The 105394-nt window shown below is 38.0% G+C and overlaps 5 protein-coding genes and 1 long non-coding RNA gene across 10 annotated transcripts; all 6 read right to left on the bottom strand.

The window, feature by feature from the left end:
- Positions 1–2598: 2598 nt before the first annotated feature.
- On the bottom strand, positions 2599–9156 carry xpa (xeroderma pigmentosum, complementation group A). The gene is made up of 5 exons (XM_084714181.1): positions 8652–9156; positions 8433–8538; positions 5703–5868; positions 3292–3409; positions 2599–3203 (listed from the first exon to the last, which is right to left on the bottom strand). Exons 1-5 carry the CDS (start codon positions 8932–8934, stop codon positions 3049–3051), a joined length of 828 nt encoding a protein of 275 aa, XP_084570307.1. The 5' UTR covers positions 8935–9156; the 3' UTR covers positions 2599–3048.
- Positions 9157–16653: 7497 nt separating this feature from the next.
- slc24a2b (solute carrier family 24 member 2b) lies at positions 16654–38293 on the bottom strand. 2 transcript variants are annotated; one of them, XM_084714172.1, is made up of 11 exons: positions 38082–38293; positions 34950–36082; positions 24427–24462; positions 23967–24078; positions 22999–23085; positions 21390–21428; positions 21186–21265; positions 20929–21066; positions 19057–19146; positions 17112–17278; positions 16654–17007 (listed from the first exon to the last, which is right to left on the bottom strand). In XM_084714172.1, exons 2-11 carry the CDS (start codon positions 35868–35870, stop codon positions 16758–16760), a joined length of 1920 nt encoding a protein of 639 aa, XP_084570298.1. In that variant the 5' UTR covers positions 35871–36082; positions 38082–38293; the 3' UTR covers positions 16654–16757. The 2 variants fall into 2 exon arrangements, with proteins under 2 accessions (XP_084570298.1, XP_084570303.1); XM_084714177.1 differs by lacking the exon at positions 21390–21428.
- Positions 38294–46028: 7735 nt separating this feature from the next.
- On the bottom strand, positions 46029–50956 carry nansa (N-acetylneuraminic acid synthase a). Its single transcript, XM_084716111.1, has 6 exons — positions 50749–50956; positions 49111–49326; positions 48926–49025; positions 48378–48532; positions 47999–48265; positions 46029–47082 (listed from the first exon to the last, which is right to left on the bottom strand). The coding sequence occupies exons 1-6, from the start codon at positions 50878–50880 to the stop codon at positions 46873–46875; spliced, it is 1080 nt and encodes a 359-aa protein (XP_084572237.1). The 5' UTR covers positions 50881–50956; the 3' UTR covers positions 46029–46872.
- Positions 50957–55806: 4850 nt separating this feature from the next.
- On the bottom strand, positions 55807–69100 carry clta (clathrin, light chain A). 2 transcript variants are annotated; one of them, XM_084716109.1, is made up of 7 exons: positions 68831–69100; positions 68037–68065; positions 66035–66152; positions 65423–65534; positions 62598–62651; positions 59578–59613; positions 55807–57028 (listed from the first exon to the last, which is right to left on the bottom strand). In XM_084716109.1, exons 1-7 carry the CDS (start codon positions 69000–69002, stop codon positions 56857–56859), a joined length of 693 nt encoding a protein of 230 aa, XP_084572235.1. In that variant the 5' UTR covers positions 69003–69100; the 3' UTR covers positions 55807–56856. The 2 variants fall into 2 exon arrangements, with proteins under 2 accessions (XP_084572235.1, XP_084572236.1); XM_084716110.1 differs by lacking the exons at positions 59578–59613; positions 62598–62651 and having other exon boundaries at positions 68831–69098.
- A 4352-nt stretch (positions 69101–73452) lies between these two features.
- gne (glucosamine (UDP-N-acetyl)-2-epimerase/N-acetylmannosamine kinase) lies at positions 73453–100625 on the bottom strand. 3 transcript variants are annotated; one of them, XM_084716107.1, is made up of 14 exons: positions 90919–91124; positions 87104–87175; positions 83088–83236; positions 82209–82455; positions 81462–81669; positions 81218–81370; positions 80473–80685; positions 79648–79735; positions 78276–78486; positions 77687–77816; positions 77365–77586; positions 76557–76739; positions 75132–75248; positions 73453–74448 (listed from the first exon to the last, which is right to left on the bottom strand). In XM_084716107.1, exons 1-14 carry the CDS (start codon positions 90955–90957, stop codon positions 74213–74215), a joined length of 2268 nt encoding a protein of 755 aa, XP_084572233.1. In that variant the 5' UTR covers positions 90958–91124; the 3' UTR covers positions 73453–74212. The 3 variants fall into 3 exon arrangements, with proteins under 3 accessions (XP_084572233.1, XP_084572231.1, XP_084572232.1); XM_084716105.1 differs by lacking the exons at positions 73453–74448; positions 75132–75248; positions 90919–91124 and adding an exon at positions 100481–100625 and having other exon boundaries at positions 75851–76739; XM_084716106.1 differs by lacking the exons at positions 73453–74448; positions 75132–75248; positions 90919–91124 and adding an exon at positions 97439–97476 and having other exon boundaries at positions 75851–76739.
- On the bottom strand, positions 83991–85636 carry LOC146330546 (uncharacterized). Its single transcript, XR_014769361.1, has 2 exons — positions 85414–85636; positions 83991–84537 (listed from the first exon to the last, which is right to left on the bottom strand). It is a non-coding gene; the product is annotated as an uncharacterized LOC146330546 (long non-coding RNA).
- Positions 100626–105394: the final 4769 nt, after the last annotated feature.

Genomic DNA, 105394 nt, shown 5'->3' with positions numbered 1-105394 from the left:
TTGCACAGAAACAGCCCGCAGATATGTCCTTCGAGGTGCGACTTTTTACTTTTATACTTTGAGTACATTTCAGAGCCTGTACTTTTTCACTTTTACTCAAGCAAAGTTCAGTCAGTATTTCTACTTTTACCGTCATTCTGTTTTTATTTAAGTATTTGTACTTCTGTTTAAGTAAAGATTGCATGTACTTCTCTCATTTCTGGTGTCAGGTGCTGATAATGACGTTAATATCGGTGAATATCTGACTGTTACAGACTCATGCACTGATTCAGATTCCATAGTCTGATGTTTTTATGAATTATATCTGTGATGACTTGGGTCCATGTGACGTACATTTTGTCAACAGAGGGTGTTAACAGATTCTCATCAGCTGCACGGTGTAGAATTTGCGTCTGTATTGGAAAATGCCTGTGTACAAAGTGTGATAGTAAATTAAAGATTTCTCATAACTTTCTTTATAGTCTCAATAACAATGTATGGTTGACACAAAGTTGATCTGTAACTGCTTCTGCTTATTGATTTTGTATTTTACTTGGTGTTATCTCATTATCACTGTAAATGAGGGTCACTCAATGATTTCTCTGAGAATATTAAATAAAGGTTATCTGTATCAGATCATAACTTGTGTACCTCTTTATTTTATTTGCTCTTAGGCCTCTTATTATTGAAGCAGTTTTTTTTTTATTTGACAGGTAGAAGCAGTTGGTTTCTGAGAAAACTGTTGAGACATGAGAAACAAATACACTAAATTTTTGATGAAGTATGTTATGTTAAAATAGATATTGAAAATGCAGTTTGGTACCTGCATATATCTCAGGGACCAACTCCTGAATCCCTTTTATACACAACAGGTCCACTCCACAACTGAGATTATAAATAAGACAGAGACGTGGCTTCATGTCAAAATATCTGAGGTGATTTATCAAGAAATGTGCAGCTTGTACAAAAAACATAGACATGCAAACCTGGCAATTTTTTGCAAACATTTTATTTACAATAAATTACTATGAAAAAGAAGCGCTGCAAATGTGGCTGATCACAGGTTGAAGAAAAAGAATTACATTGCTAACTTTGAAATCCACTTTTAGAATTTCTAAATACAAAGGGCCCGTGCTGAACAAAAATGTCAGCACCAGAATTTCATTTCATCTATTTATAAAACTTGGATGAACCAAAGTGGCTTAAACTGAAACTAAATTTTTATTACATTTACATTACATAACAATTTATTTTACACAGATGAAAACATGTTTCATTTCATTTTTTGATCTCATTCTAGTCTTTTAAGAAAATATAATAACACCTGAGCAAAGCCACAGCACCAGTCCTTAATCATCACCAAGAGAACATTTGGACAATATCTGGCTTGTCTCTTTACAGCTGATATCAAATAGTGTCACTGATTCTTTTAAATGGGCTTTTTCTGAAGTGGTTCAGATATGCTTGGTTGCTGAGTCTGTCCACAGCAGTGCTTTCCTTCTGTGTTGAGTCTCTCCAAACAGGAGGCGGCATCTGCTGTAGTTAACACACTGACTATCGATAAGTACCTCATACAGCACCACTTCAAATAATCTGAACTATCCCTTTAAATTGTCAGATATCTCATGTACATGTCCACAACTTAAAGGGACAGTTCACCCTAAAATAGAAAAAAAAACATATTTTCTCTCTTACCTGTAGTGCTGTTTATCTATTTGAATAGTTTTGGTGTGAGCTGTTGAGTTTTGGAGATATCTGCTGTAGCGGTGTCTCTTTTTTAAAAAACTCAACAGCAATGTCTCTTTCCAGTAATCAAAACTATGGTCAATATCTCCAAAACTGAAACTCACACAAAAAAATCTAGAGTCGTGTCAAACTTCAGGCCTGCTGACTGCATCTGGCCCATCACCTATTTTTAAGTGGCCCTAGAGAGGATAAAGGGACTACAATTTGTGTAATACATAATTCTGAATCTGTGACTTTAACCTCAGAATTTCAGATTTTTTTTCTCAGAGTTATGGTTTTAAAATTTCAGAGAATAGAGGGTTTTTTTTCTCATATATGTATGGCTTTAATTCCCCAGTTCCATTATTTATACATCGCTGTCGTACTGTAACATGATAACAAGCAGATACATTTATAGTGCCTCACATTTACATCTGGGCCTTTGAGGGCGACCATAATGCTGATGGGACTCAGCATGAACTTCAGTTTGACAGCCCTGATCTAGATGGATATACAGTATAGCACCACTGACAGGAGGACAAATATGTATTTTTGAATTTACAAAACCAGGCTGAGGTCATGCATTGTCCAACAATAGGGAGGTCACTAATGACAATGCTTCCTGAATCTACTACCAGAACGCCGATACAATGAGATAAGGCTCATGACTTAATGCTGTTGAGTTTTATAAGGCCCAACGTGATGAGTAGTAGTCATAAACATTTAGACTTGACATAACAAATGACTGAAATCTGCAACGACATGTCCAAAAACATGAAATCCTAAAAATGGACACTACCCACAGAAAATTCACATTTTCCTAGAAAGTAGCAGAGTTTCATTCTTCATGCTCACATCTGTTTCAGTCACACAATTCACTGTTTTACACAAGACGGTATTTTCAAGTTTCTATATTGTGCCTTCCTTAATTTGGCCACTGCGAGAGGAAATATCTGCTACAAAAGAAAGTGGAAGTGAAGCAATGGGTCAATCAGCAGAGTTGATACTAAAAATACACAGTTACAGAGAGTTCACCTGAGGTCAACTGGTGTTTAATGCATAAATTAGAAACAGAAACAGAAAACTGTATGTGTGACACTGGAGAGTGTTTTGGCCCCTTATACGTGATCAGAACGGAGTGTTTCAGATTATTTTATTTGTATTATTTTATAAATACCAGAAGAAAAACGGAAAGAAGAGATACAGCTTGAGGGAGAGAGTGTGTGTGTGAGGCATGGTTCCCCACAAACATCTCCTCCTTGTAGTTGAACCTGTAACAGTCAGATTTTGTTGTGTGTGTGTGTGTGTGTGTGTGTGTGTGTGTGTGTGTGTGTGTTTGTGTGTCTACATCTTCTCGTAGCTGAGTTCATGTCCACAGGTGGTGCAGGTTTTCTTGTAGAGGTCCTCCTCTGGATCCACCACCTCCTCTGGTCCATACTGATGCTGGTGAACACTGGTGTCTTTGGTCCACATGCTGCTCCTCACCTGCCTGCGCAGCTCTGACACACAAACACACGACACGTCAGCACACTGACAGTCGTCCCACATGCTGATGTTTAAGGATTTTGGCTCAAAGAGGAAACCAACCTTTGACCTTCTTGTTGAAGCGTTTTTGTTTCTGCACCTCTCTGTTCTCTTCCCTTGTCTCTCTGGCCTCCTCCAGCGCCTCCTCTGAACCCCACACCTCCATACACCGCTTCTCCACCTGGCCACACAAATACACACACGTACATAGCTCATCTCATTAAAATATATTATACTTTACAGAACAACAAGGGGTTATTTGACCAAAATGACAGCGGCTTTTGGGCTGGAACAATTCGTTTCATTACTGATTAATCTATCAACCATTGTTTTGATTTTTGATTTGATTTTGAGTCTAAGGGTACATCTTCAAATGTCTTGATTTGTCATCATCAGTAAATTGATTACCATCAGTCCCTCCACGTTTTTGAGATTGTTGTGATCTAAAACCCCCGATTTCACGGCAGCTTTTCTAAAAAACTGTGACGCATGTTGCAATGTTTTTAGGCATTTCTGATGTGAAATTCTGGAAGCAAGTGACAATTACAAAAAATATAATTCATTTAAAATCAAACGCAACTTGTTCTGGTGAGAATAAAACCACACTCTGCTCCATACCTTACGAGGATTACAAAAATTCTGACTTAAATGTGAATGAAGAAGGTGCACAAAACATTGGTGAATGCTAATAACAATTACAAAACTTTGTGTTCTTTTCAGGATCCATGACAAAAAAAAGATATAAAAAATAATGAGTAATAAAACATTGAGTCCGTTCATTGAGATGTACATGTATGAAGCAGGTGTGGGGGACTGCTGGGATTGGTGGGACTCGCAGTAAGCTACGATGATTGGTCAAATTTGACAAAATTGCAAGGTTGTGCAGAATTCGCGGGGACTGGTTGAACTTGCGTGAATTGTTGCGATCTTCCTGAAGAGACTTTATTGTGTTATTGTGCTGTCTCTGTGTTCTGACCTGCCACAGGACTACAAATGCTAATTTATTAAAAATATCACAAATTATCAAAGCCAAAAGTTGTTCAAACAGCAAATCCTCACATAAGCTAATAAAAAACAAATGTTTGGCATTTTTACTAAAAGATTAAAGATCAATCCTTTATAAAACTCAGTGTCAATCAATTTTCTGATGATAGACTGATTGATTGGCAAATGCAGGCTTGGTTAGTAACGGATTACACCTGACAAGATTACTTAATGAGGACAAAAAAACTGTATTCCATTGCAGTTACAGAAAAAAATCTGACTACGGTTAAATCTAACAAAAATGGGAATTATTAGCAGGATTACAGTTCTCACAAGTTTCACACCTCTGGTCTCGTGTGAAACAAGTTCATCCTACAGCTTCCAGTTACTGTGAAATCCTTGTTTTTAAATAAGAAAAGAGGAACAACATCACAGTTCAGTGACAGTTCTGCCTTCAGCTAAGAAAATACTGTCATCATCCAAGAACTCAATATTTAAATTTAAAGAAACATTTACAAGTAAAACCAAACTGCTAATGTGAGCTACAGAGAGATCCAGTTAGCTAAATATTGATACTACTGCTGAAAAATATTTGGGGACTGTAGGTGGTGATGATGAACAGCTGGACAAATAATTAAAAAACTTAACAAAGAACATAAAACATTATTTTGAGCTGAAGCCTTTCACAAAATTTGGGACTGAGATCATCCAAAAGTAATGGAATGGAATCAAGTTACATTATTTTAATAGTGATACTTGGATTAAGTTACTGACTGTATCTTTTAAGAGCTAATTAGTAATTTTGTAACTATCACTTTCATAAAAGCATCTTCCAATGCTTTTCAATTATTTTGTCCAATTCTCAAATATCTACTGATTTTACAGGGACACATTTTAAACCAAATTGCAACAATTTTTCTCTCTTCATTTGGGCTGGGTATCACTGCTCAGTACTCAAGGTATTGTGTAAGGTATAGGTGTTTTTGCTTGCAGCTAATCGCTGCACACGTTCTCCATAAAGAAAAACATTTTGAAAAAAGGTACTGAATGATTATTTGGTGTTTGTGCATCGGTTCGTATCGTGCTGGGGGACCACGGCTCCGGCGTGTCACAGAGCCATGTTTCAGGTCCACCCAAAAAATCCCAAACACAGGAATCTTGAACAACACTCCAACTCCACAATTCAACACTACATAGTTCTCACTCTTTTCACGTTTTCAGCAACAGTTTTCTAACAAATCACCATTATTGCTTAAGATAAATACAAATCAATATGGGAAAATGGATTGAGACATTTTTGCTCAGATCTGCCCCACCATCCATCCATCCATCCATCCATACACACACACACACATACACACACACACACACACACACACACACACACACACACACACACACACACACACACACACACACACACACACACACACACACACACACACACACACACACACCCTTGTCAGTAGACCCTGTCCTCCAGTGTGTACCTGTAGTTTGAGGTAGAGCTTCATGTCTCCCCAGCGTGGGTTGTGAGGGTTCTTCTTCAGTATGAACCTGAGCGGAGGTTCTCTCTTGTCCAGGTCACAGTCCTTCAGCAGGTAATGCTGCTTGGCCTCGGTTCTGGAGATCAGCTTATGCTTCTCCTCATTGTCTCTGGGGGACAAAGATGCTTCCACTGTTAATCCAGCTGGTTGATTTTCAGCCACGTGATTGTAAAAAGAAAATGTTATGATGTGAAAAGAAACAGAAAACTCTCCAGGTATCTGCAGATTTCTTAATTTGAACAAAAAACTTTCTGATTAAACAGAACTAGTTGACAATTTGAGGCAAATAGATGACCAGAAAATCACTAGGAGTGTCACAATTTTATTTGATTTTTCAAGTTTAACATGTACTTTTTAGCACTGATGGCAATGCCTCAGTTAGACTACTGAGCCTTGATATTTAAAGATCAACACATAATTGTTTTTATGGTCTGACTATCATTTACATTTTCACATTCTTCATAAAAAAGATATCAAGAGTTCTTTTTTGGTCACAATCTATTTTACAGCACTCTACTACGATGTAACAATTTGTAGTTTTAAATCAGACAAAAACTTGAAATATGTTCATTTTTTGTCATTAAACAAACACTATATACTATACACTATACGCTCATGAGACACATTATACACTTAACAGTACACTAAAAAAAATTAAAAAGCTGCATATTGTATCAAATTAGACTTAAACTATATGACTTTTAAGTCCACTGAACAGGACTGAGTCACAAACAGAAACTCCCTGGACAAGACAGTTCCTCCTGATGTAATGATGTTGCTGGTTATAATTTACAGTCAACGTGTGTGTGTGTTTGTGTGTGTGTGTGTGTGTGTGTGTGTGTGTGTGTGTGTGTGTGTGTGTGTGTGTGTGTGTGTGTGTGTGTGTGTGTGTCTAGACGTGACTGAGTCATAAACAGAAGATGCCTGGATGTGGCTGTTCCTCATGATGACGTGATGCTGCTTTGTAGTATTGTTTTATTGCAAATTGTACTGTGGAAGTTGTTGAGTTTGCAATTGTAATCAGTGCTGTAATCTGTGGCAATGCACAAATAAAATTGTTTTTTGTGCAATATGCTGAGCTCCATCATCAGAGACATACTGTATGACGTGACTATGACTGAAGAAAAGAGATCCTGGCTATGCAAGTGACCACCTAGAAGCCAACCATGAGACACACACCCAGACTTGATCGACCTGGGTTGGGCCCGCCTCGTGATAAAAGGCTGAAACACTCAATGATGTCTTGGTCCACGACTGATGATGTCTCATACTGGTAACTTCATATGGTGGCCACCTCCAAAAACACACCAACGTAAGTATAGTGCTGATCGACACTCAGTCCAAAGGTAAGAGTAGTGCTCAATCTTCAGGGATTGTAAAACCCAGTCCTATCAATGAATCTATAAATAACATGTTCTTTATTGGACAATAATTTTACATTAAAGTAGCGCACTACACTAATAAGACAGAACAAGCTGTACTAAACCCTAATTAGGCTTTAATAGGGGGTAATTGGGGACACATTACAACAGAACTGTGCTGTAAACTAAAGTGAAATCACATATCTGCCACTTTTAGGACTGAAAAACTGAACTTTACTCAGATTGCTTATTATCATAAAACTAGTATTTAATATCCAAGATACTGTTTGGTTTTGTATATATATATATTTTAAAAAAATCCAGTTTTTGATTATTCTTTTATTTGTTGGCTTTCCCAAACATATCTACTATTCACCATGATTAAATGATCAATTGCAGAATACATATACACTGACTGATGCCCTTTTAAATCAATCAATCAATAAATAAAAGATAGTTTCATAGTTTTACATGTGTCTTAAAAGTCAAGTGTGTAAGATTTAGGTGGCTCTATTTGTAGAATATGGCCGAAATTGAATGAAATGTCCCTGCTGTGGGACGAATAAGGGATTATCTTATTTTATAATATTTATTGGGGCCACCATGGTATTTTCCACACCCTTGGAAGGTAAGGATGAGGTGAGGTGTTCATTTTTCTGTATATATATTATCATATATACATATATATTTATAAGTAGATATATTTTTTATGTGTTTATTTTGCACACAACAAAAGGAGGAAAAGCAAATTGTGGAGGTGAGATTAAAAAAAAACAAGCGAGCCAACATGCAACCAAAATAAAATAAATCACATAAAACAAGCAAAAGCATAAAACAAATACATCAACGTTGGTGCTTGCAATCTGCAGGCTCACCACTAGATGCCACTAAATCTTACACACTAATTCTTTAAAACAATATCCACACACACAAAATAACAGAAATTTAACAAAATAATTGTACTGCAATAAATAAAAAAGAAAAGAGAAGTACCGAAAATGATATTGAAAAGCCAACAATTACAACTATACTTAGATTATAGTATGAAAAACATGACTGACAACCAAAACAATTCAAAAACTGCAAGTAAAATGATTAACTTTAAGGAATAAAAAAGGATTTTAATCTTTGAGAGAGAGAGAGAGAGAGAGAGAGAGAGAGAGCGAGAGAGAGAGAGAGCGAGAGAGAGAGAGCGAGAGAGAGAGAGAGAGAGAGAGCGAGAGAGAGAGAGAGAGAGAGAGAGTGAGTGAATGAGTGAGTGAGTGAGTGTGTGTGTGTGTGTGTGTGTGTGTGTGTGTGTGTGTGTGTGTACCTGCACTTGTCACAGACACACAGGTCAAAGCTGTTGCTCAGGTAGGAGTCCATAAAAGGTTTCTGACAGTCATCACACACAAGGTAGTCTGGCTCAATCACTGGAGCTGAATACAAAACACACACACACACACACACACACTTACACACATGTAAATAAACATGCATGCACACATTTAAGTTGCACACATTTAAATTACACACATACACACACACACACCTGGCTGATGCACAACCTTCCTGGTCTTCTGCTCTTCCTCTCCGTCCTCCTCCTCCTCGATGAAGAAGCCGGCCCCGGAGTCGATGGTCTTGGAGACTTTGGCCGACGTCGCGCCCTCCACCGCGGACAAAGGGCGGCTCGCCAGTCGGGCTTGACGGAGCATCAACGCCCGCTGTCGGTTCCGCTCGATTTTAGCTCGCATGGCTGCAGAGAGCTCGGGTTTGGGACTCTGTTCGGGACCGGGAGCGGCAGCATCCAGTCCTCCTGACTCTGACGGATCCATGTGGTTCTGTTGAACTGCGATCACCTCATAGGAATGAATAAAATAACTCTGAATACCGGGTCGTGTTGAGTTCCATCCCTTGTGCAGCGTTGTACTGTTGTTATAAAACTGACGACCGCCTCTTGAAGGGAACTCTTGATATGCGAAACACTCGCGAGATTTGTACACTTTGTTTCTTCATTGTGCACGTTGTACGGAATAATGTTTTATGTTGTGTTTTATGAATAAAAATCAAAATATGGACAGGTTTACGGACAGAAAACATTGTTGTAGTTAGAAACATATCATGCTGTGGGTTAAAATGTTCATTCACGCGAGATCTTTCGTGGTTCTGGGGTTCCCTTCAAGCCATGACCGAAATTGATAGCAGCGTGCTTCCGGCTTCTTTCTCTTCTTCTACTGCTTTATTTCAAAGTTTTAGTTGAAATACTGCCACCTCCTGCTTCGGATCGTGAATGACCAGAGATAATCGCACATTAGTCTTACAGTGACAGTTTTATTTATTTATTTTTATTTATTTCAAAATGTAATGAGAGAGTACAGCCCTTGAGATGCACCATCTCGTTTTCAAGGATATCCCCTTGAACATGGCAATTAACAAACATTAAAAAAAAAGATTTTAAAAAAGTAAATAAATACATATTTATGTATACTACTACTACTACTACTACTACTACTACTACTACTACTAATAATAATAATAATAATAATAATAATAATAATAATAATGTACAAAGACAAAAAAGTTTGGAACAGGAGCATGCTCACCACTGTGACACATCATATTTTCTTTTAACAACACTAAGTAAGAGCTGAGGACATTAATTGTTGAAGTTTTGAAAGAGAAATTCTTTCCCATTCTTGCTTGATATATGACCCCTATACCATCACACATGCTGTTTTTTGAAGTTAGCGCTGGTAACGATCTGGATGGTCCTTCCATTATTTACCTCAGCTGCATCAGTCCATCTCAGATGATGATGATGACGGTGTCTCTTTGCAAGAGTCTTAACTTGCAGATGCAGTGACAAACTGTGTTTACCAACAATGGTGTTCCAGAGCCCATGTAGTACCCTTTATATAACTATATGGGTTTTTAATGCAGTGCTGCCTGAAGAGTCAAAAATCATAGACATTCAACGTTGCGATTTCTCCAGATTCTCTAAATCTTCTAATGATATGATGGGTTCTACATGGTGAAAGCCCAAAATTCATTGTAGTTCTATGCTGAGAAACTTTGTTCTTAAACTGCTGGACTGTTTGTCCACACAGAACCTCACCCCATCCTTGAGGATGCCCCTTTCACACCTAATCATGATACTGTCACCTGTTTCCAGTTATACTGTTAACTGTGGAAAGTTTCAAAAGGTGTTTTCACCTTCAAGGGGCAAACGTGTAAGCATTCCAGTCTTTTGATGCCATTGACCCAACTTTTATCGAAAAGTGTTGCAGGAATCAAACTCAGAAAGGTTTTTCCATTTAAAAAAAACAGTTCTCCTTCCTCCTTTCTTGTGAAGTTTTCCTGTGAGAAAATGGCTGACACGGACACTTGAAGTGATAGCTTGTCTGTGATTGTTGCTTGCTCGTTGGTTGGACGACAGGTAGTGAGTTCACATCCTCAGCTGTCAGTGAACAGAGTCAGACTGATGAGTATGTCCTTTACTGGTCGTCCTCAGGTGTCCAATGAATCCCTGTTGCATCATGCTGATCATGGCAGTGGGCCACGCATGCTGCTGTAAGAGGCTTGTGTCAAAGTAAAGCAGATCACATCCTGATAGATGACACTGCAAATCTGATTGGTGCTGTGAGGCAGCCTGAAAGGTCAACTGAACTGAGTTTTTAAAGTGGTTTGATTGTTTGATTTAAAGTGTCTTATTCCTCCAGGGCTGACATTAGGATTTTGGTGTCCCTAAACAAGATTTTGTGGCTCAAGCACAATCACCAAATCACACACACTTGTTAGCCGTGTTACCTATGCAACATTAAAGCCATGTTTTGGTTTTGAAATAATTAAAGTGAATTTCACCACAACCATTTTAACCCAGAGAGCTGGCAAGAAAGTAATTTATTTATTATTAAACATTTCATTAAAACAAACTTTATTTTCTTGCTATTTGCTTGCCAGCTAACCTGTGATAGCATGGCTACACACTGAGTTACTGAAGTGAGCAAGTCAACTTTAGACTACACAAAGTGTGGCAAGGTTGCTTGACCGTGGGTGTTGTCAATTTTGGGGGGCACGACACCCAAATGGCAGGGCAGTAAGGCCTTCAAATAAACAATGATAGTTAATGAGACCATTTGCAAGAAGATGAGAGTTTTTTCTGAATCATTATAATAAATGACACTGGGTCAGATTCCCCATGAAATCGGCTATAACAAGTCTGTGTTTACATTTTTCAAGACAAAGTTACACTTAGTAGTACATTAGAAGTCGAAACAGGAGAAAATTTGTATTCAGATACATTTTATTTTTGACATATTTTGTGGGAATTAAGGTGGAAACACAACCACTTTTTTCCACAGAGGCCTCCAAACTCAACAAATTATAAACATTCCTTGTAGCTTTAGGTCCAATGACATAATAAATTTAACTAAGGACTAACTAACTAAGGATGATTTTATTTGTATATACTGTATATACTATTGTTAGATCATAATGACTTGTTATCTAAGTCATTATTTTGAGAAAATTTCTCATTACTTTGAGACATAACATTGGCGGTGAAAGGCTTGCATAGATAGAGACAGTGTACAAACAGTAGTAAAATAAAATGTTTCATAGACCTGACAGGTATATATAGCATAGATTTGTCTGTCACAGTTAACAGAGACTCCGGACTGTAAAACCAGGCTTCATGGTCAAATAAAGTTTATATGACATGAACATGTCTGTCCATATTTGCACACTCACTCTCACACTTAGATTTCCTCAGTTTTCCAGCAGTTCGTAAGAGCATGCAACACAGAAAATCCCACTGATCATGTGGCCCATGTAGACAGAGTGTTTATGCCAATGTACAGCAATAATGATAATAATAATTATATAATAATAGTAATAATTTGAGTGGAGGCTGCTTTAAATCAATAAATTAGAAATGACAGGTTTCTTTAAATGAAATATATATCAGTCTAATAGATCATGCTTCAGATAAACCTTCAAGTCTTCAGGTCTTCCAAAAAAATATATTTCTTAAAATTCAAAACTTCTTTTTGAAAAAATCAAGAAAACACACCAGAGTCTAGCAGATTTTCATTTTAGAGGGAGTGAAGGAGGAGGGGTTATTGCTGAAGCACTTCTCTGTGTTTAACCTAGAAGTAAAAAAAAATGTTATATTTCAGTGGGTGCACCTGTAGTGGCACCAAGAAACCATGAGAGCAAGATGCAAACTTTTTCTCATGATGAGCACACAGTCAAGGTTTATGGGGACCTTAGACCTGACCTGACACCTGCACATAAGGACATTGATGTCTTACGGGGACATAGGGTCATTAAGAACTTATCTAAGTGCAGAACCGTGTGTATACATGAGTACATATGAATTTTAGATATGCATCAAGAAAAAAAAATTCCACAATGCATTGGGTCCAGATCCAAACATGTTAAAACAAAGTCTTAACCATTGTTAAGATAAAATCCAAACTGTTCTATCATCAGCCACTGTTTGATCAGTCCACCAGATCTACCCCGACCATCAACTCCAAACACCAACCTGAAAATGTGAGTTTTCATTTATTTTTTCATATAACACTTTATACAGAGTTGAATGATATATGTTTTTACAGTATAATACACAGTTCAAGTAGTACATGAATATGATTCCATACTTGCATAACGTACAAGGGAAATACAAAAGCATTTTACCATTTGTCATGGTATTCAAACTGGTGACGGACGGATTCTTATAGATATTTCTCTACATGCACTCATTCACACACACATTTCTCACATTCACATGATCCATCAAAGCAAGAAATGACACTGCATAGACAGGCTAGTCTGTGAACAGAAGTTGTGTTGAGGAGGACTATGATTACATAGAGGAGCTTATATACAGTTTACAAATCTGTTATACTCATAAACACACAATAAAACACACATTTTAAACATTGCAAAGTCATGAATAGTTGGGGTCAATTTTATGGAAATTATTTTTATATTCATTTGGACAAAAATGTTGCAATTGATTGAAATTAGAAGATAAAGATTTAAAAAAAAAAGAAAAAGAAAAAATGGGCAGGTTAATATGTGACACCAAATATTATTTTTAACCCTTTGGGAGTGTTGAACTGATATTTCCATGACTATCTAAACAGGAAAATCAGGTCCATTGATCTAAAAAAGCAAAAATATCTAAACAGAAAGAAAAAGAAACACAAATGATTTTTTTCCTCTTTTTTTTCTTCTTTTTTTTAAACGTGACTATACCTGAGTGTTTTTGGGCAACAAACATAGAATATAAAAATACTAAAAATGTTTAAACAGTACACCACCATGTGCATTTAGTCATTTTTTGTTGTTGTTGTGAATTTGTACTGTAACACCTTGACCTTTTAACATCACTATGAGGAATAAAAAGCAGCGGAGGATGTTATTCAGAGATGTTTACAGTACCTTCATTGAGCATTCTTCCAACACTGTTGGAGCATGTTCAGAAAATATAAGATATCATCCACACTCAGCTCTACTTCATACATCAAACATAGAAAGCAGGCGACACAATGATGTGATGATGTGCGTTGTAGCTTGTACGAGAGCAGTGATGCAGTTCAGCATGTCCGTACCATATTTGGTGGGACAGAGAGACTTTAAATGGTCTAATATTATATCTGCATCACATAAATAGGCTAAGTATATTTCCTTCTGCCTATTTTTAAGGGCAGTTTGACTTTGCTCATATAAAAAACAACAACAACAAAAACGCACCAAAATCAAAGAGTGAAAATGCAGCAATGATAATGGAAACAGATGTTTTAGATTCACAGAATTCTTTATTGTGTTATTCTTTAATTGTTTCTTTTTTTTTAATCTCTTCAGAATATTTGCATTAGGTTTTCACTTTTTGCAAATTTTGTGTAACATCTGAATGTTGTTAATGTTCTGCTATTTTCCACTACAAAGGACTCTTGTGATGTGAAATTACAAGTTTTTTGGGATTAGAGGAAAACCAAATCTATTACAGAGCTTTGTTTAATGTCCAATTCTGATTCTGATTGATCAATTATGGCATTGTGCTATTTATGAATAACAGACCATTGCTACTAATAGTAGACTGCTACTATGGATGCATCTGATCATAGACTCAATAGCAATAAAATACTTATTAAATAATACAAATTAATATTTAGATTTATATTATTATTTATTTTTAAGGTAGTAGCCATGTAATAAGCAGGATAATGTACAGTGAGCTGGTCATATTATTTTGTGGGAAAAAAAACCCTTCAGGGTCATTCAAGACAGGGTCCTACAACACCCCATTAGGGGTTTATTTCATAACAATGACATGCACGCTGTACATTATTTTTTACATACAAATAAACTAAATAAACTGAATCTTTTCAGTGGTCCATGTTTTGTTTTGTCTACTTCTTTTAACAGTTTCATTCTAAGATTTCACCCATTATGTCACACACTGAGCACATGAAAGTAGTATGTGACCATATTATACCTCCGTCGTCTGATTCTGAAGGCCTACAGTAGAGGAGCATGAAAGAAAGAGTCCATAACAAAAATACTGCTCTCATTTGCTTTCATATATATACATATGTATAGTGTATATATATGTCATACAGTACATGAGTTGTTTTGCATGAAAATGTTACAGATGAAACCCAGTGATATATATTGATACTGGACACTGCTTTTTATAAATGCATAATGCAGAAAAAAAACAAACAAACAAACAAAAAAACATTTTGAGTTTAACAAATAAAATACAATGGAGAACACTAATCTTTAGTCCACCACTTGTTGTCCAGACTGCATCATCTATTGGGAAATGTGACATTGAACTGTTTATTATATTTCCATGCACTAAAATCATCCAGTTTTTGTCAGGGCCCTGAAGTAATCTCTTTCTAAAGTGGTGCATGTAAAGGCAGACGGAACAGAAAAAGTCACACTCAGAAAAACACAGATATAACAGAAGTATTGAGCATGACAACACCTTGGCCAACTGACCCTAAGTCCCGCCCCTTTTTGTTCCGTGCTCTGATAACAGTTGGTAAAATTGGGTCCTCGGTACGTGGTATAAAATTTAGCTTTCATAGACGAGCTTAGCCCAGTATGGATGAAAGCAACCGATTTGGATACTTTTCTCTTGCATCAAGCCCTCACCCCTTTTTGGATGAAAACAACCACTCTATTTTGACTGCCAGTCAAAAACTATTTCAATGTCTTCACCAAATGCTTAAAATAAGAAAACAACTTGCTGTTTAGCCATTAGAAACCCAAATCCTCAGGACACTCAGGTGAGCAATTATGGATTGTCTTTGCTGATCAGTGACTGGCATCATTACAAAAGAAAAATGTAAGACACAGGGATTTTTTCTGTCTGCCTCCATCAAAAGTGGGCAAACACTTTTATTGGTGGAGCCCTGAGCACTTTTTAACATGGTTTCTGGTTTGTTATGCTGTACAGTGTTGCATGTGTCCTGAGGTCTGTGTGTTTGTATGTATGGGTGGACAAATCACTGAAAAGCAAATCTGCCCACGGCCATGAATAAAGTAACGACATATACCTACTGTATTGAATCTTCAGGTCGTGTATCGTTAAGACATGTTTTACCATTGTTGAACCAAACCACATTCTAAAAGCGTTTGCCATATTTTTCACAGTAAAAACCTGCAATGACGTGTTTTCCACTGACACACGTTCTGACTAGCCACTTTTACAGTGATTGTTTGACCAAGGTGCCAGGCTTGCTCAACTGTCAATGTACCAGAGACCGAAAGTGGGCGGGACTTAGGAGGGGTCAATTTAATCCTTGTCCATTCTACCTGTACACTCTATTGTAACTATTTAGCATTTAGTGCACTCTATTATACATATCCATGAATGGGAAAGAAAGTATGAATTTCTGCCAAATATGTCCTCAAATGCAATGTACTACACTAGATATTTCCTTTGTTGATGACATTGCAAAGCCATACAGGTGGTGGGATGAACACGGTAAAAATCTAAAGGAAAATGAAGCAGCTATCACACTCATGTGTTGCCCTTTTTTGTTATTATTCCATGATATACAGGATCCCCCCAGAGCTTCATCACCCTTTAAAACAAAAAATAAAGTCTCTTTGAGCTTCCACATTCAGTTTTTTCCTTAACTTGACTCCTTGTATTGAGAAGCAAAAGAAAGTCTTATACTGGTGCACAGTCCATGAACTGAAAAAAACAACAATCTCTGGTGGTCTTCGACTGAAATTTCCATCCCGGGTGGTGATCCAGCAGGTTTCAACTAATAATGGCTACTGAAAGTAGTCACGTGGTACAAAAAGAGAGGAGTCCCTTGTATCGGGCGGCAAACTGACAAGCAGGCTTGTGTGCCACTGCTGGAGGGTTTTTTGCAGCATTGATTTAAGTCATGCCTCTGCCTAACTGGCATCCACAACCTTAGTTTGTGTGTCTGTGTTTGCGTGTTTGCTTCACCTGACAATGAGTGTGTGTGCACTGGTCTACTGGTGTATGTACGTGTGACAGATAAGAAACAGTTTGCGTCTGTGCAAGCATGTTTTTCCACTGCTACAGTAAATCATGGGACACATGAGCACAGTTATGCTTAGTGTCCACTTTCTGACAATCAGTGTGAGTCGCTGTCTCTCAGATGGTGACGGGGCAGATGATGACTTTGTCCTCCAACATGACGCTGACGATGAGGAAGACGAAGTAGAGCAGGAACATGAGAAAGCCCAAGAACTTGCTCATTCTCCACTTGCAAGCCGCGATGGATATGATGACGAAGAGAAGCATGAGGAAGAGGAGAACGATGGCGCAGAACAGGCCATTGCTGCTCACCTCCACCGGCTTGAAGTCATTGATGATGTTGTAGATGAGCCAGGGGAACGGCAGACTGGAGGGAGATGAGGGGAGGAGAAGAGTTATTCAGGTTACGTCTGAGCTTGAGTTATTTCACGGGCCTGTTACCCTGTGTGTTTTCTTGTTTAATATACTCACCCCACAGTAATATCAAAGATGTTGGATCCCACAGAGCTGGACACGGCCATGTCACCAAGGCCTTTTCGTGCCACAATCACACTGGTGATCAGGTCAGGGATTGAAGTTCCAGCTGCTAATATGGTCAGACCCATGATCTCCTCTGTGATCCAGAACGTTTCTCCAACCTGAAAGGTAGAATAAGTTGCTTAAAGGTACACTGTGTAGGATTTTCCTAAAAAACATTATTATTATTATTTGCTGTGTGCAGGGTTTTTCTGGGCATCAACCCTTGAGCAGCCAATAACAGTGCACAGGATGTGAGGCTGGGACCTTAACATAGCAACCAATGCTTCCATCACTGTCTCTGTCTCTCCTCTGCTCTAAGTCAAAAGCTGCAGGTCTGTGTGTCTGTCTGACCAAGGGTGGGACTAAGCTAGACATTTATGGTCTTCACAATGCTAACATTAGCAGCCGTGGCAGCAAAGTAATCATTATTTTAGCCCAAAATAGGAAAGAGTCAAAGTTGGGTGGAAAAAAAATGGAAAAAGATGGGAAGGATCATTCTAAATGTTAACTTGTTAATAGCAGTCAGCTATGAAATCTGTGGTTTCGATTGGATCTGTGTCTCCCAGCTTGGTCAGGTCCAACATTTCTCGGTTCTACATGGGTCTATGTCCCAGCTTTCAAATAATGGACATGTCCAGTGTGGTTCCAGGTGTAACATTCCCAAGTATTTTTGAGTGAAGATGTTTATCATATACACACACAGGCAGAGCAGACTGAGGACACAGCAGCCAGGACGAAGTTTCGCTTCAATTGCATTCACACCAGATCCAACCATGTGGCACTTTCCTACAGCGCTGTTGCATCAAAAATAAGGAAATCGAATTGAATGCAACCCTATAATCATAAAAATCTATCACTTAAGTATTTTATTAAGGCAGATGCTACTTGAGCCCAGGGTGAAATAGCCAACGTAGCTATTTCAGTTCTGTTCAGACAATTTGTTATCCCAAGTAGGAAACTTGACTTCAGTCAGAGCAAAAGATAAAAAAAAAAACAGCAAGAATAAAAACATCATGTACCATAAACCAAAGTACAGACAACAAGACCTGGAGTTGAGTATGCAAGGTGGCTTTTTCACCCAGGTGTATATACCTTTACATGGCAGAAAAGGAAAAAAAAAGGTATCTGTGATTTACACCTGCATGGCAGAAACAAACATGAAATTCCTTAAACCTTACTGAGTACTTTTGTTTCTTCAACCAAACCAAGTATTTTTTTTCTTAACCAGTTTTGTAACCTAACCAAACTGCAACTGAAAACTGAGAACAATCATTTAAAAAAAAAAAATACTAACACTGACTTCTAATTTCACATTATACAAAAATCTTACTGTCCCAGAACAGGACTAGACTTAGGGGGTCAGGTATGAATAGCTAATTAGCTGCCATGTGCCTATTCTTGTCCAGCTGCAAATAGACACTTTATTTAAAAAAAACACAAAACAAACAAACTAAACTTTAATGGTAATATTTATATTTGGATCATCATGGATCAGACTCTCAAGATTACCAGAGATGAAGCTTCTTCTTTGATGCTCTATGTGTTTGGTACAGGATGCTAGGTTGGTACAAGATGATTCAATACAGCACGCTCTGATTTATAGTCTACCATTATGCAACATGCAGCGCTCTGTACCTATGGGAGCTAAATAGACCTAAGCGACCTTGCACACATGACCTCCTGCCTGTCTTTGCATTTGCGCTGTTAAAATAGAGCATTACAGGTTGATCTGGCTGTGGATCAAGGCAGATTAGTTGGGATTAGGTGCTTTGGTCACACATTCAACACCCTGACTGCTGCGCTCTCATAGGGGAGGCCTCAGAAATAGAATTGAATAGGATAGGAAAGACAAAAAGACAAAACACAAGTGTGTGTGAGTGTGTGTGTGTGTGTGTACCTGGTGAGCCCACCACACCATCAGATAGGAGAAGAAAGCAATCCAACAAATGGCACCAACGAAAGTGATGGGGAAAAACTTTGCTGAGGACTGGAAAAAAAAATTAAATTAAAATTTAGTTTGTGATCCACTCAGTAGAACAAAAACTCAATCAATGTCTGGTCAACATATAATACATCATTTTTGGGTTATTTTATGGTCACACACTGTATGTTCCATTCCAATCTTTTATAGTAACACAGAATTACAAATATGACTTTTGGCAAAGTTTAAATGAATTACGATCATACAGTGCACCTGAAAAGATCCTGTACTGCATGATGAGGAAACCAGCAACATATGAAAAAACATGGGGCTCCTTCCTGGCCTCACTACCATCACTACACCCCCTTGGCTGTTGACTTGATGTAGGAACATTTCCTCCTGCGCTCCCGTTAACGCTTCCATGTAGTAATATATACTGTATTGACATACAGCGGGACATCATACCATAAACTATTGAATTTTGTCCTTTTTTACCTTCCAGCTGAGGACAAGAGAGATATTTTTTACCATACTAGGGTCGTCTTCTTGCATTCCTTTTAGGACGTGAAGTGGATATTCCCATATCGTTCTCTATAAGTCATATGAAATTGTTCTCTTTGGGACTTTTTAAGAGGAAAAAGTTCCCTTGATAACCAGTGGGGAAGATCTGCAGACAGAACTTCCAGCCCTCAAAGGGTAGTTTCCATTTGGTTCCCTGTTAGTCACATTACAACATTCTATTAGAATATATAATGTGTCACATCTGACTGTTTGCCATTTCATTAAATTACAGTAACAACACAGTAACATTACTGAACCAAACGAAGAAAGACAGATTGGAAATTAATATTTCTGTTGGGAAAATCCAAAATAAAGTCAGAAATCATTCAAGAAGCTTTGAAGCAACATGTAGTTATCATGAAAAATTTGAGAGCACTTGGCGCCCAACTATTAGATATCTGAATTTGCCAGATTGTTAGTTGTAATTCCTCGTCATGCTTTTAGATTTTTCTTGCTGACAGGCTAACATAGGTTGACACATTGTTGTATGCAGCTACTAAGATGCAGAGAACGAATTTCCCTCTGGGATTAATAAAGGATAACTTGTAAACATGTGACGGTATTTCAAAATGCCAATTTTATTTCCACTAAAGGTTCAATAAAAGTTCCTGTAATGTAATGAAAAGGTTCTGATTATGTTCTGGGGACGTGATGGAAGGACCAACATTTGGACCAAACAACATTATTGGTCGGTCCCTCAAGCTTCCTGTAATGTCACTAAGGGTTCCTCAAATGTCATGGGAACATATCATAGAGACAAAAGGCAATGTCCTATAGTAGTGGGCTCCTATACATTCCTACATTAATTCCTACATTAATTGTTCATTAATTAATTGTTAATTAATTGCTATAAGTCAATGTTGTAACGTAATATATTTTTGCAGTGGTTCCCAAACTTTTCTCTTCAGAAGCTGAAAAAAGTTCCCACTCCCACCCATGATCATCAATCATTAAGAGTAACTGGGGAAGCAACGGATAAAAAAGGATTCAAGATGAATTTTAGTGAAATAAAAGTAAACATCATAGCATCAGCAAACTCTTGTTTGTTTATTTCCCCTACATAATTCATCCTCCACTAACTATCCAAGCCCCCCTTGCAGTGGCACCTCACCTCTGACCCCCAGTTAAGGAACCACTGTCCTAATGTGTGTATGTGTGTGTGTGTTTAAATGCACAAAAACTTGTCTTTCTTGTGCATGTTTTTACACACAAACATTGTGTGTGTGTGTGTGTGTGTGTGTGTGTGTGTGTGTGTGTGTGTGTGTGTGTGTGTGTGTGTGTTGTCACCTCTCTCCTGACATCGGGCAGTGTGAGCCACAGAGGGAGGACAATGGGCAGGATTAAGAGGTAGGTTATCCGTTTCCTGGTGGTGTCGGGCCAGGCCAGGCTCAGAGGCTGGTCTTCATCCTCCTCTTCCTCTCCACCCTGAGGAGAAGTTGACTACTTTATCAACTGTATATACATGCTAATACTGACACTGAGTCAAAAAGATGCACAAAAGCCTTTCAAATGTGAGCTTGGAGGAATGCTAAGGAATGACGTACCTCGTCTCCTCCTGCTACACCGTTCATTGGTGGTGTGACTTCCACAGCTACATTTGTGCTGTTGGGGATGTTTTTATCAGCTTGAGAAAAAGAAAAACAAGAGAGCATGAATAGAGTTTAATAAACCTGTTCATGAGGGCAGTATTAATTTGAAATAAAAAGTGGTGGTCTAGTGATGCTAAGAGAAGAGCTGAAACTTAGTACAATCTGCGTTTCTTGAAAGTTGTGTCTGGGAGAGGGCTCCTATGTTGAGAAACAAAATATGCTTGTTAATATTCTGAATTCAGTGTAACAGAGTATCACATGGAGGACCTTTTGTGCCCCTTCAGAGTGAATTGATCAAATGACAGCATCAAATATCAGTTCCACATTTAAATAATATGTAATTCAGATAAATCAGATAATTGATACATAAATCCACAACATACTGGTAAAAATGAATGAAAATAAAAAACAAAAATGTGTTATTTAATGACAAAATTAGTTGGTTTGGCTGACATTAAATTGCAAACTACCACACTGTCTCATACCTTAAAGAAAATATTGTAAATGTGTACTTGTGCAGTCATAGATTATAAAAAGGAAGATAAATGACCACTTCAGCCAGCTTAACCTCTTCTGTAACATCTGGGAAATAATAGGCTGTGTGTAGTCCACATTTTAAAATAAGGTCAAATCAAAAATACAGCCCTCATATTATAACATTAAAGGGGAAATTTGGCACATATTTTGTGGATGTCCAGTTATCATTATTGGTGTTACGGAAGAACTACACACATACTTCAGCTTGGGTTTCTTGGTTCCACCTCTGGATAGCCAGGGGGCGAGCTAGATGAGTATTTTTGTCACCTAACACTATGTTTTGGTCAATTGTACTGATAGCTATTATGAAAATTTGAGAAAACGCCAAATTTCAAGACAAGTTACTGTATTCTTAAGTTTTTAAAAAAGTTTTACCAACTACTGATCTCTTGTTAAGATAATTTGCTTTTAGAGAAACCCGAAAAATGTGTTTTAAAAATTGGTGAATAAACTAATTGAAATGAAAGTCAATAATATAATAATATTTAAATGTTTTCAATTAAAACGTTTAATTATCAGCCACCCAGAAAAAAAGACAAATCAGGTTCGCAGCTCACTGTGACCAAATTTTGAAATACTAATTTTTTGAGTTTCTAAAACTCAAGATTCAAGTTTATCATAAAAGAAAAGTAAAAAATATTTCAATGAAAGATTATAGTTTGGCTGTAGCTTTTTATTTAAAAACTATGAGTTTGAGTCAGAGCTCAAAACTGTATTGCAGTAAGTTGCCTTTTGTTTTGTTTTTACAGTGTGCGGTGGTTGTGATACACGACAGCGTGGGTGTCTGAAGTTCATGGGTATCCTGGTACTCAGACACACTGTCTGCAAGGCTCCATGAGCAGGAGAACTCAGTGTTCTTGGTCTGTAACAGCACTGATAGATGAATTGCTTGTTTTATTGCTGATTGAATACATTTACCACCAACACTGACTGGACATTCACATGAAAACTGGTGAATTTTCCCTTTAAAGATTTTATTTCAGTTGTCAATTGTGTTATTTGATTAACTCCTTTCAAATGATTAATTATTTAAGGTAATCAAATAAGTTTCCTAACCTATCATCTTCCATTTGTTAATTTTTATTAACAAATTCTTGATGAGGTTATTTGCTTACTAACTGCCCTTCTTAATCAATTGATGATTTGATAATTGATTTGTCACTTGATTTATCAATTGAGTTTTGAGTGGCACAAACGGCCTCCCGTAGTTTCACACATTGCTGTTACTCACCTACACCGTTGGCGTTGGAGCTCCCGTCTTCTTTACACTTCTGCTTGGCCATTTTGTGAAGGATTGACGCCTTCTCTTTGAAACGTCCTAAAACAGACAAAGCTCAGTTAGTGCAGCATGGTCTCCTCAAAATGTGTGACTAATGACTCTGCAGTGGGAAGAAATACAGTATGTTTACCCACTGTGCTGGGACTACTTGGTTGAGAAGGTAAGAGGTGAGGAAGTACTGAGAAGTATAAAGTGGTTGGTCCAACTTGGTCAAAGTCTTACCTCAAAAACTTCTATGTCCATGAATATTTTATCTATATGTGATGTAATGTAGATAAACAGTGGTGTAGAATTGGGTAGGGACGGTAGGGACATATCCCTACCAATATCCAGGGATTACTGAACTGTCCTTCACAATAACTTTGATCAGAAAATTCAAATATAACTACTGTTGTCTGTCAGAGTCTAATCAATATTAGTTAATGAGATTCAGTATTATGAAAAAGCACCTGTGCTAGATGGTAGACGCAAAACAATGAGTTTTCATACTTTGAAAGATTGCGTGCTCCCCCTTACTAAGCCTCATAGTGGTTTGGTCCACTGCCTACCTAGACCCACCATCTGTTTTTACTGCCATCATATTTAATATATAAATTAAGCGACTAGCAGAAAACCTGTCGAGTTATTCAGACCATCAAGAGGAAAGTCAGAAATATACATAAAATCTTTTTTTTGTAATTTATTTCCTTGCTGAAATCTTAGTCAGCACTCCTCTGGCAGCAGCACAGCATCTCTCCTTCTCCCCTCACATATTCTTATGGGGACACTGTCTCTCTGTCCCTCTAAACCTTCAACAGTTTATTATATTTGTTGTCCCCACCAAGAAATATCCGCCCTTGTGCATGTCAATATTTGTGCTTATTTCACATGATTTTGGCATTATATTTTATTTTAGAGATCTTGTTGCATTGAGCGCATACCTTCATCACTGAGGGGGTCCAGGGTGTGGATCATGAGCTGGAAGATGCTGTTTCTCATCAGTGAGTTGTGTAGAGAGGCACAGCTGCCTTCCCTCTGCAGCCGGGGTTTGGCCTGTAAAAACACCAATACAAATGTCAAAATTATTGCAAAAATTAATATGTACACCTTATTTTGCAAGTGAAATCCCTCATAATTTCTATTAATTCATGAAACTCATAAAACACTGCCAGATAAGATGGGTGGAGAAAAAAAATACCCTGATGAGCACAAACTGCCAACTGTTATCCAGTGGACAGTGTTCATGTCTCCGCTGCAGCTTAAATCTCTCTCTAGGTACATATAGATTACATATCCAGAAATAATTTTTTCTGTAATTATAGTTGATGTTGATACATACCGCATATGGTGAATATATACAAGTACATAAACTGGTTTCTAAATTTACACATTTACACTCACCGTCAGCTTGTTCTCATCATCTCCAGGTGCATTTACCTTTAAAAACACACAGAGAAAAAAACATATTACATATATATATACATATACAGTACAGATGACTTATATATACAGATATATGGTGGGTGTGGACACAATAACACAAATGCATGCACTATATGCAATCCATTACATTAGGTAAGTAAAATAGCACATATCTCATAAAATTCAATATTTGTTCAGTTTGTTCAGTGGTGTTGGATTGGATTGCATTAGTGCAATGGCAGTGTGGGGAGGAGATAAGAGAATTAATCTATTGTTCCGATGAAAATACAGTTCACAATGAGCCTCAAAGTGTTGAGTTAATATTGGAACTGAAAATGTCTTGGACCTTGTACTTCCTGTTTACTCAGCAGACCAATGAACAATGACCGAACAGTGAAAACATGATCTCCTGAAGAAAAGATTTTTACAGATAATATAGATACAGATTATTAATAATCAAGGAGACTGCTAACAGGTGCGCCTTTGCAGTAAAACTGAAAATATTGGTGTCAAAATTTAGAATAATGATTTTCTGCTACTTTACACCCACAACATTTGCAGTGTACTTATTATTCCACTACTAGATTTAATTGATAACTTTGATTAGTTACTTTGCAGCTTAATTTACTGTCATATAGTGGGCAGACATGGAGTGACACTACAGAGTGGACTACAAACAGAGAGAAGTGGCTGCATCAGAGCAAAAGAAGCGCATTTTTTAATTAATTTATTTTATCTGATAATAATTATAATTCAGATCAGAATTCTGATGACTGTAAACATGTCTGAGACAATAATCAGACCCTGCAGATTTTGTCTGATCTGTTCTTCTAAAGGACAGGCAGGGAAGATGGCAGGAGCCCCAGGTAACCTCAATTATGAAGATGAAAAATATGCAAAGTCTTGTCATGGCTGCCCCTTTTAGGAAGAACAGACTGAGTTTTTACAGCTGATAGACTTTATCTATATGGCACACTATATAACACACCCTTAATTCCCTCCTTTAAAGGGAGACTTCTCCACTTTCTACGTGGATGTCCATCAACGTGTCGATGGTAAATGATGAGCAAGTAATTCCTCAGTGCTGGTATTCTTCTTCTGCTGCAAAAACTGTTGTTCTTCCTGCATCACGTGCATCATAGTGATATCACAGGTGTTAAGGAAGAACTACATTTCTCTGCCCTCTGGGCAGACATATAGCAAGCATGCTAGATGAGTATTTTTGTCACCTAACACTATTTTCTGGCCAGCAAAGTAACATCTATAGGCGAGGGTGGTGATACACAGCAACATGAGAGTGGGAGTCACCACAGTGCATCCTGGTTCATGTAGGCACTGCTGCACGGCTCCACAAGCAGAAGACTCTGTTTTCTCAGTCAATATAGCGCACACTGAGAAATTCACAGCTTCAGCTGACTACATTTACCATCAACACTGACTGGACATCCACATGAAAAGTGCAGGAGTTTGTCTAATTCCAACGTGAAGACTACAGGGGACGACTCACACTAATCTCAACCCCAGCCATTTCTTCAGAGGACATATACAGCACAGCAGTGTCACCACATGGAGAAACACACACAAATACACACACACAAATGCACACACACGCACACTGTCCACTGGCTGGGACAGATTGAGACTGTGGTGGTGATCAATTTCAGCAGTGGGGAGGGTTTGGTGTGGGAATCAGGGGGAGACCTTCATGACAACAGATGGGAACATAAAGCACAGATATTTGTGTGTAGGTATTATATAATCAAATATATTTCTGTACTGCACTTTTGTAAGTTTTAACTGGTCTCTGTAAATTGTGCAGTACATCACACAGATAGTGACCACGCTGGAAAAACTGCACTGGCAAAAGATCTCATAGTGCAATAAAAAGCTACAGCAAGGAAGCTGTTATATAAGGTTTAGATGTCATGAATCAAATGCTTCATGAAAACTGCACAGAAATAAAGCCAAGAAAAAGAAGTCTGGCTCCACCTGATCATCTAAAACTGTCTTATAATAAAAGAACTTTGTTAGGATAAAGATATATATGTTTTCTGATTTGGTTAGAAATTAAGTAAAATGACGGACCAAAAAGCCAGTCACTTTTGAATTAACCTTGTGTAAAGTGTGTGTAAGGTTAAGGGGGATCTATTGGCAGAATATTGGAGAATTTATTTCATTAGTGTATAGTGAAACATAGAATGAGCACCACCATGTTTCCACAGAAGCCCAGAAGAGACAAACCAAACGCTGGCTCACATATTTTGCAAGTTTCATGGTAATGCTACACAATTAATTGATTTTTTTTCAAAATCGCAATATGGCTTTCTGCGATTTTCAAATTGCAGGAGGTGCAATATTTGGTCAAGGCAAAATGTGTATCAAAAACTTTTACATGATGAATGAATGCCGTGATACAGAGATGTACTGATCAACAAATCAGATTCTACAGACTTAAAAAAAACTTCTTTATTTAATACAAAAAAAATCACACCTTAGTCATTTTAACATGTCTTTCAAACAAAATAAGAATAATGATAAAAAATTACCATTACCTCTAATATTGCGAATCATATCACAGTTGCAATATCAGTCAAAATAATCACAATTAGATATTCTGTTGAAAGCGTCCAGTGCTATTTTATGGACGCCATAGTTTCTCCCAAATGCTTGGAAGGGGAGGGTGAGGTGAGGGATACTCACCACTATTTGCCTTTAAATAAGTCAAAATCCAACATTTTTTTATGCATTTTTTGTGCATAAGCACTTTCCTCATCCCTCCCAGTGTATTGTTCAACACAATTTTTTATGAACACTTAACATTTATTTTAAAATAAACTCCCTCACTTGAACCCTCACAGACTCACAGACTTCATATTATTTGACTCCAGGATTAAATTGATAAAAGTCAACTATTTTTTCATATTAGTGAAAAGCTGGACCAGCACTTTTCTTGTCTGAGGTTCGCTCTCCATGCTTCATCTTTTTCCTATAATAGCACTCGTAAGCATTAGCTTACACACAAATTACATCGCACAGCCCAGGCAACTATTGCATTTCTTTAACATGCTTCCTAATGTATAAAATACATCAACATGTGAGACAAAGACAGCATCAGACAATGACAGCATGCAGAGAGGTAGAGGGTTTTGTTGTTGACACGTTTTCATGATGGATGCACCAGAGTTTGAGCAGATAATCCTTTTAGTTGGCATCTGACAAAACACCTGCTGCTGTTATGGCAGCTGAGGTTAGGAGTTTTCTTTTTGTCTTTTTAAATGGATCATCACTCCTATAGACTTATAACATGTTCATTCAGATCTGTTTGAGTGGGGATTTATTGCTTCGGCTGCATGAGGACCCCCTGACTGCAGTTTAGGTGATATTTATGATTTTCATTCAGCTGTAAGTTCACGTTCTCTAAGTTTCACCTGCTGAGACAAAATCAGCTGAAACACAGGATATCATGTTAGAAATGTTGCTATAATAAACTCTAAAGTGATTTCTTCTCATTTTAGATGGAGGTATTTCATGCAGCCTTTTTAATATAATCATTACTATTAAATAAAATGAATAGAAATATATAGAAATATGTATATTAATATTTAAAATGAATAAGTATTGAAAAATAAGAAGTGGTGGACACCTGTCCGCCGTGTCCATGTGAGCAGCGTGCTCTCTGCTCTAAGAACAGAGGCCAGCTTGGCATTAGTTCATGTTGGTTAGTGCTCACATGGCTCCTGATGAGAGCTGCTTGAAGACAAAAGACACTTATAGCCTGCTGCCTGACTGAAGCTGGATTTTAAAGGGACAGTTCACCCCAAACCAAAAATACATGGTTTATGAAACTGCTAACAACAAGGTCTGTGGATTATCTTTAGTAACTGGGTCATGATTTTTGGAGGGAATTTTGAATTTTGCCATTTAGTCCCATTATGTTGAAGCAAAAGCAGACATCTTTGATATCTCTGATATCTCCAAAACTCTGCGACTCACACCAAAAAAAATCTAGGTGGATCGGCAGCACTACAGGCCAGGGGAAAATATGTATTTTTGATTTTGAGGTGAGTTTCCCCTTTAATGATTCTCCTTGACATGAAAACCCAGTTTAGGTGATTTTCATGTTTACAGCTACATATTCCTCTGTCTGACAAACACCTTCAACCTCCTGGACTCAAGAAAACCTTTAAAATAAAAACTAAAAAAAATAAAAATCATTGCCATCAAGCCATAAACAGCGAGGCTGTACTGAACATGTAGTTGTACTGTATTTAGCAGTCTTTTGCCACAGTGCGCTCAGATAATTGCTGTATTTTGTTATTTGTTTTGAAATGCTGCTAATGTTTGTCTCATTTTCCCGTCTTCACCCAGGTCTCATCTCCACTCTGATAAATGAATCATCACAAGCCTGTCTGGAGTCCATCCCACATGGTTTTAAGTCAAATAAACCTTTTTTTTTTTCTTTTTTGGTTTGTTTGACACCTTGATAGGAATATGCCACTTTTTAAAGTGCTTAACAGGTGTTATCCAAATAACTATAATTTGCAGAAACTTGAGGAAGACATCGATGTAAGTCTCTAAGAAACACTGGTGCATTCATTTTGCTTTGCCCAAATACAAAACTGTGAGGTAAACTGTCATGTTTTATTGCAGATCATAACTCCCCTTACTTTATGTTACTTTGGAAAAATATATTGTTTGGATTCACTGAATATAAATCTCTGTTCACAGCTCTATTTGATTTATTTGCTTATCATTCTGATTAAATTTTATATTCACAAATCCAAAAGTGTGAGAAAAAAGACAAAGTGTTCAGAGCTGACTGCTCATATGAAACAATACTTTTCTTCTATATTTAAATGCACATTCAAAAAACTATATATATGTATGATCTTTGAAGCTTTACATGATATTTATTTAAACCTGAATGTTTTATCTGTTTTATTATAACCTGTTGGTGATTGGAGACCCAACAAGGTGTTGCTAACTTTAATAAATAATAATAAATCAATAAAGTTGATTTAAAAAATGTGTTAACAATGTTAGGTCATTTTTCAACAATTTCTATTTTGATAGCACGTGTACAGATTGGATCCATTATGAAGCCGCATGTTGTCATTTACATCTTATTATTGTCTGAGCTCAGTATTTGATGCAGTTGCAGAGATGTAATAGGCTCACCTCCAGCTCATTGGTTTACAGTGGACATCTCTTTAAACTGATTGATGACGTACAGAAACATAAGTGAAGAAAACAGATACCCACAGAGAATTTGTCTTAATGTAAATCAGATTTTGTTAAACAGCACAGCTCAGGACATATCTTTAACATGTCCCACAGCTGTAAAATATAAGTATAATTTATACATTAAAACGTTTTTCTTTTGCGGTAAACTTAGATGAAATTCACCCAAACTATTTTAAATAAGTATCCAAATCAGTTAAGACATATTACACTGTTAAATAAATTTTCTTAAACCTATTTTGTTGAGATAATGTACTTTTATTCTTTAGATGAACTTGAATCTGTATTTCCAAAATTGATGACAGTGAGCTGTGAACCCGATTTGTCATTATTTGTTTGCTTGAAAATAAATGGTTGCAACTGAAAATCTCAAATTATTAACCATTATTCACTTTCACTTTCAGTGCAATTTTTTGGAGGTTTCTAAAACTGAAAGATTTAAGTTGATCTAAAGAAGAAAAGTAAATTATCTCAACAAAACCTTCATGAAACGTTTTCATAACTTTCACAGAGTTTGAGTTGGGCTCAGAACTTAAAAACTTACTGAAGTGAGTTGCCTTGAAATTTTGAGCATTCTCAGCTTTTTCGTTGTAACATTGTACAAACAGATCATTGTTTGTTTATGATATGACAGCTGTTTAAGATTTAAGATTTAAGATTTAAGATTGATCTGTGAAGAAAAAAAGAACAAGAAGAAGAAGAACAACAAGAGGAAGAATGAGAGGAAGAAGAAAGCTTCACCAGAGATTTTGATCACTTTTGACTGAGCTGCTGTTCCAGTTCAGTGGTCTCATCCTCGCTCCAGACGGGAAGATGAACTTTGCCTTCATCCCAATTATCATCATCACTGTCATACTGAGGCACAGTCAGATCACCTTTTCTGTCTCTAACTCTCTGCGTCTCTTTCTCTCTCTCTCTGTGTCTCCAGGGTCCACCTGACTGACCGTCCGAGCTGTGGGACTTAGCCAGGATTAATCGGCAGAGATCACCACTTTTAGACGGGTGATTTTCAAGCCTGCGTGTGAAGTCCTGCAGCAACCTTCACAGGTCACCATGCTGTCAACATTTCTCTTTCCCTTTCACCTGTCAGCAAACAGCTGACATCTTTTCCTCTTTATTTACAGCTTTTAAATTGCACTGCAGTCAGTGAGCATCATGTGGCTTGCTCAACAGAACACCTCAACAGTCATAAATATGTTTCTTTCACTGATGGCAGCAGAGTTTGATGTGAAATGACAAATTCAAACCTGTGAAACTGAAGTAAACAGCTGAAAATGTAAAAAAAAAAAAAAAAAAAAAAAAGTAAGAAATCACTTAAAATAAGCTTTGTGCTGATAGATTCCACTGTATGAAGAAAAGTATCGCTCTTCTTAAATAAAACATTTTGTCATTTCAGCTGTAACTTGGTGTAGTGCAGAGGAAAAGAAGTGCAGAGGAAAAGCAATGTGTAACACATAAAAAGACAACATGTAGGCCTTTCTGCAGACTGGATCATGACTATTAAAAACTTTCACCTAGGGGCAACAGTAAAGCTATAATTAGTAACTTTTCACAGTAATAACTGTCAAATAAATGTTCTGTTTAATAGTGTGTAATGTTGCAGGTGCACAGCACTGTTGCATTGTGACCAAGGTAAGATATTAATGATAGCCTGGAGACATTGTGACATTTTGTAAGAGCTCTGCAGAGACTGAGTGACACTGCGATGGGCTGTGAGTTTGCTGTCGTCACTGCAGGTAAGCAGTTGATAAGGGGATCAGGGAGGATTGTCGTCTTACTGCCATCAACAAGCAAATGAGCAGATCTTCTCTCTGTCCTTTTAGGTAATGCAGTGTGTGTGCTGTGCAAAACCACCTGAAACATGCATTAAAACATGCATGAAACAAAAACCACACCACATCATGAGCACGACTGCAGGCCGAGCGAGGAGGATTCAGTCTTTTCTCTCAGCGACCTGCTGATTCCTGCTCCCCCAGGGAGCATCTGACTATTATTAGAGGCTCTAATGGGATTGGGGAGCATTAACCCGGCGGATTATTGAGCAGCTACCGACACATGAGGGCAAGGCGAGTTGGACATCAAGTGCCGGACAGACAGAAAGAGAAAAGCTGTTCTTGGGTTGAGGTGAGACATCCTGAGGAACACCTGATTCCCAGAAGGGCACAAATGTCAAACAGGGCTTCTGTAACAACATTTACAGCAAGAGAAATTGATTGGACTGAGTTTCCAAATATAGTGTATGTGGTTTAGGATTAAAAAATATATGAAATATACAAGGTGGATGACATTCAAGATATACTACACAGTTCAAAAAAATTCACCATTTATTTTTTATATAAGAAGAGTTCAGCGTGAAAGGTATACAAACAGCCATTATTAAAATGAACCAACACTTATTTAAAAATTACTGTACAGTAAAAAAAAAAAAAAAGGAAAATAGGAAATAGGAAAATAGATATCCTGTCAAAACAAACCAAACAAATATGAGAGAGATATATGTATTTTGCAAATATGCAGAAGAAATAGCTCATAATTGTATAAAACCCCTACATAAAAGCAAGTCATGCTTCTTGGGAAGCTTTTTTTTCTTGTTTACAATTAGCATTACAAGGGGAGGAGCTTTAAAGCAGATATTGGATGCCAGTGATCATGAGCTCATCTGTTGGCTAAACGTGACAGCTTCTACTGGCCTGAATCACCGCCATAAATATAGTCCTGTCTTTCTAAGAAGTGTTTTCAACAACTACAGAATCTACAGTATCTTGTTGTCTGCACATTTTTGAGGACAGGACCTCACTTTGTGTTCCTCTAATGAGAAGAAGGTGCACAAATTCTGTAATGAATGTTTCCACAAAAACAAAAGGGAGATCACGTGCAGCAGTGCAGTGTATACGCCCCTGAAGAACTGGTGATGGGTGATGTCGGTCTAGGCTACGGTCTAGCTGCTCTAATGATGAGCCTACAGCAGTTTCAGCGTTCGTTCACCTGAGCGCCGTATGAGATTACAACGTCAGAGAGCAACAGATCTGACTCCAACTGCACACACAGACAGAACAAAAGACGGAGAGACAAACGTGAAAAACAAAATAGCTTCTTTGAGTGGATGTGTTGGTGTGTGTGGAGCGGTTTGACAGCATCATCACGTCCACTCTCTGTCTTCAATCTTGCATTCATGCAACAAACAGCTAATGAGCTGATCTCAAAATTGCACTTTCCCATCATCCTCTCCCAGCTGATGTGAAGTGATTGGTTTAGTGGCTGTGGAGTGATTGTGAGATTGTGAGTGTGCTGTTGTCATTAGGTCAACATCCTGTGAGTCACACTGTGCAAGAGCCTTTCACTTCTGGAGAGACAATTAAACTGTCTTCAGGTCCCTCATACGCTCCTAATATTGTGACCACACACAGAGGCTAATGTGTGTAATCCATGTGAGGATGAAAAACCACAGATACTCTGATATTATGAGCTGAAACAAAGGACAAACAACACTCTTCCAGAGTCAAGAGATCACTTTTTCCAATGTCAGGATAAAGACAACAGGAGCTGAAGGAGGTCGAAGCGATGCCACAGGGACTTCTGGACTAATTTTGCTGTTTCTTCTTTGATTAATTTAATTTTTATTTAACTACCTACAATATTCAGGGTACATTTTAAATATTTTTTACATCGGATTTCACCATGGAGAGAAGACGATCAAAATGTCTTTTTTAATAAACACATATCTCAGTATAACTAGTGTCATTACAACTTGGACTCACACGAGATTTTGACATGACTTACTCCTAGAATGGAAATTATGTATGACTATGTTATATTCTGTAAATCTGCCTTGTCAATCCACCAGTCACAGCGGTTCTGCTTAAGGTTTCTGCTTCTTAAAAGGAAGGGTTTTTTGGTTTTTTTCGCCACAGTGCCTGGTCTCTGAACTGATATGGTGCAAAGACTTTTTCGTCTAAAAAATGTTCTATTTGGTTAAAAAATGTTCTAATTGATTAGGTTCCCATATGTGAAAACTACAATGTGTTTCCCCTGTCACTTGCAAGAAGTAATTTCTAAATAGGATAAATAAAAGGTTGACAGGATTTTGATTAGTGAAATACATTATTTTTTATATAATTTCAGGCTTGCGTAGTTTGGACAATGTTCATGTTATCAAAAGCTGTTTAGGTGAATTTCCATGAATTTTAGATTGGAAGAACACTAAAAACTTCATAAATACCCTTTTATAAAGAAATTATAAATTAAATCTAAAATGAATTTCTTCTTGAACTTTCTTAGGTATTGTAACATAAAATGTCTTTGTATTTCAGTCCAGTTGGGACATTTCACGGACGAGCTCTGGTACATCAGCCCTATTCTGAGATCCTTCCTGGACTCTGGTCTGGAGTAGGTTGCTAAAAGTAGTGGCTGAGGACGAGGCGTGTTCCTAGACTTAGTCAGCACCAAGAGGCTGTGGTCTGGCTCTGCGTCTGGCGCTGACCGAACTGCACAGGTGGCAGGATAAGACAAATCCTAATATCCTTCCAGAGGGGAATTGAGGAGGGTTTGGCTGACTGACAGGGTGCTGTCTGTTCAGCACTATGTTTTAACACCCTCCCTGCTCCCTGCATAACACCCTCTCAGGTTCCCAGAACAGGAGCACTAGCATCCTTGGGGTCAGTAGCCAGGACAGGTTCACTCTGTAATCTTACTCATTGTGAAATAAGAAACACTTTTCTCAGAATAGTCATCAGCAGATGCTCAGGCTTCATCTAAGAGACACTGACAATAAACAGTCACACTTCTTGCCAGGAAATGTCGCTATCCTCATCAGAAACTCGTGGCAAGAATCAGAAATGCTCACGTAAAGAAAATAACTTTTTGTACTTTCACACTTTGAATCGTGGTTGGATCTTTTCAACTTTTCAACTCCCTGCTCTCTGGCAACCTAAAAAGTCACATAAAGAATTAAATCCTTCCTGATGGTTGTTTCTGATGGGGATGCTTCTTTAGTCAATCAGTGAATGAGAACATTGGGGTAAATGGATGGATGGATGGATGGATGGATGGATGGATGGATGGATGGATGGATGGATGGATGGATGGATCAGCTATTGGCACTCAAGATGGGGTGAAAGATGGCTGTGTTGAGAATAAAGTGGTAAGAGTTGGGTGGGTATCAACAGTGATGCAATAAGGGAAGATGGATGGATCTATTGATGGTTAGGTGTATTGTTAGATAAAGGATGGATGGATAGATAGACAGGTGGAGTCAGGCTCACCTTTGGTGCAGTCTCCAGCTCGTCTACCTGGTTGCTGCCCAGGAGGCTCTTGATGACAAGTTCTACTCGGGAGTTGAACTTCATGAACGTCACGTAGCAGGTGTAGCAGAGCAGTAGGCCAACGCTTTCGACCACCGTGATTTGATTATCCAGAAAGAAATAGATGAGCATGAGCAAGCCAATGATATAGAATGAGACGTCTCTGAACAGAGGCCACCAGGTGAGATTCAGCACCTCTTTGGAGAACAGGGCGCACATCCCGATCACAAACAGGATGTTGAAGACGGCCGAGCCCACGATGGTACCAATACCCACGTTACTGTGGGAGATGAAGACTCCTATGACGGAAGTGAAGAGTTCTGGGGCTGAGCCACCTGCCGCCATGAAGGTGGCTCCTGCTACATCATCTGAGATCTCCAGCTTCTCTGTGATGACAGTGAGTGCAGGAACAAAGAACTCATCGCAGACGATGGCTAAGGCTATGAACATGTACAACATGCCAAACATATGAAGAACCACATAGCCCTGGCGCCTCTCCTCGACGCTGAAGTAGTCCGTTGGGTAGTCGCCATGATTCATCTCTATACTAGATGATTTCATGGCCACCGGTGTGTCCTCTAGTGCCTTTGAGAGGTTGTGGTGCTGCAGAAGAGTTCTTTGGGGCACTGCAGCCTCTGCCGAGCCCTCAACATCTGGATCCAGCTCCTTGGCCACCATTGTGGCCAGCGACAAGGCACTCCATGAGCAGACTGTGCAGACCACCGCCAGGCTGATGACGAAGCCCAGCAGCCGTCCAGGTCGCAGCTTCCTTCTGATGCCCTGGTAGCGATGCCTGGTACAGCTGCTGTGAGGTCCCAGAAGAGGTGCAGAGCTGGAGGAAGCCATTGTGTCCCGACTCCTTATGGGTGGCATGAAATCCATGGTGTTTGGCGCAGGTTGTCGGGCAGAGTGGAAGTGTCTAGAATCCCCCCCAAAGCTGGGCTGGCGGTGCTGGTGGCTACGAGGGTAGGGGTTTGACAGGCCGCAATGGTTTATCGATTTGTTTGCATGCTGCTCCCTGGTCTAAACACAATGGAGGCCCTGCAGTCTGATTCCAGGATCCAGCCCATTGAAAGGCTTCCTCATATTACTTACTGCAAGACACAAGAGTGAAAGAACATGTTACGATCTTTCTCTTTCCACTCCTGATATCCATTCACTTACAGGCTCTGTTAGAAGAAAAGTATATTAAAAAAAGGTTTGCCACTGAACTGCAAGGTAGGGCCAGGGGTGTTTCCAGACTTTTTTGACTGGGGTGGCCCAAGCAGGGCCCTGAGTTATGCAGGAGTGGCAAGAAGACCCTACCCTGGTATTAGGGTCGATACCAGACACCAGTTTTCTAAAATCCATTTTAACAAAAGGAAAATTATATTACACATGAAGGTATAACCACTGACTTCGCAGGAGGAAGCTGCTAAAAGACTTGGGAGCAGCTGTAGACTGTTTTTACTCTGAGCTCTTTACTCAACCTGGAGAACTGGACTAAAATGAAGAAACTGATGGAACATCTGTGCAGTACTGGACTGTATGAAAATCTAAATATTGTTGAAACTCCTTAGATATCGAAATTTGGCATTGAATAATAAAGCATTGTTTGATATGCGATAGTATTGAAGGAATTTGATCTTGAAGTTCAACCCAGCCCTGCACAATATTGTGATAAAAGTCTATATATATCGAATTAGATTTTGGATATATTATATATATCATGATATGGCAGGATTCCTGGTTTTAAAGGCTACATTACAGTAAAGTGATGTCATTTTCTGAACTTACTGACTGGTCTAGCTGTTGTATTATTTCCCTTTACCCACTTAGTCATTATACCCACATTACAGATTTTTATTTCTAAAAAAATCTCTTTGTGTTAATATTTCATGAAAGAACTAATAGTCATTCCTATCATATTGTTATAATATTGATAAATACTGACGGAGGCAGTTGGTCAAAAATAGCTTGATTTTGGATTTTATCCATATCACCAAGCTCTATGTTATATACTGTTGGATAGTTTAATCTTTTAGAGAAAATATATATACTGAGATATATATTGTATATCATGGCACAGGCTAAAAATATCAAGATATTAGTTATAAGCCATGATATTGATGCTCATGAACTTGACTTTAGTCCTTGTAGTTTATCTTATAAGGCTCAGATGAATAATAATTGCCTCTAGACTGTTGATTAAGTTGATGATTAAGAGTTATTGTTTATGTGACTCGGCACAGTTACTCACATGACTCATGAGAATCTGATAGATCGTGTCAAATTTAATTGATCTACTATCAAATAAAGTTATGTGACACATAGTGGAGATTATTTTTATGGGTTTGTGCTGCCTTTTATCTTAAATGTATTAATTATGTATGATATGTAGGCCTTTAAGTCTAATATTTCATGTGCTGTGTAATGCTGTCAGAAAATATCCACTATGCTGTGGGAATGAAAATTTGATTGCATTTTAAAAAATACAGTACATTCATACATATACAGAAGTTCAAATTCTTTGAAGCTGAATTGCAGTACGTACTGAATTGCAAATAACTGTTGGGAGTAATAGTATTAATAGCAGCAGTTCTGTTAAAAGTGTTGTGGCCTTATTGACATTGTGCTGTGAATCTGCACAGAGAGCTCTCCTTTAAGTGAAGCTTGCACATTAGTGAAAGCTCATTAGGAAGCTATTTAATCCCTGAGAAGATATACTTAGATTAGCCTCAGGCCCTGCACACCGAGGCCACTGCACAAAGTCAAAGAGTAGACACTAACTAAATGATTAGTGAATTGTACAAGATGCACAAGTAGAAGCTGGTGATCATTAGCACTATTGAGCACTGAAACAATTGCACTGAGAAAAGGTGCAATATTCAGCATTGTTCATCAACTTTAAAGTCCTGAACAATGCACAGTCTTCTTGCAATCTGCTATGAAACACCATTTTATCATTGTAAATCGTTTATTTAACATTTGTCAAACCAACTGTGCTGTTAAAGTAGCATTTAAGAATCAAGCGGGACTCTCTTAGGACATTAAAGGAAAGACATAAAACAGCTACACACAGATTGCAAATAAATACTTTTTTTTCTCTCATACCACACTTGGAAGTCTCCAGTTCAGCAGGAGGGCCTCCAGTAGGTAGTCAGGTCCTGGGGTCTCTGAGTGAATATTCCACCAAATTGAATCCTAAAGGAGAAAGGTCCAGAGGGCTGAAGGTCCCAACAGTAAATCCTCAGTGAGATTTTCTTCCCTCAGCCGAAGTGGAGCTCCAAGACAGCAGGTCAGAAGCAGAGGACCGAGGGCTCCTCCCTCCCTCTCAGTGATCCTTCCCCCTCTGATGCTGCCTCCCTCCTTCCCCTGCCTTCTCTCCTTGTCTCCTCTCTCTCTCTCCATGTCTAAGAATAGGGATCAGTGATGCCTCCCTCTCCCCCTCCACACCCCCACCAACCTGTTGCCACCTCCTTTCAGTGTGTATATATCATTTCTTTCCATCCCCACACCCAACTGAACGGGTCTCACGAAAGGAGCTTACGCCCTGATGGGACTGAAGCCTGTTGTGCCATCAGATCATAGCACTATTCTCAAAGCCCTTGAAAACTGTCCCAGTGACTGTAGCACACTGCAGCAGCTTTACAATTGATTTTAAAGTCCTTTTCCTTATATGCAAAGCTTTTAACCCTCTACCGTACACATGGTGATGCCAGTTGGTTAAAAGAAAAGCAAGTAATGTTCTTTATCATGTAATAGACAGACTAAACATAAAGCACGGAAATTTTCTTTTGGATTAGGGTTAGGGGTGATGAGGACACTGAGCTATGTGTGGCAACCTGCAAAAAAAGGTGTCCAGCGTGACCTCCAGAGAGTCATGTGACAAATTTAAATGCTGCTATAGGTTTCCTCAGGGTCTTGCCTCTTTTTTTAAGTATTGCACCATAACTGAGGATGTATCATGTGAGCGTAAAGGCCTAAAAATGGGTATGTTATCTAGAGGCAACATCGTACCACAGAGGGTAATGGACTAGCACCAACTCCTTTCTGAACCCCCCAAACACACACACACACACACACACACACACACACACACACACACACACACACACACAAACACACAAAACTGGAAAAGCCAGCTCATTATATATTTTTAAAGGAAAGCTGAAAGTTATCTCAACACCTTCACCTTTAACTAATTCTGATTTTATGAATTTTGCTCTATTTTAACTTTAATTTAATTATTTCTATTCAGTAAGTTTTATCTTTTTTTTTATTTATCTTTTGTTATGCATTTAATGTCTTCTGTTTTCATTCTTATTCATATCTTACTTTTGGTATTTGGAATTATCCAGTGAGGTTTTATCCATGTGAGGATGCCTTCTATGTATCATATTCTCAATTTATCTTATTTTTACAAGTGGGTTTTATTTTTTTATATATCTTATTTTATATTGATTATCATTTTACATTAATTATCCCTGTTTTTATGTTCATTTATGTCTTTTTATATATAGTACTTGGTGTGTTATTTTTATATATTTATTTATTTAGTTAGTTTTAATTATGGTGTCAAACAGTATGAGTGAAAGGTTTTTTTTAAATCAAATTTTAGTTTTAGTTCACATTTATTGCCATTTTTGCACATTTGAACTGAATGCCTACTTTTGGAAGTTTTTCGTTAGTATATTTTGCAATTTAGCTCCAATTCTTGATATCATTGTGCAGTTGTTGTTGTTGTTGCTGTGTTTTCAAAAGAAAGAGTTTGCAAAATTGCAGTAGAGACTGTTCCAGTCATGAACAGCCCGTTATTAGACGTAACGTCACCAGGCCTTCTGTTTGTCATTTTGCGCATGTCTGTAATTGGCTTTGGGTGAAACACCTGCTCTCAAGAGACAATCCTGCATCCTTCAACAACAATAAGGCCTACTGACACACGTTAATGTGGACAAACACGTGGGTCCAGTATGTGGGTCTCTGGACTAAAGACTTTGAATTGCAAAGTCATAGCAGATATAATACACTGTGAACCCCAATCCACACAAATGTTCACAGCTGTCATAACTTTATGTTCACCTGACAAAACATCCACCCCTTGTGATTTTTGAGTTTATTTTACTATAATGAATAAATCTGGTGTAGTTTAATTACTTTAAGACCAATTAACAACACATACAATGTAATTTTTGTATATATTTTGGTATAACATGGCTATAAAAATATATACTTGATGTGTTTATATTCATAAGACATATAGTCAGTTTCTTGTTCAATAAAATAAATAATTTGTGTTCTCTTAACACAATAAAAATGCATTATTACAGCAAGTGTTGAAGTGTAATGGTGAACATAAAATGGTTTGCTTTCTTAACATAAAACTGTGGAAATTTTCTGCGTCTTTACCAACATATTACTTTCTTGTACATACAGTTTAGTAAAAATGAGTCATAGCAATTTTTTTTCAAATGCAGGAGCATAATTTTAGTAGACTTCCCACCATGCATTGTGTGAGAGTTAAAACTTTCCTTTTTTATAGTTTGTAGAAAACATATATGATGTGTGTTTCTAATACATTTGAAGATAAGTCATGGTTGTTAAGTTTCACAATTATGAAAAACACTGACAGCAATGATGATGGCAAATACTGAATTTAATCCCTACTTACATTGAAAATTTCATGAATTCACTGTGAACAGTTTCACATATTGTCTTTGTGTCGATGCTGGAACAAGTAGCTCCAACAGGAGCAACTGCAAGCTGTTTGTAAAACTGGCTCTAAAAACTGAATCAAAGTAAATGGAAATCACATCTGTTTGTAATAAGCTTCAGTAAACTTATTAAATTGTTTGATTTTTTCTTTTTTTTTTTTCAAAAATCAAGAATTTCAAGTAATTATTCAACCAAAGTTAAGTGGACTTACATTTTGCAAGTTGCTTATAATAAAGTTTTAAGTTGAGCTAGCGAATTGGAATTTACAGTGTTTGGTATTAACTTATTTTAATAAAGGAATCAAATGAGTCACGTGTACAAATATTTAAAAATACTTTTGTAAAATATTATGCATTGTGTGTGTATGTTTGTGTGTTTGGTGCATGTACACACTTCAAGGAAGGTCAGTCTTTACACATGAGAACTGTAAGATTATAGCTTAAACTGAAGGTGAGTTCAAATGTGACCTAATCTGTTACATAGCATGTCCTCATAGCACCACCTCTGCAGGGGCAGTGTGTGTGTGTCAGAGAGAGAGAGAGAGAGAGAGAGAGAGAGAGAGAGAGAGAGAGAGAGAGAGAGAGAGAGAGAGAGAGAGGATTGTGTGCGGACATGTAGTGTTATAAAAGTCAAAACAAGGACATACATGTGATATGTCTTGAATACAAAATAACACATAATCTCATCCCACTGGCAGATTATCAATAGAAGCCTTTGAATCAGATTTTTTTAAATTCAATCATGAAATAAATGTACTTGTACTGAGTCATTTATTAAAAGTATTTAGAAAAAAAAAACAAAAAACAAAAAAACATATAACCCCGCTAGGATTAAATCCAACCAGACCTACCAATTGTTTCTCACCCCGACTGTTCTTAGCCAGTTAAACTGGAGAAAACTTAATGGAGTGGACCACTAACTTTCCTTTGCAAGCAAAAGCCAGTGAAGACCATTTTAAAGCTTGTCATCCCCCAGGAACAGGAGCGTGTTTTTTCTAAAATTTTGCACAGAGGATGACAAAGGATCTTTTTTCTCCAGGTGGCTTCTGGACGACCATTTTACTTAAAGGAAAATGAAAAAATACAAACTGCTCAAACAAGACTCTGCTAAGTCATTTTTATGCCACGGCCTGAGGTGACACTTGGTTTGGTAAAGGTCTTTGCCCTCGGTGAGGATTCTGTATTCGGGCCATAGCTGCTATATTAAGGGCTATGTAAACTCCTGAAAAGGCTAAACTTGTTACACAACCAACCAAGCTAAGCTAACCCTCCTTCTAGGTAGGCGAAGGTACATCGCATGCAGGACTTGAAATAAAAATAAGTATCTTGACATGCAGAAGAAACTTCACTTCACTTTCACTAACTGTTTCAGCTTAAGTTTACAATGTTCTTCTCTTAACAAACATATATAAGATCTATAGCTGGGTTTGACTCTGAGACAAAGATGTAATTACAACAAATATTAGCTCACCTTTAACCAAACAAGCTTTAAATAAAAACCTTGATTTTGCATCTGAGAGTACTTTGCACAATACAACAAATTAGACTTTTTGGGGTTTTTTTTACATGAAGGTGAGAAGTGGCTCACTGGTTAAGAGTTTTCATTGGTCAGCCAGGCAGTGAAAAGTGATAGATTCATGCTGCTGTGTGAAGCTGGGATCAGCAGCAGCTTATTGGATAGAGCTTGTGCCTGAAATAGCTGCTCAGTTAAGTTAGATGGAGACCCTCGATCTGTGGCCCCCAGGTAATCGCTGAGATCTATATAATGAGTCTATGAATAGAATCGACTAAAGTTATTTACCTCCTCTCAAGAGAACTGACCTCGCAAAGCCCTGCCCCCCTTAGTTACTGTTGCTATGTCTGTCAAGCAGAAATGCAGTTTACAATGGTACAGTGCTGCAGTGATGGGACTCCATAAAACCTTGGTATTTAACCCAGATGCGTGTGGTTTTGCAGGACGTAACTTTGCGTGCTCATTTGCGAGCTCTGTGGTCATAATTTTTAGTCCATAACCTAATCCAAGTATCATAGAATGAAAATAATGTGACTTGATTACTTTACCTTACTTTTGGATCATTGCAATACTAAATATGGTGACGCTGACGTTGGATTATTAAGTTTGTCAAGCTATTCCCTCCTTTATGCATAAATACACAATTAGGTTTATAGCAGTATTATGTGCATTTAAATGTACTTAGTCAATAAGTAGCCTATGTTCGTCACGCTTCACATTCAAACTTAAAGGAAACTGCCGTAAACTTATTCAGGTCTGGGGCTCGTGCTCTTGCCCTAACACCACCCTGGTCACCAGAATCATCACCTAGAGACCCAAATCATTTTTCGGTAGCAGTAAGCTTAGTAGAATTGACAGGTTAACTAGTTGACTGGATTGAACTGGATTTATGGCTTCACAGCAGATAGTGTTGCTAACACTAGCAGCTGGTCTTACCTGTTCAAATTAGTCCCAGATGATCACAGCATTTTCACAGCTGGAATGCAGAACTTGCAGTGACGTTTTCCTCTTTCCTGATTTAACAACAAAATAAACATAATTCATAATTTCCACACAGTGAAAGCACTTTTTCTCTAGATTCCATTATAATGATTTAACAACTGTAGGATCAGCTATGGTTTCACTTGAGACCAGACTTGTTAAGTGTTATATATAATGTAGTTTTAAAGTGTATGTTAAAAATCTAATCCTGCCAATAATCCCCATTTTTACTAATTGTATTGGTAATCTGATTACATCTTTTTTCTGCAACTGTAATGGAATTTAGCACCATCGGACCAGGGTTGCCAGGTCAGAGTTTTCCCCGCAGATTTGGGCTACTTTTGAAGTGTTGCGACAGGATGGATTTTTTTGTCTACAGGTTGGTTGCATGCACATTACATTAATAACATTTATAAATACACATGCCTATGATGATGGGCCTGATTATAAATAAATAAATACATTAATACATAAGATGAGAAACTCCTTTATAAGTCTGACGGCAAGGAAATGCACCGTGTTGCAGCAGCAAAGTAGATAGCAAAAATATAAGAAGCATCAATAAAAAATATAAAAAAGAAAATATAAGCAAGGGGGAATATAAAAAATATGAACAAAAAGCCAAGGAATAAACTGTTTTAATGTTTCAGAGCCTATTGATGCTGCTTTCATTTTTCTTGCTGATACATGCAACACATCTGCTGCCTTCAGGAAATACAGTAAATGCAGCATAATCAGAGACAAGTTTCACTTTAAGGCTTGTTTTTTTGGGTTGAATATGCCCCTTAGTGAAATGAGACATGCAGACAGCACAGCTGACACACTGCAGACAGTTTTTTGAGGCAGAGCACTCGACTGAAGCACAGTGCTGGAGACGTGCACCTGTTTCCTCTTGTGAACGGCAGCTGACACATTTGATATTTTGAGACGCTGTAGGGAGGGTTTCTCTTCAGATTTCTGTCAGCAGCTGGAGGTAACTGTTAGTTTGTCTCACTCAGCTGAAATGTTTCAGGTACAGTTCTGTTAATCTTTGATGAAGATTATGATATCAGTAGCTGAGACGGCTGAAGGAAGGACAACCTTGCAGCTCATTGGTGTTAATTACCTCCACCTTTTGCCATCAGCTCATACCACCATGAAACTATGGGCATTAAGACGTGTTTCAGACAGACAACTTTTCATAATCTCAGGTAAATCCTCTGATTCTCAGAAACTGAAAGTGGGATTACCCCCTGGCTCAATGGCCCCTGCAGTAGACAAGACATTGAATGTTAAAGACAGCTTATATCAACATCACCTGGGTGGACTCAAAAATAACTGGATTTTCTGTTTTTCCTGATTTTAAATGTAACAGTCACAGACTAATTGAAATGTTTGCCTGGGTAAATCCAGTTTGTGTTGGGGGATAAAGATTAAGGACAAAAGGGAAACAGCTCCATCTAGTGGCTGAAGCACATTGCTTCTGCGTGTTGTCCAAACAAATGGCAGAAATCTTTTTATTTCCAGAACATCAAAAACCAGGGGCGCTTCTAGAGGGGGGTCTGGAGGAAGGGGCACTGGCCACCACATTATCCTCAAGTATGATTGGTTATCTGCCCAGTAAGAGGCGGGACTTAGTTTGAACCAGCTGTTTGATGAGTATATTTAAATGTACATTGTTTTATTTTGTATGTAGCCTACTTTTAAATTTTTTTTACAAGGTTAATTTACTTTAGGGCAGTGGTTCCCAATCTTTTTTCCAGCAAAAAAATAAAAACATGACTGTAAGAAACTGCAAAATACTATAATGTTAGTAATTCAAGTAGATATGATAAACGGTATATTAATGCTATTTTGTGTGCACATTGGCGCTGATGTGCACCAATGTTGTGTTGGCCACCCTGGTCAAAAAAAAAGTCTGGACATGCCCCTGGCAGAAAAACAAAAAGTCATTTATCTTCCAACATTTTGTGACTTCGGTGTTGGAGAAGCACAGACCTTTCTGTTCTCAATCTTACCAATTAGATTTTTAAACTAAGCAGTGGTGTACAGAACACATAAGCACAAGTTCTCCGTGTGTAAAACAGCCCAAACATAATCCATGTAACATTAACACCTGCAATAACAAACATGCTCCTTCATCCGCAGATGGTGTTTAGACCAGATCAGCTGGAGGCTCACTTCACTTCACAACATCAGATTGCAAAAGCTTTATTGTCCTTACAGGAGTGCCTGTGGTTTTTGAATACAAAACTTAAGATTTCTGAACTCTCCATCTGTTTAAAATAGAGCCTGACGAATATGTCATTTCTGAGGCAGAGGCCAGGATTGATACTGATTGATCATTTCTATGTGCGTGGAGTTTGCACCAATACAAAAGGTTCTCTGAAAGCTGTTTTCTTAAACAAATAAACAGACTAAATAAGCATTGGTACTGATCAGTAGCAATCAGTAGCTCAATATTTTAATACTTTTGGTTAATCAAATTAACAAGCACAGCTTCTCAGGATTTCCACCTGCCTCCTCTTGACCTAAATTAACTGCAACTATTTTGATGATCGATTCATCAGTTTGAGGGACAAAATTCTGGTTTCAGCTTCACAAATGTGAATATTTTCTGGTTTCTTTATTTCTCTGTTACAGTAAACTGATTATCTTTGTGTTGTGGACAAAATAAGACATTTGAGGACGTCATCTTGGACTTTAGGACACACCGATCGCCTTTTTTTTCACCATCTTATAGCCCTAGTCATGAACACACACATCTTCCCAACTGGGGAAAAGGGAGCATCAGAGGAGCAGGTGAGTGCATCTTAACACCAGTCAAACAGCAAAGCACTGTTGCAAAGAGATGGAAAAACAACAAGGAGGGAATTTGGGCAACATTTTATTTGGAGGATTCAGCTTTTTTCTTAGATTTCAACAGAGTCCCAACAGATTTCCACGTTCAGAGATGTGTGTAAACATCCTTCATCCTGAAAGCAGGATTAGATGATGATGTTGGTGCCAGAACGAACAAAGACAGAAGGAATCTGATTCATGACAAAAACATGGCTCATTGTGAGAGTGGGCATTAGACCGTGTCTGCAAAGAAGTAACAACGCATACATGAATCTCTTATGCAGACAGTGTATGCATTTTTCTTCTTAGGGCTGAATCTGGTGTCTCACCCAGCTTCTCACAAAGAAGCTGGCCAAAAACAAACCCTGCTGTCTGATACCAGAAACTGAAATTACTGGAGAGATCCTGGCACAGGTTGACAGATAAATGGAAGAATCCACTGACTGTTTGGCAAGTAGGCTCTGAGATGAGAGGACGTAGCAGATTCATGTGTCCAAAATCCATTTAATCTCCACAGTGCAGGTTGAAGTGCGTTTATCAAAGAGCCTGTTTGCCAAAAAGTGAGTGAATTACAATAAGGCATTTAGAAAATTAAAAATGCTTTGGCAAAGGAGAAGTGAGGGGGCAAAAGACTTATTTGAGCAAAGGAGTTATCTGTTTGAACATCTTTAATATATGTAAACCATCAGACTAACACTGCAATTATTGCCCATGACTTCAGTGTCAGAAAGCTCAGCAGGACCAAACCCAGTTACCGGGACACTGGTGCCTGTGTCATATTAAGCTCACTCCCAGTTCTCCCCAGAGGAATCCATTAAATCTTCTCTGAAATTAAGTGCCTTTTTTTTTGTACTCATTTCAAATCTCTCTGCCATCCTCAGCACTTGGCCTTCTTGCCGTAGCTGTCCACCACCTCCGGCACGACGCTCTCGTCCTCCTCCACGTCCTCCATCACCGTCTTGCCGACCAGCTGGAAGATGTCCTCGGCCGCGACGCCCATGGGCTCGGCCACCTTCACCGTCAACATGTCCAGAGTCAGGACAGTTCCACTGGGGATCTTGACCTTGGCCACCACCGACTTACCCAGCTGAATTAGAAATAATGAAGAGACTGACTTAATTATTATAGCACAAAGTTAAAGGAGCAATCTGTAATATATTTACTGTAATAAACCAGAAAATGAGCATGATATATTCAGAGAGTAAGAAAACATGCCAAGACAAAATACTCTCTTCTCTGACAACACGCAACAGCGCAGTGTCCTCCTTTGAAATTTCTATTTTGGCCTGTAACCTGCATTTTTGTTTGCCAGTTTCACATTAATTAAGTTCAAATTAATGCCGAATGTTCGGTAAATTAGTAAGAGTCTGTTTATGAGTCGTAAGAAATCATTAACAATCTTTTAGAAGAAGTAGATGTTTAAAACCGCTAAATTGAGCAACATGTTAGCGGAGTTTGTCAGGCAGTGAGCAGTTAACTCAAACAACAGTGTGTGTATTTTCAGAGCAGTGGGCTTTTGTTTTCGGTAAAACGGGCTTAACTTTATATTGACAGACAACTGACAGTTATAAACAGCTGATCAACTTAAAGTCAAGTTACAATGGTGTGCCTGTCTCTCCATGAACACTGCAAATTAGCCCCTGGGATGCTAAAGGTACGAATTTAAATGAGCTAACAGCTGTTACCTTTTCTTTTGAAGTGATACAGGCATTTTAATGCTCGCCACCCAACATGCAAATGTTCCACCAACACTATTTTGCAGCAGCACAATGATTGCATCCTTGACATAGCACCAGTCCAACCAGTTTGATATACAGTCTATGGCTCCAACTCGCTATTTGGACAGATGCACGATTATTACATATTGCTCCTTTAAAAACAAAACAGAAAAAATAAATAAAAATAATAGTTCAAATATTTCTTTAAAGGTTCTCCATCTTCAATCCCTTCTACACATTTAAAACAGTACTTGAGTGTCTTCTTGTGGAGAAACGACGTCTCACCTTATCGTGACAAGGCTTCTCACAAGCCAACATCTTCTTGAGGCCGCTCCCCACCGCCCTCTCCACCAGTCGGATGGAACGAACCAGCTCGGTGAGCTCAGAGGGCTCCAGCGAGGCGGCGTGGTCGCTCCCTTTCCACGTCTTGTCCAGGGTTATGTGACGCTCGAGGACCTTCGCCCCCAGAGCTACAGCCGCTACTGAAATACTGATCCCAGACTCGTGGCCGGAATACCCGATGGGAATATCTGGAAATTCCTTCTGGTATTCCTGCAGTTGACAAGTGAGTGAAACAAGCGGGAAATAGTTTGATATTTTGAGAAATGTGTGGATTTGCTTTCCTGCAGGGAGTCAGATGAGAAGATTGATGAACTCTAGTCACCGTTATCACTCGGAGGTTGACATCCTCAGCTTCCAGAGGGTAGGCGCTGGTGCACTGCAGGATGGTGAAGTTCTGGTTGTGCTCCTTCACCGTTTTGTAGACTCGACGCATCGTCTCCATGGACTGCATCCCACTGGACACCACCATGGGTCGTCCTGACACAGACAAAAGTCTTACAGTCCTCCATGGGCACGAGGAAAAATGCACCTCTACTCTTCACTATTAAGGCGTCCCTTTACATTTCCTTTAAATCCTGATTTCATTTTTGTTATATTTGGGTGATATAAAATGCTGTTTTTGGTCTTTATCAGTTCATAAAGCTGCTATTTTATGCTATTTGGGTTTTTTCCCTTTACTTTAATGTTTCTATATCTTTTTAATGCATGTAAAAGATCTGTTTCTATTCCAGCTTGTCTTCTGTTACTTGGTGTTGATGTGGTGAAAATGTTGGTATTTGATATAATCCTACTGATTATACCTTTAATTCAACATAAGACACATCTGGTGAGTCGATCTCATGCTTCCCAGATATGCCAGTTCACTCTCACCTTTCTTGGCCGTCTTCTCCAGGTAAGGGAAGTTGTTGGTGTCTCCAGAGCCCACTTTGAAGAAAGGCACGTTGAGCTCATGGAGAAACTCCACCGCCATCTGAAGGCAGGAAAAAAAAAGATCAGATTAAAACTGAAACCTGATTCAAATGTCACAAAAGTTTCATCAGAAGTCTCTTTCTCACCTCGTCCATCCCCGACGCAGTGAAGAAGATCCCCACGTCTTCTGCATATTTCTGCAGCTCCCTGTACTGCTCATGGCTGAACTCCAGATGGCGCTTGTGTTCACCGTAAGTTGCCCCCCAGGAGTGTTTGGAAGTGTACGGGCGCTCCAAGGCTCGCTTGTTAAATTTATACTCTAGTTCACTCTTCTGGAATTTGGCACAGTCAGCACCACAGTCCTGTGAAGGTGGATAAGTAAAGGAAACTGAATAGTAATTTTACTAAATTTTATTTCAAAGAAAGGAACTGATGAAGTGTCAATTCACCCAAAGGTTTCTGGACTATTTGGCACCAAAAAGAGAGGGTAGTATTTAATTACTGCTATGGAGGTTAATGATCATTTATCATTAATCGAATAATCGCCATTAAGATTTTAACCACAGAAAAATTTACTAATTGATAATTAATTTAACTTTGGCATAGTTTTGGCAATTTTTTGAATAATTAAACTTAAAATGAGAGGAAAAAAGAGGGGGAAAAAGCAAGAAAAAATGAAAATGAGAAAAAAAAACCTATCTGCTTTATTATTAATAATTGCTGGTATTTAGATAGTGGTTACAGAAAATGTGCAAAATTTGTAATCCTAATTGGACTTAGACTTTTAGTTAATCATTTCAATTTTATTTTAAAATATTTCTAGTGTAACAAAGACTTTTTCACCAGGTAAGCTAAACATGCCTGGGATTAAAATCGTGATTGTTATCTTTCCTCCCTCCAAAAACCAAGCATACAGATGAACATATTTGGTGAATAAAGTTCACAATAATAAATTGATGAATGAAAATGTTTTTTGGGTTTAGAATGAGCATTTCTTTTGAGAAAATTCCTCTGGAAATGAACAAAACTTATGAATTAAGAACAACTAAACTCAAATTATGCAGGACTGTGTCTCTATTCCATTATAAACTGGTTTCAAAATACATGGCTCTTTTCTGGAAATGTCCAGAAAATAACAAATAATAAAATAATATAAAGTGCTAATGAAAGTATAAAGCATGAGCTATACTGAAACTTTTGACTTTTTGCCTCCTGAAAATGCCCTGGCTCAGAACAATCAGTGAAATAACCTGCTGTAGATGCCAATTAAATCATGACATAACGGAAGGAGAATTTTTTTTTTTTTTAAAAATTAATTTAAAAAAATCTGTGCGTTTCTTTATGTCTGTTGAAGTGAAAACACAGAAACAGGCTGACACTATAGCCTCAGTACAGATAGCGTAGCCTAGTATGGCCACTATGTGCCAGGCGTGAATGGACAAACCAAACTCCATTCAAAAAAACGGCAATTTAACATTCTACAATATAACACAACACCTCTTTACCAAAGTCGTTCGTGTCCACTTGCACATAGATGGTCCATAAATTAACACCTCATGGTAGAACTATTTATTATAGAATCAGGGTTAATTTAATTCAAAGTAATGATTCAGACGAGGAAGGTGTGACGACCACGATATTAAAAATGGCCATGTTTCTAAATTGAATTCTGAGTACGTTCATCCCTCTCTGTGTGTGCATCCTGGCTGTCAAATAGAAGAACAAAGGTGAAAAAACGCACTTATTCACGTTTAGAACAAACCGATACGTGTCAAGTTTATTACCTTTGCCATTTTGATCATTTTCTTGGCAATCTCAATGTCTCCCTGGTGGTTTTGTCCGATTTCAGCTATGATGAAGCACGGATGGTTACCTCCGATCATTCTGCCGGGACACAGCTCAAACTTTAGAGGCATTTTGGTCACAGAAAAGAAAACAAACAAAGAGGGATTATTAGGCAGAGAGGAGGACGGAGGGATAGCTGTGAGCTGTGCCTTGAGGAGCCGACCGGAACAGTTAACGTGCTGCACAACCAGGATGTACAAGAACTTCCGGTTTCGTACTTCAACGTAAAAGCCGGTATTTCTTTAAAAATAAAAGTATTTATTTATTTATTTATTTATTTATTTATTTATTTATTTATTTATTTATTTATTTATTTAATATAGTACAAAGAAAATGTACAAAACAAGGCAGGAAAAAAGGACAAAATTAAAATGTTACATATAATTATGAATATGATATTTTCCCAGAATAAACTGAGGGCGTCAGAAATGTTCACATTCAAGTTGTAAATAAATTTTTTAATGTTGACCAATCATGAATATCAGACCAAAACAAAGTGGCAAATGAACATTTTAACTTTAGCTGTTTAATCATATCTTTTTTCTTTTTCTTTCTTTCTTTTCTATTTTTTTACCACTTTATTTATTGTATTTTCAATATTTTGTATTATAAGTATATAAGTAGAATTATTCGACTACTAAGTTACTTGGTAAAAATACAAAAACACCATGCCAAAAATAACAAAAGGTATATATATATATATATATATATATATATATATATATATATTTTTTTTTTATTATTATTATTTTATTTATTTATTTATTTATTTCTGTTTGTTTGATTTAGTCAGAGGCATTGAAGGTAAAGAAAGCCCAAATAGTCCAGGAGAAGAATCTGGTTCAATCTGTGCCAATTATTTCTGAGACTGTGTTAAAATGTTCTTTCCAGAAGTCAGTAGGTGATGGGGGGCAACATCACAACACATGAACATGATATGTGGAAGTTTGGTTGCATCTTAAACAGCTTGGGTTCACGTTTTGGTAAATTTTGGAGAGTCTTGCTTTGATCCAGTGTGCCCTATGATGGAGTGTCCATTGTAGAAGTCTATGCTGAGCACAGAGGAAGTGTGTACCATTCTGCCAGTTCCTCTTCACATGAGGATTTAATGTTGTTCAGGGAAGTTGTTTGTAGAGAGTGAATTCTTCTATAGATTTAGGTTTAGGTTTAATATAAAACCAAAATGAAAACTAAATAAAAAACATTAACTGGGATACTGTGACAACATTTCTATGTATACAATATTTTAGATAAATATAGTCAGCACAAACTGAGACTAGTGAAAAATTCTCCCACACGTCAATCCCACATCAAACCTCACAGAAAACTGTTAATAGAAAAATGCCTCAAAAGAGTTAGTAGGCTGCTCTGAACAAGCCAACACCTGTCATACATTTGATGAGTAAGCTGAACGTCTGCAGAGTTTCTAAAAATAAAATAATGTCAATCGCAGCCAAACTCATGAACTATCCAGAAACTATCATGCCAATATTTGCCACTGCTATTTATGAACTCTTAAATGAGAATATAACACCAGAATACAAAGCTTTTTAAAAGCCTTTTTATTCACAATTAACACTAAGAAACACTGATTACTATTTAAAGGACCAATATGACCAATAGGATTTAGTGACATCCAGCTGTAAACTTGCAAACTGCAAATACCTTGTGTCACTTTACCCTCTGAAGTGTGTAGGACATATGTATAAATGCCTCATGCTAAGGTCATAAAAACACTATTATTTTTTTTTCTGGTGTCTATACCCTCATGTATATACTACATTCTATTTTGCTGCAGGCTTCCAATAAACCCTTGTAAATATTAGACACTGGACCTTTAAGGGCCACATCTGACATTTCCTACATGAAGAAAAGTTTTAAATATAATCAACAAAACACCATCTTTATCATCCCTCACAACTCACTCTTGAGAACTGGGACAAAACCCTTTTTTGGGGGTCTACGAAGTTGACATGTTATGGTTTAAACGCATCTGACAGCAATGTTATTATTTGGTCAAAAAAGAAGAAAGTTTACCAGTGCTTGAATAGTATTAAAGCCTTTTTTAAAGTACGGGTCCTCAAGATTAAACCTTTTTATGCCTAATTCAATCGTGTTTTTTTTATAAAAATCTGTCAGGAAATCTGGGATACAACTTTAAAGAGCTAATATTTTCATTTAAAAAATATGTTTTAGAACAAAGATGATTAGAATAGCACATTTTTATACCTATGTTATCAGTGGGTATTGTATGGAAGCCCGTTTCCACCACTGAAAGAAAAAAAATATCCCCAAGGTAAATCGTAATTATGAGATAAAAAATTGAAATTACGAGATAAAAAGTCATCTCATAATTTCAATTTTTTTTAATCTCATAATTTTGTCTTTTTTATCTAATCATTTTGAGTTTTCTTAATCTCAAAATTATGACTTTTTATCTCATAATTACGACTTTTTATCTAATCATTTTGACATTTTATCTCATAATTTTGACTTTTTTATCTCATAATTATGACTTATCTTGAGGATATTTTTTTCTTTTAGTGGCAGAAATGGGCATATGGGCCATAGTATTGTTAGTTTTACACTTAATGTTTTTAACACGTTTTTAAAAATTGTTTAAAGTTGTGAATTCTTGTCTGGGACAAGGGCGATTTCTGGAACAGAGTAAGTTTTGAAATTTAAAAAAATCAAGCAAACCATCCAATAACGTACATATATTTCATATATATAAATCATTTACAGTACCTTACCAAAGAACTGAAAGAGAGCATTGGTATTAATAATTTTAATGTTTTTTGTAAGACATGATTTGTCCCAGTTCTTAAGAATGGGTATGTATCATGTAGGTGCTGTGTACAATTACAGTGCAGCTTACAAATTATTGTAACCACATCTCACAGTTTATTATGATTAACTGCTGGGAAAATGAGGCAGGAACAGATTGTTTCTATGTTCAAACCACATATGTCAATTAGTGCACTGAGTGAGGAAAATGAGAATTTAGAGGGGGCGTGACAGAAATGTTAGCGTCGGATGATTTAACATGTGGCTTCACTTCCCACATTTGACCGCTGACAAATTTGTGAATTGAGTTGCATGACGCCCTGTAACCACAGGATGTTGTAACATTTCCCACCAACACACCCTCGTGGTGTAATCAGGACCTATTCAGACTATGTTCATCCTCAGAGTAATGTACCTTTATCTAACTGCACTTCTGTTCATCTGTGTCCAACTTCTTCTCTTTATCTTTCACTCACACACAGACTTAAAGGGACAGTTCATCTAAAATCAAAGATACTTTTGTTGTCCCCTGGCCTGTAGTGCTGTTTAACCATTTAGATTTTTTTTTCATGTGAGTTGGAGAGTTTTGGAGATATCACTATAGAGATGTCTGCCTTCTCTCCAATATAATGACAGTCGGCTCGTGGTGTTAAAAGCAAAAAAACAAAACAACATAAAATAAAATAAAATAAATTAAAACAATTCAAATTCAACTCTCTTCAAAAATCATGACCCATTTACTCAAAATAATCCACAGACCTTGTTGTGAGCAGCTCCATGAAGGAACTACAATCTCACATACTCACAATCTACTGAAACTACTTTCTTTTCTACAAGAAAGAAAGTAGTTCTTACAAGAAACTGCTCACAACAAGGTCTGCGAGGAACTTTTGAATTTTCTGATGTAGTTTTTTGGTGCAAAACATTAACATGAAACCTTGCAGAACAAAAGAGAGAGGAGCAGCGAGAGACAAAATATAAGAGAGAGGAGTAGATGGACAAAGGAGATGAGGAGGTCGTGGGAAAGGACTAACTGGACCAGGACAGGGGCCTTTTTTAATGTATTTGTGTATTTTACAGGATATTTTTACACAATGTCATTTATGTTTGGATTTGTCATTGATTAACAGCAGCAATTTCTGCAGCAATTCTGTCACTATTTTTTTCTAATAGCGTGTTGACAAAAATGCAGAGGTTTACTGTGAAAGGAAAATAATGGATTTCATATCATCTATTGTCTAGATTCTCAAACTACTGTGCAACGACCATTGGTGATACTGGAGCGCCTTCCAGTGTTTAATAGTAGCAATGTTTACACTGTAATAACCAAAAATACAGTGTCAAAAATAAAATTATTTTATTTTTAACTGGCTAATGAATACAACTCCCTGTAACTGCCTGGAAAACTGTTAACACAGGCTTGTTTCATCTAATTTCATGGACACTTCCACCCAGTGGCAGGCAGCCATGATGGTCTCATTTGCTCATGTAAGTTACACAGAGAGGCATCAGTATGAAACTGAGACAGGTTCATTACCAGATTTGAAGACCTTGTAGTGATTTTAAGCAAAAAACCTCTGACAAATACACTATACACTACCCAGCATCAAACAGCAAAGTTGGCAGTTAAATGGTGCGACTAGTGCAGCTAAGCAAGCTAATAACTTCAATACTGGAGGTGGTGGCGAGTTAAATGGAGCTAAAAGGAGAAAATATTAGATTTGTCAAGTGAGCAGACTTTAGGCAACATTAGGCTTGCTGAGGAGTTACTCTGCCTCTGTGTGCACAGCTTAATTAAATTTTAGGGTTACACTTAAACTTGCAGTTGTCTGCAGCCACATTCCTAAAGCAAAACAGTGACGTTTTGTGCAATGCAACAAGAAATGTGTGTACTGAGTTTGTGACATCACAGAAAAAACGTATTAACCATCCAGCCAAAATTAAACGATTAAAAGAAATCTCAACTTAAGTAAAATTAGTCCTCAAAATCATTTTTTTGTGCTCTAACACACTGGGGGGTGTGTCTGCAAAAAATCCTGAATGCAGAAATCATGAACAGCAGTTTCCAAAATTTACTACTACATAGTTCTCAGTCTTTTCATGTTTTCGGCATCTTTTATCTAATATGTATAATGTCCTTGGAAGATAAACTCCCCTTTTCCCATTACACAGATTTTAAATATCCAGTTGAAGAACGACAAGACGACAACTTTGATTCACTTTTTACTGATACTGAAATCAAATGGACAATGAACACGCATGGTCAAGCAACAGCTGGCTAATATCTAGTTCTCTTTAAAACCACAACTGTCTAATTTCAGTGACAAACGTTTTATATACTGTATATATATTGCCTTCTGTATATGTACATAGGTACACGCATAGAGTACATACACACACACTGTTGAGGTTTTAACGCACACACAAACGGGTCACATTTATTTGTAATGACTGGACTTTGTTCAGTTCCTGACTGGAGAGGGGGAGAGGCTTTTCAAAAGGAAATGCATAGATTGGAAAATTTAACACAATGTGCCACAAGCAGGCTCTACGCACACAGTTCAAAGTACACACACTGAATTTGGAGTTCTGTCTTAGAGTTTGGTCCTTAAAAAAAAACAACAAGAAAGAAAAACTCTGAAGATACTTTTCTTTACAGATAGGAAAACATGAGGCGATGTGCTGGAGGGCGAAAGGTGGACAAAACAATTCAATCAACCCTCGTAGGTAAGAGGGGGATTCACAAGATCGACAGGTTAAGAGTTAGAGTACAGCATCATGGGAATGATATTGTTTGGAGGCCATGTGAAGCAGGTTGTAGTGTGGCTGTAGGCCCAAACAATCAACCCTTCCCTTTTAGTGTCCCAACTCACCATCCTTTATGCAAGTGCTGCACAATACCACAGACCATGAGACCTGGTGTCGAGCTTGACCCTAGCAGACTGACAGAATTTCAAGGTCTTGATTGGTCTGTGGAAAATGTGCACACAGGTGAAAACCTTTCAGGGTGCAGGAAATGGTGAGCTGGTGCTTCAAGGTTAATCTCTACAGCCCTGCCAGGAGGAGACAGATGAAGGTGGGACCACTGGCTATATCCTTCCACAGGGCTGTGCATGGCAAACAGATATGGATTGGGGTTGGGGGGGGTGGGCGGGTCCCCTTGTCTTCTGAATACAGATGGTGAGACGTCGGTCGTTGAGTTGGTTGGTGCGTGGTGACAGAGGATGATATGGAATGATGCCCTGAGCGTTTTCGGCCGCCTAGCGGACTAGCGGGGACTGCTTCAGGGAGATGAGGACGGAGCGCATGCGGGACACGTCTTTGGCCTGCTTGCTGGACTTGGGGTTGAAGTCGCAGAGCCGTGCCACCCGCTCCCACTCCGTGCCGGGGTTATTCTCGTCCAGGTCTGAAATCATGGCCTCCTCAGCTGCCCTACACCCGACGGAGAAGAGGAGAAGGGGAGGACATGGGATAGGAAACAGTCAGTGGAGGAAGAGGTAAGATATACCAATGTACACGTACGAGCCTGAGAAAGTTCTCTGCTGATCACCAACACATACGAGTTCTGGTGGAAAACTCAGTCGTGCCGCATCGGCACCACAATGTTGCATGACAAATGCAATCATTAGTTAAAAGTTAAGTTAAAAATTTTAGGATCAAAAATTTGACAAATCCTCACCCAATCTATTGAGGACAACTCTACAGCAGAGCAAATAACAGACAGGTGTCTGGTTTTGATGTTTTTTAGCTTGGTAGGACTTTGTTGGTTCAGCAGAGTCTACCTCAGGGCAGGACAGTCCAATCAACACACAGAAAAGGACATCCACCTGTCTTTACGTCCACCAAAAAAATAAAGAACAAGCTACAACAGCTTCATTACCTGTGGCATGCCCCCAAACTCTGCTTACACATTACAGTACAGTCACCTGTATTTTTGACTCTCCACAACAGTAAAGGGAGGTACAAACCCAGTTCCAGAAAAGGTGGGACATTGTGTAAATGTGTACATAAAAACAGAATGCAACCTGTATTCAATTTAATACAGTAAAAACAATATGTAATATCAAAACTTATTAACTTTAGTGTTAAAAAACCCAAACCCATTCTGAATTTGATGCCTGCAACATGTTCCAAACAAAGTTAAAAGACAGACAGGAGCATGTTTACCACTGTGATACATCACTGTTTCTTTTAACAACACTCAGTAAGCGTTTGGGAACTGAGGACACAAACTGTTGAAGTTTTTAAAGTGACATTCTTTCTCATTCTTACTTGATATACAACCTCAGGTGCTCAACAGTCCAGGGTCTCTGTTGTTGTATTTTGTGCTCCATAATGCACCACACATTTTCAATGGGGGACAGGTCTGGACTGCAGGCAGGTCAGTCTAGTACCTGAACTCTGTTTGTATGAAGCCACACTGCTGTACCACATGCAGAATGTATTTTGGCATTATCTTGATAAAACAAGCAGGGACGTCTCTGACAAAGATGTTGTCTGGATGGCAGAGTATGTTGCTCCAAAACCTGCAGCGTGAGGGGTCTTGGGCATTCAATGCTGGTTTTCGGCGTAGCCTGTTGCATTCAGAGATTTCGCTTGATTTTTAGAATTGTTTTTTCTAAAGATATTATGGATTGAAGTTGTTGAAATCTCTAAATCCCCACAGTTTTGTGTTGAGAAACATTGTTCTTACAATGGTCTTTTTCCAGTCTTTTATTGTTGTCGTCCCAGCTTTTAAAAAACATGTTGCAGGTGTCAAATATAGAATGGGGCTATATTTACAAAAAAAAGAAGTTTATCAGTTTGAACATGTAATATCTCGTCTTTGTACTGTATTCAATTGAATACAAGGCTAAAAGTATTTGCAATCATTGCATTCTGTTTTTACTTAACTACATTTCATAGCATCCCAACTTTTTTTGGGATTGAGGCTGTACATATAAAACATTGATGAGAAATCCAAGGAAAACAAACTGAAGCTAAACAAAATAGTTGTAAGGTCAGATAAGCATTTTTGGTTGGTTAAAAATGCAGTTCAGTGAAGAACTGGGGAAGGGGGGGTTTGCCCACACCCTTGCACTTCAACTTGCCCTGTGGTTGCTTATCTAAAATGTTCTCTTTACACAGCAAGACCCAAGTATAGGGATTTTGAGCTCATCTATATACTTGTCCTTGACTAAAATAAAAAAAAAAAAACGGCAAGTTCTGATTTTTTTTTTTTAACCAAATCCAAAAGAGCTGGAAGCACTGCTGGGCCTTAGCCATGCATTGTGCTGCGGCTGGAAAGCAGGCTATTCGGAGGTGTGGCAAAGAATGAGTTTACTTTGATTTCATGTGTCAGATTTGTGGAACAGATCAATTAATGTCTTCTTGGTGAAGGCTGATGTGTTTCAAAAACCATCTATTGAACCAAAAAATGGACATTTACACTACAGAGCTTACCACATAACACTTGAAGTTAAAAAACAAAAGTTAAAAAAAAGAAAAAAAAAAGAAAAAAGAAAAGACAAAACTTAAAAATGGATCAGTGCCACTATCACAAGACATTTTGAGATGCAAGCCACAGATTATGGCTAAACAAATGTAAGCCCTCATCACACCCCACCCACAAAGTTAGTAATAATTCCACTGCCATTATACATTTCTAGATTTCTATTTCTTTACCCCACCCAACCTGCAGGCACAAACTCAACTACTGACTACAACACAGTACACAAAGCAAAATGGGGATGAGAAGCCAATGAACATTCACTGTCACAACCAACTACGAATACACAAAAGGAACTAGAAGGACCACAACATCACAGAAGGGACATTTTGACAAACCCCTATCTAGGCAGTGGATTTAACTGTTGGGACAGTAAACTAGGTATCTGTGCAAAGTAATAATAGTTATCTAACATACACACAGAACTGCATCTATCCCCCTGTCAAGAATATGAAGTATTTGGAGGTTCTGGGTTTTTGTATTTTTACTTAACTGGTCTAGGCGGTAGCAAGGATGGTTAATGTGTGTGCTTTAAGGTGCATAGGAAAAGAAAACAAGGAGAAACAGTTTCACAAGTCAGAATTTAGAAGAGAGAGAGAAAGGGAGGGGACGAAATGAAAGACAACAAAAATGAGCTAAATGCAGATGTTGAAAGCCAGCATGCAAAAAGCGACATTTTTTAAATTTCTTTTTTTCTTCTTCTAATTCTACAAAATGATTACTGTGCAGCCTTTGGTTTGGTGAGAGGGAAAAAAAGACATGTCTGTGAATACTGCTTCCTGTCATTCTTTGTCAGTTACACACTACATGTTTTGATTGTGACCTGGGGTCTCATTTAGAAAACTTGGTCGAAACACAACATTATCTTAGTGATATTCTAGACCATAAAACCTCCACAAGGGCAACAACAAGCACCTTTATCTTCATATGTCAAAAGACATTATCACAATTTATCTCACTACATTTGCAAATGATGTGGCCAGCTCCAACTTTCCCCAAATCTTAAACATTCTTGAAAATTGGGACATAACCATAAAGACAGGGGTCTTTAGGGTATAGCTAAACCTTTTAACACATTAGATGACAATACATGACATTATAATACTTCATTTTTATGTTTTATGTTATCAGTAGGAATTTCTAGTTTTAGAATGACATATATTTCACATATAAAAACCGTTAAAGGATACATTTTCACAAAAAAAAAAAGAATAAAATTGTATTTAATTTTTTTTTTTTTTTTTTTTTTTTTGGTAGGACATGATTTGTCCTAATTCTCAAGCATGGGTGTAGGGATTGTTCAGAGACTGTGTAGAGATGCATCTATTGTCACATTTCTTAATCCCCAGCGTGTGTGTGGGAAGTGGTATTCACATCATTTGTTCTTACAGAGTGCTTATAAATGAGGCCCCTGGAGTCGCCCTTCACAGATTCACACCAACAAGATGGAGGAGGAGGACGTGGTGTGATTCAGTGTCATTTTGCACCAACACTGCTGAGGCTCAAAAGCAATTTGTTTGGTAGTACTGGGTCAATCCACACTATAAGCTAACTACACGCTGCATTAGCTGCATTGAAGTGTGCACATTAAAAAGGATATTGAAAAACATAATAAAATATCTTGTTTCCTAATGAAAAGACAAAAGGGGTACTTTAATATTAAGTTACAAATGAAATGGAAATGTAGTGCCAATTTTCAAAAGGAGAACAGTTTAAACAACATAATTAAAGACCAACCAAAAAATAAATTAGAAATGTCACACTACTTTTATCAAACATTTATACAGAAAAAAAAAATTAAATAATAACTGACGCTGCTATGAGTTAATGTCCCCTATTGCCCCTGATAATCAAAGCTGATGAATAAGAGCAGAAAAACATGCACACCACAATGCAGGCTAACAGACATTCCCAAATAATCTGATAGTAAACCAAAGGCTGCACAGCTCAGGCTACTGGACAGCTAGCTGGGCAAATCAGCATGTCATCCTGTAGGACAGCAGTAGCTACAGAGCAGCTAACATTCTAATCAAGCATGAACACAGTTCAGTTTGAAGCAGTTGTGTAACCGTGATTTGACCAGTGGTGTTATCAATAAAAAACAAAACAAAACATCTTTTATTTAGCTGGGACTGGCAACAGGATGGAGAGGAGAGACAGTGGTGTGAGTGTCAACATCACAACCAAATTCTAACCTGTTAAATGCTAATGATGGAAACAAAGCTGGGGAGACTGTATCTCTGACTCTGAAGAGACGTTTAATGTCGTCTTACTAATAAAAACTGTTCTGCAGACTATAAAAATATAAAATATCCTCAGAGACAAAACAAAGTATGAGCTGGAGTGTCTTGAGTCTTACAGACAGCTCAAGTTGAAGTCTAACTATATTTATTTAAAAGCTATTACAAGGAATTTCATATTTTGTTGATTTTGGAGGCCCCTGCAGTGACTGTAATAGCCACAAAATATAACAAAAATAGACATCAAAAATGAAATCATCAAGAGAGAAGTCTGCTTCTTCTTAACTGGCTAATACAAATATAAATGTCCTATATAAATGGCCATTATTGGGCCGATATTATCAGCCTATTGATACATCTGTCTGGCTCTAGTTGACATGGTGGAAATATTTTGTACACATGTCTTATTGTGACATATTTTTCTTGCGTTGTTCTGTCACAGAACTAAGTAGAAGTATAACATAAGTAAGTGGCTACAGCTGGAGATATGGGCTGTTAGTGGGAGAACTTAGGAAGTTAGGATTGTAGAGATTCAAAGGAAGGAACCAACAAGAACAATGTTAACTCTGCACATTGTGCAGCGGAGTCACATTTTAAAAACAACACTCAGGATATTTTAAAAAAAAGGAGGGATTAGGTGACACACGCAAACACCCAAGTCACACACACAACTGCTTCAAACAAATCTATAAGCAGCCTAACTCCTGAATAATATAGTTTAGACTAATTTGGGGGAAAATCACATTTGTTAAGTAAAACAAAACACTTTCTGTGAGAGATCATACGATTAATGTATTAGTGTCATGTATTTGCAAAATGTTTTGCTGAAATGACTTGAAGGGAAACAGTATGGAAGTGACAAATGGAGGAGGAGTCAACACAGGCACAGTTATGAGAGAATTAATTTAATTTTCAGAGATTTAACTGTGGAGTTTAGAAGAGTGTGTGTAGTGGCATGCAGTCATTCTTGTTACTCAAATATCCTGACAGGCATCCACTCATTAATGACATGCAGATATATGAGGTAAGAAGTTATTGCTAAAGTTTCTGGAAAAAGAAAAAAAAACTACAACCTGGATGATGAGTGTATCAATTAGAAATCCAAAAAGTTAAAAATGAAAAAAATTGAACTAAAATATGGTAACACAAGGGGATAACTAATGCCCTGACTACTGAGATGAATGTGATGTCAGTGGTTGGATGCTGGGAGTTGATGAATATGGAGAAAAGCAAAAGAAGATGGAAAGGGAGGATGTTAGTTGGAGCAACATACACATAACCAATGAGCTCAGAGAAGGGCTGCTTGTAGAAGTCTTCATCCAGCACCCTGGACAAACATCCGCCCAAACGACAGAGCAGCAAGAAGGCAGGAGAGAAGAGAGACAGCGATAAAAGGGAGAAGAGGATGGAAACACAAGCATTATAGGTTACCACACAATAATAAGCTAAGGCATATAATCAAAGGCTCAGGTTTGTTGGAAGGATTTCTAAATGCAGGGAGCCCAGGGAGACTGTCAGCTGATTGTGTCCACCCTCTGAAATCTTTAATTACACGGCTCTGGTGATCAGCTCGTCTTCACATTTGAAACAAATTACAGAAGTGAGAGAATAATGTCAAAATACTAACAAATTCCAGTTTTTACACCTTGCATTTTTTTTTTCTTTTTTGATTGCTACTCATGCAAAACATGCAACTTTAATATTAAGATTTAATGTCTGGTAAATTTGGAGGATAGAGATCGGTCTTCTCTACACATTTTACAGTGCAAACCAAGTGATTGATTAGTTTGGGGGAAAAATAAATAGATTAATAATGAAATAATTGTTAGTTGCAGCCCTGACTCTTCTCATACTTGTACATCTGTTAGCCAGTTTACTTATCTTTATCAGACAACGACCATCCGTATGGAAGGATTACACATCAGTTAACACTTTTCTACCAAACGTAGGGTTGCCAGTTGAGTAGGGAGTCATGGCTGAAGGTGGTTTATTATTAATAAGGCAGCAGGGCTACATTACAGCGCAGGAGAGACAAACACACAGAAACTTTGCCAATTCCCCTCTGCAGAATGATGAGTTACCTGGTGGAGGAAACATGTCAGCCATGCAGCATATTACACATCCTTAAATAGTAGGAGGAGTGTTGTTATTATAAACTAGTCAAGACCAATTAACTACATCCAAACTTAGTACACAGTTAATAGAACAATTTGGTAAACTCCTTCAACATGTCAAAAATATTTCATCATGAGATTATATACTACATTTTTAAAACATCTGAATTTTACTTGCTTAAAATCAGTCTTCATATTTATTTGCCTGTTAACAGCTATTGTACTACACTGAAAATAAAAGGAATGACAAATGCGCAGTGAAGTGAAGGAGCCCCGTGGATCGAATCTCACACTCTGGAGTCAGTAGCCTGTATGTTGCTAAAGCAACATGCCAGCCCACTGTCAAGGGATCTGACTATTTTGGTTCAATCTGACACACTCATCTAACTCTGCCCATTTATAACCAGGTGGAGTAAATCTAAGATGATAATATAAACACTTTAAACAGCCATGACTAAATTGCTGTATGATAAGATCTAACTTTTTGAGGTCTAAAGATATTTAAACTGATTGCTGGGAAATGTAATATAAGTGAACCTGTATTTGTTGCAGGCCTGTTGTAGAGTGTGTGCGTCAAGGCATGAGACGTTACAATACTGAGTTGAATATTATGTTGTTCTTGGCTCATACACTGTAGCACCTCAGTTTCCCACTAAAGAAAAAGATTTGATTTTACAATGTTATCCACACATATGTGAACAAGTGAACTGCTAACTGGAGGGTGTGGGATAATGACGAGTGAAAACGGTGATGGTAAACCAGCACATCGTCTTTCTCGAACCACAAGGCTAAGGTGGATGCATTTCTTTTCCTGTTGGAGACTCTACACCTGGTATATTCAACTAGTGGCCTGCAGGCCGGATACGGCTCTTTTGAGTTTTTCTATGGCCCGCAAATCTACTTTGAGGCATCTGAACCACTATGGTTTTAGTTACATCTTTTTAAAACACCTGTGCTGTGATTGGCCAAAAAAAGACTTACAGCAGCTCTGCCACCTGTCCTTTGCTCATTCAAGGTTCACATTGCACTCTGGGCTGATCAGACACAGACAATAAGCTTCAAAATTTCTCTCTCCAAGCTATGGAGACGTAATGTTGATTGTAGAAGTCGCCGATTCCAGAGTAAATGGACTGACAAGATTTGTTTTGGCCGCCACAACAAGTAATAAACGGGTGTGTTCATTGTGCAACAGCTGTAATGCTGTGATGAGAGAATGCAACAAGAAGAGGCCCTACAAGTCAAGTCATAGCTCATTTTCAGTTTTCCTGAGGGCTTAGAGGAACAGAAGTAAAAGTGCAAGAATCTCTAGCATCTTTTCAAGTGGTCCAGTCAAGTGGCCCTTAGGTCAAAATGATACCATTAAAGTGAAAGCTGCACAAATTTGTTGATTTGTTGATTGAACAAATTTGTTGCCAACTATTTTGATAACAGATTTAATGGTTTCAGTCATTTTTAAGCAAAAATGTCAAACATTAGCTGGTTCCAGCTTTTTAAATGTGAGGATTTGCTGCTTTTCTTTGTCATTTATGATAAAGAATAAGGAGTTTTTAGGTTTTGGACTGTTGGTGGGACAAAAGAAGCAATTTGAAGATGTCACTTTGAATGTCAGATTAATTAATAATGAAAAAATCCCTAGTTGCAGCCCTAGTTTATTGCATATAGTAATATATCTATTAACACTATACTGTAAGAGCTATCTGTAACAAATAACTGACAAACTACTCAATGAAGCTCACAAACCCCCAGTGATCATTGTATTTAAGTTCAATAGCCCTGCACTCCACACTGAGCCAAAACCTTAGTATTTGGTTCTATACTCACCTGCAGCTGAATCCAACACTTGCTATCATTTCAGAACTGTTAAAATACTTAAACTCTTAAGATTGCAGATTGTTGTGACTGTTTTTTGGTGTAAACACACACTATAAATGCGTTTTATTCATGTTCCCGGAGTCCTGTTTCTACCCCTCTATGAAGCCAGTACCTGTTATTGGTTTTGGTTTTCTCCAGCTGCTCGTTCTGCCTGGCGTGCCACTCTTCCAGCTCCACCTTGGCCTTCTCCTTCCACTCTGACTCCTGCTTGCGAGAGTTTTCATCTGGGGAGGAAGATGATCGAGGACAGGAGCGATGAACAAATGAAATAAATGTCAACATTGGCGTTCTTTAACCAACATTTTATGAACAGGTACAAATGCCATGAAAATAACCCCTGCCAAGTTGAAGCTGAAAGGACTTATCTGATTTATTTATTTATATTTAAATATTATTATCATTGTTGTTTTTATTATTATTATTGTTCTCATATTATACATTATACATATTTTTTTTCAATTAGTCTGCCATCACTTGCATTATTTACTTTGTTGTTCTGTACTTTGTGTTTTTAATAACTTTGAAATCTTTATTTAGTTGGAAGCTTCAAATAAGCCCTCAGCATTTGGACATGTTCCTGCACTGTATATTATTTTTTGGCATTTTTAAGTTGTGCAAAATAAAACCAAACTAGAATGAACAAAACATCAACCTTCACTTGTCACATCTCAGACAGCAGTGGTCTGTTTTATCCCTGTACAAAGATACTCTGAGCTGTGCTTACCTAGCATCTCCAGCCTCTCTCTTTGCTCCTCCCTCCACTTGCGTAGGCTTTCAGGTTCGGCCTGCAGACGGTCTGCATTGGAGATTGCTGCATAGGCGTCTGAAGGACCGTTGCTTTCCTGAGAAACAAATGGCATTACGATAAGCAGAGATAATTCTGTTACTTTTATCAATGTCAGTTACAGAAATGTGGTGAAGAAATATTCAGGCTCTCATCCTGAACTATTCAGCTTTCAAACTATCATCTGACAGATTTAGAATCACCATAATTATATTAATTTCAATATGTATGTAGTATATCATCATAAAAGTTAGCTGTGTGCCATTTGATATGCTTTATTAAAACCAAAAATGGCCCACTTTGAGTTTATCAGCTTAGGTTCTCTGACTGCCACAAAGAAGTCCTGACAGTGCAAAAGGCAGCAATGTTGCAATGACAGCACAGGAAAAGGAAGTTGGAGCGGATTTAACAGACAGATATTCAAACCTCTGTGGTTAGCACTGAAATCATTACTGCTACGGAGCTGAAAGGAAAGAAGAGGCTGCTGAATCTATGCCTAAAAGGGAGATTTAACACTGGAGCAAATCTCAATATCCCATTAATTCACTTACAGGGCAGTTCTGGTTTATTACAGCTTTGGTTTTATATTTTGTATTTTTGTGGCATCATTCCTATCAGGAATTATGCTGTTGCATTCTTATAATTTGCTGACATCTGGGAACATCACTAAATTAAGTCAGATGGGACAAGAACCATAAGCAGTCAGATGATAAGAGTCTGTGTTTAAACGCACCATCAGGTTACCTTAACTTTTTAGACAGAAAATCACAGGAAAATGGTTTGTCACCCACACTGCCATGATGACCAATGTCAAAATAAGTTACAATTTACAGGTTCAACGCTGACCTATTGCACTTGCAGTAGTTGTGCACATACCATTTTTTCTGTACAATGATGGCTTATTATTACCGACATTTCAGGTGGTTTAACCCTCAGTTTTACATCCAAATAAAGAGTTGTAGATAACCTGCTTTAACTGTTGAAACTTATAGAAATTATGGACAAAATCATGGCATTTAGATCAAGTTGTAATAAACCAGAATTATTCTTTAAGAGTTGTGCTATTAGAGATGAAACAATTGCTTGTTTTACGTTATTTGTCATGTACATGTACTGTCATGTACAATCATACAGACTAACATACACTAAGATTCACTTTCAGTGCCTGATGCATCCCAGTACTGACAGCAGAATTGACCTATTATACATGTTTTTTCATGGTGAGGGATACTTGAGATCCCAGAGGAAATCCAGGCAAGCAAGGGGAGAACATGCAAACCACACACATTAAGACCCTGCCAGAACCAGGGTTTGAACCCTTCTTGCTGTGAGGCGAAAGCGCTAAAAACTGCACCATAACTGTGGTGCCAACTGAAAGGTTTTCAACATAAACTTAATTTCAGAGTGTGTATCTGTACTTTTTGAAACTTTCAGCACATTTTAACAGTGCTGTGCTAATAATGAAAATCTTAACAATTTTGGTTACGATAAACATGATTAGAAAATTTCATCTTTCATGTCTATGTGCTACACACATATCCACCAAATAACAACAGTGGGGAGATCAGGGCCAACAGTATGGGACTTTTTTCACATGGGAATGTTAAGGTTTTTCTTTACTGTAACATTATGGACACAAATATCACATGATTTGGTCATTTACCAAAACAATAACATCAATGTACTGACAACAAGCCTGAGGAAAGCTGGGAAACACAAAACCACACAGCTGTAAGAAGGTACAAGTGAAAGCTCTACTTTACAGATCAAAAGATCAGAGATGTTTGGTTTGGACAATGTGATGCATGTGTACACTGAGAGCACAATAATTCCACCTAATCACACACAAAATAGAGAGGAACACACTTAAGGACAGAAGAATTTAAGAATCTGACAATTGAGAGCAATATTCTTGATATTAAAAAAGGTAAATTAGTATTACCCCATGAAGCTCTCCGTTGACAGCACCATCTACAAAGATACAAGGAAAACAGCTGTTAAAAATCATGCAGACAAATCAAACCAGAGACATGATTAAGCAACATGACAAAACTATAACAACACAACTTTGACTAACTGGGAATCTTTTGCTCCTGCTGAATCCTCAAGATTGTCATACACGCATATTTCATAATATGATATGTCAGCACTTCTGGCCAGTTACTATTGCTACACCACAACGAAGCTACAGCTCCAAGGAAATGAAGCTGTCATGGCCAAAGGTCGTTAAGGGCCATCAATTTCCTCTGGTGGCTGTCAGGTTAGCTGGAACAAACTAACGTAGCAACATGTCGGGCTGCCAGCAAGCAGTCAAGCTGGATAGGAGAAAATGAATGGCACAGCCACTAACGGTAGAGCTGATGCTATCCGCTTCATTCATTTCAGAAACGTTACTTATAGCTTGTGTCGTCACATAAACATTTTATGTTACATATCAATACGAGTTTTCCTTTTACGTGTTTGTGTTCATTTAACAATTCCAGACAAATTATCACAGGCTCATTTTAACGCTAGCTAAGCCTTCTTGGCTAATATGTTAGCGACGCTAACTCAGCTAACGTTAGCAAGCAGACTAGAAGAACATCAACTTCAGTCTGTTTTCATAACCAAAGTCAGGTTTCACGCAACACGTATCGTTTAAAAACACACACAACCCATAAGAATAAAGCTAAGCGGATGGACAATGTTAACGGTGAATGGAGGCTAACTGTCCGCTTGGCCACAGCAGTCACCCACCGTCTGTAAACGATGAGGGAACCTCTCCGCTGTCCAGGATGCTGAAGCCTTCGTCGTTTTCAATCCCCGCGATTTCGCTCTCCTGCTGGGCCAGGAAGGCAGCAGCGGGGTCCTCCTCCGAGCCGACACCGTTTCCAGCCGCGGGCGCGTTCAGCATGTCAAAATCATCCATGTTGTGTGGATTTGTGAGGAGATAAATATAAGAAACGGCGAGCAGGTGTAGTGGGTGACCGAAACCGATTAGCTCAACGGGAAGAAGGACGACAAAAATCTGAACAGCTAGCGAAGCGGAAACGGGTGAATAACCAATCACAAGCCAATGCGTGTGACTGATAGGACTGATCACCAATCATGAAGCAGCTGCCTCAAAATCGGACCAATCAAATGTGTAAACCCTCCTGCATACGGGTCCCATGACCTGCTACGTGCTGTCAGAGCTCTGATAAAAAAAAATCCGCAGTCTGCGATTAGGTGAGATTCAACTGCTACATATTTAATATATGGTGATATCTTCACACCAATTATATATTGATATTTTTTATCAACAACTGAACGAAAAAACACAAGAAAAGAAATATACATATATGTGTACTGTAAGATGTATATGGATTTTTCTTCAAGTGCAAATCAAAGGATACAAAGCACTGAATACTTTTAATGACCTTGGATTAGGGATGTTAATGACTAATCATTAATTGATTAATCACCTTTAAAAAATATGAGCACTTAAAAATGTATTGATTGATAATGTATGTTTTGTGCACCATTTCTCTGGAGGTCACGGGTTTTCAACTAAAAAAGACACTCAGTATGCTTTATTGGCATGACTATACGAAATACAATATTCCCAAAGTCTTTATTTTATGAATTTTACAGTTGTATTTTTTATTTATAATACAAATGTACAATTCATAAAATGAAGAATATAGATATGAGCATTTGTTTAAAAGCAATGAAATATACAGATATAGCAACATATCTGGATTATGGTATGAAGTACAGGCCTATCAATACAAAAACCAAATGAGTAAATAAACAAATCAATTTAACTTAATTTAATTTAAATTAAATTTAACAATAAAAATGAAAATTAGAATAAAAAATAAGTCTTTTTTTCAGGTTCCACTGGCCATCCTCACATCATGACATAAGGAAATAAATTTGGCTGCGATCATCTCACATTTGGGTATTTCTCCATGTAAAAATGGGAGTTTCTCCGTGTCTGTCACAGTTTTAAATTCAGTGTGCACTTTTATTACATTGGGAAAATGTTCATTTCTCAGGGCCAGGTATGAGGAAGAACAAGGTGAGTTCTGTCTCTACCTCTTGTCTGTCAAACTGAGTCTCTCCTGCTCTGACAGCCAGCCGTCTATGACAACACTTTTCTATGTCTAAACTGTGGTCACAGAGTCTGCACAAAGTCAAGACTTTTCTTAATTTAGGAGCTTTCAGTGTTTTCTAATAATTTGGTTTGGTCTTTCTTGTTTGTCTAGAAATGGTAGTAACTGCACCTCATTTGACAATTTATGTTTTTGTGCTGCTAATAAAATCTTTCTTTTGAAGCTTGGTTTTGCTGTATTACTGCACATTTCTGCAGGTTTTCCTTAAATTTGGCTGTATGAGATCATAGTTTCACTTTACTTTAGTCCTCCAAATGCCCTCTGTAAAACACCAGCAGAGTTTTGGCTTTGTTGCTATAAAGCTGGTGAAGCACCCTGGCAACATTTGTCATGCCCAGCCCAAAGCCTAATGTCCTGGTGGTTAATTATTAACAGCTCTGACAGTCTCAAAGGGCTCAGGTGACAAGAAGGCATTCACCTGACTTAAAGTATGCAGCTTGGAGTGAGTTCATTGGTTTAAAACACCAGAGCAATGTCAGTAGGTAGACTCAGTACTACAGTATTTCAAAACTAGAACTAGACTAAAAGTTGATTTTGCTTTGAGCTGAAAACCTGTATTACTAAACATTAAGAACCACAAGGAACAAAAGCATGCATTGACCTGTTGCTTACTTGACAGAAATCATGAAAAGCAAAGGTGCATGTTCTTGCTGAGACAAGAGAACCTGTTAGTGAGTGTCTCATCTCCTGCCTTAGGACCTAAAGGACCAGTACTAAGATTTATTAGCATCTAGTGGTGAGATTACAGATTGAAAACATGTCGCCTCACCCTCTCCATCCAAGCATGCAGATGAAGCCACAGTGGCTGCAAAAAACACAAAAGGTCCTTTCTAATGTCTACTGTAAAACATGGAAGACGACATAGATATAAACAGCTTGTTCTGAGAAAAGAAAATACAATTCTTATTTTCAGGTAATTATGCAATGAGGAAAACATACTTCTGATTATTATATTTAATTTCTGCCATATTCTGCCAATAGATACCGGTAAATCCTACTCAGAGATGTAGGATTTGACAATGACCTGGCTCCTAATTTTCCTGCAGTTTTAATTAAGTTTACACACAAAAAAAAAACTGAATAAAAAGACAAAGAAAAAATGCTATTCTTTTTTGTAATCTGACTTTTTTATGATTGTTAAATCTGGCATAAAAATCCAGAGCACAATCAAAATGACTGGCATACAAGGAGCATAAACCATAAGTGACTATGGCTGCACAGCCAGGGAACAAATTAATTATATATTAATAAATTGCATAATTAGTGAGTGGTGCAATACAGTGTTGAATGGACTGGACTGTCAGAAGACTGACCTTAGTGTGAGCTAAAGTGGAAAATTTAGATACTGCAATACTGTTGGAGCTCCAAAACTGTTATTGAACGGATACAGAGTGCAGAAATCAGCACATTACTAAGTTAAAAGCCCCATTTATAGTACTGTTCCCATAAGCAGTGCTGTATAACTGGCTAATAAATTCTGCTTACATATCCAAGAGAATTATAATTGAATCGAGAATCGTGAAAACTACATTTGAAAACAGCACCTCTGTCAACTTCTTTACTCCAGTAAACCAACAGAAACACATCATCACAGATTATAGTTATCTTATCTTTTTTTTTTTACATAAAACATCTTTTTTAAAACTGCATGATTCTTATTTTGACTTACTTAACATATGTTTTACATGTGCAACACCAATTTAAAAAAGTTGTGACATGTAAAACTTAAAAAAAAAAAACAGAATGCAATGATTTGCAAAAACTTTTCAACCAATATTCAATTGAATAAAGTAGAAAGACAAGTTATTTAAGTTGAAAAGTAACTGGTTAACTGACTTGATTTTTGTAAATATAAACTCATTCTGCATTTGACGCCTGCAACATATTCCAAAAGAATGTGAGACAGGAGCATGTTTACCACTATGATACATCACATTTTCTTTTTACATCACTCAGTAAGAGTGAAAATTGAGGACACAAATTGTTAAAGTTTTTAAAGTGAAATTCTCTCAGTCTTACTCGATATACGACTCCAGTTGCTCAACAGTCCGGGGCGTATGTGTACCTTTCAGCATTAATGGGGCCTTCACAGATATGACAGTTACCTACATTGCCACGGTTACTAACACACACATCCATCATCACAGATGCTGCTTTTGAACTCAGTGCTGGTAAAAATCTGGGCCCCGATCCCCAGAGCCTTCGTAGCGCTATGTGTGAATTGTATTTTAAGGGAGACCTTAAAATACAACTTATGACGCATGTAGCGCTACGAAGGCTCTGGGAAACGGGGCACTGGATGGTCCTTTTCCTGTTTAGCCCAAAGGACACGACGTCCATAATTTCAAAAAATAATCTGAAATGTGGACTAGTCAGACGACAACACACTTTTCTAAAGTCAGCAGCGTTTGTGGCTGTTGTTGATATATGTCTTTCTCTTTGCACGGTAGAGTCTTAACTTGCATTTGTAGATGCAGTGACAAAGTGTTCCCAAACCCATGTAATATCCTATATACAATTATATAGTTGATGATGCAGTTTCTAATGCAAGGTCACAGGCATTCGATGTTGGTTTTCAGCCTTGCCGCTCATGTACATAGAAGTCTTGGGATTCTCTGAATCTTTTAAAGATATTACAGATTTTAGATGGTAAAATCCCTAAATTCCTATCTGTTCTTCACAAAGTGGTGAACTTCAGCCCATCCATGTTTGTAAACAACTGAGGCCTTGTTCTTTAAGTTGCTGTGCACTTTTTCTGTGTAGACATCAAACTAAGAAGCTGCATAAACACCCAAACATAGCAACAAGAGTGAAACACTGTCAGACAATTTGTACTCTAGAGAACATCAATCCATCCATCTGACTTTGCTTTAAATAAACTTGCGTTCATCTTAAACAAAACAATGCATTTATTTGGACGTAAGCCAAAAAATTACAAAGAAATTCATCTAACAATTTCAGTTAGTATATAATGCACAATACAGTATGTAATTGTACATACAAACCAGGTACATATTTTGAGATAAAATAAATCTTGAAGAAAACTTTAAAACGTTCAGCTTTAAAACCAGTTCAGATCTTCATAAGGTCCATGGCAATGACGTAAAAAAAAAAAAACTTCACCTGATTCAGGTAAAAGATCGATGGCCCTCATTATGCTGTAGTAGCTTTTAGGCTCAAGCAGCATCTGCCTTAACATTTTGTTGATAACTGTTCATTAACCATTTATTAACCCTAAAGCCTTCAAGACCAGCAAATACTCCATTATCTTCAAGTACTTACTTATACCTTTTCTTCCTTAAATAATTTAATTTATAACAAAACATGGAAATGTAACATAAAACTTGTCAGTTACCAATATCTTAGATACAGATCCAAACTGAGAATGAAAACATCATATGACACGTGACTCCGTAAAAGATTATGGAGAATTGAGAGGAAGCTACAGCAGAATGTTCCAGTAATACTTTGGTCACATCTGAAACAAGCTTTCAACACCGACACTTTTCCATCCCCCCGCATCACATCACAAGTAGAGTGGGTGAGTCCTACCCTGAATGGGTAATTTTGGTTTGATGTTGGCCTTGCTGTTTACTCACATGCTTAAATGGCTTAAGTGAGCACTGGTGCTACAATTAACCTCGACAATGCAGCTAAGAAAAGTGATGGACCCATTTTGCGCATGATGTATCCAGGATGGAACACCTGGCCCAGTGAAGGCACGATTCTCAGGCTTGAGAATTTGTGTATTTGTGGACACCACAGGCAAAACTGCCTTCGTCGAGGTTATCAACAATTAAAAAATAATACATATACATTTTAAGAATATTATAACACATGATGATTTGAACAAATTGTCTTTCAGTCTAAGCTTAAAATGTATCCACTAGATATGCTTATGTATCTATCTTGGTAGTTCAGCTACTTGCAGCTCTGCAGTCCTCTTGTTGGTGGCAGTCCTTGTAAATCAGGACTTCAGTTTTTAATATATCCTTCTGGTTGCATAGTCTAACACCATGCTAGCTGCTCCGAGTAAAGCAGGTTCCTCCAAGTCTGATGTGACCACCTTGACGCTCTGAGCAGAGAGGAGGGCTCTCTCAGAGATGATGCGCTGCACCGGGGCCTGGTAGTACGAGGCCAAAACTCCAGACAGAATCACCAGCGTGGGGTTCACTATGTGGAGGATGTTAATCATGCCCACACCTAGCGCTGTGGAGGCTGTGGAGAAGAGAAGGAGGCAGACAGAAATAAATAACACTTTTCTCTTGTTTCAAATGAACAATATGTAGCTACTGCACGTGCAAAGATGATTAGAGCAGTCTAGGGCTACACAATTAATCACAACATTATCAAAATGAATTAAAAGAGAGATGCCCTGGCCTAAAAAAAATTGTTCTTCAGGTGAAAGAAAACATTTGTTTTGTTCAGACCCCAACAAATGACAAAGCATAACAATTTCAATATTATTTCATATTTCGATCACAATTTCAGACTAAATATTCACAATGTGACCTTATCGTGCAGCACTATAGCAGTCCAAACATCCAAGCAGGATGTTAATGATTTCCTATGACTCATAAACAGACACTCATTCTACAGAAATTCTGCATTAATGTGAAAGTGACCTGCATATCAGTTATTCTAGTCTGGACAGGAAATTTCAAAGGGGGACACCACAGCAGTAGCTTTCATGTCAAGTGAAGCCGGTTTGATCTCTGATGACAAATTGTGGTTATTTCATGATTCATTACAGTAAAAGTATTACAGATTTCTCCTTTAATGCCAGACTTTGCAACCAGTGTTGTAATCAAACACATTGTGTGGTTTGATTTTTTTTTTAACAGACTTGTGTGTGTGTGTGTGTGTGTGTGTGTGAGTGTGTGTGTGCTTTGTGCTCTGACCTTTGCTCAGAACAGCGTCGGCTTTGGAGTTCCCCAGTCTAGCTGCGTTGATGAGGTGGGCAGCGGTGACTGGCTCCGAGAGCTTCATATCCATCCCCTCCACCTTCAGCAGGTCCTCTGAAAGACAAATGTAACACACAGGTCAGATGCATGTATTCAATCATGAATGTTGGTATGAAGCCCTTTGAGATGTGGTAAAGAGATTTATGAAACACTTTGCAGGGTTTTCTTCATCCAGCTTCATTTGGTTATGAAAGTCTCACAATTTAATACCGATGCCAACATGCCATTTTGATGTTACATTTTGGGGTTACGGTGGTAGAAACGCTAATGCTTTTGTCCACAGGGGGCTTCAAAATCAACACTAGGTCTGTGTATTGGCAAGAATCTGGCAACGCCATATGTAAATCTAGTTTTAGGAAAACTGTCAATGTATAAAGAACAAACTGCAATATGTAAAACATTTGAGTTAAAAAAATTTACTAATTTATGCTTACAGAACAGAGAAGATAGGTAACAGCACTGCTGTGGCTGGGGATTTCAACACAACACCAAAATTAACCGCTGGCACAAGTCTTTGCATGTATCATAATATCACAATACAGTGTATCAGTATTATTTTCTTACATCCCTAATCAACACAATATGAAGGTTCATTGTAACAGCTTTAAGTCATTAATACTAAGAACACTTCAATAACAGTTAGAACAACAGTAACAAATCAGTTGATGCAGAACACTTTTTGTTTGCATTTGCTGTTGTCAATTAGGTGAAGGGATTTTTTTAGCTTCAAGGTTCAATGTGTACAATTCATTGGCAGAATATGGCAGAAATGGAATATAATATTCCTAAGTATGTTTTCATTAGGGTATAATCTCCGTTGTGTTGAACTGTTTATATCTACAGAGGGTGCGGCTTTTCTTCCATGGAATAGAAGGGAGAGATGAGGTATTTGCAATCTGCAGCCTCGCCACTAGATGCTACTTAATGCTACACACTGGTCCTTTAAAGGACCTCCGTGGTCGACCTCTGTAGATATAAACAGCCCATTCTAAGGTAATGAAAACACTAATGAAAACATACTTGTTAATATTTTATTCAATTTCTTCCATATTACACCAAAAAATCCCCTTAAATCCTACACACTGGACATTTAAAGCTGGAAAAAGGCAAAGAGACTTTAAAATTCCTCCAACCAATAAATCCAACCAACCTTTATTCAATCCTCTTTATTTGGGTGAAACCTGGGTGTGAACTACTCCACTTTGCACTTAAGGCAGACAAAACTAAAAGCTGTTTTCAGGGTGTACAGTACACACTCCAGGTTTCAAAGACACACCTTTCTCAGCTAGTCTCTGAGCCTAATGGGTGTAGCTAGATCTCAGCACAGTCTTTGAAGCTTTACAGACACCAAAATAAACTCACCGTCGTGCAACCTTTTGGCCTCTTTCTGCAGGGCCATGCCAGATGCATAGGCCTCTATGCAGCCTCTGCTGCCACACGAACACTCCGGGCCTTCTAATGAAACCATGATGTGACCCAGCTCTGCAGCGCAGAAGGTGCTGCCATGGACCAGCTCATTTTGATGGATGATCCCTCCTCCAATACCTACACACACAGTGAACAGATAAGAGATTTACATCCTCAGAGGGTCAGTACAATGAAGCAGCTGATTTGAGTAATTTAAGTTATCTGTTATGTTCAAATAAGGCTTTTCTGCTCACAGATTGATATACTCACAACACATTCCTTATTTATTCCTCCTCAGGCACTTAACTGAAGAATTAAAAATGATTTGATAGAACTACATATGTCACAAGAAAGACGAGATGTACTGTATGTTGGACTAATATTCCCTAACACCTCAGTTCATCACAAACCACAATTTCAAAAGCAAATGTGGTGAATGCTGCTGTTCAGTTTAGTGCTGACTGTATTAAAAGGGGTGTGTACAAGACTTTCATTACACTGTCATAACCATGTCATGGCACAAGTCATGAACATGAAGGAGCCTTTAGCAATGTTTTCATTGACTTATATCATTAATTATCCTTTGGTCAATTCTATCATTTTTAATGCATGCATTCGTCATCAGCATCTGAGACTGGCCGGACCAGAGATCCTGGCCGGACCGGGACTGAACACAACCTTTGAGACTTGCATTACTTGCACAAACCCTGCCTACACTGGTAATGACTGACCACATGATTGAATGAAAATCCGGACTTCTCACCTGTTCCTGTGATGACAGTGACAAAGTTCTCCACTCCCTTGCCGTGGCCAAACTTCCTCTCGGCCAGCGCAGCACAGTTGCCATCATTGTCGACCCAGACGGGTAGGTGCAGGGCGTCTGAGATGGGAGTTCTCAGGTCCACTGAGGACCACTCCTGGATCAGCTTGGTGGAGTGCAGGACCACGCCTTCTTGTGGGTTTACACGCCCTCCCGTGGACACTCCTAAGATGCAAAAGAAAAGGCTATGAAATTCTGTGCTTCCCTTAAGTGGTTTTTCATTTAGGAATGTGAGTGTGTGTGTTTTTTTTGTTTTTTTTCATACCAACACCGAGTATTCTACAGTTGAGGCGGACTGCATCCCGCGTGGCGTCTGCACACATCTTCAACAGGAGCTGCATCCTAGCCTCGAAGGTCTTTGGATTGGGCTGCGTGTACTTTTTTACTATGTTACCCTGGACAGAAGGAGGGAGAGAGACCATGAGGTGGCGGGAAAACAGAGGTCTAATAGCATTTCATCATCACATACCGCAGAGAAAATTAAAAAGGAACATTTAGAGGGAATAAAAGCAACATTTATCCAAAGTTAATCATATAAGTTAACGGTTATAATTACTGGTTGATTAATAATGACTACTGCAGTGCCTGTTCAGACGGGATGATTGGATGAGTAGTTCTCAAGACATGTTGAAAATGTTGAAAGCCAAATTAACTGACGACTCATTAGGTATAAACATCTCTGTGGAGAGAGAGAGTTAAGCCTAACCCTCTACATGTCATGAATCATAGCTCTATTGAAGAGTGTAACAAATATCTTCATGAGCATGAGCACTGAGCATTGTTATAAATATTCTAAGATGATTAAAATGAAGTGACGGCTACATTAAAAGGATGGCAGAGTCCATGCAGCCTACCCTCATGCAGATGATAGCCACTCTGAGGTTGGTCCCTCCCAGGTCAACAGCCAGAGCGCTCTGTGTCTCCAGAATGTGATCGATGTCCTGGGAGATGGAGTCCTTCACCGGGGGAAAGCAGAAAGTCTTCTGGAGGGGCTCGTCCAGGTCAATGGTACGCAAAAACTTGAGAATTCGGGGCACGGCGTTGCCATCGCCATAAATCTTAGAGCTATTAGAAAAAAGAAATACACATGTTCATATTATTCATCTACTTTGGAAAAACACAAAATCATGCAAAATCATAATGTTTCAGGATCTAACGTCTCCTACAAACACGGCTGTGTTTCTTCTGTATCCTGTATTTAAATTCAAAATTTGCACACGTTTTGGTTGTCTGAAGGTGTTATGTTGTGTAGCTCTTCAGTGAAGATGTTTTTGTCACATTTACAGGAAAAAGCATAGAGATAGATAGATAGATAGATAGATAGATAGATAGATAGATAGATAGATAGATAGATAGATAGATAGATAGATAGATAGAGAGATAGAGAGATAGATAGATAGATAGATAGATAAATAGATAGATAGATAGACAACACTGCCTCCAACATAATAAGATATGTCTGAAATTGTTCAACTGTATATCATGAGTTGTCATGCAGCTATCAAGGTTGTTGTTGCTGATTGTTGAGTTTTGGACAGGATACCATATGATGCAGGACACTTAAATAAAATCAATGATTCATGTTGAAGTTAAGATTTTTTCTTTGACAGCATAAAGTATTTTGTTATGCTCCCAAAGTACAGAAGTTGGTAATTATCACAAATCATTGTGTACTGTGTACTTCAGAAACCAATAACGACCTCCCAAACACTCTATTAAGGGGATTAAAGAGAATCTGCAAGACAGGTGGACCATGGGCACCTCTCATGTATTTATTATCTATATACAAGTGATTTCTTTCATGAAAATGAAACAATTACAGGCAGGGAAAACCTGTGGTGCATGCAACATTCATTCATGTGTCCATTGTGGGTTCATGTAAGCTAAACTGTATTCTCCAAGTACACTGTGAGATCTGCTTTTCACAGGTGGATGTGGTGCATATTATACAAAAATATAACCTAATAATTACCTAATAATACAACTAAAGCAATTAAAACTGTTCAAAAGAACAGAATGTATTTTACTGAAATAACTCTGGACAGAGAGAAAACAGTCTTGGTACAAAAATACTTAAAAGTGTTTACATATCAGTGTTCGGCAGGGAAATGAGGATGATCATGCAAAGTTCTGCCTGAGTCATTTGACAGAAACCAGGACGCTTTTTTTCTCAGTAAGTGGGAGACAAAGAGCCAGTGAGACAGACAGACAGAGCATTGGTCATACCAGGGGTATCTCTTTCCAAACTGCAGCTCCAGAGCGTGGTAGATCTTATTCTGAGTGTCGGCATCTCTGACATGAAGAACGTTTTCACCTGGCGGAGAGGAAAATGTTATCAACATGGATGTAGAGCTGGAATGATGTGAATATGCAAATTATTTAAAAACGTGACTATTTTCTGGTATCATTGGTTCTCCATGACAGCAAACTATTATATATTTTGGTTGTGGACAAAATAAGACATTTGAAGACATCATCTTGGGAAAAGTGAGAAAGTGATCAACATTCTTCCCCATTTTTTAGCCAATGAACCAAACAACTAATAGATTCATCAAGAAAATGACAGACAGATAATTGACAATGAAAATAAACACTAGTTGAAGCCCTACAGAGATGTTAATATGAACAACCTGAGGCAGATTAGTTTCACAGAATAGTGTTTGCTTTGGATTGATAAAGTGAGGAAATTAATCTTCACACCTTAGCAGCATTTTGATGAAAATCAACAGCCTTCCAGGCTGTTCTACAGCACAAACTCTAAAACTTTTGCAGTGAATTCCAAGTGGAAGTCAAGTATGCAGACTGAAATGGAAATTGTTAAAATGGCCATATTGTTGCAAAAAAAAAAAACAGTGGTTAATCTACACATTTTGTAAAGCTTAAATAAGCACTAAACCAAAATGTATAAACAACTTTTGCAGAGTGGTGCCCTTCTACAGCCTGTGTGATGCTTCATTAGTGATTTAATCTCTTAACCTTCCTCTCACTCTGTCTGAGAAGAATTATTACTACGGCAAGGCAGCAGTTAACTCTATTTTACACCCTACCTACCTGTTTCTCTGCCAGTTTGCCTTGTTCCCAGGTTAATGACAGGCGTGCCGAAGGCCCCAGCCTCTCGTACACCACAGCTGCTGTTCCCGATCATGCAGCCGGCGTGACACACCAGCTGGATGAACTGCTCAAAGGGAATGTGCTTCACAGCGCGGAAGTTTGGGTGCTGCTCGATGCCCTTCTTTCGCATCACACGCACCATCTCCTTGCTTCCTGTTTACATTGGGAAAGGCAGGTCAGGTGTCATGGCTCCACTTCTTCATTCAATCAAATGCCCTACCCCAAATTCAAAATTTAATTTTTTTAATTTCCTCTGGCCTAGTGCTATTTATCCATCTAGATTATTTTTGTGCGATTTGCAGTTTGCGTTGAGAGTTTTGAATATATCGGCCATAGAGATGTCTGCCTTCTCTCCAACATAATATAAATAAATGCTCAAAGCACAAAAAAATATATTTAGAAAATTTAACACCAGCGCCTCCTCCATAGCATGTGTTGCTATGGAAATAAAGCTTTGAATGAGGAGGAAAGAAATGGATATGGCATTGTTTGGTATGAGCAAAATCTTTACTTTTTAAAAATAACAATTTTAATTGATCGTTAATGTTATCAATGACTGATTAAGGAAAGTGCATACAATCTGCAACCCTAGCTCTGATAGATTCTACCTTAGAAAGAAAAGACAAAAACTCACACATAGAGGAAAAAATGGAAGGAAACAAAGGAACCAGCAAGTGAAACTAACCGGCATCGATGTTAGGGAAGAGGATGAGGGTCGTTTTGTTGAAGGAGAGCAGAGCATCCAGCATCAGCCCATAGATCTTAATGGATTGCTGAATGTCAGTGGTAACTGGGTGCTGTAAAGCCACTATGTAATCTCGCTCCTGCACCTTGTCACCTGCAACATAAATAAACACTCCACCCATGACACACAAGCACACTCTGATGTCTCACAACAATTTCCTTCCCATGACAGTATCCCCGCATACCCAGCCAGCTCTTAATTATGTCCATGTAGTCCTCTCTGTGATGAGTGGACAGCAGCTTATCATATGAAGGGCAGCCAGCCAGCAGGATTCGAGAGTGGTCCTCGCACATGGCGATGAGGTGCTGCTCCGCCATGCGTGTGCAGCAGGCGTGGTAATGGGCCAGTTTACTGATGGCGTGGCGGATTGAGTCATCGATTGTACCACTCACCTGGGGAAAAAAGGGGCAAGGGAGAGAAGAAATGCTGGATGATATTTAGTGCTAACTAACTATTTTCATTATGAATTAATATGTCATTGATTTTCTTGAATAATCAGCTGACTGGTCCATAAAATGAAAAAAATGTTGATCACTGTTTCACAAGGCCCAATGTGGTGTCCTTAAAAGCCTTGTTTTGTGCACAACCCAAAAACATCCAGTTTTCCGTCATCAAGGACAAAAGAAACCAGAAAATATTAACATTTGTAAGGAATAAATCAAAGAATTTGGACAGTTTTTCTTATTACTCATATGATTTATTGGGTATCAAAATAGTTGACAGTTAATTTAATAGTTTCCAACTAATAAATTAATTGCTGCAGCTTTGAAATTAAGAAGAAATTAAGGATATGTTATGCACTATGCTTGCTTCTACTATTACATTCTTTGCTGCTTTAAAAGGTAAAAGTAAAAAAGGCATAACAGCATAGCCTATAAAAAGTAGTGCATTGCGACATAAAGTAATATATTCTTGAGCCCTGCTGCCTCACCTCTCCTCCCTCCAGGTGAAGTATTCTAATGTTCATCAGCGCTGCAGCAGTTGCTAGAGCCAGTGCGTCAAAACGGTCGCCGTGGACGACCAAAATGTCGGGGCGCAGCCTCTGTAGGACATCAGGGAGTTTCACAAGTGCCAGCCCAACACTCTCCACCATGGCTGCTTCATCCTCTCCTCTCACAATGGTGTGGAGCTTGGAGCCGATGTCAAAGTCATCCTGCTCGATCATACGAAAAGTGTTCCTGCAGAGAGGGAGAGAAAAAGGCAGGTCAGGTGTCATCTGAATAAAAATCTGAATAAATGAGTTTCATAATGAATGCAGATCTAAATCCAAGTGAACACCTGTGGGTGATTATGGATTATGTAGTGTTTATAATAATTTATAGTACGAGGTACCAATATATTGCTTACTGTCTTAATACCATACCAGACTATGATGTTACCTGCTGTGATATTACATGGTTAATTATATTATTTTTAAAATGACTGCTAATGACTGCTGCATTGTTTGTTTTGTGCTTGTACAATTTATTCAAAAATTTTTTAACATGCTAAGCTCATGACTGACTACTGTTACTTTACAAAAGACAGAAAGCAGAGGCACTTTAAGTTAAACAGAGAAATTAATTTTCTATTAACAAAAAATATTTTACACATAAGATTTGTTATTTAATTAAGGACATTTTTAAGTCATCGCTTTTCTTCCGTTTTTTTTAATCTAATGATAAATATTATAATATTGGCTTTTTATCATGGTGTTGTTGTACCTTGAGGGTTTGGTACTGTTATATCCTAATTTATACACTTCTTCGCTATTTCAGGACACCTAAAACAAGCTTTTCCAGAAGGATGCTGTTGTGTCATTTAGTCTTACCCGTAGTCATCGATGAGATGGGAGCCAAGCACCACAACTTCTAGTTCAAACTCGTCCGGGTGGGCTTTGAGCCCAAACATAATAGGGGCCAGCTTGGAGTAGTCCGCTCTGTTGCATGTCGCCACACACACCCTCAACCTCTTCCCACACTACATTAAAACAAGGTGCAACCACAACACACACACACACACACACACACACACACAGAGAACATTAGTTTCTTTGAATTTAGTAGCACAAAACATTGAAATAAACCCCTCTCTTCACTAGAAGCCTGATTTGCAGTGGTGCACAATATGGATTTTGTCCAGCCAAGCTGATAATCACCTGCTTCTAAAGGCTGACACTGATAAGATAACCACTATTCTCACTTTCTGTTCAATTTAAAAAAGTTCTTGCAACCTGTAGTTTATGTACAACTGAGAGTAAGAAGGACTAAGATGCAGTGAGCAAAGATGGATGATTTAATATCCCAATTCTGACTGAACCAAATCTAACTGAATCTAACTGAATCTAATTATCTCATCAACTACATCATCAAACATAACAAACAGACTCACGTACTTTGGCAGTTTCCTTAAGAATTCTAATTAAATACTTTGACATAATCTGTCAAATCACCAGCTATAATTTTGTAATCAGAACAATAAATAAGAATATAAATTTCCCCATACCGACCCCAATATTTATTGTGTAGCTCTACTAACATGTTGAATTATTCCAGTACAAATGGCAAAAATTTGTATTCCACAAGTGGAGGTCTGCAGGAATATTCATCCATCTCAGGGTTTAAGGCAAGTTAAATTCAAGACTTTTTAAGACTTTTTTAATGCCAACTGAAATTAAATTTAAGACCAACTTCACAATAAACACAAATGGAAAAAAACACCACATTAATTACACAGGGTTAGGGACAATTTTACCCAAATGTTTATTTTAACATAAAACATGACTTTTTGGTCCAGTGAAAAAGTTTCATTTTGAAAAACATAACACTTTCCAGAGTTGAAGACACGGAAAACAATACATAACAAGATATATACATCATGAATCCTCAGTAAAAACACAACTGGCAGATAACTATTGATTCCAAATAACTATTCTGCTGCATTCATGAAGTATTTTGTCTCCTAGTCAAGCATCATAAAAACACATGCTTGCAAAAAACACAGTATAACCGTTGGCGTTTACTCTTTTTCGCAGCTATGCCATGGATGTGCAGGCTTTCTTCAGTTCCTCCTCCACCTGTTGCAATTCTGCCATTTTTTCTTTGTACTGCTTCCTTAGCGTGTTTGATTTGTTGATGAGCTGTGCCATCAGGGTGCCAGCCTTTCCCTCAGCTTGTGTGGTGAGCTGATCGGCATCATCCAGCAGAACTTTTGCCACCTCAGACAGACATTTTTTTCTTCTTCTTAAGTTCCTCAATGCGCTCTGCAGCTGCCCTTTGGTTCTGTGTTGCAATTTCATTCATTTTCTTTTAGCAAACGTCATACAGCATATTGTCTTTATAACAGATGGAAGGCTGACACAGAAAAGGTATCAATAACACCTTAAAGCGTTATTTCAGTTTTCAAGAATAATCCACTCAATATGTACTCACCTCTATGCTGATGTGAGGATGGGTGAAAATCTTGAGTTCACAAAACAATCCTGGAGTTTCAGCAGAAAACAGCGTTGCAGCTAATTACAGTGGATGATCACCACTGATAAAATGTAAAAAAAAAGAACACAAAACAAACACAAAATGTCTCCATCCTGCTCTCTGTGGTGTAATCCAAGTGACTTCACATGTGCGTCCATTAAGAGATATACGAAGTCTCACGATACATCGACCACTCCAGAGAGCAGAGACATTTTGTGTTCTTTTTTTTTTTTACATTTTATCCATGGTCACCATTCACTCTAATTAGCTACAACACTGTTTTCTGCTGAAACTCCAGGATTGTTTTGTGAACTCAAGATTTTCACCCATCCTCACATCGGCATAGAGGTGAGTACATATTGAGTGGGTTATTCTTGAAAAGTGGAATATCGCTTTAACAAGTCAAAGCTGAAGACCATACAATATAAACAACACTTGTACAATATAATGTGATCCAGTACAACAGCCATGACTTCTACCTTTACAAATATAAGAATGTTCAGTTTTGATTGACACTTTCAGAAAAGATATGAACTTAATTACTGATGTTATAATCTGCAGTGGTGTTGAAGTGGACTGCATTATATTGAAAGTTTTGGTCGCCACATTTACATGCATGAGATAGGCAGAATGATGTTTCTAATTTTCTGCTTCCATAATAATTTATGTTTGCCGCCTACTTACTTTGAAATGGCGTAGTAAATCCTCAGCTGTTCCATGTCCCATGAACTGCGACCCCGAATATCTTGACTGGACGTGATCTTCGCACCAATAGCGGACATGCAGATCCAGTTGTTTTGTTTTCGTGGTCTGGTTGAGGCTCTCATCAAACATTAAAACAAATGCGTCCTTGTTAGCATCCGCAACAAGCTGCTCTGAAATGTACGGGGCTAATCCAAACTTGCTGATGTAGGCCGTCTTGTCGGAACCACATGCAAACGAGTGGGCAATGTCAGAGTCTGGGAACATTGCACGGAATAAGTCTCCAACTCCCTCATTTGACTTGTATGATTGGTGTTTTGTCACAGTGTTCAGAGACCACAGTACCTCTGCTTTCAGTGTAGGCGCACACCCGAACATAGTCCGGAGATGCGATGCTGCGGTCCCGGTTGTTGATATCGGGGCTGGGGGTGGAGGCACAGTGGAGACGAGAGTAGAACAGAACTGGGAAATACCTGGCGTTTGTTGGCAGCTCGATTTTGAGGCTCTGTGTTTCGCACTGTGCATGTGTGACTCCACTGCCTTGACTCCCATCGTGCCGAGTTTGAAACATTTCTTGCACAAAATACACCGTGCCTCGTACACATTGCCTGGTACCGCTTTCAGCCATGAAGAAAAATCTTGGTTGAACAGCCAATTTTCGTTGAATTTACACTTTCCCATGTGGTCTGAAGTTGCTACATGAACGACGTGCGTCTGCTCTTAGAGTCCTGGCTGCAACCACATCACTGTTTTGTTGGTTCTGCTATCATGATTGCGCGATGTTACCACGAGAGTCATTCTGTAAATTATTTGAATAAATGTTACCATTTATTTTTGAGATTTGAGACTAATTACAATCATAAAATCCTACTTATCATGTGTTAACATTTTAATGCCAATTAAGGCCTTGTTTTTAGATTCATGAATTCAATGCCTTTTAAGACTTTTCAAGGATCTGTGGGAACCCTGCATCTTCACAGAAAGGCTTAAATGTATTTCTTCTTCTTGATAACTAGAGAATGATAATGTTCCAAAACTCTCATTTTCATATTGGGTCAACGTAGGGCCTAAAATAAAAAAAATAATATAATCACAGTATAATTTAAAGCATGGACTGTAAAGATATATATCATGGTGAATTTGTTTTTCCTTTTAAGTTTCAATATAACCTCTTCTGCAGGAGTAAAGCCCTGGTATGACAACTGCATGGGAGCTATTACCGTACTTTTAACTGTATTAAATGGACACATTTCACAAACAGGTAATTTTAAGAACATTTAATGTGCATAATTGCAATAAATAGGAAAAAATGCAAAGCTTTTTCCAAAGTTATTTAAGTATCATCACCACTTATAACCTCTCTGGTCTGACATGATTTACAGATTATCATTTTCTGCTTGTTGTCTGACATTTTAAACCTGAACCTTTTTTCAACTCCTCCTCTTTGTGTGCACTGTAGTGAGTTGTTACAAACAAGTTAAAACCAAAGCCATCTGTGTGCTGTCAGTTTAGCTTAGCTTTAGTTTGCTTCAGATCTTCAAATGTAGAAAAGCTCTTAAGTTATTGGTTCTTTTATCTGTGTTTTTAAAAAAAATTTCTGACTTATTATTCTGTTGCTCCTTGGTCAAGCAAAATGAGGGCTCTAATATAGTACTGTAAGTCAAAGTCAAACCTGATTCTGTTCTTCTGTCCTTTTTCTCTCCATCCTTCCTCTGCCCCTTTGCATTCTCATATAGTAAAGCTCCTGGAAAAAAAGCACAATAGAGAGGGTGAGTTGCAGTAATGAGTTTGTAAAACATTATATTATCCATTATTTTCGATACCCTAACCCACCCACAGGTCATACTCACTTGAGCCTTCCATATATTCAGATGCTGTAGCATGAAAACACAACAAAACTACACTAAAAATGTTTTATTTTTTACATAAAGAACACATGCTGACACATTTTTCTTCCAGAGGTGGGAAACATGCTGGAGGACAGTGCTTTGCATAGCAAGGCAAAGATCAAACTACAGTATAACTGGTGCTAAAGTTTTCTGTGACAACAGCTTCCCTTATTCAAAAGATAATCCTTATTTTACAAATACGTGCTGCCATCTGCTGCTGTGAATGCATTATGACAGCCGCACTTTCCCAATTAAGCATTCAAAGTCTTGTTCTTATAAATAAGACAACACCAATTTTCAGATGTCATTTCATGCAGAGTTACTGTACATATATATATATATATTCCAGCCAATGTGGTAAATCACAGGGACTTCAAATTCCAGAGCGGATTGAGCGCTAGGAATTCATAAACTCCCTCTGACTGAGCTGCATTTCACTCCTTTGCACTTCTGGGAACAGGAGTGGAGGGGTCATTGACATCAGAGTGAGCTAACAAACAAGGATTAAACAACAGAAGAAGAAGGAGAAAAAAAAAAAAAACAGGGTTCCCGCTGTGGCATGAATGTTAAATTCCATCATGTTTTCCATGGCCTGATTCATTGCTCACCACAGGCCATGCTGTGTGTAATATTGTCCATCTGTACTAAGAATGCTGTTATGAGAGACATGGCAAATATCTTCTTCTTTACAGTGCTCGCTAGAATTTGCATTCGGATAATCCATTTGACAGGTGCAAATAAAATGGAAATGAATGATAAATGCAGAATCAGAACATCAGAACATTTACCAGCCACTGACAGATACCTAACCAAATTCACCAGCCACTCATCAGGGACCAAAATGAGCACCGTCCACCAGCCAGATGCTGGCAAAACACACAAGTGGCTGATAGCTGCTTCACTCATCAGCCCAAAAAACAATCAACAACATTTTTTTTGTTACTTTTATTGTAATAAATTCATGTTACATTTACAACTACAGTCCATTCAGTATTTGCACATTATTGCAATATAAATTTATCTATTTTTTCATCCACCCAGTGAAACAAAATTGTTTTCATCTTCATTCTTATATTTCTATACATACATTCATACCTACATACATAGAAACAGAACCCAAAAGAGAAAAGGTACCAAAAAAAAAAAAAAAAATGAACATGAACCTACTTTTCCACTTAACTGTTCACAGTACTCCAATCATGCCCGTCTTATTCATTGAATTTATTATTTACTTAATTAAATTCATTCATGTCCTCATACCTCGTCCACCATCGTCTTTTATGTTCAGTGTCCTCGTTCCTAATTCGATAAGTCAACAAAAAAATATAAATAAATATAAATTCTATAAATCAACAACAATTTGAGTGAAATCTGAACATTCACTAACCATTTGGTTGGAGGACAAATAAAGTTCATTTTGAACCCTGCTTTTGATTATACCAAACAATACCAAATGTGTTTACATAGCCTATGAAACGCACAAAGACGTAAAGGCCTACATATTAAACCAATTTCCTTGAACACATGCACAGAAAAATAATCTCCACTATATTTCATATCTTATTTTGATTGCAGATCGATTGAATTGATCAACCAAATTCCCAAGGACAGATTAATTGATTTTCTATTAATCATTATGATTCCTACCTGAGATATGAAGGCTACAAATGGAGCTGTAATTATAAGCCAATTAATCAATCAAAAGAAAATGCTATTTTGAGAATTAATTAATCGTTTCAGTCATTCTTCAAGCAAAAATGTCAAACGTTTGCTGGTTCTAGCTTCTCAACAATAGGAATTTGCTGTTCTTCTTTGTCATTTATGACAACAAATGAAGAATCTTTAGGTTTTGAACTGTTGAATAGATGTTCTTCAAATGTCTCAGGCTAGAGAACATATGCAGATTTTACCCATCTCAGATAGCAAGAAGTCGATACCAAAAGCTGGGCTGGATATTGAACTTCAATACTTAATATCGTGTATTGAAAAATTTTGATACCTAAAAAGTAAGTCTCATCAATATCAGTTAGAAAATAAGCACACAGCATGCTCCTACCAAGATCTTATTACACTGGTAATTGGCTCTCTAACGTTATACATCATAGAGGCACGCAGGAAATACACAACTTCAAGACCAGAGACAGGGATTGATATTTAATCTTTTTAATCTCCAGGTCTTTGAACAGAATCCTCCTTTAAAGTGACTGACTGCAACATAATGTACTTTACTTTTTGTTCAAATGCATTTGGTAGTGAGGAAAGCTTTGTTCAGTACACCAATATCAAAGCCAAGGTATGTGTACCACTATCTGTGTCTAAAATTTTTGAACGATGCCCAGCCCTGGCCACAGGGCAGGCAGACCTCTTGATTTTTAGTGGTTGCTGGTTGGTCTGTTATTGGCATGCTGCTCAGACTGCACACTTTACAATTTAATGTAGATACAATAAAGTGAAACTAATTTCATGCGGTAGACTTACAGAACAGTTAAGACACTATATTTGTAACATGTAACATGATTTCTGGTCACATTTCTTGGCAAAAGCATGTGAAAAAGAAAAAGCTTTCATACATAACACTACAGTGATATTACATCAGGTTCATTAATGAGACGCAAATGCAGTGATAATAAAGGCTTGATCCACCTTCAAACCGGATTCATTTACAAGTTTTGCAAACAAAACACTGTGTACTTTGCTGACCTAAAATTCACAGAAGTTTGTTTACTTAATATCTCACTGGTCGAGCTAACTGAGCCACCAACCTGCACCAGAAACACCATTCTAATCTATATCCAAAAGCTTTTTTTTTCTGTTTAACAATTAATGGCTCAATCATTTTGACTGCAAACAGGGATATGATTTGTGGTTTCAGAGGGCTTTAAACCTTCTTCCACTTCTCTCTAACTCACACAAATCTAGTTCATTAGTTAATTCAGAACGTTGTGCCAGCCTCTTTCCCATTTAGGCCTGAAGTGAGGAGTATTATTGCCTCGATGAAGCAGTGCTGTTTAGTTGTAGTTCTGTTAAATCATTACTTTGTCATTTGTCTCCACTGAATACTAATATTCACCTTTATCTTCACCCAAGCATTGCTAATCAGCCCAGTTATGATCAGACATAAATGCTAACAGATGAGCTGTAGAAAGGTAAGGATAGTATTTGGACAGCCTCTTTTACAACATGGACATTCAGATGCAGCAGCAGCACCTTTAAAGGTGAAACAGCACCGAGTGAATTCCAACTGATTAGACGCTACATAAGACTCATTCTTCGCTGTGGTGCTTTTCTTCAACTCTCATGTGTCACACGAAAAAAACCCTTGAACTAAATCCTGTGATTTACCCTGAATCTCATTCAGCACACTGTGACTTCTACTCAAGCATCACAAGACAGCATCAGCAGCCAGTGTTATGGTATGGGGGCAGGGTCTCATGCAGAAAGCGAAGGCAGGGATGACACGGCAACAGAGGAGGACATAGAGACATACTGTCCACACAGAATAAAAGAGGGTAAAGATAAAACAGTCAGAAGGAAAGGCAGGATATGAAGATGAATAGGAGAGAGGGAGGAAAGAGGAAAAAAAGGCCATCTGACTCACATGTGGGTTTATGCATAAAGAACCCAGATGCTTTTCCATCCCACGCCTCTGTGGATTCTCGGCTAAAAATCACCCTCTGCTCTTTTTTCAATCCTTCTATCTTTTTATTTCTCTCTTTAGCCCAGTCGCATTATTTAACGGAGGGATGGAGGGAGGGAGGGCATGCGCGAGCCAGCGAGCAGCAGAGGAAGACAGAAAGGAAGGGAGGGAGAGGTGGGGTGACACAGACATAGAGCTGGGGGGAGGGGCTGCGTGAAACTGGGGTTGGATTGACTTGGATTGAAGCTTGTGATTGGCTGAGTGGAAGGAAGAAAGAATATGTGGCATCCTGCCACACATACAGCACAGCAGATCGCCTGTGTGTCCCTACAGTGATACACAGAGTTTCCATATCTGTCTGAAAGGACATAATGTGACTTCAAAAAATGTATCTGCAGATTTTCCGGTGTGATCTTCAGTTTAAAAGGTACTGCCTGTACCCCACCCTAAATTCTGTTTTAAAGGGACAGCTCAAGCCAGAAACAAAAATACATTTTCCCCTGACCTGTAGTGCCATTTATCCATCTAGACAGTTTTGGTGTGAGTTGTACCGGCCATAGAGATGTTTGCCTTCTCTCCAGTATAATAGGACTAAATGGCACTCAGCTTGTGGTGCTCGAAGCACCAAATAAAAAAATTTGAAAAATGCAAAACCAGTGTCTTTTTCCAAAAATCATGACCAGGTTTCTAACGATAATCTGCAGACCTTATTGTGAGCAGTTTCATATACAGCTGCAAAAATTAATTAATTAATCAAATTAATCACAAACTATTCTAATAGTAGTCTAAGAACAAGATATTTGAGCATATCACCTTGGGCTTTGCGAAACACTGATCCAACATTATCTGACAATTGATTAATCAAGAGAATAATCAACCAATTAATCAACTATGAAAATAATTGTTAGTTGCAGCCCTAATTTCATGTAGGAACTACTTTTTTTTCTCATAGAAAGGAAAATAGTTCCATTAGATTCTAAAATTGCTCCAGTAGTTTTCTTGTCTTAAGTAAATGGGTCATGATTTTTCATGAGACTCTGGTTTTTATTCCTTTTTGGAGCTTTGAACATCACAAGTCCCATTATATTGAAGAGGAGGCAAACTTCTCTTTACCAATATCTCCAAACCTCTGCAACTCACACCAAAAAGTCTAGATGGATAAAAAGCACCACAGGATGGAGAAAAATATGTATTTTTGATTTTGGGGTGAACTGTACCTTAAAGTTACAGGAAATGGTTTCTGCTTCATCTATCTGGAAGAATACATGTGATGCAATTCGTGTACATCTAGACGCAGGAAAGTATGGGTAGGGCGGAGCACCACATCGATGTTATAGCAATAGCGTGATATGAGACTAGATATTAGGGCCATCTCATAATAGTTCACAAAACTGTTAGCCAGAGAGAAGAGAATTAATCAACCACGTTTTCACTTATTCGTTAGTCACAGAAAAAAGAACTGGGAGCTGCACCTTGCTGTTAGGTTAGGGCAGGGGTCTGCAACCTGAGGCTCCAGAGCCACATGTGGCTCTTTAGCTCCTCTCCAGTGGCTCCCTGTGGCTTTTGCAAAAAATTACATGAAAATGAATAACATTATATTTTTTAAATATTTTTCATGTGTAATTGTTGTAGGTCTATGAAAAAGTTGAGACAGTTCAAAATTTCAAGCCAACATACTACACACATGCGTCCATCAGTTTTGAGCCCAAGTCAACTTCAGGTTGAAAAAGTTTACCAACTACTGATCTTTTGTTGAGATAATATTCTTTTCTGCTTTAGATAAATTTAAATATTTGAATTTTAGAAACCCCAAAATGTTGTATTTAAAAAAACATTTAATTATAAGGCAACAAAATAGTAACAAATCGGGTTCACAGTTAACTGTGACCAAATTTTGAAAAAAAATTTTTTTTGACTTTCTCTAACTTTAACTTTTACTATAAATCTATCTAAGGAAGAAAAACTATCTCAATTAAAGGTCAGCAGAAAGTTTGTAGAAGGTGGGCACAAAACCCAAAAATTTATTGCAGTATGCTGTACACCAAATTTAAAAAGAAAAAAAAATGCATCAAAGACTGTGTCTATGGCTCAATGTGTTTTCCTCTAAATTGTAATGGTGACTTGTCTTCTTGTGTCTCCATAAGCTATGGCTGCCAAAAAAAAAAGTCTTCAGGGAAAAGAGAGAATTTAATAGTTGCGACAGATTTTTTTTCCCCTTTTTTTGGCCATAAATGGCTCTTTTGTTCGTAAAGGTTGCAGACCCCTGGGTTAAGGGGATTGTTGCATCACAGACCTTTTCTTTTGTAAATCTGTAGTCACTGGTGCTCTGCTGTTAACTGTGCTATAGCTGTCATTAGCTAGTAAGCTCAGTTAGAGGTCCTACTAGACTTTGATACAACCTCAGAAACTGATGGATGCCAGTCTGACGATCGGGAATACAGAACCGTTATTTAGGCGATGTGCAGGATTCTGACTACGGGGACGAGGACGACACTGCCAGCTCAGGACAGGGCAGGAGGCTGGTTCTTAGCTTATATGAGTTAAAACTTGTGTGTGTTAATTTGTAAGTATACATCATCCATTGTGCTGCTAAGTCTGTGAGCATTTGTTATTGTGAAGCTGGAATCATTTATTCCTGAAAATATTGAATATTGAAAATATTGATACACTTGAGTATCACATTATGTTTTGTGATACTGTGTTGATTTAAGAAAAAAAATGTATCGTGATACTGTGATGCATTCAAAGATTCTTGGCAGTGATCCATTTTTTGTACAGCTTTTCAAGGCTGTTATCTTAGATTTCATATCTTTGCCTCAGGATGTGAGGTAATCATTGTCTTTTCCTGTTTTAAAGGCTGCATTACCAGTAAAATGATGTGGGATAATTATCTGAACTTAACGGACTGTTCTAGCTGCTCTACTATTTGCATTTTTTTGTCCACTTAGTCATTATATCTACACTACTGATGATTATTTATCAAAAATCTCATTGTGTTGATATTTTGCCACAGCACCAATAGTCACAATATTGTCAGAATATACAAAGAGCTTTTGTTCAAAAACACTGATGTTTGAGTTTGTCCATATAACCCAGCCCTTGGTATGAACATTGGAATTAGATGCAAATAAAATTAAGACAACCATAGAAATATCAATGCCACATATTTGGTTGCTATAAAAACACCAAAACAACACTGTGACAGATCCAGCTCAATGCATTTGAATCCATTTCTGTAAGTTCACAGTATGCACACAAAAAAATCTTAGAAGTATTTTAGCCCTTACACCATTCCAATATGACCATGGTTGGTAAATTTCAGACACAATCATTTTCTATTGAGAGTCATTTTTCTGTCAGTGGCTAGTAGATGTTCACATTTTAAAAAGTTAATTTCTAACCCTGTCCCCAAACAGGAAATAAAGGTAAAGACATGCAAGGAATTTACAGCAATCATTGGCATTTCTATAAGTTCACAGAAAGACAACACTTTAGCTATTAATCAACTTCTACTGAGCCACAAATTCACCTTTGTCGAGTTTCCTGTACCATCAGGACGTTCTTGTTTTCTCAGATTGTGTAGTTGAAGCCCTTAAACTAGCCCTGTGCTAAAAAAAAATGCAAGGAGCAACGCTGGTGAAATATGAAGAAGAAAGCCCAGTTTGAGTAACGGATCTGTGAGTCTTGGGGCTTATCAGGCAGTAAAACACTGCACACCAGTTTGACACCATGAGACAGCAATTATTTTATCTTTTGTCACAACAGTCGTGAAGGAAATTATTAAATTGCAGTGTTCATGTCACAATATAATACATCAGGAATGCATCAGGATTGCACATTTGACTGGACAACACAGTGCCATGCTGGGAGATGATACAAAAGTTGAGCTCTTGACTTTTTTTTTTTTTTTTTTGCAAAAGATCCCTGCAGGGTGTGTGGCCCTCTGTCTATATGTTGCTGTAGTTGGCCACCTTGTGTTCTGTTGTCATGTTGGCTAGAATTTTGTAATTCTGCGCAGGCTGTATCTCTGCACTGGTTCAATACCAGCCGGGTTCCTGGCTTGTTAATCATCCAATCCTTATTTTATGTGCTTGCATTAATAGCTAGCATGGTTGATAAATGACAGCCCAATGTTTTTTTTCATTGAGGATCTATATTACAATAGGGGTATAAGAAAATAATGATAAACTTGTCAGTGTTTCCTCTACATTCATTTAGGAGTGGCGGCCCGCCACTCCTAAATCCTAGCCGCCACTCCTTCAAATTTCTTTTCCTTTTTTTTTTAAATTTATTATTATTTTTTTATTATTATTATTATTGTTGACGCAAATACACCACCGCTGCATCTCTCCACCTTCAAAACAGACTCCTGTCGGGTACTTACGAGCACTAAGGTAAACTGCAGATAACTATCTTGCTCAGTATGGAAATATACTTGCGCGTGTTCATTTGCATGATGCTAGCGTTGTTTGGGGGGCGCGGTCGTCAAGCACGTCAAGCACCTAGGCGACAGGGCAGAGTCAGAGGAGCGAACTCCCGAATTACAAATAAACAATAAAGCAGCGAATTACCGGCTGGAGAAGAGGTAGACGTAAGTTATTAGCTTGAGATAACTCGACATAGATTTTACAAGTTAAACAGACGTTCACAATATGTTGATGACCAGCTAATGTTACGTAACTTATCGGTAGTTTAAGTTAATTTGGCCCGGTGCCAACTCAGTGTCGCTAACGTGAGTAAACTAATTGATAGTATTAGGTTAATATCTACACGCCATTATGTAACAACTGACTGCATTTTTCAGATGAGTTTATCAAAATATTTCTCTAAGAAGAGAAAGACGCCTGATCAAGATGACGCTAGTCAGGTATCATTAGCCTTTTACTGACTCAAATGATGATAGGTAAAAAAAAATATGTGTTCACACTTGGCTAACTAACGTTAATGTTTTATGTAATCGTACAAGACAAGTAACATTAGACAGGGAGCAGTGGAACAAAGTGAAGAAGCAGGGGAGCAAAGTGATGGTGCAGGAGAGAGAGATGAGAGTAGAGGAGAGAAACCTAGAGGGAAGCACAGGCTATCAGGCTGGGACCCTAAATGGGTTGAAAAAAATAGCCACCTACCACCTACCACACTGATAATGGTGAGTGTTTTTGAACCTTTTTTTCCCTTTATTTTTTATTTTTTGCATAATATACATGATGTTAATACTGCTGTTCAATAAATAAAAAAATAAAATAATAAATAAATTCAGTGTATTTCCATTGCAGAGCAATGATCAATAATGCCACTTTACTCGCAGCGTTTCCATACAACAGAGCCTTAGAGCTCTTCTTTGAAAAGACAAAGAAAAATTCATTGTTCTGAGGCAGGGTGCAAACTGTGCCACTGATTCCAAGGCCCCGTAAAGAAATGATTATTTATTGTTTTTACTTTTATTTTCATTTATATTGTTTTATTTATTTATTTTATTCACTTTTTTTTATTTTTACATTCAGTCAAGTGTCATTTGTTTACACCGCCACGGTTCCCCGGAACGCCTGCCCCCGCTGCTGAAAAAAATCCTAGAGGAAACACTGCTTGTGTATTGCAATATATATAAAGATGGACTGACGCTTGTTATGTTCTTATTAATAAGTTAAGTTTTACACATATGGGTTCTTTTGTTTCCATTCGGCTCTTAGCTTATTACATTTTTTAATAGTGTGATGGAACTATGAAGTGATTGGTGTTGCTCATATCAGGATTAATAAAAAATATCTTGACCATTTTAGGGTTTTATGGGGTGAGTAGGCCGTCATCCTTTAAGATTTGTTAATCATCACAGCTACAATCAACCTCTGTCCAGACGTGCACACTCCCACCAACACAGATAAGCTTACACAGATTGACAGCTGAACTCTCGTCTTCCCTCTTCTAACAAGCTGCACCACCTGCATGCCATCGCCTCATTGGTCAGAACAGCCTTAGTTTTTTGCGAGCCTATCAGGCCTACTTTGATCACATACAGCTGTGGTCAGAAGTCAAATTATAACAAAGTCATAAAAATGGTGCAGCCTACTGCAGTCTGCCACGTCTCTGATTCACAGAAGCGCTCACTGACTCACTATTAGTGGCTTCTCTGTTTATTTAACAGGTTCAAGGACCTACAGGCTTCTGCTACAGTTCAAGGTAACTTTGTCGTATTGTTTTTCCAAATTATTTGAATTCAGGGAAATAAAAAAGCAAAGTCAGACATGGATTGAATGCACTTAACATCATATGCCTGCTGCAAAAATGATTACTTCAAATAAAAAAAAAAATCACACTTACATTTGCACTAATATAAATAACAGTACCAAGAAAAAGCAGCCTTGAAGGCCTGAAAAGCATGAAGACTGTTTCCATGACCAGAGGGGAGTTCTTTCTACTGAGCTCTCTAAACCAGTCATGTAAAACAAGCAGAACGTTGCCCTCGGGATACGATGTTTACACTCACTCTGAAGAGAAGCCAGAAGCACCTTAATTATGCTAATTACCATTTGCCGTTCTTGAGAGGTGATCCTGGTTCACAAAGGACACAGATCATACCACACCTAATTAAACATTGATTTCACAGAGTTTGTTCAGTACGGATTCACTCCGATGAGGCAAAAGAACAAACAAAGCCAACAGGACATGAACTCTGCACCACACCCGCTTCTCCACAGGGTTAGCATCATATCAAACAGACTACAACATATACAGGATAGACTTGCTTGCATGGAGCAAAATCAGCATTTTCACCAAATGCTGGTAAAAACACTTAAATGCCTGGTAGATTTGCTAAACTCACCAGCAAAAGAAGCAAAGGTTGTCTACTGAGTGGCTGGTAAAATCTGAACATTCAACTAGCCATTTGTGCCAGTAGATAAAAAGGTTGTTTGTGAACCGTTTTTGCTTATTAACCAACACATGAAATCCTTGGCTCCTTAAATCGTCCGATAAGAAACAGCTACCTAAATGTATAGGAAGTCTTTAAAAACAAAATTTCCTGTTAACTAACTAGCAATATATGATTTCCAGAACTCTTACCATGAAGTAGTTACAGTTATCACTTCCTTTCCTCATAGTTCCTCATACTAGAAAACATTTTATTTCTGACTCTCAGGAATCATGTCTGCCTTTGAAGGCATGGCAATCAAGTATCATAAAAAAAATCTTCCTAAAGTGATACTACTGTGGCTCTATAAATGGCACCTAGAAATCAAAGTATGTCATATCGCTGTTAATGAGATACTGCCATCGCATGTCCTTTTAAAGCTACTACAAGGAGCTTTTAACTGGTTATGAACAGTCGTATTTTTTACTGATGCCTCTATATGACCAACATAAGTAATGACCTTGGGTTAACATTTTCACAGGCAATGTTATCCGTTTTACACCAAAATTAGTGTGTATGTACAGGTTTGCATGAAGAAAGAGAGAGAGAGGTTTTTAAAGTGCCTGTTTTCCGCTCCCTGTACTTGTGTGGCATGCAAATGACTTTCTGTGGTTTGAAGTTTGTTTCTCTCCTGTGTTACTGTTTAAACTCTGCACTAAACCTCCTGTTTGTGCTTTCAGACGTATGTCTTCACTTCACTGTCTCATGTTTGCTTTCAGCTGGGTAAGAGTTGTGTTACGGCTGAAGACAACGCTGGTTTTGCTACTTCATAATAAAAGCTTTTAAATAACAAAATCAAAAAGTCGAGTAGCACATGCGGATGAAAAAGGTGCAAAAGGGGTGACAAGCCTTCACTGCCTTCACCAAAAAAGGGGGAAAATGGCGTGTCCACCCTGATGTTTTGTTTACATCACTGCTGAGCGGAACTGGACACAATAAATACTTGTGTCATTTGACCCGAAGAAGGAAAAAAGCCAGATGTTAGCGGGTGTGTACGACGTAAAAGGGGCTTTACAGTGAATTAGTAAGTTAAACCGAAACAGGAGGAGAATTTATTAAGATAATTTTATCTTCGACATTATATTTTGTGTTTTTTGTGGTGGAAGCCTCCAAAGTCAACTCAAAACAAACACTTAATCTGTGTGACTGTTTCTCTGTACAAACAACAGCTTTTGCATGTCTGTGCATCCTGGGAGGTGGATTTCTCCTGTGGCTCTTCCTGAGATTTCTTCTATTTTTCCCCTCATTAAAAGAGTTTTTAGGGAGTTTTCCCTTACTCTTGAGAGTCTACAAGACAGGGAGTGTTGTACACTGCAGATTTTAAGGTCAAATGAGGCAAATGCAATTAGTGATATTGGGCTATATAAATAGAATTTGACTTCAACATGTGTGGTTGCAGGTCTTGGTATTTAGGCCTGACAATTCATTTGGATCTTTTGTCCACACCCATTTACTCAAGTTACGTAAAAGACACTGTTATTATACTGGATTAACTGAAAATGATGTTAGTGTGACCTGCGGTTATCAGCCTGTTGTGACAGTCAAGAGTAGTGCTATATATCCAACCTATCCGCCAACTTTTAACAACATTAATCAAATGTTTTTTAATATTCCTGCTGGCAGGTCTCTTTGTCGTTCAGTCGCTGCAGCACAAAGGCACCTTTGTGAAGCCAGAAAACTTTGTCAGCCAAGTTAGAGGTTCAGTTTACCTCCAATCTGACCCAAATCACCTATTGAAAAATCGAGCTCAGTTTCAGCAGCCCATGACAAGGTCGCATCAACTTACAGTGATAATTTCTGTTTTTGTTTTTGTTTTTTTGGGCAAAACTTTAGCGAACGTCCACTCGGAGAAGACGCGCTGGAGGCGAACGGGTCGTGCAACATCGCCTCAGTTACATAGCGCATAGCCTGTTCCACTGCAAACATTGCAAGCAATCTGCACTTTCCAAACAACTAATGTGATGCTGTGCTAAGCATCACGCCTTTTTGTTTGCATCTGAAACCAGGGACACAGAGAAGAAAGGAGCCACAGTATGTGCAGAGTTTCTCCTACACAGACATCCATCCACTGCATCTACCCTAAACAATAAACTACCGCTGCGTCACATTTTCTTCAATTTACGTTTTTCTGTGAATCGCTACTTAGATCCAAAACAATTCGCCGTCATGCAAATAAAGTCTAACATAATTTCTTACCCAAATTACATTTTTCACGACGATAGTCAGTTCCGCATCGCCCGGAATCCCACAATGCCTTTCGAAGCGGTTCGCTCGTGTCCCACACAAACAATGAATGGTAGGCGAACTTCGCGTCGCGTCGCACCGCTTTTCGCAGGCATTTACCTGCGATTCGACTTTAGCTACAAAGTTATGCTAGGACCAGCTAGCCTATTGACAAGTCTAACAATGAACAGTAACATGGTAAGCACAATCACAAGTACATCTGTTCAGGGTTATATTGCTGGTGTTTGAGACATGCTGTTCACATCATCATATACTGAACGCAGTGGCGTAGCACTTAACTAAAGTTAGCTAACGCTAGCTAACATAAGCGTTAGCCGAAGTTATTAATCCTTCTCATTTTATTGCACTGTTATATTTCCATGTAATGACAGTTACCTTGAATGATCCAGAGACGCTGTCTTCATCTCATACTGAATCTATCAGTGCTTACATTCACTTCTTTCTCCTCTGCTTTGGTCTCCAGTGGTTACCACCAGCCAGCGGGCATCTGGACGCTCGCACGAGGGGGGAAACCGCAAGAACCGGATATACGTGGTTTGGACCTTCATAATAAAATCCCTCAAAAAATGGAACAAGCAAGGAAAAACATAACACAAATGATCACCCAAAGTACAATTCTGTAGTCTCGGTTCCGCTTTTGCAAAATCATACGAGGGTCCAGATTTGGCCCAAAACAGGATCACTGCCGAAGGCTGTATATGGCTTATACATATATGCCACATAGCCCAAATACAGACCACAAACAGCTAGTGATGGAAGGTATCTGCATTCACTCAAGAACTGTTCTTAAGTACAAGTTCTAGTACTTGAGTATGTCAACATTCTCTACAACTTTATACATCTACTCAAAAACATCTCAGAGATAAATATTGTACTTTTCACTACATCTCCACTACATTTTTCTGACAGCTTTAGTTACTTTTAAGATTAGTTATTCATACTTTTTCCTGTTAAAACCACGTTTCTCCAAATATGTTGACATTGAATATTTGTGATGAATTGAAGGATGAACTGTTCTTTTATGACAGTGGTTCCCAAACCTTCTCTGGTGTGCCCCCCTACAGAAGCTGACAAAAGTTCAAGCCCCCCACCCCATAATTATTATCAATCATTAAAAATAATTGGAGAAGCAACTAATAAAAAAGGACTTACATGTTGAATTTTAATGAACATGACAGCATCAGCAAACACTTGTTTGTTTATTTCCCCTACATCAATAATGTATAATAATATTTAATTTAATGATTAATTTAACATTTTTATCTTTATATATTTTTATATTTAAGCCTGTAAGCGGCCTGTAAGTTTTGTTGTAACAAATATTACAAGTCATATTTATCAAGGACAACATAACATAAATGCATAATAATGTTCTGTAAATAATGAACATAATATTACATGATAATCTGTAAATCTCCATATTGATCTCTTCAGGAATCATACCATACATCTTGTAAATTAATCAGATCATATTTATTTACATACATTTCAATGGAATACATTTTTTTTTTATTTGTTTTGTTTTATTCAAAGTTTTATTTCAGTAATGTGACATTGTCACAGTTGCAGCAAAAGGTATCCAGGGTTATTATGTTAACATGCCAACGGTGGGAGGAATGATGTCTCTGTGGAGGAGGCTGTGGGGTGTACCAAATTCCCCGAGCAGGGAGAAGGGAGTGTGGAGCACCGTTTGTGCCCCGTGGAACTGAACACAACTACCAACACAAAACCACCCAAAACCACCCCCAGTCAGTGCCAATAAGAATGAAGGTGAGTTACAGTTTTTCACAATCGCTAAAACAATAAACACCATTCTCTGGACCAATAAAACCATTTATCAGATCACTGACTTTTTTGTCAAAGCACTACACACATTCTTATTAGCTAAAACACATTTTGCACTGTGATGCACTTGCAGCAAAATGGTAAATGCAGGTGGCAGAAGCTGATCACAACTACTATAACTACTGTTATCATTTATCACACACAGCGACTTAAAATCGTTCACGCTTGTTTCTAATTATGTGAATTACAGTTTTTCACAATTGTTTACACACAAAATTGGAACTTTAAATGCAGTCACTGAAATCTGAAACTCATGCACCGAATCCATAAAGCGAGCAGGCACCATAGTAAGCACAATTCCTGCCTTACACTCACACTACACATTTATATATATAGATAGATAATTCAAAATGTGTTTAAATACATTAAAATGTTTTCATGCTCTGAACACAGTGTTTTCCATTTTCTATTGTAGTGTGTATTCACTGCTCAGTAGTGTTTAGTGGCTGTGTTGGATCTGAAAGTTTTGTTTCATTCTGCCAGAAAGGTCATTTGAATATTTAGTTTTGTGTCTTCACTTTTGAGAAAAGGGTGGAAGGTTTCATGAAATGTGTCTCAGGAACTATGTTCCACCACTGCACCCTGCACGAAACACATGCAAATTCTGCTAAGGAGGGCCATGAACCTTCCTGGGAGTTCAGGGACTGAAAAATAATTCATGAACCATCGTTCCCCTCTCTCTGTCCAATGTGTAACTTATTTCTGGAACACTAATCCCTGATCTGCTGTGTGGTGATTTGGCTAAACACAAATCAGTTTGGGAATATGCACAAAATCAGCCTAAACAACGAAGCCCTTAAAACTATATTTAAACTCAAAGATCTTCTTCAAGAGAAAACTTTGATATCAGATAATTAAAGGGATAGTTCATCCAAAAATTAAAATTCAGTTGTTATCTACTCACCCTCATACTGACTGAGGGTCGGATTTAGTTTTTTAGTCCACAAAACACTGCTGGAGTTTACAGCAAAACAGTGTTGCAGAGTCTCCCAAACAATGGAAGTGAAGGGTGACCAGTTTTCAAACATAAAAAAACAACTGGGAAAAAAACATAAAATGCCTCCATACTGCTTGTCTGGCATAATCCAAGTATCCTAAAGTCCCAACATGCCATTTGCACACCATCACAACGCACACACCCAGCTCAGACAGTGTGCATGTGCAGGTGAATGTGGCTCCAAGCTATGGATATACAGTGAAGATTCAGGCTAAAAACATGATGCAAATAACATTTTTTTAGTCAACTTGGTATGTTGGGGCTTTAGGAGACTTGGATTACACCAGACGAGCAGTACGGAAGATTTTATGTTTTTATTCTGTTGTTTTTTTATGTTTGAAAACTCATCATCATTCACTTCCACTGTTTGAGATTCTGCAACTCTGTTTTCCTGTGAAACTCCAGCAGTGTTTTGTTAACTAAAAAACTAAACTTGACCTTAAGTCAGCATGAGGGTGAGCAGATAATGACTGAACATTTTTGGGTGAATTATCATTTTAAACAGGATGCACCTGAAAGCCTGCTACATGTCAGCTGATACACATCTTTCAACCTGTTGGGTTTTTTTTTTTTTGGTCAAGGGCTCCTTTTCCCAAACTGGGATACACGCGGAGAATGATTTAGGACTCAGACCCTTTCAAATTCAGCCAAACATAGAAATGTAAAGGACTAAAGTAAAGTAGTAAAGCATTGTGTCAAGCACATCCTTCTTATCAACCTGTGTGGACAGTTTCAAATGGGGGCTTGCAAACATGAAAGAAAAAAAATCATAAGAGTGTGTGTGTGTGTGTGTGTGTGTGTGTGTGTGTGTGTGTGTGTGTGTGTGCGTGTGTGTGTGCGTGTGTGTGTGTGTGTGTGTGTGTGGAGGGGGGCATATAGTTTGACAGTGTATTTGATGAATTTGCCACTTTTTTACTGTAAATTACTGTTTTTACTGTAAACTTAAGATGTGTATGTATATATAATATATATAATATGTGCATATATTATTTCACAGCTACTGCTGTACAGATTCAGATCTCATATATTCAGATTTCATATATAACACACTCTGTTTATAAAAGCAGTTTATAGAATATGATGCACAACAGATAAAGCATTGCACAAAGTGGTTGAAATTATCTGTACCTCACAACTACATCAACATGCTGATTACATGTTAATGTGCCCCCCACCCCCCCCACCCCCCCAGTTCTCTGTGCTTTTTTATTACAGAGTTGTAGTAGCTGTTGTAAGCAGGAATTGGAACTTTTCCACCTTAAATGCACAACAGTTTTCACTGCGCTGGTGCCCTTTTGATGTTTTTTTTTTCCACTGCCCCTCAGACAGCCGGAGTCTTCCACTGCATTTAAGTATTTAGCACTTTTACTTACAGTAAGTAGGCATATAGGGCACTTATGAATATTTCTCCAGAAGTGACTCCAAGTTAATGAAAATGGGTCCCTGAAGACATGTGAAGACTTTAATACCAAAGCTCTAGGACTTTGTGTCTTGAGGACCTAAAGTGAGGACCACTGAGACAACAAACCCTTTTCAAGTTATAATCACACAAGTTTTGTCTTTGAATATGTTTTCATATCACTTTGGCATCCAGGCATTAGAGGTGCTCTAAAACATCATTATCTGTATCTGTTCAACCAACAAAATGATCTGTCTCTATATCTGACCACTTCTGACTGGACATAGGTGTGGTTTATATTGAAGTCCCGTTAAATTGGGAAAATATATTTTCTATCATAATATTCATTGGCTATGAATTATTGTGCCTTTATCGGATTGATTTAATATTGACATAATTAATTATGAAATATATTTCAACATCCTCTCACTGTACTTTTAATCTCATTCTCTCTCTCTCTGTCTCTCTCTCTCTCTCTCTCTCTCTCTCTCTCTCTCTCCCTGTCTTAATTTTAATGCAGCTTTTAAAGTTTAAAAGTTTATTTCTTTCTTACTTGAGAGAAGGCAGATATCTCTGCGACTGATATCTTAAAAACTCTTATTTTATAAAAATGAACAAAGAAGCACTACAGGCCAGGGGGGAAATGTATTTTTGATGTGGGGGTGAATTGTGCCTTTATATACTTGTGTAAAAATGTAAAAACAAATGCACTTAAATAAAAGTTCTGTACATTACTGTGTTTTCTAAAACTGAATAACAAGTAGAAGAAATAGCCGTTTATACCCTGCATTTTACAGAACAGAACACAGGACACTCTAGTCTAACTGAGATTCAAATAATTAAAATTCTCCAGCAGAATCAGCTTGTTGCGACAGTAAAAAATATTAAGGAAAATAAAATAATCTTTCCTTCTTTCTGCTTCCTTCTTGAGATAATTATGTATGTAAAGTTTGGCAGAGTTTGTGGGGCATTTATTTTCTTGGACACCAGCTGGAAGTGGTATTGCTTCATTCTGGCAAGCTTTATGCTGCTTCAGGCGAACACTTCA

The sequence above is a fragment of the Lutjanus erythropterus genome, chromosome 3 (genome assembly GCF_056507025.1).
Source record: "Lutjanus erythropterus isolate fLutEry1 chromosome 3, fLutEry1.hap2, whole genome shotgun sequence".
Lineage (NCBI taxonomy): Eukaryota > Metazoa > Chordata > Actinopteri > Lutjaniformes > Lutjanidae > Lutjanus > Lutjanus erythropterus.
This window is presented reverse-complemented; position numbering and strand designations above follow the sequence as displayed.

Bases quoted from the DNA above. Each gene is read 5' to 3' on its own strand.
- nansa (XM_084716111.1), bottom strand. From the start codon at position 50,880: ATGCCTCTAAAGTTTGAGCTGTGTCCCGGCAGAATGATCGGAGGTAAC. The intron at 49,026-49,110 runs GTGAGAAAGAGA...TCCTGCCTTCAG, and splicing joins CTGCGTCGGGGATGGACGAG to ATGGCGGTGGAGTTTCTCCA. The intron at 47,083-47,998 runs GTGAGACGTCGT...TTTCTAATTCAG, and splicing joins AGAAGCCTTGTCACGATAAG to CTGGGTAAGTCGGTGGTGGC.
- xpa (XM_084714181.1), bottom strand. From the start codon at position 8,934: ATGGATCCGTCAGAGTCAGGAGGACTGGATGCTGCCGCTCCCGGTCCC. The intron at 8,539-8,651 runs GTGTGTGTGTGT...TTTTGTATTCAG, and splicing joins GAAGGTTGTGCATCAGCCAG to CTCCAGTGATTGAGCCAGAC. The intron at 5,869-8,432 runs GTACACACACAC...TTTGTCCCCCAG, and splicing joins TGTGTCTGTGACAAGTGCAG to AGACAATGAGGAGAAGCATA.
- gne (XM_084716107.1), bottom strand. From the start codon at position 90,957: ATGGAAAAGCATCTGGGTTCTTTATGCATAAACCCACAT. The intron at 79,736-80,472 runs GTAGGTAGGGTG...CCTCTCCGCCAG, and splicing joins GCAAACTGGCAGAGAAACAG to GTGAAAACGTTCTTCATGTC. The intron at 75,249-76,556 runs GTGAGTTTATTT...TTTGTCTTTCAG, and splicing joins GGCCAAAAGGTTGCACGACG to AGGACCTGCTGAAGGTGGAG.
- clta (XM_084716109.1), bottom strand. From the start codon at position 69,002: ATGGATGATTTTGACATGCTGAACGCGCCCGCGGCTGGAAACGGTGTC. The intron at 68,066-68,830 runs GTGGGTGACTGC...GTATCTTTGTAG, and splicing joins TCCCTCATCGTTTACAGACG to ATGGTGCTGTCAACGGAGAG. The intron at 65,535-66,034 runs GTAAGCACAGCT...CTTCCTCCCCAG, and splicing joins AGAGAGGCTGGAGATGCTAG to ATGAAAACTCTCGCAAGCAG.
- slc24a2b (XM_084714172.1), bottom strand. From the start codon at position 35,870: ATGGATTTCATGCCACCCATAAGGAGTCGGGACACAATGGCTTCCTCC. The intron at 19,147-20,928 runs GTGACAACACAC...TTTTTTTTCCAG, and splicing joins TGCCCGATGTCAGGAGAGAG to TCCTCAGCAAAGTTTTTCCC. The intron at 17,279-19,056 runs GTACACACACAC...TCTACCTTTCAG, and splicing joins TGGTGTGGTGGGCTCACCAG to GTTGGAGAAACGTTCTGGAT.